General features: G+C 39.6%; 2 protein-coding genes across 2 annotated transcripts; both read right to left on the bottom strand.

Annotated features, from left to right (window-relative positions):
* Nucleotides 1–36,655: 36,655 nt before the first annotated feature.
* LOC310830474 (vomeronasal type-2 receptor 26-like) lies at nt 36,656–42,174 on the bottom strand (the record flags this gene model as incomplete). Its single annotated transcript, XM_083710252.1, has 5 exons — nt 36,656–37,566; nt 38,439–38,565; nt 39,516–39,743; nt 39,996–40,850; nt 42,013–42,174. 5 exons carry the CDS (start codon nt 42,172–42,174, stop codon nt 36,656–36,658), a joined length of 2,283 nt encoding a protein of 760 aa, XP_083566378.1.
* An 8,532-nt stretch (nt 42,175–50,706) lies between these two features.
* Nucleotides 50,707–138,176, bottom strand: LOC310829558 (vomeronasal type-2 receptor 26-like; the record flags this gene model as incomplete). Its single annotated transcript, XM_083708183.1, has 5 exons — nt 50,707–51,608; nt 52,931–53,057; nt 53,385–53,612; nt 53,907–54,761; nt 138,072–138,176. 5 exons carry the CDS (start codon nt 138,174–138,176, stop codon nt 50,707–50,709), a joined length of 2,217 nt encoding a protein of 738 aa, XP_083564309.1.
* Between the last annotated feature and the right edge of the window lie 6,003 nt (nt 138,177–144,179).

Here is a 144,179-nt window from a genome sequence, read left to right as displayed (position 1 = left end):
TGATGATGGGTATATGTCCTTTAACAGCTAACTTCTAACTGTTACTTGTCCCATTTATTACAGTCATTATTATTTGTAATTAAAAGTATGCATTCATGCAATATAGTCTAAATATGCAGCTGTCCTATATGAGGATTGAATCTGCAACCTTGGTGTTAACAGCACCACACTCTAACAAGCATATGCTATATGGCAGTTTCACATTTTATCTTTAAAAAGGTAATTGCAAGGTATATTAGGAATTATAATTTTTGCTGGTCACCCCATAGTTGTTCATTTTTCCACAAACCTCACTTTGCTAACTGTGTACAATGAGAGGAAGGAGGCTAACAAGCATGCTTCAGCCACATCTACATTAAGGAAAGCATGATAAAAACACTATGACTCAACTATGAGTGGGGATGGACAGACTCATTGAAGTCTGGTCCATTCCTGTATTACAGTGGGAATGGACTAAGTCCATCTCACCTGTTTCTGTGTGTATTTAAAAGGGGAAATCCTTAAAATTCAGTGCAGAAGTACAATTTTTAAAACTTCATTTTTTAAAAGCAACTAGCAGGTAGTCCAAGCATGCAGCAGTGCCCCATGCCTCCCCCCCTTTTCATAACAAACAAACAAAAAGCCCAGAAAGGTCATCTAGCTGCCCACAGGTTGGAGTAGCTATCGCTTAGGAGTTCTTGCCTCTGCAGAGTTTGAATTGCAATAGAACAAGTCTTGCAGGGAGTACTCTGTTCAGCAGTGTTGCTCTCTGTGAGAATTGTATGGCAACAAACCATGGCTTTCTTTAATATTTTCAAAAAGTACTGAAAGCTGTTTCTGAGCTTGACCATTTGTGAAGCTGAGCTCAGGTATAGCCAGGTCCATGCAGGATGTAGTGTGCAGCTAGGTACAATTGCCCCAGGCCTTGAGGGCTAATCCAGCAGTTGAGTCCCTCTAAGGGCCTGCCGGATTTACGCTATCATGCCAAGGACAAGATTCCTACCCTGGGCCTCAAAGAAGCTCTGTACAGGCCTGAGTATAACCACCATGTTTCAATTGTTTGTGTTAAATTATACAGTTCCTACAAAAAGGAAACAGCTGTAAAACAGTTTAAACTAGTTTCAAGGAAAGGTAATTCTTTTCTGTGCCCACATCTGTCTTAGGAATTATAGGCTATTTAAAGTTCTAATTCTTTGTATCATCCCACTACTTATACATTGTTCCACAAACCTCACACTGCTAGCTCCGAGGAGGAACTGGGTTCATTGAGTGCTCCATTTGGAAATGAAAGAGGCCCAAATTGTGATGCAGTCTGTATCGCCAAAGGAAAACTCTTACATTGGATATGGTAGCAAGTGGCAGCAAGTGGCAGCAACATATCCTTCAAAGGTAGAATAGGCTTACATTGATTCTTCTACAGTATTTCTCTCCAAACATTTTGTAAAATTGAAGGAAATATAATTTTTAATGAAGCTGGCAGGGACTCCAGTTTGAGGAAGACAAGGTTTGAGGACAGAAATCTGACTGAGTCTGGAATAACCTTGTGAAGTGAAAGGATAAGAAAGAGGGATATATATTTAGATGCTAGGATCGAGATGATAAGGAAAACAGGAAGATACAATGAGAGGTAAAGGAGGTGCTGTGGGATTGGTGGAAGTCAACGTTTGTTTTCCTTTTTAGTGTTTATACTATTAATTTGTAAGATTTGGATTTGTTTTTCATGTTTGTTTTTGTGTTTTGTGTATTTTTTGGGGGTTGCTGTTGTTGTGTGGAAAATACTAATAAAATTTACTCCTTTTCTTTTTTCTAAAAATTCCTGGTGGTAAAAAACACAAACCTGATCATGTTAGTAGTGTCTACATTTTTATGAGTAGCCACATAGGAAGGAGGTCAGGTGAAGTGGAATTCTCTCATTAGGAATGTACTAATAGATGCAACCTCATTCTGGACCCAGAAGGGCATTTGGAGAAGCAGACAATATGTGGGTGTTTAAGAAGATAGAAACAAGATAGACAACCCTCTTGAGATAGTATATGCCTGGTTCAAGTCCACTCATGGGAATGTGAAGAGAGTTATTTTCCTAAGAAACTATGCTCAAATTCTCCTGAAATCCCTTCAACACCATAATTTCTATTAATAAAGGAACAGATTGATGAGATGGATATATTATTTCATTTCCTTTTTCTGACGAGTTGCTCTCTGCTGTTAAGCTCGGGCCTGAGTACAATGACATAGCATTTAGGGGAAAAGATACAACCCAATAATCCAGCACTGGATGACAAGATGGAGAAGATCTCCACAGCCACCATGTACTTTCCTTTGCTGCTCAGGTAGGTTGGAATAAAGGATAACCACACACTGCAAAACACCAACATGCTGAAAGTGATAAATTTGGTTTCATTGAAACTGTCTGGCAACTTCCTGGCAAGAAAAGCCACAATGAAGCTGACAATGGCTAGGAAACCCATATAGCCCAGGACACAGTAAAACATGGAAACAGAACCCTCATTACATTCTAGTATGATTTCACCCTTCACTGAATGCATGTCTCTACCTGGGAATGGAGGAGCAGAACTTAACCAAAGAGTACAAATGGCAGCCTGAATAAAAGAGCAGGAGAGAACAATAGAATTAGCCATTCTCTTCCCCATCCATTTCCTCATCCTGGATCCTGGTTTTGTTCCCATAAATGCCACAACCACAGTGATGGTCTTTGCCAACACAGAAGAAAGGGCCACAGAGAAGACAATGCCAAAAGTGGTTTGACGTAGAAGGCAGGTTGCCTTTCCAGGTTGTCCAATGAAGAGCAAAGAACAGAGGAAGCAAAGGAGGAGGGAGACAAGGAGGATGTAGGTGAGGGTCCGGTTGTTGGCTTTGACAATGGGAGTGTCCTTGTGTATCATAAAAATTCCAAGTACTACAATTGTGACAAAAGAGAAAATAATAGCCAAGCTAGTTAAGGTGATTGCTAAATCTTCTCTGTAAGAGAGGTAGCTTATGATTTTGGGAATGCACTGAGTTTGGTCTTTGTTGGGATACTGATCTTTGGGACAATTCACACAAGCATCCATGTCTGAAAAAAGGAAGAACAGTTTAAGTATTTCTAAGGGTGGTCCAACATCTATACCTTTACACACACACACGCACACACACACACACACACACACACACACACAAAATGTTTGCAGATGTTGACAATTGTTGTACACATGTGTGTTGGGAACCTTCATGTCTGCACCTGCCACCAGCATTCCCATTTACTGGCCTCCTAGACAGGAGGGGGATATTTTGTGAGAGATATCATGGAACAGTGTCTGATAAATGGTTGTATAACTCGAGAACGTAGCTCCCAACTAGGCTAAATTAAAACATTCATTTGTTGTAAGAAAACAGAGAAATTACAGACATAAATCACAACACAGTTATTGGGTATGTGGTAGCATTATACTTTAGCATATTCTTACTTCTGAACTAAGAAGATACAATCCCCATTAACGAGGGGAGAATGAAAAGGAGTGAAATAACTCTTTTCTCCAAAGTAAATACTTATCCTGGGCTCAGGATTGGGCATGCAGTGGTTAGAATATTATGGGCAAGCTCTGACTAAAACAGGAATGCACAAAGAAAACCGATCTTCCTTCCAGGCTAGTGGTATGAAATCCAGCCCTAAATCCTTTGGAACCTAGATATACATTGGAGCTGATACCACCATTTTTTTATCTTAAAACATGCAATTACCTCCACAGAAAATGGACATATGAGAAAAATGGGGTAATATTGACCCATGACCTTGTCCCTGAAATGTGTTTAAACAATTCTGAAGCTCTTCTACTAAGATGATTTGATCCGTGCTGCATCTTGGGCACATAAAACCATGTTGACTAATTGCTGCTCTTCTCCTATTGCTGAGTCTATGTTGGATTAAGAGAAGGGTGTGCAGAACAGGTTAGAAAGGGGAGCAGGGAATATACTCCTTCACAGTTTGCCAAGACAAATGAACCAGGTGCTAATCTGTCATGGACATGACCTCACACTAACTTCTGTTTAAAGGATTTATTAATAAAAAAATAGTAAGAATAGACCCTTTTGTTTCCTTGAACTTCTTTCATATATTATCCGATCAATTTCACTATCAATCTGTTACATACACACAAAGAGAGAGAGAGACACACAGACACAGACACAAACATGTTAAAATGATTTTTGAAGTTCTTAATGTGAACCAAAGTCGTATATATTCAATGGATGCACATTCGATAATAATAGTAATCATCACAAACACCATTACCGTCTTTATGGAAATTCCTTGATATCTCTGTACATATGTTTCCTACCCTTCTGGTGAGAGATCATTCCTTCTGGACATGGAGCACAATCATAGCAGCAAAATTTCTCCCCCTCTTTCTTTTTTCTGCTATAGCCTGGGTAGCAGTTCTCATTGCAGACAGAAAGCGGCAGCACCTGTTCATATGCATTAGATACTATTAGTGATGTGTTTTGAGAACATCCTGAGGATGTGGACAACATGTTTGGATCAGTCAGAAAACCACTTACACTGTAACCCATTGCTCCTCATGGCTTATAAATACTATCAGAGAAGGGACAGCCGGCTGGGCTAGGGAGGTAATTAAAGCCTCCTTCTGAAAGGTGATTGTTCCTCGTTAAGAAGCCCTCCCTGAATTAGTTTTTTTTTTTGGTTTTGCACTGTGGCGTAAGTCAGTTGGCTCTTACTTGTAACTAAGCACTTATAGATGTTTCTCACCTGGTTAAAGCTATGATGCCACACAATTTGATCATCATTGATAGCTAACTGTTTGCCTTGAGGTGCCTGAGGTTCCAGCCTTCCAACTTTCACTCGAACCACAGAGCCATTGGGGAACATCAGCCAGTTTGTAATATCAAAACTTGTAACTAATTCACCATTTTCAGCAAAAGACACAGTATCTCCTTCACTGTTGTTGAATGCAATCCTCCTTAGAATGTGATGGACCTAAAATGAAAAGAATGTGGACAAAGAGACAGCAAATTCTTGAGATCATTTCCAAAGACTTGTGAAATACATTTCTGAAAGTTTATTTGATGACATATTTCCATCTGTCTATCACCACCACCACCTTTCGGCTTTTTTCCTGACAGGGCTCCATACACATGAGTAGCAATGAATTAAAACAATGAATAAATCACTGCTTCAAATGCGGTTGGAAGGAATTATCCAAATAGATTGACAAAAAGAAAAATGAAAATAACTTACCTTTACTTCTGCATCAGAATCTTAACTGTATTTTTCTTTAAGCTGCAAATACCTGCCATGGTTGCACATCCTGAAGTTTCAGACTCCCTCTGAAGCTTCGACGTTGGGAACTGATTTTATTTAAAGCATGTGCCACAGCATAGACAGCATTGTAGACATTGTAGCTGTGACCAGTCATCTTCCATTCAAACAAAATTCCAGAAAGGGTCTCCAGTTTCTCTTCTCCAGTGCACACTTTCTTTCTCTCTTCTAGTCCATTGTACACTTTTAATGAACAGCTGAATGCCTGTTCCCAGAAGTCCTGGACAAAACCATCTCCTTTAACCCAGGAAGGTCTAATCATCTGAATAAACTTTTGGAATCCTTGGGGCTGTTTTGAGTGAACTGTGAATGATATGGCACCATGGAAGGTTTGTATATCCCATATCTTCTGAACAGACAGTGATGCAAAATCCCAGTGGGATGTAATAATCCATACTTTACACAGAGGTGGAAATAAAAAGAAAGGTGCTAGAAACAGTAATACTCTCAAAATCTGAAAAGATGGTGGTTCTCCATATACAAAAAATACACTGGTTTTTCTGTTACTGATGATTACATAACTTTCCCAGTGCTTTATCATCAAGTCAATGAACTCGTCAAAATATGCCCGTTTTGGTATTCTATCTATGAAGGCAGAACAGATGCCATTCTGAGAAAGCATTGGCACCATGGTCTGTAAAAACTGGTCCCCTTTGTCATCAGCCACAGCCAAGAGCCCAACCCATGTCCATCTGAAATGCTGAAGTAACAGAACAACTCCCATTTGCTGATGAGCTTCATTTGGAACCATCTGGTATAAAAATGGGAATTGCATTCTGATACTTTTTACAGGCAAAAATGATCCATAGGTAAGCTGAAATAAAATATATCATCCATCTTTATTATGGTCCAGAGACCCAATAAATCATTACAAAGCAATACATAATTCAGACAGCCATAAGTGATCCATAAGTGAGCTGAAATAAAATATATAATGCCTTTTCAGGATAGATTTCAAAAGAATGGTAACTAATCTGCTTATAGTCTAATATCCTGTGTGATGCAGGAAATTTAGAATTAAAGCATCCACAGCACGTGGCTGTCCTACCTTTACCTGAAGACAAGAACTTTAATAATTGTCTCATTTTGGGTATTATATACTGTGAGTTTTGCAATATGATAACAATACTAACTTAAGACTGTTTTAGTTTTATCACACCTCCAAAATGTGGAAGCTAGGTGGTATGAGATTTTCCATGTAGCAGTCATATTGAAATAAACTATAGATAAATTTGTGATCCCCTTCATGGATCACTGCCTTGCCGTGGCGAAGGGGCTTGAAGAACTCAGAGAAGCTATGAACTATGCCGAGCAGGGCACCCAAGATGAACAGGTCATAGTGGAGAGTTTTGACCAAACGTGATCCACCTGGAGGAGGAACCGGCAAGCCACTCCAGTATCCCTGCCAAGAAAACTCCATGGACAAAGACAACAGGCATATAAAAGTTATGACGCTGGAAGATGAGCCCCTCGGGTCGGAAGGCGTCCAACATGCTACTGGGGAAGAGCAGAGGGCAAGTACAGGTAGATCCAGAGCTGATGAAGCGGCTGGGCTAAAGCCGAAAGGACGTTCAGTTGCGGATATGCCTGGAAGCGAAAGGAAAGTCCAATGCTGTAAAGAAAAATATTGCATAGGAACCTGGAATGTAAGAACCATGAACCTGGGTAAGTTGGATGTGGTCAAAAATGAGATGGCAAGAATAAATATTGACATCCTGGGCATCAGTGAACTAAAATGGACGGGAATGGGCGAATTCAGTTCGGATGACCATCATATCTACTACTGTGGGCAAGAAACCCGCAAAAGAAATGGAGTGGCCCTCATAGTCAACAAAAGAGTTGCGAAAGCAGTACTGGGATGCAATCTCAAAAATGATAGAATGATCTCGATACGAATCCAAGGCAGACCTTTTAACATAACAATAATCCAAGTTTATGCACCAACTACTGGTGCCGAAGAAACTGAAATTGACCAACTCTATGAAGACTTACAACACCAAAGAAGGATGTTCTTCTCATTATAGGAGATTGGAATGCTAAAGTAGGGAACCAAGAGATAAAAGGAACAACTGGCAAGTTTGGCCTTGGAGAGCAAAATGAAGCAGGGCAAAGGCTAATAGAGTTCTGTCAAGAGAAGAAGCTGGTAATCACAAACACTCTTTTCCAACAACACAAGAGACGACTCTACACGTGGACATCACCAGATGGGCAGCATCGAAATCAGATTGATTATATTCTCTGCAGCCAAAGATGGAGAAGCTCGATACAGTCAGCAAAAACAAGACCTGGAGCTGACTGTGGCTCAGATCATCAGCTTCTTATAGCAAAATTCAAGCTTAAACTGAAGAAAGTAGGAAAAACCAAAGGGCCGGTAAGATACAATCTAAATCAAATCCCTTATGAATACATGTGGAAGTGAGGAACAGGTTTAAGGATTTAAATTTGGTGGACAGAGTGCCTGAAGAACTATGGATGGAGGCTCGCAACATTATACAGGAGGCAGCAACGAAAACCATCCCAATGAAAAGGAAATGCAAGAAAGCAAAGTGGCTGTCCAATGAGGCCTTACAAATAGCGGGGGAGAGAAGGCAAGCAAAATGTGAGGGAGATAGAGAAAGGTACAGGAAATTGAATGCAGATTTCCAAAGAATAGCAAGGAGAGATAAGGCCTTCTTAAATGAGCAATGCAAAGAAATAGAGGAAAACAACAGAATGGGAAGAACCAGAGATCTGTTCAAGAAAATTGGAGATATGAAAGGAACATTTTGTTGAAAGATTACCATAATAAAGGACAAAAGTGGTAAGGACCTAGTAGAAGACATCAAGAAGAGGTGGCAAGAATACACAGAGGAATTATACCAGAAAGATATGGATGTCTGGCAAACCCCAGGTAGTGGGGTTGCTGACCTTGAGCCAGACATCCTGGAGAGTGAAGTCAAATGGGCCTTAGAAAGCACTGCTAATAATAAGGCCAGTGGAAGTGATGGTATTCCAGCTGAACTATTTAAAATTTTAAAAGATAATGCTGTTAAGGTGCTACACTCAATATGCCAGCTAGTTTGGAAAACTCAGCAGTGGCCAGAGGATTGGAGAAGATCAGTCTACATCCCAATCCGCAAGAAGGGCAGTGCCAAAGAATGCTCCAACTACTGCACAATTTCACTCATTTCACACGCTAGCAAGGTTATGCTTAAAATTCTACAAGGAAGGCTCAAGCAGTATGTGGACCGAGAACTCCCAGAAGTGCAAGCTGGATTTCGAAGAGACAGAGGAACCAGAGACCAAATTACAAACATGTGCTGGATTTTGGAGAAAGCTAGAGAGTTCCAGAAAGACATCTACTTCTGCTTCATTGACTATGCAAAAGCCTTTGACTGTGTCGACCACAGCAAACTATGGCAAGTTCTTAAAGAAATGGGAGTGCCTGATCACCTCATCTGTCTCCTGAGAAATCTCTATGTGGGACAAGAAGCTACAGTTAGAACTGGATATGGAACAACTGATTGGTTCAAAACTGGGAAAGGAGTACGACAATGCTGTATATTGTCTCCCTGCTTATTTAATTTATATGCCGAATTCATCATGCGAAAGGCTGGGCTGGATGAATCTGAAGCCGGAATTAAGATTGCCGGAAGAAATATCAACAACCTCAGATATGCAGATGACACAACCTTGATGGCAGAAAGTGAGGAGGAATTAAAGAACCTTTTATTGAGGATGAAAGAGGAGAGCGCAAAATATGGTCTGAAGCTCAACATCAAAAAAACGAAGATCATGGCCACTGGTCCCATCACCTCCTGGCAAATAGAAGGAGAAGAAATGGAGGCAGTGAGAGATTTTACTTTCTTGGGCTCCATGATTACTGCAGATGGTGACAGCAGCCATGAAATTAAGAGACACCTGCTTCTTGGGAGGAAAGCAATGACAAACCTAGACAGCATCTTAAAAAGTAGAGACATCACCTTGCCAACTAAGGTCCGTATAGTAAAAGCTATGGTTTTCCCAGTAGTGATGTATGGAAATGAGAGCTGGACCATAAAGAAGGCAGATCGCAGAAGAATTGATGCTTTTGAATTATGGTACTGGAGGAGACTCTTGAGAGTCCCATGGACTGCAAGAAGAACAAACCGATCGATTCTTAAGGAAATCAGCCCTGAGTGCTCACTGGAAGGACAGATCCTGAAGCTGAGGCTCCAATACTTTGGCCACCTCATGAGAAGAGAAGACTCCCTGGAAAAGACCCTGATGTTGGGAAAGATGGAGGGCAAAAGGAGAAGGGGATGACAGAGGACGAGATGGTTGGATAGTGTCTTCGAAGCTACCAGCATGAGTCTGACCAAAGTGCGGGAGGCAGTGGAAGACAGAAGTGCCTGGCGTGCTCTGGTCCATCGGGTCACGAAGAGTCAGACACGACTAAGTGACTAAAGAACAACAACAAATAGATAAATTTGAGTTCATATGGTGTCAAATAGCAGACACATTGTTTTATAGCCCCCTCCTCAATTTGCTGCATCTAATACTTTGTCCACATGCAACAAAGTTGTAGTCTAACCAACACCTAGCTTGAAGGAAACCTCTGTTCCATCCAACACCCCTCTCCCAGCATGGAAAATTGGGGCTTTAAATTGCTCTGGCCACTATCACTCCCTGTTTTCTGTCATCTGCATCAAAGTTTCATCTAAGCTATTCATGAGAATGTGCTAAATAATTGCTAAATAAAACATCATGTGCACAGTTGTTGAATCCCCATACTCTCATACATACAATTTACCTGTGGAATTTTTTGGATTGCAGAAATAATGGCTACGTTGGCAGAGATCTCAGAGATACATCCTCCAATGAGAGCTATCAGCTTGCTCTGGTGATGACACTTGAAGTTGGGGAAAAACGTCTGTTGTGTGGAAAGCAGGTTCAGTGTGGCCTTATAAGTCATTCCTGCAGTGTAGTAGCTATTGAGGATGTGGAACCCCAGGGAAACATTTGATAAAATGTTGATATTCTCATTTATCTCTTTTACAGCAAATACGAAAGCCATGATATGCTGGTAGTTCTTGGGCACTGAACTGCAATTAGAGTTACAGGCTCTTTAATCAAACAACAACAATAATAATTTGTTGAATTTATAATATTCATTTATCGGCATCATTTCAAAAGTTAAATGTAGTATAAAACTGCTGAGGAGGAACCAAAATTAGTCAGAATAGACCCATTGAATTAATGGGCACAACTCACATTGGACTTTTTTCATTTTAATGAGTCTACTTTGAGTAGAACTCAGTAAATACTAACTACTCAGGAGAAGTGGTAGTCTACAGTATAATGAAATGAAGGAGGGCAAAAATTTGGGAACAATCTCAGTGTTGATCAAACTGCTCCCTCCACATATTTTTAGGAGCAGAATAAGAGTATTTTTTGCCTTCTCCCTACACATTTATTTCATTTAGTGCATTTATTTTTGAAAATCTGTTTAGCAGCAGGTTAAATTAGACATTAAATATACATAATAATAAGTAAGCAACAGATCAAGCAACTGATCTGGATCATTTATGATATCAGGGACCAGATATATTTTAATTCAGTTGCAGTACATATACCCAAAGGAAGAGAAATGAGAAACGATCCTGCAGGTGGAAAGTACATAGGAGAGCCTACAAGAATGAACTCACCTATATTTAAAATATCACCCATACTGACGCAGTATGTTATGAAATGAGAAAAGATATCACAAGTGGAAACTACAAAGGAGAGCCTACAAGCTTCCATGAATTCACCTATATTTTAAATATAATCTATACAGACCCAGCATAGGGCCAATTCCAAAATAATATTTTACAAACCATGTACATGTACAATGATTTGTGTGCACACTTTTAAATTCAAAAAGTATGTGCAAGACCAGATTGTATTTCCAAACACAAATATCACAAACATACTCTCAACAGAGGTTTAGATCCTTCAATAATTCTGAGTTTATCATTGTACAAGCTGGGAATAGACTGGGCAAGCTATGCTCATACCAAAAACTAAATAATTTAATGATGCATTCTGAGTCACTATGGACTAAGCATATTACAGGAAGAAAGAGAGAGAGAGAGAGAGAGAGAGAGAGAGGGAGGGAGGGAAAGAGAGAAAGATGATGCTTTACATGGGTTCATTAATCAAGATCTTTGCAGGCTGTTCCATGAAAGAAAGGTTATTATAGAGGAATAAGACCTGAGAAACAATCCCTCCAATGAGGAGGTCTCCTGGTTGATAAAATCCATGAGGAATCAGGAGACGATCATCAAACATGGTGCAATTAATCAAATTTGTCATGCATACACTATGGCATAGGAGTACAAGTAGCAACATCACCATCACCCAGATCCTGCTGAAAATGTTTTCCATCCCAGCATAGATCTCTGTGTTTCCAACTACTGGATTTCTATCAACACGATTTATTGTGCAGCGCAACGTGTTGGTATTGTAAATTTTGTTACAGCCTCCCTTGAATAGTAGATGATTCTGTTGGTACACACAGCTTTATAGCTGCAATTCTTAGATTATCTCTGCACGAGTAACCTGGTAGCAAAGTTAATAATTGCTCCCTTTTCACATGCCTAATCAATGAGGTCCAGTTTTTCACAGGAACAAATGGAAAAGTGGAAAATTATATGCTGACAATAAAGGGATGAGAAGCAGAGATACTCTAGAATACATTTCTTGAATTTTATTCTAAAAAAAGTATAGTTGAATCAGCTGCTGGTATTATAGGTTGACATATGGAGTGGAAACAGTAACCCAAAAGATTAGCAAAGCTCTTCCTGTGCTAGGATTCAGTTGTGAACCATATGAAGATTATATATCCTTTTAAAATGCTGATTCTCAATCTTGTTATTGGCCTCTGAAAATCTATTCTGTCAGAGGATGCAAAACAGTAATTTGAACAATAATGGGATGATGATCACATCCCCAGAGTCCTATTGGCACTTGAAATTACAACATATACCACAAAACTGCAAGGAATAGCCTCCTCCTAATCCTACAACTATTTTCCCTTATATTTTAGGGAGATTTAGAAATACATGCCACATGGCCTTATTGGTGCAGGTTGCTTCTGCCCAGAACTAAGTTTAATGCAGAGTTATAGCCTGGCAAATCTGAGGGTGAGTGATTTCATGTAAAACAGTATATTATATATTGTTTTGTTTTGTTTATTAAATGTGTGTAGCGCCCTTCTTACATAGATCTCAAGGTGGTTCACAACATAAAATTTAAGATAAAAAAGCACAAAATAAATAATAAAAACAAGAAAAAGAACAGAAAAAATCAATTACCTTCTTCAGTTCGTTAGGCAGAACAATTGCAATTGTCTGTCACAGTTAATGATATTAATATTATTTTGTTATTGAAAAAAGGAATTCATTCATGCAGTAATAACAGTGTGCAAGATACAGCAGACAAAGTATCAGCCCCATGGAGCTTATAGCATATAAATTGACTGAGTATATGTATCTAGGAGCAAGGAATAGAGTAAGCAACTGGAGTTCTGGGCCCATTGTAAACTTGTTTTCAAGATCTGTATAACTCCATGGTGTGAATGACAGTGGCCCTACTACGTTTTCAGGCAAAGTTCATTTCCAGCTACAACGGTAGCTAATGTGGAACACCCACCCACCTTGCTAGTTATTAGATGCACCCCGTAATTCCTTTTAAGGAGCACTGAGAGGAGAAGTGCTGGGATGAGCCACATCAGCACCATTTTTATTCTCCACAGTGCCATACCTTTCAAGATTCCTCAGATGAAAATAGGGACATTTCTCACCCCCCCAACTGATATTCTCCGACCTCCATTATTGTTTTCCCACCACAGAGCAGTTCCTATCAGAAGAAGAGTGAGGGCTGCCACCATTGCATCAACAGGCCACAGCACACATACCCTTCACATACCAATAAATACTTTCAAAAGGGGGCAAGATTAGACACACAAAGCATTTTTTAAAAGCAAGATTCCTTGTGGCCCACTCTGCTCCCTCTTTCTTCCTGCCCAGGGTGGCCCTTCCCTCTGCCTGCCCTTCAGAGCCAGTGCATCATATGGGTTTGGGCCTTGGTAGTGGCAGCCTCTCCTCCTCCTCACCCACTCTTCAACAGCCACTACAAACTGCCCAAAGGAGGAAGCCAGCAGCTGCGGCCATGGAGAGGCCATGGAAAGGCTACAGGATGCTCCCTCACCTCCGCTGCCACCTGAGACAAGCACTGCTTCATCCTCCTTCCGGAGCCTAGCAGTGGCAGCACTGGTGGAGGAAATAGGGACATTCCAGATTCAAATCAGAAGTCAGGGTGGCTTTCTTAATTCCAGGACTATGCCTGGAAAATCTGGACACTTGGAGGGTATGCAATGCCTCTTGACTCTGATTTAGCACCACAGAGGGATACTTCACAGGGACAGAACCTAAAAATAATGTAGAAAATCATATAGTGCCTACAGGCCCTTACTTTTAAAATAAAAATAAAAGGATGCCAGCTGTGGTGGTTGAACTGGCTCTTGTCTCCTTCCCCTGCAACAGTCTGTAAGGCCCATGTTTCCAATTAGAGATTATGGCGCAGAATTTCACAAAACTAGTGGGAACCGCGCCCCCCCCCCACTAGTGCCGGTGTGCTAGTATATCTTCACATTACTAAGAATAGCAAGAGGCAGACAGAAGGAGTAGACCACCAACCCCTTATCATAATCAGGTATCTCTTATTCTCTGCCTGAATCAATATGGGGAGTACTTTGAGGTGGGCTGTGGATAAGAATTTCTTCAGAAATTTTTAACTAAGGAAGCACTTGTACTGGAATTACAGATATACCTAACATAAGCATTTCCAAAGGACTACATATATGAGCAGAAAGAAATGTATTTATTCTTCTTTTTATTTTCTTCTTATTATTAATTGATCCCGGTTGTTCAGCTCAGGCCTGAGCAGAATGATGTAGCATTTAGGGAAGAAGATGCAGCCCAGTAACCCAGCACTTGAAGACAAGATGGAAAAGACCTCTACAGCCACCATATATTTCCCTTTGGTGCTTAGATAGGTTGGAACAAAGGATAACCAAACAGTGCAAAACACCAACATGCTGAAAGTGATGAACTTGGCTTCATTGAAACTGTCGGGCAACTTCCTAGCCAGGAAAGCCACAGCAAAACTGACAATGGCCAGTGAGCCCATGTAGCCCAAGACACAGTAAAACATGAAAACAGAACCGTCATTACATTCCACTATGATTTCTCTATCCAATGAGTACATGTCCATATCTGGGAAAGGAGGGGAGGTACTTAACCAAAGAGTACAAATGCCAACTTGAATCAAGGAAGAGGAAAGGACAATAGAATCTGCCATTCTTTTCCCCACCCATCTCCTCATTCCAGATCCTGGTTTGGTTGCCATGAAAGCCAGAACCACAGTGATGGTCTTTGCCAACACAGAAGAAAGGGCCACAGAGAATATGATACCAAAGGCTGTTTGTCGGAGAAGGCAGATGAGCTTTCCAGGATGTCCAATGAAGAGCAAGGAGCAGAGGAAGCAAAGGAGGAGGGAGATGAGGAGGATGTAGGTGAGGGTTCGGTTGTTGGCTTTGACTATGGGAGTGTCCTTGTACTTCATAAAAATTCCAAGTACTAAACTTGTGATCAAGCAGAAAGAAATTGCCAATATAGTTAAGATGATCCCTAAATCTTCTTTGTAAGAGAGGTAGTTCACATCCTTTGGAATGCATTCAGTTTGTTCCTTGTTAGGACACTGTTCTTCTGGACAATTGACACAGGCATCGGCATCTTTAAAAAAGGAAGATATAGTTAACAGCTGTGAGGCACTTTCTAGTTCTACATTTATATGGCTGCTGAAAACTTGACTTATGCAGGCAAATAAAAATACATATTTCCGCAATAGTTAGCTCTAGCTACTTCAGCTAGCCAACTAGCCAGCAGGATGAGGTGGCAGCATAGCTGGAGACACCTTTCTGCCAGGAACCAGACACCAACTTTGTAGGTGGGATCAGAGGGAATCCACCTCTTGACACACACCTAATGGAGCACACATTCAGCAGAACTGACAAAAAGGAATTTCCATAAGTGAGCTTGCTCTGTCTCATCTTTAAAAGCTCTGTACAATGGGCATGAACCTGCACCGTTATTTGGTTGAATAAATATAGCTTTGTTAATTTCAAGTAAGAGTAGTTGTCATTGCATTTGGGGGAAGGGGTAATATAGGTTGGCAGTTCTTAACTGGGCATATTCAAGGTGGGCACATTTCCTTCTGCTTTGGATGATGGGGTGGCTGGCAAACCAGCCAAAACCTTTCTATAATTTCAAGGAACATATAATCTAAACAAGTAAATAAAAAGATGGTGCATCACAGAACTTCCTTGATATTTCTGTTCATTATTTCTCCTACCCTTCTGGTGAGAGATCATCCCTTCTGGACATGGAGCACAATCATAGCAGCAAAATTTCTCTCCCTCCTTCTTTTTCCTGCTGTAGCCTGGGTAGCAGTTCTCATTGCAAATGGAAAGCGGCAGCACCTGTTCATATGCATGAAATACTATTAGTGATGTGTTTTGAGAACAGGAGGTCTGCAAAATATCTGAAGATGTGGACAAAATGTTTGGATCAGTCAGGATAACCACTTGCACTGTGACCAGTTGCTCCTCATGGCTTATAAATACTAGCAGAGAAGGGACAGCCGGCTGGGCTAGGGAGGTAATTAAAGCCTCCTTCTGAGAGGCAATGGTTCCACCTTTCAAAGCCCTCCCTGAATTAGGAAAATCTAAGTAGTTACCGGCCAGTGGCCAATCTCCCCTTCTTGGGCAAGGTTCTTAAGTGAGTAGTTGTGGACCATATCCCGGCAATCTGGGAGGAAACTGATTTTCTAGATCCATTTCATTTGGGGTTTAGGCCCAGTTTTGGCACAAAAACTGCTCACTGGGGCAATATGGTTTGGGCATATTACATTGATCCTGGTCCACCTGCACTGCTTGCCAATTTGTTTCCAGGCCCAATTCAAAGTGCTAGTTTTGACCTACAAAACCTTAAATGACTCAAGACCTCAAGGACAACATCTTCCTATATGAACTGACCCAGACCCTGCAATCATCATCTGATGCCCTTCATTTGCTCCCTCCACAAGAGGTCCAGAGGGCAGCAACACAAGAATGGGCCTCTTTTGCTGTAGTTCCCCAGATCCCTCAAGTGTTCCAAGCTAACTGGGACAGCCATTGCTTTTGATTCCAATCCTGAATGCCCCAATTTTGCTCCCTGCGCTGGCCGCACCAGAGCAAGGGACCAAAAGGTGAGTGCTTTTTTGGTTCTGCACTGTGACGTGAGTCAGTTGGCACTTACTTGCAACCAAGCACTTATAGATGTTTCTCACCTGGTTAAAACTTTGATGCCACACAATTTGATCATCATTGATAGCTAACTGTTTGCCTTGAGGTGCCTGAGGTTCCAGCCTGCCAACTTTCACTCGAACCACAGAGCCATTGGGGAACATCAGCCAGTTTGTAATATCAAAACTTGTAACTAATTCACCATTTTCATCAAAAGACATAGTATCTCCTTCACTGTTGTTGAATGCAATCCTCCTTAGAATGTGATGAACCTAAAATGAAAAGAATGTGAACAAAGAGACAGCAAAGTCTTGAAACCATTTCCAAGAAATAATCTATAATGAATTGAAAAGGATGTTTAAATTAACATTTGAAAAAAACCTAAAGCTTTCTTTTTGGGAATTAAAGGGACAGAACTACCCAAACTGTACAGAAATGTATTCATGTATGCTACTACAGTGGCAAGAATGTTACTTGCTCCAAAACAGAAAGAAGTAGAAGTCCCAGCAAAGGAAGAATGAACAAAAACTTATGCAATATGCAGAAATGGCAAAATTTACTGGAAAAATAGGAAATCAAGATAACAAACTTTTTATAAAAGGATGGAAATGGTTTATTGAATATTTACAGACAAATTGTAAACAGAAAAGAATATTGGCAGGATTATCGTAGTAACCTGCTGTTTCATAAGAATATATATTTAAAGTAGAAGAATAAATGAACAAATTAAGTTAATTTGGATATGTAGAAGTTAATAAAAATAAATTTAAGGAACCACAGAAAGTGGGGGAAGGAAGTCAAGTCTGAAATGTTAAAATGCCTGCAAAATTATTGAAATGTTTAAACCTGAAAATCATAAATAAAAATAATTTTAAAAAACATTTCCAAGAACTACACAAAGAGTTGTCAAACTCTTTTTGGGATAATGTATTTGATGGCATATTTCTATTTATCATCATTATCATAATCTTTCACCTTTTCCCCTGACAGGGCTCCATACACATGAGTAGTGATGAATTAAAATAATGAATAAATCACTACTTCACATTGGGGTTAGAAGGAATTATCCAAATAGATTGACAAAAAGAAAAATGAGGAGAACTTACCTTTACTTATGCATCATAATCTTAACTGTATTGTTCTTTAAACTGCAATTACCTGCCATGGTTGCACATCTTGAAGTTTCAGACTCCCTCTGAACCTTCGATGTTGGGAACTGATTTTATTTAATGCATGTGCCACAGCATAGACAGCATTGTAGACATTGTAGCTGTGACCAGTCATCTTCCATTCAAACAAAATTCCAGAAAGGCTCTCCAGTTTCTCTTCTCCAGTGCACACTTTCTTTCCCTCTTCTAGTCTGTTGTACACTTTTAATGAACAGCTGAATGCCTGTTCCCAGAAGTCCTGGACAAAACCATCTCCTTTAACCCAGGAAGGTCTAATTGTCTGAATAAACTTTTGGAATCCTTGGGGCTGTTTTGAGTGAACTGTGAATGATATGGCACCATGGAAGGTTTGTATATCCCATATCTTCTGAACAGACAGTGATGCAAAATCCCAGTGAGATGTAATAATCCATACTTTACACAGAGGTGGAAGTGACAAGAAAGGTGCTAGAAACAGTAATACTCTCAAAATCTGAAAAGATGGTGGTTCTCCATATACAAATAATGCATTTGCTTTTTTGTCACTGACGATTACATAACTTACCCAGTGCTTTATCATCAAGTCAATCAACTCATCAAAATATGCCCGTTTTGGTATTCTATCTATGAAGGCAGAACAGATTCCATTCTGAGAAAGCATTGGCACCATAATCTGTAAAAACTGGTCCCCTTTGTCATCAGCCACAGCCAAGAGCCCAACCCATGTCCATCTGAAATGCTGAAGTAACAGAACAACTCCCATGTGCTGATGAGCTTCATTTGGAACCATCTGGTATAAAAATGGGAATTGCATTCTGATACTTTTTACAGGCAAAAATGATCCATAAGTAAGCTGAAATAAAATATATTATCAATATTTATTACGGTCCAGAGACCCAACAAATCATTACAAAGCAATACATAATTCAGACAGCCTACCACCAGGTTAAACAAGCATTTTGTTCAGACTTAAAGATAGGGATGATTGGTTCTTGCAAACACCAATAAAAACTTCACCACTGCTAATGTTCTAGTGTTTGTCTGGTCTTCCAATAGGAACCTGGCACAGTGAGCCTCTGATTTTCCCGGGAAAGGTAATAAGGGTAATATCAGTTCAACCCTGGCTTGCTTGTATTTCGCACAGTGCAGCAAAATATGTTTTATAGAATCGATGTCTTAAGCATACGAGTGAAGTCTGTCCTGGTTGGGAACTCCTCTCAACCTGCCATCCAACTCTGCAGAAGGAAAGATGTTTAGTCTGGCTTTGGTGAATAACTTTCACTAATTTGGTACTGTCAGGTTTTTAATGTAAGGTGTTAACTTAAAGACATGCCCATATTTTATTCCTACTGCCAACGGACTACAGATTCTGTGTGATCAGGATTGCAAGTTACTGTGTGTATTATCCCATAATCTTGGCTTTAACATCTTTAGGAAGCCTTCATAACCCAGGTAATAGAGTTGGGGGGGGGACAGACCAATAGAGGTGGCTTTTTTAGCCATGTTTTTCTGCCAATTGCTGACAAACTCCTCATTGGTCAGGTGTTGATACAGACCCATCCCTAGGTCAAACACTACAATCCTGAGCCAATGCTTTAGGGCAGCCCACCATGCTTTAGATGAAATTGGGCATTCACCAACTTCTAACAGAAGTATGGAGTTGGAGACACAGTTGGTTACCTGCAGCAGAGATCGTAGAAATTTTGCCTGAAAGCCATCTAGCTTAGGCAGGTTCCTATTATGCCATACATTTGCAACGTACAGGAGTTGGGAAATGGATTTTGCGTTGAAAACCCTAAAGGCTGCTGGGACATACTTGCCGCCCTTTGTGAAAAAGAATCTGAGTACAGTGGTACCTCGGATAAAGACGCTTCAGGTTACAGATTCCGCTAACCCAGAAATAGTACCTCAGGTTAATAACTTTGCTTCAGGATGAGAACAGAAATTGTACAGCGGTGTGGCAGCGGCAGCAGGAGGCCCCATTAGCTAAAGTGGTGCTTCAGATTAAGAACAGTTTCAGGTTAAGAACGGACCTCCAGAACGAATTAAGTTCTTAACCCGAGGTACCACTGTATGGCTAACTTTGTGATCTCCACCTTTTGAAGGGAGATTTGCCGGTGGTGCTTCCAAGCTCTTGTATGATGGAAAGTCAGCCCTAGATACCTGAAGTATTTAATCTGTTGAAGGTTATGGCCATCCAGTGCCCATTTAAAACAGGAGAAGCTTCTTTCGAATACTAAAAATTTTGATTTTTCATAATTAATGCATATGCCATTTCCAAAACAGTAATCAGAAAACTTCCTCAGCAGATATTTCAAACCTGGTCTGGACTGTGAAATGATGGCCACATCATCTGCATATAACAACAAGGGCGTCCTTCTCATTCCTATTTTTGGAAGGTGTCCATCTGAGTCCATTAGGCTCATTTCTAGGTCATTTAAGAATAGGCAAAACAATGTGGGGACCAGAATGCATCCCTGTCCCTCCCCCCCCAGCCATCTCGATACCGTTCGATAACTGTCCCTGCAGACCCTATAGGACCTGCAGTTTGATTCAATTGTACAGGGCTTTTATAAGAAAGAGGAGACGTTTGTCCTGCAATATCAGATTTAATTTGGACCATAGCTGAGATCTGGGGATGGAATTGAATGCTGATTTCAGATCCATGAAGCCACAAAAAGTTTACCCTGTAGAGACATGGTAAACTTCTCAGCTAGGAAGGACAACATTAGACAGTGGTCTGATGTTAAATGGTTCTCACGAAAGTCTGCCTGGGCTTCAGATAGTATATTATGTTCATTTAGAAAAGTTGTCAGTTTGCTACTGAGGAAATAAGCATGCAACTTCCCAACTATTGAAAGCAGGCTAATTGGCCTATAATTGGAGGGTAGGTTTGGGTGGCCTCTCTTAAAGACTGGGGCTACTATAGCATGTTTCGAGCTATATGGTACTTTGCCCGAGTTATGTACTAGGATAGATTTCAAAAGAATGGTAACTCATAGAATCAAAGTTTTTCATGTGGCTCTGCTTATAGTCTTATATCCTGCAGGAAATTTAGAATTAAAGCATCCTACCTTTACCTGAAGACAAGAATTTTAATAATTGTCTCATTTTGGGTATTACATTCTGTGAGTTTTGCAATATGATAACAATACTAACTTAAGACTGCTATAGTTTTATCACACCTCCAAAATGTAGAACCTAGCTGGTATGAGATTTTCATGTAACAGTTATATTGAAATAAACTGTAGATAAATTTGAGTTCATATGGTGTCAAATAACAGACACATTGTTTCATAGCCCCCTCCTCAGTTATCGAGGAATTTGTTCACATACAAAAAACACCATATTTTCTTGTCTAACCAACACTAGCTGGAAGGAAACCTCTGTTCCATCCAACACCCCTCTCCAAGTATGGCAAATTGGGGATTTAAATTGCTCTGGCCACTACTTGTTTTCTGTTATCTGACTATTAGTGCTTCCCTGTTTCATCTACGTTATTGGTGAGAATGTGCTAAATAACTGCTAAATAAAATATCACAAGAAGTTTTCTCATCTGTTTTACAGAAATCAAGACAATGCACACAGTTGTGGAATCTCCATACTCTCATGCATACAACTTACCTGTGGAATTTTGTGGATTGCAGAAATAATGGCTACGTTGGCAGAGATCTCAGAAAGACATCCTCCAATGAGAGCTATCAGCTTGCTCTGGTGGTGACACCTGAAGTTGGGGATAAACCTCTGTTGTGTGGAAAGCAGGTTCATTGTGGCCTTATAAGTCATTCCTGCAGTGTAGTAGCTATTGAGGATGTGAAACCCCAGGGAAACATTTGATAAAATGTTGAGATTCTCATTTATCTCTTTTACAGCAAATGCGAAAGCCATGATATGCTGGTAGTTCTTAGGCACTGAACTGCAATTAGAGTTACAGTCTCTTTAATCAAATAACAACAACAACAACAAAAATAATTTGTTGAATTTATAATATTCATTTATCAACATCATTTCAAAAGTTAAATGTAGTATAAAACTGCTGAGGAGGAACCAAAATTAATCAGAATAGACCCATTGAATTAATGGGCACAACTCACACGGGACTTTTTTTTATTTTAATGAGTCTACTTTGGGTAGAACTCAGTAAATACTAACTACTCAGGAGAAGTGGTAGTCTACAGCATAATGAAATGAAGGAGGGAAAAAATCTGGGAACAATCTCAGTGTTGATCAAACTGCTCCCTCCACTTATTTTTAGGAGCAGAATAGGAGTATTTTTGCCTTCTCCCTACACATTTATTTCATTTAGTACATTTATGATTGGAAATCTGTTTAGCAGCAGGTTAAATCAAACATTAAATATACATAATAATAAGTAAGCCAAGCAACTTATTTGGATCATTTATGATATCTGGGATCAAATATATTTTAATTCAGTTGAAGTGCATATACCCAAAGGAAGTGAAATGAGAAAATATATCGCAAGTGGAAAGTACAAAGGATAGCCTACAAGCTTCCATGAATTCACCTATATTTTAAATATGATCTATACAGACCCAGCATAGGGCCAATTCCATAATAATATTTTATAAACCATGTACATGTACAATAATTTGTGTACACACTTTCAAATTCAAAAAGTATGTGCAAGGCCAGATCATATTTCCAAACACAAATAACACAAACATATTCTGAATAGAGATCTAGATCATTCACTAATTCTGTGCTTATCCTTGTATAAAATGGGAATAGTCTTGGCAAGACTCACACTAAAACCTAAATTATTTTACTTTAGCACAATTTTTCTTAATGTTGCATTCTGAGTCACTATGGGCTCAGGAAGAGCCTATATTACAGGCAGAGAGATAAAGAAAGAGGCAGAGGAGAGAGAGAGAGAGAGAGAGAGAGAGAGAGAGAGAAGATGATGCTTTACATGGGTTCATTAATCAAGATCTTTGCAGGCTGTTCCATGAAAGAAAGGTTATTATAGAGGAATAAGACCTGAGATACAATCCCTCCAATGAGGAGGTCTCCTGGTTGATAAAATCCATGAGGAATCAGGAGACGATCATCAAACATGGTGCAATTAATCAAATTTGTCATGCATACACTATGGCACAGGAGTACAAGTAGCAACATCACCATCACCCAGATCCTGCTGAAAATGTTTTCCATCCCAGCATAGATCTCTGTGTTTCCAACTACTGGATTTCTATCAACACAATTTATTGTGCGGCACAACGTGTTGGTATTGTAAATTTTGTTACAGCCTCCCTTGAATAGTAGATGAGTGTGTTGGTACACACAGTTTTATAGCTGCAATTCTTAGATTAGCTCTGCATGAGTAACCTGGTAGCAAAGTTAATAATTGCTCCCTTTTCACATGACTAATTAATGAGGTCCAGTTTTTCACAGGAAGAAATGGAAAAGAGGAAAATCATGTGCTGACGAAAAAGGGATGAAAAACAGAGATACTCTAGAATACATTTCTTGAATGTTATTCTAAAAAGTTATAGTTGAATCAGCTGGTGGGTTTATAGGTTGACATATGAAGTGGAAACCGTCACACAGAAGATTAGCAAAGCTCTTCCTGTGCTAGGATTCAGTTGTGAACCATATGAAGATTATATAGCCTTTTAAGCTGCTGATTGTTGATCTTGTTATTGGCCTCTGAAAATCTATTCTGTCAGAGGATGCAAAACAGTAATTTGAACAATGATGGGATGATGGTCACTTCCCCAGAGTGCTATTGGCATTTGAAGTTGTGATTCAAAGACCTGCCACCTGCTTGGGGATAAGAAAGACACATGGACACAGTATATTAGGTTAATGGGCTAAAAAAGGTCACAACTTTATTGAGTACAGCATGTGAGAGGTATTGGCTTAGGCATTGGATAAAACAACAGAGTGTGACTCCACCCTCTGGGGGGGGTGAGTCTAACAAGGGATAACCACCAGTGGGAGCAGCCTGTTGATGCAAATACAACTGAAAGCTCCTCCGGATGTCACCAGGGGTTGTGCCATGGCCCTAGCCACCAGCAAGGGCGTCAGACAGGATCCACGACTGCCAGATTCCTTTACCGGAATAACCACAAAGTGGAGGGGGAGGCAATGGCCACACCCAGCCCTCCAATACACAAACATATTCCAATGCCTAACCGCCAATATCTAAAAGTTGTGACAATTTGCTACGAGGTAGGCAAAAAACCAAGTGGCCAGTGTCAATTTGCCAGTCGGATACAAATTCCTACAAGGCCCCTTGGGCAACCAAGGTGACCAACCACAGCAATGTCAAGAACTAAGCAATGAACTAAAGGGAGGGAGGGTGGGTGATCAGACAAAAACCAGCAGCAGAATGAAAAGGAAGTGCTGCTGAGGCCGCATTTGAGCAGCTAAACCCCGCCCCCAAGCCTCCACCTGATTGCTTGGCTACCTGGGGGCGTGGCGCAGCAGACAGGCCAGCTGGGGAGGGGCTGGAACGCCCCCTGCCAACGCGGGAAATGGCTCCTGCTCACAACTCCTCCCCTCTATAAGGAGGAGAGGCTTTACATCATATACCACAAAACTGCAAGGAAGTGCGTCCTCCCAATTCTACAACTACTTTTCTTTATCTTTTAGGGAGATTTAGAAATACATGGCACATGGCCTTATTGGAGCAGGATGCTTCTGCTTAGAATTGAGTTCACACAACAGCCATTCAGATTTTTTATAAGTGTGTTTCAATAGTGAGTTATAGCCTGGCAAATCTGAGAGTGAGAGTTTTCATGTAAAAAAGTATATTATATATTGTTTTGTTTTGTTTATTAAATGTGTATATCACCCTTCATATGTAGATCTAAAGATGGTTCGCAAAGCCTTTCCTACTACCAGGAGGGAAGGGATTGTGAGCAGGAGACAATTCCTGCGTCATGCAGGGGGCGCTTCGCCCCCTGCTTCAACTCCAGGGCTGGCGCCCCAGTTGGACACCCAATAGGGAAGCTCGGCGGGGGCGTGGTTTGCTGCTCAAACGCAGCCGCGCCAGCCCTCTCCACCATTGCACACACATTTTCTTTGGGGTCAATACCTTCTCACATGCTGTAATCAATAAAGTTGTGGCCTTTACCTTACCCATTAACCTTACATTCTGTGTCCACGTGTCTTTATTCCCCAAGTGGGGATCGGGTCCTCGAATCACAACATAAAATTTAAGATCAAAAATACGAAATATATAATAAAACCGAGTAAAAGAACAAAACAAATCAATAACCTCCTCCAGTTCCTTTAGCAGAACAAATGCAATTATTGTCTGCCACAGTTATTTATATTAATATCATTTTGTCATTGTTAAAAAGAATTTATTAACGCAGTAATAACATTGTGCAAGATACAGCAGACGAAATCGCAGCCCCATGGAGCTTACAGCATATAAATTGACTGACTATATGTATCTGGGAGCAAGGAACAGAATAGGCAACAGGAGTTCTGGGCCCAGGAGGTCTGTGTAACTCCATGGTGTGAATGACAGTGGTTCTACTAAGGTTTTTTGGAAGGTTCATTTCCAGCTACAATGGTAGATTATGTGGGAGACCCACCAACCTTGCTAGTTATTAGAGGAATTACAAATATACCTAGCATAAGCATTTCCAAGGGAAAACATATATGAACAAAAAGATTTGTATTTCTTCTTCTTTTTATTTTCTTCTTATTAATTGATCCCGGTTGTTCAGCTCAGGCCTGAGCAGAATGATGTAGCATTTAGGGAAGAAGATGCAGCCCAGTAACCCAGCACTCGAGGACAAGATGGAAAAGACCTCTACAGCCACCATATATTTCCCTTTGGTGCTTAGATAGGTTGGAACAAAGGATAGCCAAACAGTGCAAAACACCAACATGCTGAAAGTGATGAACTTGGCTTCATTGAAACTGTCTGGCAACTTCCTAGCCAGGAAAGCCACAGCAAAGCTGACAATGGCCAGTGAGCCCATGTAGCCCAAGACACAGTAAAACGTGAAAGCAGAACCGTCATTACATTCCAATGATTTCTCTATCCAATGAGTACATGTCCATATCTGGGAAAGGAGGGGAGGTACTTAACCAAAGAGTACAAATGCCAACTTGAATCAAGGAAGAGGAAAGGACAATAGAATCTGCCATTCTTTTCCCCACCCATCTCCTCATTCCAGATCCTGGTTTGGTTGCCATGAAAGCCAGAACCACAGTGATGGTCTTTGCCAACACAGAAGAAAGGGCCACAGAGAATATGATACCAAAGGCTGTTTGTCGGAGAAGGCAGATGAGCTTTCCAGGATGTCCAATGAAGAGCAAGGAGCAGAGGAAGCAAAGGAGGAGGGAGATGAGGAGGATGTAGGTGAGGGTTCGGTTGTTGGCTTTGACTATGGGAGTGTCCTTGTACTTCATAAAAATTCCAAGTACTAAACTTACTAAACTTGTGATCAAGCAGAAAGAAATTGCCAATATAGTTAAGATGATCCCTAAATTTTCTTTGTAAGAGAGGTAGTTCACATCCTTTGGAATGCATTCAGTTTGTTCCTTGTTAGGACACTGTTCTTCTGGACAACTGACACAGGCATCGGCATCTTTAAAAAAGGAAGATATAGTTAACAGCTGTGAGGCACTTTCTAGTTCTACATTTATATGGCTCCTGAAAACTTGACTTATGCAGGCAAATTTAAAAAAAAAATATTTCCACAATAGTTAGCTCTAGCTACTTCAGCTAGCCAACTAGCCAGCAGGATGAGGTGGCAGCATAGCTGGAGACAAAGGGTAGAAAACCACCTTTCTGCCAGGAACCAGACACCAACTTTGTAGGTGGGATCAGAGGGAATCCACCTCTTGACACACACCTAATGGAGCACACATTCAGCAGAACTGACAAAAAGGGATTTCCATGAGTGAGCTTGCTCTGTCTCATATTTAAAAGCTCTGTACAATGGGCATTTCAACTCTTGGGGGATCTTCATACCTTCTGTTTAGTTATGAACAATTTTCCTTGCTCATGCATCTTAAAAACATGACTTATTTACCTTCTGTGGGCTGCTGAACCTGCACTGTTATTTGGTTGAATAAATATAGCTTTGTTAATTTCAAGTAAGAGTAGCTGTCATTGCGTTTTTCGGGCAAGGATAATATAGGTTGGCAGTTCTTAACTGGGCATGTTCAAGATGGGCACATTTCCTTCTGCTTTTGATGATGGGATGGCTGGCAAACCAGCTAAAATCTTTTTTATAATTTCAAGGAACATATAATCTATACAAGTAAATAAAAAGATGATGCATCACAGAACTTCCTTGATATTTCTGTTTATTATTTCTCCTACCCTTCTGATGAGAGATCATCCCTTCTGGACATGGAGCACAATCATAGCAGCAAAATTTCTCTCCCTCCTTCTTTTTCCTGCTGTAGCCTGGGTAGCAGTTCTCATTGCACACAAAAACAGGCAGCACCTTTAAAGAAGCATGAAGGATGATTTGCACTAAGAGAGTGGGTCTTGAAAATAGCTCATCTCTTGGCATGAAAGTATGACTGAGAGGAGACAGTGAATTTTGCCTTCACCAAGCTCAGATTGGAACATGAAACCTTGTCATAAAGATCAGACAAAGTTTATCACCTCCATAATCGTTTTCAAAATTATTGAACGTGGCTTACATTAAAGCATTTATTCACAAAACAGGAAGTGATGTTGTTGAGGATGCAGGGTTCTTTATTATATATATAAAAAATTATGAAGTCAAAAATCTACTGGGATGTCACTTGGAGTGATGTGACATTTAAGGGGTATGTGATTTATTTTATAATAATTTTAATCAGCATTGTTCAGAGCCTGAAAACCAGATAGAAATATGAACTGGCCAAAAATAAAAAAATTCTCATTTGATTATTTATTTATTTTTGCTATGTGTCACCTGATTGAAACTTTTATGCCAGACAACTTGCTCATCATTAAGGGTTAATTCTTTGCCTGAAGGAGCCTGAGGTTGGAGTCTTCCAACTTTCACTCTAACCAGTGAGCCATTGGGGAATGTAACCCAGTTTGTAACATCAAAACCTGTAACTAATTCACCATTGTCATCAAAGCGCACAGTGTCTCCAGCACTGTTATTGAATGTGATCTACCTTAGAAAGTGATGCACCTAGATTGAAAGAGAATATGAACGACTAGGTATTGAGATTATTACTTTGGATGTAAGAAAGGGACTGCTAAATTGGTCCAACTGTTTGGGCGAAGTTAACCCTGCAGATTCCTATTTGTTGGAAAAATGAATCTTTGCATAATCAAAGAGGTGGTCAAATATAGGTGATATGTTGCCACAAAAATAAATAGTTGGAGTTGATGTCATCAATGTGCTGCAGTCTTGAAACTGGACCTGACTTGCTATCTGTAAGAAAGGTAAAAACCCAAGGTACAAACATGCCCTGTGACTCCTCAAATATCTTACTTCTGACCGCATGTAACATTTATTCCATGAGCTTCAGAAAAGTCTGTTCTAACAAAGTTCTATTTCTAACAAAGAATTATCTAACAAAGAATTGATTCTCCTCCACTTTTTGGACTTTATACTTCCACCTATCTCTCCTATCCATTTAGCTTCATGTGCATGGCCCATTATAAATAATAAATCACTATTTCATAATCAGGGAGCTATTGCTTATGTAAATCAGTGTGGGAATTTGGTGATTTTTTTTTTTAATGTAGAGATCCCTTTACCTCTGAATCATAAAGTTTACTTCTTTTCTATTTTAAGTGTTGACTTGAAATTACCTGCCATGGCTGTACACTCTGAAATGCCAGTCTGTCTCTTTACTCCAATCTTTTACGTTTGACATGGGATTTGTATATAGCATTCAAAGCATGTACCATTGCATAGACAGCATTGTAGACATTGTAGCTGTGTCCAGTCATATTCATTTCAAACAGAACTCCAGAAAGGCTTTCCAGATTCTCTTCCCCAGTGCAGGTTTTCTTCCCATCCTTCTCTTGCTGCTTAGACATCATTAGTGAACAGCTGAATGCTTGTTCCCAGAAGTCCTGGATGAAACCATCTCCTTTGGCCCAGGAAGGTTGTATCATGTCTGTGAACGTTTGGAATCCTAATGGCTGATTTGAGTGAACTGTGAAAGATATGGTGCCATGGAATGCCTGTATATCCCATACCTTTTCTACAGAGTGTGATGCAAAATCCCAGTGGGAAGTTACAACCCAAACTTTTCCTAGAGGTGGCAATGCCAAGAAGGGTGCTAGAAACAACAACATTCTCAAAATCTGAAAGGATGGAGGTTCTCCATATACATACATTACATTGCATTTTCTCTCCATGAGAATTTCATAGTTTTTCTGCTGCTGTATAAGCAAGTCTATCATCTCATCCACATAATTCCATTTTGGTACTCTTATTATGAAGGCATAACAGTTGCCATTTTGGGAAAGAATTGGGACCATTGTTTGTAAAAACCTATCCCCTTTGTCATCATCTACAGCTAACAGTCCAACCCAAGTCCATTTGAAATGCTGAAATAGCCAGATAACTCCTATGTGTTGATGAGCCTCATTTGGGACCATCTGGTACAAAAATGGGTATAGCATTTTGTCATCCTGTAATGCTGAAAATGATCCATAAGTGAGCTGAAATAAAAAAAGTAAACATTTCTCATTTTAAATAAAAGAGAATATTGTATCTTAGAATTATGAGCCATTGAATCATTGAATCAAACTGGGGGGGGGGGGTAGCTAATGCCACAGAAGACAGAATCAGAATTCAAAATGACCTTAACAGATTGGAAAAACAGGGTGCAAGCTAACAAAATGAATTTCAATAGGGACAAATGTAAGGTTCTGCACTTAGGCAGGAAGAACCAGATGGGTGACACCTAGCTTATTAGCAGTACATGTGAAAAGAATCTAGGGGTCTTGGTGGACCACAACTTAAAATGAGTCAACAGTGTGATGCAGCAGCAAATAAAGCTAATGCTATTCTAGGCTGCATCAACAGAAGAATAGTGTCCACATCAAGGGAAGTACCGGTAATAGTACCACTCCATTCTGCCTTAGTCAGACCACACTTGAAATACTGTGTCCAATTCTGGGCAACAAAATTTAAGAAGAATGTTGACAAGCTCGAACATGTGCAGAGGAAGGCAACCAAGATGATCAAGGGTCTGGGAACTAAGCCTTATGAGGAGTGCTTGAAGGAGCTGGGTATGTTTAGTCTGGAAAAAAGGAAACTGAGAGGAGATATGATAGCCATCTTTAAATATCTGAAGGGCTGTCACATGGAGGGGGAAGCATTCTCCTGCTCTGGAGGGTAGAGCTCGAACCAATGCCTTCAAGTTGCAAGAAGGGAGATTCCGACCAAACATTAGGAAAAAACTTTCTGACAATAAGAGCTGTTCAGCAGTGGAACAGACTCCCACATAAGGTTGTGGACCCTTCTTACTTGGAGGTTTTTAAAACAGAGATTGGATGGCCACCTGTCATGGATGCTTTAGCTGAGATCCCTGCGTTGCAGGGGGTTGAAATAGATGATCCTTGGGGTCCATTACAACTATAAGATTCTACGATTCTTTGACAGCTTTCCCCAAACATCCTAAGCTCTACCAAAAGTTTCAAAGAGATGCTAAATAGCATTATGAACATAACAGTTCCCTGTGATCCATCACAATGCCAGACGTTGAAACACAAGGACTCAATGCATCAATGAATTCATATGTACTGGTGAAAATAAAACACAGGTGCATTATATTGGGGTAAATTCATTGTAAAAGTTTTGTTAGAGAAGAATTGCACTGGTTCAATTGCTCAATTGCACTTACAGTTAAGATGATTGTCCTAATTTTAAATGGAAATATAGTTTTCCCTTCTTTTTCTCTCCCCCCCTTTGCTGCTGACAATTCTACAGTTTAAATGATACAGGAATTAACTTTGTATAACACAGTTGTGCTACAATAGTTAGTGTTCAGATTTTATTCTTCCACATTTGCCTCTGTAATGATAATTTTTACTATGTGTCTTTAAAAAAAGGGGGGACCTTTTATTCTTGTCTTTCAGTGTGCTGTGAGTCCTCTGGAATGTTTTGTCATTTAACTGTTATAACACCTTAATGTCATTTATCAAAGGATTTGCTGAAATCATGATGGTGTGCCACAGTAGTGAATTTTCTGTACCACCTTATTTACCTGTGGAGTCTTGTGAATTGCTGAGATGATGGCCACATTGGCAGAGATTTCAGAGATGCATCCGCCAATGATGGTGATCAGCTTGTTCTGATTGTGACACTTGAAGTTGGGGACAAACCTCTGTTGTGTGGAATGCAGGCTGAGGGCAGCCTTATAGGTCATCTTTGCAGTGTAGTAACTATTGAGGATGCGAAACCCCAGCGAGGCATTTGACAAGATGTTGGGATTTTCATTGATCTCTTTGACAGCAAATGCTAAGGCCAGGATGTGCTGGTAGTTCTTGGTCACTGAACTGTAAAAAAGAGTTGCAGCTATTTAACAAAACATCAATAATGAAAGCAGATTTATAGTCTTCATCAACACACTTTCAAGAATGAGCTGTAACTTAATACTCAAGAAGGTGAAATATTGAAGTAAAAATTAAGATACCTGATTAGTTCTGTTCCTTCCTGCAAGGTGTCTGCCAGCAAGCAGTACAGGCAATTCCCAATTTACATGGGGGTTACATTCAAAGGGGACGCAGGTGGCGCTGTGGGTTAAAGCCTCAGCACCTAGGACTTGCCGTTCGAAAGGTCGGCGGTTCGAATCCCTGCGGCGGGGTGCGCTCCCGCTGCTCGGTCCCAGCGCCTGCCAACCTAGCAGTTCGAAAGCACCTCCGGGTGCAAGTAGATAAATAGGGACCGCTTACCAGCGGGAAGGTAAACGGCATTTCCGTGTGCGGCTCTGGCTCGCCAGAGAAGCAATGTCACGCTGGCCACGTGACCCGGAAGTGTCTCCGGACAGCGCTGGCCCCTGGCCTCTTAAGTGAGATGGGCGCACAACCCCAGAGTCTGTCAAGACTGGCCCGTACGGGCAGGGGTACCTTTACCTTTACCTTTTACATTCAAAGGCACTGTGTATTAAAGTGAGATTGTGTATATTTGAAACACCATTGAAAAAGCCTGCAAACAACTTGTGACTGCTAGCCTTCCAATGGACATGGGTTGTCAGTGAGCTACTAGACTAAATTCAATGTGTTCATATTATCATATGAAACCCTAAATAGCTTGAAACCCAAATACCTAAAAAGAGTTCCTTCAAACATCTCAGAGTCTATGGTGGCTTTGGTGGTGATGAAACTGAGTGCAACATATTTGGATGTGATCCTGACCAAGAGTTTTCCATGGTGGTTGCCCATCTGTGGAATGCCTTCCTCGTGAGGTCTATCTCTCTCTCCCCCATCACTGTCTTCCATCAACATGTGAAAAACATTCCTGTTTACCCAAGCATTTCATGACTTTAAAAAAAACTGATCCTGGAGATACTGAGGTCACTGGCTGAGAATGATTTTAATTGTTTTTAGAATATTTTAACAGTTTCTTTAAAGAATGTTTTAGAGCCTATTTTTAGTTCTAGTTTAGAGGACAGGACCTAGAAAAGAGTGAAACTCTTATTTCCAGTGATATTCTTATTATCTTATGCAATACAGTGAAGCAAGAAATATACAATGATATGGACCTTGTTGAAGCAACTGACAACAGTGCATTTTTATTATCTGTGATGCATAAATACAATAGAAGAACATCTGTCATAAACAGATGAAAACAGAGAAGATATTTCAAGTGAAAAGTACAAAAGGGAGCTTTACAGGCTTCAAAAAACTAACGTATATTTGAAAGCAATTCACTATATATACTATATATCTCAGACTAACTCGTGCATGGTACTTGGCAACAAATTCACAAATAACTTTTTTAAAAAATGTAGACCCCTATAATGTTGTGCCTGTGTGTTTTTGAATGGAAAAGTATGATAAATATTAACTATGTTTACAAATGGAGGTATTACATGCATACCCTTTTTAGAGTCAGGTTGTGGTTCCCTGACCAGCCTGCTTTACTTTTCAAATGAAAGTGTTAAAACAACAGGAAGAGTGAAACATGCTGTTATTTCTAAAATATAATAATATGAAATAAATGATTTTAAAAACAGATGATTGGAAGGGCATAAGAGAGTGCATCATTTGAGATTAAGAACGAGGAAACAAAATATGGAAAAAAGAGAAATGGGGCAGTAACTAAATAATAAATATAATATACAGTGTTGTTATCCTGCACAAACACTATAGAAATGGATTGTAGGCATACAACTGATTTTGCTGTTACTGTTGCTGGCTTCTGATCTGATTTCACTTTGATGTAAGCTCTTACTCATCAATCCCTTAATACTGAAGATGAATATGATGAAAGCAACCTCTGTACTTCACACAGTCACAGTTACGGTTATGGGGTTTTTAATAGTCTTTTGATTGATTTGTACATCTTACTGACTTTTTATAGCTATATTCTCAAAATCAATAAAGATATATTAAAAGAAAGAAAAAAACACACAGTAGTCATTCATTTCAATGGTGATGGTGGAGGAAAACATACTAGTGATTTCTGCCTAACAATTTAATATAGAAAGCATGACAAAAATGCAGGATTGCACAATTATGTGTTCTCTACTATTATTCTCTTAATATAGTACAGAAGCAAGAGAAAATAAATGCTGCCTTACACTGGTTCATCAATCAAGATCTGTGTTGGCAGTTCTGTGAAAGAGAGGTTATTGTAGAGGAAGAAGACCTGGGAAACAATTTCACCGATAACAAGTTCACCTAGCTGGTAAAATGCATGAGGTATAGGTAAGGGATCATCATAGATGCTGCAATTAATAGACTGTGCCTGGCATACAGTAGGGCACAGCAGTACAAGTAGCAAAAGCATCACCATCATGAGCTTGTGAGCATAACATTCCTTCCAAACATAGGTTCTCATGTTTCCATTTACAACATTGTATGTAGCTGTTATCTGTTTTGCTACAGCTTCCCTTGAATGATAGAAGGACTTCTTTGAGAATGTGTGAAGCAGCACCTTGTTCTCAGAACTAATAATGGTGCCTTGTCCATCAGTGTCCCTGATCAAGGTATTCTCTTTATCTACTCAGTTTATCCTCCAAGACTCACTGAGAAGTATGTTTATTTCTAAACCCTCATCTGTTCAGGTACATATACCAATAAGTTTGCTTTGGTCTGCAAAGGGGGAAAAAGTATACTCTTAAGGTTTTCCAATCCACTTATCCAAAGCAACATAAGATATTAAATAATATAAGCTATATTATGATGCAACAACATGTGTGTGGATGCCTACATATGCATATGTTTTTGTATCTAGCCAAGGAGGTTTGATTTTTCGCAGTAAGAAACTTTGAAGTGGAAAGTTAATTGGACAAGGATACTCATGGAATTTATTTATTTTTATTATTTTTTAAAAACTAGGGCTTAATCAGATGCTGAAAAAATATCCTAACATGTAAAGAGGAAATGAACACCCAAAGGAATGACAGAGTCCTGCCTATGTCTAATATACAACTTTGTTGATGGTTTCTCATGCCTCTCTTCATATGCAGGTTGGGCTCTGGATGTCTGCTGTGTCAGAGGATAGATACCAGTAATTCTGACAATGATAGGGATTATTATCATTTCCCTTGTGTCCTGCTGTCATTTCAAGTTGCCTTGTGCATTCTGAAACTGCTAGGAGTCCCACTGCCCTGAATATTACAATATTATTTTCTCCTTTGACATATGATAAACAGTTAGCGGTGCACAAAATAATGAAATTGTAGTACTGTAGAGTTGGAAGGGATCACAAGGGTCATCTAGTCCAACTGCCTGTAATGCAGGAATCTCTTGGTGAATTTTAGCACCAATCGTTATGTTTCCTGGACTAATAGCGGGACTAATATAAAATCATTTTTGTATGATATTGGTATGATTAAAAGCTTGCAGTCATGGGTAATTGGTTTTCTCTGAATGAGGAAAGTCAGGTAGAACCAAATTATTGTTGAATCATAGAATTGTAGAAGAGACTCCAAGGGTCCAAGCCCCTTCAAGGAAAGAATCACAGTTAAATTAACCCTCACAAATGGCTACCCAATTTCTGTTTAAAAAGCACCAATGAAGGAACGACCACCATTTTCCACAATAGTGGAACAAAGTATTAGACAGCTCTTACTGTCAGAAGGTTCTTTCTAATGTTGGGTTGAATTCTCCTTTCTTGTAATTCGAACCCAATGGTTCAGGTCCTGCCCTCTGGAGCAGCAGGAAACAAGTTTGCTCCATCGTCCACGAGACAGCCTTTCAGATATTTAAAGGTGGCTATCATATCCCCCTCTCAGTCTTCTGTTCTCTAGGCTAAGCATACCCAACTCCCATTGTTCCTCATAAGGTTTGGTTTTCAGACACTATCATATATATATTTTTTAAAAAATAAAAGTAATATTTATTAATATTAACAACAAAATATAACAATACGCCAAAACAAAAGAGAAACAATTCCAAATCTTACAGATTAAAACACGAAACAAAGAATGAAAGAAAAGAAAGAAAGAAAATGAAACAAAGAAAAAAGAAAAAAGAAATGAAACAAAGAAAAAGGACAAAGAAGAAAGAAGAAAGACAGACATATTCCCAACACTGTATTCATCGTTACATAACCAAAGTTGATAAAACAAAGACTTCCACCGACCTCACAACACTTCATTTCATTCTCATTATATCTTTCTGTATTTCCTTATTATCTCAATCCTAATTTATTTATGTATATTTTGTCAATATTCCTTTCCCTTTCTATTCATGAGGTCGACACTTTATCATCTTGGTTCCTGTCCTCTGCACACCTTTTAACTTGACAATATCCTTCTTAAAATGTGGTGCCCAGAACTGGACTCAGTACTGCAGATGGGGCCTGACCAAGTGATAGAGTGATGTTATTACACTGGACACTATATTTCTACTATTGAATTTTATAATGTTGACTCATGTTAAGCTTATGGTCTTGTAAGGCTGCTAGATTCTCATAAAGCAGCAGATTCATTTATGTTAATTTCAAGAGAGAAGGCGGAAAGTTGAAACACAGCACAATTAATTAATATTTTAGCAGTTTGACCCAGCGTAGAAGGCAAGTTGTTTCCAGATTCATCATCAATATTTCATAATGGGAAACTTCCCTCACTATAATAAGAATTAATTTATAATAGTAATTACTTTATATTTATATACAACTTCCAGCTTCCAAAGAACTCAAATCAATATAATACTATTTGTTTTCTATTTTTTTTCAATAAGTGACCATGGAGCTAGTGACCATTAATGACATGGCTATTCATTGTTGTTAGAATGTGTGTAATATAAAAAACAGAATGAGTGTACCTAGCATTGGAACCCTCATTACATTATATTATATTGCAGTACTTTTCCAATTCACTGTATGCATGTGGAAATGGACAGAAACTTCTTAAGAACATGATATCTGGTAAAAATATAAACCACTGCCAGAATGCTTACAGAAGCATCACTTTACAAATAGCCACAGGAAAATGAGAACAGGCAAAGCATTTTTTCAGCCACAGTTGGTAAATGCCACACATTGTGACTCAATTTCTCCTTAGGTATGGGGGTAGGAAGGAGTCAGTGGACCACTGTATACTGTGTTAGAGCAAAACCATGGTAGGAGGTATAATAGAGGAACCAAATGTCAGCACAACTTTATTCATAGGAATTCATAGGAATTTGAGAAAGAATTTGAGAAGGGATGCTTAGTTAAGATCCCTGAGATCCCTAGCATCGGCATTCATATATATATGAAGAATAAAGATACAGCCTTATATTCTATCACCTTTTCTTATTATTAGTTGCTCCTTGTTGTTCAGCTGAGGCCTCAGCAGAATAATGTAACATTTTGGGGAAAAGATGCAACCCAGTAATCCAGCACCAGAAGACAAGATGGAGAAGATCTCCACGGCCACCATGTATTTTCCTTTGGTGCTCAGGTAGGTTGGAACAAAGGATAACCACACACTGCAAAACACCAACATGCTGAAAGTGATAAATTTGGCTTCATTGAAACTATCAGGTAACTTCCTGGCTAAGAAAGCCACAATAAAGCTGACAATGGCCAGAATGCCCATATAGCTCAAAACACAATAAAACATAGAAGGTAAGCCCTCATTACATTCCACAATGATTTGCCCTTTCAGTGAGTGCATGTCTTTATCAGGAAATGGGGGAGATGTACTTAACCAAAGAGTACAAATTCCTGATTGAATGAGGGAGCAGGAAAGGACAATAGAATTTGCTAGTCCTTTCCCCACCCATTTCCTCATTCTAGATCCTGGTTTGGTTGCCATGAATGCCAGAACCACAGTGATAGTCTTTGCCAACACAGAGGAAAGGGCCACAGAGAAGACAATGCCAAAAGCTGTTTGTCGGAGAAGACAAGTCACCTTTCCAGGCTGTCCAATGAAGAGCAAAGCACAGAGGAAGCAAAGGAGAAGGGAGATGAGGAGGATGTAGGTGAGCGTTCGGTTGTTGGCTTTGACTATGGGAGTGTCCTTGTACTTCATAAAAATTCCAAGTACTAAACTTGTGATCAAACAGAAAGAAATCGCCAATATAGTTAAGATGATCCCTAAATCTTCTTTGTAACAGAGGTAGTTTACAACCTTGGGAGTGCATTGACTTTGGTCCTTGTTGGGATACTGTTCTTTTGGACATTTGACACAGGCATCCATGTCTGAGGGGGAAAAGGGAAAAGCTGCTTAGATTTTGTTAGTTCAAACTTGTAAAATGGGGTGGGGTGGGGAGAGAGAGCTGTAACTCAATGGTAGAGTATCTACTTTGTATGCAAAGGGACCCTGGAAAAGACTCCTGCTTGACATCCTGGAGAACCACTGCCAGTGAGCTTCCTGTCTTCATAGGCTCCAATCTGAAGTAATGTCATCCTATAACGTGAAAGTCTTTCCCTTTGTTTCCTTTCCTTTTATTTACAGTTATTTGACCAACTCTAAGAGAGACGACTGGCATAATCACATAGAACAAGCAATAATTCATTATTATTAGCTTTTGTGCTTCCAAAAGTGTTTGTGGTTTGTGCTGTGCTCTTGTTTTTACTGTCACAGGTGAATGATAGCCCCGGCAGGTGCAGGAAGGGCCACAAGAATGGACACTGAGACTGGTATTGGGTTGAATTAGGCCACAACTTTAATTGATGACAGGAAAGAGTAGGTTTGGCTAAGATTGTGCCAAAGATGGCTGGGCCCCTGGACCCACTATGGCCATGTAATGTAGCAAAGGCTGCCCACCCAGGGCCTCAGGTGAGCAGATATTCTGTCTTAGTCCTCATCTGTAATGTGGTTATAATAATAACCTATATTACACTGATATAGGAATACTATTCACATTTACCAGCATCCTCATCCTCATTATGATTTGGAGCAGATTTGTCCTATTGACTATCTGATGCTTTAATTTGATCTGATGCTTTAATTTTTTTAGGTGGATTCTGTTTTGAAATGCCATTGTGAAACCACTTCATATATATTCAAGGAATAATCATTCTCAAATAATTATGAACATTTCTTTATATCTTTACATTATATCATCTACCCTTCTCATGAGAGATCATCCCTTCTGGACACAGAGCACAATCATAGCAGCAAAATTTCTCTCCTTCTTTCTTTTTCCTGCTGTAGCCAGGATTGCAGTTTTCGTTGCACACAGACAAGGGCAGCACCTGCAAAGAATAATAAACACACTAGCCTCTTCAGTAATTCACCTCCATGTGATTAGAATAGCTTGGCAGGAGACTCCTACTCAACCGTTCACTTCTTACTACTCTCCATGTGCTGAGGGCTGAATGTTTTGGATCCCCACATGATTCAGAATCCTGATGTGTACCTGTAGTCAGCTCCCAGGATGTAGATGTAGAGGGTGATGAAGGGTCAATGTGGTCATGATTAATGGTTGGGATGAAAGGGCTTATCTCAGACCTGAAATTCTACTGCTGCATGTAGTTATCATTTAACATACATTTAAAATACTTTTAATCACACAATTTCTCCTAAAGAATCCTGGGGAGTTTGATTTGACACAGATCTACAATTCTCAGCACCCTTAGGTTGATATCATAGATCTTTTGCCCCATATGTTAGCCTATGATATATCTTTAATTTTGTCCTCTAATCCCTTTCTCAGCTCAGTTGCAGTCCCTCAACATTTCCCTCATCAGTTCAGTACATTTCTTATCCTGCCTGAGCCCTAACCATCAGGTTCAAGATAAAATGAGTTAGATGTATAGTCACAGTTTGTACTAACACACTGTTGTTTTTGCATATTCGTTTGACAGAAACTGGCCTCACTCTTTCAAAAATAAAAATAAAAAATGATTTCCATATATTTCCCCCCCTTTAGGCAAATTTATTATGACATAATTGTTGTTGTTTCGTCATTTAGTCATGTCCGACTCTTCGTGACCCCATGGACCAGAGCACGCCAGGCACTCCTGTCTTCCACTGCCTCCCGCAGTTTGGTCAAAATGACATTAATATAATATAATATAATATAATATAATATAATATAATAATTAATATAATATATTTTTACAAAGAAGGGAAGGAACTACATCTAGAAAGTTGAATAGGTTGAAATTGAATTTTTAAAATGTTTGAGCATCTGCAGTCTCACCTGATTAAAGCTATGATGCCACACAATTTGTTCATCATGAATAGATAGCTCTGTGCCCTGGGGAGCCTGAGGTTCCAGTCTTCCAATTTTTACTCTAACCACTGAGCCATTAGGGAACATTAGCCAGTTTGTAATATCAAAACCTGAAACTAGTTCTCCATTGTCATCAAAGTGCACAATGTCTCCAGCACTGTTGTTAAATGAGATCCTCTTTAGAAGTTGATGGACCTAGAGAAAAAGGGATTATAAACAAAGCTACAAAAACACACGCCATTGAAATCATTTCAAGGAGCTTCACAAAGGAAGTCCTATTCATTTTGGGGTTAATACATGTGGCGACTTAATATTTCTATTTGAATTTACAAAAAAGAAAAGATAACGTTGAACAGTTTGGGTGGAGTTGTTTTATGTAGATTTAAAATCCTCTTTCATTTTGCAGGAAAAGCTGGACTTCTTTTACAAGTGTTTATTTGCAATTACCTGCCATGGTTGCACATTCTGGAAAAAAAGTCTGTCTCTTTCTTCCAATCTTCTGTGTTTGGAATGGGATTTATATATAGCATGAAAAGTATGTGCCACAGCATAGACAGCATTGTAGACATTGTAGCTGTGGCCAGTCATCTTCATTTCAAACAGAATTCCAGAAAGGTTCTGTAGATTCTCCTCTCCAGTGCAGACTTTCTCCTTCTCTTCTCGTTTAGACACATTTAATGAACAGCTGAATGCCTGTTCCCAGAAGTTGTGAATAAAACCATCTCCTTTAAACCAGGAAGGTCTAACCATCTGAATGAACTTTTGGAATCCTTTGGGCTGATTTGAGTGAATTGTGAAGGAAATGGAACCATGAAAAGTTTGTATATCCCATATCTTTTGAACAGATAGTGATGCAAAATCCCACTGGGATGTAATAATCCACACTTTATTGATAGGAGGCATTGGCAAGAAGGGTGCTAGAAACAGCAATATTCTCAAAACTCGAAAGGATGGATATTCTCCATATATGAGCAATACATTGACATTTCTTTTGATGACAGTTACATAGCTTTCCCATTGCTTTATAAGCATAGCAATATACTCATCTACATAAGAGTATTTTGGTAGTCTTACAATGAAGGCATAACAGATACCATTCTGAGAAAGCATTGGCACTATTTTCTGTAAAAACTTGTCCCCTTTGTCATCATCCACAGCCATGAGCCCAATCCATGTCCATCTGAAATGCTGAAGTAACTTCACAACTCCTTTGTGCTGGTGAGCTTCATTTGGTACCATCTGGTACAGAAAAGGGAATAGTCTTTTGTCATCCTGTGTTGTCAAAAATGATCCATAAGTGAGCTGAAATAAAAAATTTTTTTTCCAAATCATACAGTCATAATGTGTGGGGTTCTTTAATGCCACCCTGTGTGATGCAAGAGCTATAGCCACTGTCTGAAGGCCTCCCTCTGCTAATTGATTTCATCAATTAACAAATTTTGCTATTAATAAATTTATCCCAATATTCTATTTCAGTCCTTTGTGGTACTATGAATATTTGAAGAATGCTATAATGTTCTCCATTAGTCTAATTTTCTGCAGACTTCATATAGAATTTTTTTTCTTGAAGTACTTATTCCTGAGAGCAATACCAACATTTCCTGCACTGCTTCCAGTTTGTTTACATCAATTTTATAGTTCAGAACCAAGACCCGGAAACAGTAAGCCACTCACCCCTATAGAAAAGACTTGTGAGATACTGTGTGTAGTGGGGTAAAATCACAGCTGAAAAAGCACCTGTTTTCTCCACCCTGCATTTGTCAGGGCAGATCCTTGAAATCCCACAGAGACCCCTCGAGACAGGCACAAATTCAAGGTACTTTCTATTAATTAGAAACTATGTTTCTGTTTACTGTACTTTAGTGCTGCTGGAGACTTTCTGCAGCTATATTGACACTGCCGACTCAAATTTAGCTTGAAATAAATTTTAACCTGGAGATCCCTTTCACATTTACTGCTGCCAAAGCAGGTACAATAAAAGGTAAAGGTAAAGGACCCCTGGACTTTTAAGTCAAGTCAAAGGCGACTATGGGATGCAGTGCTCATCTTGCTTTCAGGCTGAGGGAGCTGCCGTTTGTCCACAAACAGTTTTCCGGGTCATGTGGCCAGCATGACTAAACTGCTACTGGCGCACGGAGGACTGTGATGAGTGCCAGAGTGCACGGAAACACCATTTACCTTCTCGCTGCAGCAGTACCTATTTATCTACTTTCAAACTGCTAGGTTGGCAGGAGCTGGGACAGAGCAATGGGGCCTAATATTAATTTTTGGTCTGATCTGGGAGGACTCTTCTGAAGTTATTCAGTTAACTGTTATCCAAAAAGCATTGAATTCACCTGATTGTACTACCTTCTAGTTTGCATTCAATTAGCTTGCTAAGCAAAATATCACAGGGAATGTTTGGCTGAAATCAAGATGATGTGTAACAAATATGAAAGCTTTATGCCCCATGCACACAGCTGACCTGTGGAGTCTTGTGAATGGCTGAAATTATGGCCACATTGGTAGAAATTTCAGAGATGCATCCTCCAATAAGAGCTATCAGATTGCTCTTCTTGTGACAATTGAAGTTGGGGGCAAACCTATGTTGTGACGAAAGCAGGCTCAGAGTGGCCTTGTAGGTCATCTTTGTAGAGTAGTAGCTATTGAGGATGTGAAATCCCAGGGAAATGTTTGATAAAATGTTGGGATTCTCATTGATCTCTTTGACAGCAAATGCTAAGGCCAGGATGTGCTGAAAGTTCTTAGGCACAGATCTGTAATGATGGTGATAATAATAATAATAATAATAATAATAATAATAATAATAATAATAATAATAATAATAATAATTTATATATACCCTGCCATCCCCGGGCTGGGCTCAGGGCGGCTAACACCAAATATAAAATAAGACTTAGAGTAAAAAGAAAAACAACCATGAAACAACTATGACAATAACAAATATATTGTACTCATCTACATGCTTTCAAGTATCAGCTTAAAACCATAAGGTATTATAGTTTGAAGAAATGTAACTTGGTGAAATTAAGAAAGTAAGACACTGTATCTGAAATAGCAAGAACTAAAATTTTGCAATATTTTGGAAGAGTAAAAGTGCTTTGGAAACTGCTCCCTGCGGCTATTGGAGTAATTTCCTTGGCACAGAAACAATATCATCAAGATAAACTAAAAAGTAGCACTTTAATAATGCACTTTTATATTTAAAAGTATGAATAACAAATGGGGTCATGTTTGCAAATCCATTAGGAAGTCGCTTTTGATTGCATGTTTCCCCTCCAGAGCATTTTAAGTTGTAGAAACAAAGTCAGGTTTGTCCTTTTGTAAAATGGGAATAGGCTGGAAACAATTGGAGGAATGAAACATGGCGGCATTTCTAAAATATAATATGAAATCCAATATTGAAAGAGTCAGAAGATTGGAAGTGCAGGGAAGAGGGTATATATAGTGGCAAAGGATGAGAGGAAACAAAATGTGGAAAGAGCAGGAGTAACATAATATAACAAGAGCACATTCTACTATGTTGTTATTCTGCAGAAATCCTACAGAAATGTACACGATCTATTTATTTCTGTGGAGTGTCTGGTGGAACGGCTATTAGTGATTAATTACCAGGGACATAATACAGGGACATAATGCAGAAAGCAAAAATAAACAGTAGTCCAAATACTATGGGGATACCACTTTTTCACACAAAGTAAAAATAGTTACTTAATCACAAAACTGCATAATGGTGAATGTCACATGAACTTATTACTGAAGAAGAAAGAAATGTTTCCTTACATAGGTTCATCAATCAATACATGTATAGGCTGTTCCTCGAAAGACAGGCTATTATAGTGAAAGTAGACTTGAGAAACAATCTCACCGATGACAAGATCTCCTGGCTGGTGAAATTTATGAGGTATAGGGAGGGGATCGTCAAGTGTACTGCAGTTAATAGAATGTGTATTGCCTACAGTATGACACACCAGTACGAGCAGCAACACCACCACCTGTATAATCCCATTGACAAAGGATGCCCTCCAAATACAGATTTTCATGCTTCCACCTACAGCATTATATATGGCTTTTATCTGTTTTGCTACATAGTCACTTGAATGGCAGATGATTTTGTTGCTGTTAGAGAATCTCTGCATTAGTATCTTGGTCATTGACATAATGGCTCCTTTTTTTGTCAGTTTCCCTGATCAGAACATTCATTGATTTATACTCTAAGCATGAGTGAGAAGTATAAGCTTTTAGTACTCTTTTTCTATTTTCAATATCTTTGTTTTTATCTATTCAGCTGCAGGTATCAGTAGCTTTGTGGTACTATGCAAGAGTTACCTTCAGAATTCTCAAATTCTGTAAATCAGAATTGTTGTAAAAAATAGTTGATGATGGAGATACCTGATGAAGAGTGAACAAAACATTTGTCTAATAAGAGCATCAGGAGAAGGAATGAAGAATAGAGATACCCACAGTATACATATTTTTGTTTATAAAATAATGGTGGAGTCAGCTGGTGGAAACACGCTGAAACAACAATACAATAGAGCTCTGTCAATGCCTCGATCCAGTTCTGAACAACACAAGGCTCTAATATCTCTTTTCAAATTCATTGTTGATATCTGGATATATTTTGCATAAGACAATGCAAACCAATAATTTTGATAATGATAGGGAAGGAAATTGTTTTCCCAGTGTCCTGCTGGCTTCTGAAGTTACATCATGCATTAACAAAATGCTACAACTCCCTCCCTCAATAGTCTACATCCCCCCTCCGCCCTGTTTGCATGGTGGTCAATAGTTGGTGGGACTCAGTTGACAGGACCAGGCTCCCTGTGTCCAGAACTTGACTTTAGTTCACCCACAGTTCATTCACATTTCACATAACTTGAAGGATGGTTACATCTCTTTTAAGACACTGCGCCTAATTACTGAATGTCCCTTTCATTGTTATTGCTATTATTTTTTGTTATTATTAAAATATTTATGCAGTATTATTTATATGCTTTAAAAAATATTAGTATGGGGAACCCAAGTCTCAGGTCAAATGTAGCTTTCAGTTGTGGTTCGAGGACCCGATCCCCGCGTAGTGGAATGAAAACACAAGGACACGTGATATAAGGTTAATGGGCAAGAAAAGGCCACAACTTTATTGATTACAGCAAGTGAAAAGGCATTGGCTTAGGCATTGAATTACGTCAGCTGACTCCACCCCCTCAGAGAGGGGTGAGTCTAAAACAGGGGAGTTTATTCACCAGTAGGTGGAGCCTGTTGATGCTAATCCAACGATAAACTCTCCCCTGATGTCACCGAGGGTCGTGCCATGGCCTCCCGCCACGCAGGCATCGGACAGAATACACGACCGCCGGATTCCTTTGATGGAATACCCAAAATTGAAGGCGCAGGCGATGGCCACACCTAGCCCTTCGACACACTACAACACATTATTCCAATGCCTAACCACCACCCGAGCCCAAAAGGCTCGCCGCCAATACCCTCACAGCTGTAACCAATCCCTGATGCTGCTGCTGATGCTATTTAAGGAAATGTCATTCCCTTGGTCTGAAAGATGAACCCCATCATTCCAGTACAAGGCCTGATCGCCAATCCGGATATGGTCATGAGAAATGACTCGGCCATTCATAAAGCGCACCCAACGGGCTATTGCACGATTTAAGAGTTTCCTGGATTTTTCAATGGCCATACAGTTCTGCGCACCGTGCCAAACAACTCTCTTCAGGAAGGAGGACCAGAACACCGTTGTTCTGGGACACAAGGCAGCAATCTCATCCAAATCTCTTTTTATGTTCCACAACAAGTCTGTACTTCTTCTGTTAACAAGGTCATTTCCCCCTAATTGAAGGATAAGGATGTCGGGAGGGCCAAACATGGCGACTTTCTCCCTCAGCAATGGCACAAGCTCTTCCCAACGCATGCCTCGTCTCGAAAACCAGGAAACTCGCACTCCAGGTGGCAACCCAAGATTAGGGGTGAGGCCGCAGCTAGCCGACACGGGCCCAATGGACTATACTGTGGCCGCAAATCCAAACACTTTTTCTGAGAACGGCTGAGAATAAAGGAAAGAGAAAGACGGGTAAGTAGAGGTAATGCAGCGGAGCGTATACTAGCGAATGTAACCTTTATAAGCATCGGATTTCCACCGGCCCATTTCTTTAATCCTATCCACCGGCAAACACAAGCGCGCCGCTGTTGTGGTGGCGCCAATCCTGAATGAGTGTGCAACATAATCCTGGGAAGATAAACCACAGGCATCAATAGCTTTGCGGAGTACCCTTGTGAATAGTTGTCTCAACAAAGGTGACCCATCGTCGTGAACCAGGAGCGGGCCAGGACTGGGCAGTCTGAGGTAAAGGTACCATCTAGTGTCCTTGACCAGGCATGGGCCCTGCTGCGCTGAAGCTGTCACCTTAACTAGAACCCCCCTACCAGCCTGATCAGTTTTGGACTGGCGTATCCTGACCGTCAAAGTCGATTCAGACAACTGCACGTCCGGATGGATACACAAGAGGTTAAGAGGTTAATTGTAGAAAATGCTAGACGACGGGACGACAAATGCTAGACGACGGGACGACAAAAAGTGAGGCCGGAAGGCTGGTGCTGCAGCAATTTAGGCTGCTAAACACGCCCCCTCGCAGGCACCTGTTTGGGTGCCTGCCTGTGGATGTGGGCGCCAGCCAGGTGAGTGGGAGGGAGCTAATGCCCCCTGCTTGAGGCGGAGTCCCGCTCCTGACCACAACCACTCCCCTCTCTTGCAGGAGGAGACTCTTTCCAGATGCTCTCCTCAGACTTTAATGAATTTATCCAACCCTATGTACTTGTTCTTTATTTGTCCTTCTGTTACAATTGCACATTTGAAATTGTTTGGACCTTCTCTGACTTTGTGTTTACAGTCCTTATCCAAACTCTGTGAAGAAGTGATGTGAGTTGTGTTCTGTTTTAGACATGTCTGCATTTACTACAGGAGTGTGGGGCCTTCTTCAGCCAGATGGCCACACTCCCATCTGGGCAATCTTTTGGGAGCCAGAGGCAAAAGAGAGCACAGAAATTAATGTAAATATTATTTTTGTACAATAGGCTGATTTTTATATACATTCACACACCCCTCTTGACCCTCCATCAAGGTAAACAAGAGGCATTATCAGGCTTCAGAGACACATTCAAGCCAGGCAAAAACAAAAAAGAAGGACGTGTGAGGAGTGTGGCCTTAGAAGCAAGACCTTTTACAGCCATCTCAGCATATCCTGAAGTTGGCAATTGCTGTCCTAGATCCTCTGACCTAGAATTGGGGACAGGTTGAGGGCATGGAATTAATTTTACAGCTCCAATGACATAGCATGGGGAATTAGATAAAAGTAATGGCTCATATGGTGGACGCAGGTGGCGCTGTGGGTTAAAGACTCAGCGCCTAGGACTTGCCGATCGAAAGGTCGGCGGTTCGAATCCCTGCGGCGGGGTGCGCTCCCGCTGCTCGGTCCCAGCGCCTGCCAACCTAGCAGTTCGAAAGCACCTCCGGGTGCAAGTAGATAAATAGGGACCGCTTACCAGCGGGAAGGTAAACGGCGTTTCCGTGTGCGGCTCTGGCTCGCCAGAGCAGCGATGTCACGCTGGCCACGTGACCCGGAGGTGTCTCCGGACAGCGCTGGCCCCTGGCCTCTTAAGTGAGATGGGCGCACAACCCCAGAGTCTGTCAAGACTGGCCCGTACGGGCAGGGGTACCTTTACCTTTACCTTTTAATGGCTCATATTAAGATAGAATACATGTGCCGGTTTCTTCTGAAACTGATAGGCTGCCCAGAGAGACTTGTTTCACTATGATAGTAACATCTTCACTTCATTAACAGTTGTAGGGGAAGGAGTGTCGGGAAATTCAAGCCCTTCTCATGAGAAGCTGGCAGCAATCCCAGGCACCCGGCTTGATTCCCTCCCTGGCTGCATTCCCCAGCAAGCGCAGGCAAGGTCTCGATCGGTGATTCTTCTCAAATGTGAGAAGAACACACCCCCTCTTCCCCTGGCAGGGGAAAGAGATTGACAGAAACGTATTTACATGCTTTTATTTCTGTCTCTGCAGCGTTACAAAAAACATGACTATTCTCTCCATACTCCAGCAGTGTTGTGCCTAACACTTCCTGTACATCCTGTACAGCTCATATTACACTCTGAGGTGATTCCGGTGCTTCACACTGTGAAATGACTGCCCCTCTGTTCCCACAGACAGTCCCAACATTCCCATCATGTTTACTCTTCAAGCTAGGACTTTGCAGCAGCATTGCTTCATTATCGTAACAAGGAGAAGAGGTACAATGTTCCTCTCCCATTTGGGAAAGATCTCCTCCATGCTACCCCATGCTGGCCCAATGTTGTGGGCCCAGGCACAATGGAGCCAATGGCAGAGGGAGTGCACATACAACACAAGATGAAATATGGCCACAACTTTATTGATTACAGATTTCAGAAGGCTTGATGTAGGCATTGGAGGTATATCCTGAAATCAATGAGCCAAATTGCTGGTTGATGGTTAGATGATGGGGTTCAGCAAGATTAATGGTTATCCTTTGAATTGCACTGCATCTGGGTTACCTACCAAGATCACCATGAGGGGATACTAAGGCCTATCAGCCATGAGTATCTGCACATATAGCACTCTTAGACATTTCTTCTAAAAAATCAAGTAGCAATCATCTGGGGAGGAGGGGGCTTGTCTAGCAGAATGTAGGTGGGCAGACACACTGGGTGAAATGTGTGTCTGTCTCAGCTCTACTTGCAAAAATTCTCTGAGACATGTTTACTTGAACATACACCTATGCAAAATTTCTCAACATATCTCTGCCATATCAACATGGGAGCAGAATGAAGTGGGCATAATAAATTCAGTCTCAAAGTTCTTCAACTAGGCCCAACTAGGCCCTTTATGTAGCATAAAGAGGGAATGGTGCAACCCAGAAAAACAGAATATGAGGATATAATAAAGATAACCTTTACCGAAAAATGTAGGTGATAGAGATAGATAGCTGATAGATAGACAGACAGACAAATAGATGATAGATGATAGAAGATGATAGATAACACTGGGCAACAATTTTTTACTTTTTGAATGTTGTCTAGATTTCTACAACTGATTTAGGGTATTCTTGCACTGCTGAATCAGGAAATGGCATCCGTTTGTCTCCATCAGGTCAGGTTTACTGTAAACGGAATGGTGGGCATTGATAAAGGTAAGTACATGTAAATTGCATGTTGCTTCACCATTTTTCAAACTTCAGGGCTTGAACTTCCGTTTCTTGGAACTCCTGGAATGCTCAGCGGCAGGGAGGTCTCTCTTCAGAGTCCAACAGTAGTTAGCCATCATGACTGTGTCCCAGCGACCCTGATACCTGGTCTCCATCTCTTTCATGTCCTGATGGAATCTCTCCCCCTGCTTGTCACTCATTGAACCCTGGTTCTCAGGAAACCGGTCCATATGTGAAAATAGGTAGTGCATCTTGACGCTCATGTTGCAGCCCAGGTTTCTGAAAGCAGTCAGCATGTTGTTGACAAGTTCTGCGTAGTTTCTGGCCTTATTGTTGCCAAGAAAGTTCTTCACTACCAGAACAAATGCCTTCCAAGCTTCCAGTTCCATTTCGTTCATTGACTTTCTGAACTCTGGATCTCTGATGAGTTGACGGATCTGAGGACTGTCAAAGATGCCAGCTTTCAACTTCTCCATGGTCAATCCTGGAAAAGCCTGGCTCAAGTAAGTGAAGCAGTCACCATCCTTGTCCAGAGCCTTGGTGAACTGTTTGATTAAGCCGAGCTTGATGTGCAGCGGTGGGAAGAGTATTCTGTCTCTGTCCACCAGAGGGTTGTTGATGACGTTCCTTTCTTTGCAAGGCACCAATTCCTCCCGCACAGGCCAGTCCTTCTTCGTGTAATGCTGAGCACGGTCCCTACTATCCCACATGCACAGAAAACATGGGTACTTGGTGAAGCCAGACTGTTGTCCCAACAAAAAGTTCACCATCCTCAGGTCAACACAAATAAACCACTTATGCTGATCATAACCAATTTTCTCCAGCACATACTTCACCGCTTCATAGTTCTCCTTCAGTGTACTCGAGTGAGCCAGGGGTATAGAGGCAAACTGGTTGCCATTGTGTAGCAGAACACATTTCAGTGATCGCTTGCTGCAGTCAATGAACAGTCTCCAATCTTTGGGTTCATACTGTGGCACTCCAAGCTTGAGCAGAAGCTGCACAATATCTGCACAGTACACCAAGTCCTTCTCTTCCGAGAAAAAACAGAGGTACTCTTGATGCCTGGTGGAAGAAGCTGACGCGAGCACTGTCAGAGAGGAGGTTTTTTTCCTTCAATCTGGATGCCAACAGTTTGGCAGAGTCCTTTGACAAGCTGAGGTCATGAACTAGATCATTCAACTTCTTTTGGGAAAATGGATGTGGAGCATCATCTTCAAGAACCACTTCTTCTTCTTCATGTCCTTCAACACTGGAGGCATCTTTGTCCCTAATGTCAGGAAGTTCTCCGAAGATAGGCACTGGAATTTCATCACGATGAGCCACAGGACGACGTGTTGATTGAAGATCAGGATACTTCGTGGGGCCACTGCCCCATTAACTTAGTTTTGATCCTCCAACTTTATGCTTTGCTGGACCAATTTATGGAAGATTTCAAGGTTTTATGACTTCAAACTGATCCCCTTTCGACATAATCACCCAGAACTATTGGACCTGAATACTTCTTGTCATTAAAATAATCATTTCCAATCAAAATAATTATTCGACATGGCATTTTACCCCCACCAACTTCTTCTAAAATGCTCCAAACAAGCGTACATGTGAACAAAAATGTAAAAACGACATGTGGCCATAGCTCAAAAACTTGACCTGATTGAGCAAAACCAATGTGATTTTTGGATTCAGCGCATCAGATTCGTCCTAAATCAGCTGAAAAAACACAGACAACAAATTTGTTCTTGACCAGTGTAATAGATAGATGATAGATAGATAGATAGATAGATAGATAGATAGATAGATAGATGATAGATAGATAGATGATAGATGATAGATAGATAGATAGATAGATAGATGATAGATATAGATAGAAATAGATGATAGATAGATTTGGAGCAGAATGAAGAAATAGATATATGCTTTCATTTTATTTTCCTTATTAATTGCTCCTTGTTGTTTAGCTCAGGTCTCAAAATAATGACATAACATTTAGGAGAAAAAATGCAGCACAGTAACCCAGAACTGGAAGACAAGATGGAGAAGATTTCCACAGCTACCATGTATTTCCCTTTGGTGCTTAGGTAGGTTGGAACAAAGGATAACCATACACTGCAAAACACCAACATGCTGAAAGTGATAAATTTGGTTTCATTGAAACTGTCAGGTAATTTTCTAGCCAGGAAAGCCACAATGAGGCTGACGATGGCCAGGAAACCCATATAGCCCAAGACACAATAAAACATGGTAGCTGAACCTTCATTACATTCTAGTATGATTTCTGCCTTTGCTGAGTGCATGTCTTTGTCTGGGAAAGGAGGGGAAGTACTTAACCAAAGAGTACATATGGCAACTTGAAGAAAGGAGCAGGAAAGGATGATAGAATTTGTCAACCTTTTCCCTATCCATTTTCTCATTTTTGAACCTGGCTTGGTTGCCATAAATGCCATAACCACGGTGATGGTTTTTGCCAAAATGCTGGAAAGGGCCACAGAGAATATGAAAGCAAACAGTGATTGTCTGAGAAGGCAGATCACATTTCCAGGCTTCCCAATAAAGAGTAAGGAGCTGAGGAAGCAAAGGAGGAGGGAGATGAGCAGGATGTAGGTGAGGGTCCGGTTGTTGGCTTTAACTATTGGGGTATCTTTGTGCTTCATAAAAATTCCAAGAACTAAAACAGTGATCAAGGAAAAAGCAATAGTCAAGATTGCTAAGATGATCCCTAAATCTTCTTTGTAAGAGAGGAAACTTAGAACTTTAACAATGCATTTAGTTTGGCCCTTGTTTGGATATTGGTCTTCTGGACATTTGATACAGGCATCCATATCTGAAAAAAGTGAAGAGTGTTGAAGAAGTTGACCAATTTCTTTCCAAAGCAGTCAGTTCTGAGAGCAAGGGATAGTTCTCCATTTGTGTTATTATAGTTATTTGAATCACTCTAGGAGAAAGGACTTCCATATTTCCACAGGATGACAAGGTTGTCATAAATCATAATTTTAAACACTCTTGCAGTACTTTGTAGTTTTAACAATATGCTTGCTAAAACTCCTATCTGTAGTTTTAACAAGCATATTTTTGTTGGTGGCAGTCTGCCCCCATAAACACTCTAGCCTCAACATTTTACAACACCTGTAGCATCTACTGAACTTCTGTTAGCCCCACATTGGAATAGCTATATATTGAGTTTACTAGTGCATAAATAATTGGGGTCATATTATTCCTATCCAAGAAAATTGATAATTAAAATATCAGCTGCAAATTTTCAAGCTACCAGAGTTGGACCCAGGAGCACCCCTAAATGACAAACCTATTATTTCAGAGTGAGCCATCCAGAATACAGAATAGACCAATCTCCCATATATGGGAATCACCTACATACAGTGCTTTGTTCTTCCCAGGGTTCAATCTCACTTTATGGACTGTCATCACTTTGCCAAGGAAATAGTTCAGATCATATACAGCTTATCCTGAATTAGACTTTATGGAGAAATACAGCTGTGTGTCATTAGCATACTGATGACACTTTGCCCAAAGTCCTAATTACCAGTCCTAGCAGCTTCATGGGCCTCAACACTGGGGACAAGGACACCATAGAACAAGGACCATGCTGTTATCGGGACATAACTCTTTAGGTAGGTTAGAGATACTCCTCCATCTGCCCCACCACACCTTCTTCACCATATTCCCAAGATGATAATATTCATGTCCAGAAAGTAGTCATTATAGGGTCTAAGGTGGGCTTCGACAGAAATGGATGCACCACCATAGGTTTAAGGTCAATTGCAACAATTCCATCACACAGAGACATGTTCACCCCACCTGAGATCCATCTAGTCAACCCTCTGTCTAATTGTCCTTCATCAGCTAGGAAGGACACATACCAAGTGAGCAAGCTGCTCATCACATCATTGCAAGGGTTCACAACATCAGGCCACATACACTGAAATGCTTATCCAATATTTGATCCTATGGGTTGCAACAACAATGTATTTTTTAATGCATTATTACATTTATATACTCCCTTTCACCCTATAAAATTTGTATTGCAAACTACTTTTTAAAGTATTCAGGGCATGTGCATTCTCCAAATATAACCATTATGTTGTGTTATGAAAATGTTTTGGTATCACTATACATTGTGCCTCTTACCCTTCTTGACAGAGATCATCCCTTCTGGACACTGAATACAATCATAGCAACAAAATTTCTCTCCCTCTTTCTTCTTCCTGCTATAGCCAGGGCAACAGTTGTCATTGCATACAGAAACAGGCAGCACCTAAGTGGAATCATAAATGGAAGATGAGCAATAAGAGATTAGCTTTCCTCATTCATCAGTCAACTACCATCTGATTTGAATCATGTGATAGGGGAATGAGGACAAAGCATTTGGCACAGCTTTGTATCACTCTTCCCACTGCTTGGGAGATAAATGTGTGCAGTGGGGAGCCATCTGAATGAATGTCTACCTGCATCAGCCATGACTGCTCTGTGCATGTTCCAGAATTCAACATGAATAGAGAAGGCTGTCCACTACAGCAAATTAGTTCCTTGGTGTTTTCTAGGAACTACAGTATAAACTCAAGTATTTGCTGGTAAATTTCACCTGATTAAAACTTGGATGCCATTCAATTTGGTCATCATGAATGGTTAATTCCTTGCCAGAAGGAGCCTGAGGTTCCAGTCTTCCAACTTTTACTCTAACAACAGATCCATTGGGGAACATCAACCAGTTTGTAACATCAAAACCTGCAACTATTTCTCGATTACTGTCAAAGCGCACAATGTCTCCAGCACTGTTATTAAATAAGATGCTCTTAAGAAAATGATGGATCTATGTTAAAAGAGGAACAAAAGATGGAGTTACTTTTGAAATTATTTCAGGGAGCTTCACAAATGTATGTCATATTTGAACAGTAGATGTAATGATTTGCTCCCTCTGTCTGCCATGTCCATCCATTTGATTCCAAGGATGGCCATTGGTTTTAAAACACTAGAGTCTTACCTCTAACCAAAAAGAAATCTGCATGCATTTTAATGTAACTGATTTATGCAAACTTACACTTCCTTCTCCCTCTGGTTCCAAAGCTAGGCTACTTTTTAAACAAAAGTATTGATGTGTATTTACCTGCCACGGTTGCATGTTCCGAAATGTCCATCTCTCTCCCAATCTTCTGTGTTTGGAGTTCAGTTTGTATATGGCCTGCAAAGCATGTGCCACAGCATAGACAGCATTGTAGACATTGTAGCTGTGGCCAGTCATGTGCATTTCAAACAGAATGCCAGGAAGGCTCTCCAGTGTCTCCTCTCCAGTACAGATGTTCTTCTCCTCTTCCTCCTGCTCCTTAGAGGCTTTGAATGAACAAGTAAATGCCTGTTCCCAGAAGTCCTTTATAAAACCATCTTTTTTGGCCCAGAAAGGTTTTAACATCTGAATGAACTTTTGGAATCCTAATAGCTTATTTGCATGAACTGTAAAGGATATGGAACCATGGAAAGTCTGTATTTCCCAATTCTTCTGAACAGACAGTGATGCAAAATCCCAGTGGGATGTAATAATCCATACTTTACCCAGAGGTGGATATTCCATTAAGGGTGCTACAAGTAGCATTAATCTCAAAACCTGAAAGGACGGAGGCTCTCCATAAATAAAAAATACTCTGGGGTTTTGCTCAAAGACAATTGCATAATTTACTGAATGCTGTAAACCATAGTCCACCATCTCATCCACATAATTCCATTTTGGTATTCTTACTATGAATGCATAACAGATGCCATTCTGGGAAAGCATTGGCACAATTGCCTGTAAAAACCTGTCTCCTTTGTCATCATCCACAGCCACGAGCCCAATCCATGTCCATCCAAAATGCTGAAGTAACCGTGCAACTCCTATATGCTGGTAGGTTTCATCTGGGACCATCTGGTACAAAAATGGAAATAGAAGTTTTGTACCTTGTTGTGGCAAAAATGATCCATAGGTCAGCTGAAATCAAATGCATAAGCGTTTTTTTAAAGGATGACAAGATCATTCTTAATTATTGAATCACAGAGGTGCAGGAGTTATTTGGGTCATGTGAGAAGGACCACACTCTCTCCACTTAGCCTATTCTGATGCACACTAAATCCACAAAGTTTTTTCAAACTTCCCTTAAATGGGTTATTATCCATTTTAGATTCATTACCCTTCTCTGAACCCATTTCCTGAAATAAAGATTCTGTACCAGAGAGGTGAAATCTCCATATCCCCATGCACACAGCTTACTTGTGGAGTCTTTTGGGTTGCTGAAATGATGGCAATATTGGCAGAGATTTCAGAGATGCATCCTCCAATGAGAGCTATCAGATTGTTCTGATTGTCACAAATGAAGTTGGGGACAAACCTATGTTGTGTGGAGTGAAGGTTCAGGGTAGCTTTATACGTCATTCTTGCAGTGTAGTAACTATTGAGGATGTGGAATCCTAGAGATATATTTGATAAGATGTTGGGATTCTCATTGATCTCTTTGACAGCAAATGCTAAGGCCAGTATATGCTGGTAGTTCTTTGGCACAGATCTGTAATAAGAGTAACAGCTGTTTAATAAAATTACAACTTTTTTTTGTATTCTTCGTCCTTGCTCATCTGCAGGCACCCAAGCCACTTTTGTGACACTAGAAAGTAAATAAAGAACAGCATTCATTAATAATAATGGTCTGCACATATTAAAAATTGGGTGAGAGATAAATAATATTGCCTTACATGGGTTCGTTAATCAAGATCTGTGTGGGCTGTTCCGTGAAACTGAGATGGTTATAGAGGAAGACAACCTGAGAAACAATGACACCAATGATAAGATTTCCTGGCTGGTAAAATTCATGAGGAATAGGGACTGGATCATCCAATATGCTGCAGTTAATAGAATGTGTCTTACATACGGAATGACACAGCAGTGCAAGCAGCAACACGATCACTAGCATGATCCTGGTGAGAAAATTTTGCCTCCAAACATAGATTCCCATGCTTCCAAATGCAGCATTGCATGTAACAGTTAGTAGTTTTGCTACATCGTTGAATGCTGAATGATATTGTTGCTAAACAGGTTTACCACATGTCTAGTTAGGGAATCAGTGCTCCGAGATCCTGGTTGTATGTTTAGAAATATCATCTTATCTGTCTGTGTCCCCAAACACTGCATTTCTTGTATATCCTCATTTCATTGTGTAAAGAGGAGTGTTTGAAATCAACATACAGATATCTTTATGCATCATGAGCAAAGAAACCAAAACTGTAACTTTAACCCTCAATCTGTATTTCAAAGGAATGGAATGTACATGTTATTATTTCCAAAGCCCAGCCTATCCCTAGATCAAATTTAGAGTAACACAAGGGTTTTATAGTTCTCTTCAAATGCTGACCATTGATCTTGCTTACAGGCTCTGGAATCTCCAGTGGGCCAGAGGATAGAAAGCAGTAATTTTCTGAGTGATAAGAATAATTATTATTTCACCAATGTGCTGTTGGCCTTTGAGGTTGCATCATTCTTGACTAGGAAGTTATTCCCCCCCCCCCTAAATTTTGCTGCTATACTTCTTTGAGAGATTATATGTAGCACATAGCTGAGTAAGTGCAGGACTACAATTCAGTTCCCTCGTGATTCCTATTTCACATAATGTGAATGGACTCTCCTACCTTGGAGGTTTTTATGCAGAGGTTGGATGGCCATCTACCATGGATGCTTTAGCTGAGATTCCTGCATTGCAGGAGGTTGGACTGGATGACCCTTGGGTCCCTTCCAACACTATGATTCTATGATTGTGTGAATGCTGCAGTTTAAAATCACAGCCTGAGGAATTTTATCATGTTTATGGCTCCATGTTCTTTAACAAATCCCTTTCCAATTTTGTTTGTCCTACTTATTGTTAATATTATGACAATTATTAATTTGCCTTAGTAAAACATATTTGGCTATACAGTACTATCATGATTTGATTTTCCTGACTGGGCAGGGTGACCTGAAGGTGTGGATTGTTAAATTGATCTCCTTTTCGTGATCTTAGGGGTAAAGCAACCTTCCCTCTTTGCAAATTTGGTGGAGATGTTAAGTTTTCTCCTGACATAGGCTATAGGACTTAGGAGGGGGGGGAGTTCTGTCCAACATACGTTGCTCTTCTGTTGAAACCTTAACTGATGTGCAGAATGCAGTGCTGACCCAGAAAATTGAGACAATTAATCATGAGTGCCCTCACCCACTTAGCACAGCTTAAACATTTTGAGAGCATTCCCCAGAACTGAAAATTATGAAGTGAACTGAGAGACTGTTTAGAGACCCTGACACACACCTGGAGTTTATATTATATATGATTTTTTTATTATTATTATTAATTGGATTTATATGCCACCTTTCTGTTGAGGCACCCGAAGTGGTGAGCAATTTGAACATTAAAACAGACACATTATATAAGCTGAAGATTGACAGAGTCCTTGCATGCCAACTGGGAGCTGATGATATAGGTGCTTCTTGCTTCCGCCTTGCCTCATGGCACACAGTTCTTTAGCCGTCCCAGGGAAGTTGGGGTGGGACCTGCGTCAAAAGTTATGAAAAGTAAGGTGGTATGCTAGGGGGTTTATGGTGATAGGACAGGAGATAAGCTAGCCACCCTTTGTTTCCAATTGTTATAAATGGTCTGTGTGAATTTATTGAGGTGCTTTAACTTCAATCTAAATTTATGCTTCAATAATGGAAAAGCAGAAAATGGAACACCCTCATTTCTTTTAGATTCTAATCCCATTCCGTCTGGAAAATTAGGAATAGATTTTCTGACATCCAAAGTAGAATTGTTTGAAACAGAAAGCTTACTTTTGGAAAAATAATCATTTTGGTGACATTAATCTATCTATGATAGAAAAACTCTCTTTTTTTCTGGCACTGAATATCATTGAGTATCATCTGCCAAACTAGGCTGTCTTTATCCTTTCTAGTAATTTGGATGTCAGGCTTGGGTCTCTCCCACACACACAAAATGACTCCGGCAGTTAATTATTTCAGATTTATTTGTCAATTAAGAAGCCTCAGTTGGAGTTCAGCTAATTTCAGTCCTCCTCTGATGACACAGTTGCTGGAACTGAGGTCTGCCCCCTTTTCCCCCAACAGGAAAAACGCCACCTTCTCTTCCTGTTAGTTTTGTGCTTCTCAGTTAATCTCATGAGTCCACGAGATCGGGGAGATTGCACTCTCACTATTTCTGTCGGTATCACTATCTGACCTTTGTAGCTGTATTTCTGCATTTGTGCCTCTTTGTGTACAAATGTCAAATTCCTGTGGCTGACTGATTCTCCCCACTCTCACCTCCAAGTAGAGTTAACCTAGTAGTATCTTTTCTGTGAGGGATCAAGGGGCTAAAACACAAGTTCTACAACCTTTGTAGGGAAAAGAAACTTGTTCACTATGATAGCAATGTCTTCTATATGAACAATTATAGGGGATGGAACACAGGTAGTGTTCCTCTCTCATTTGGGAAAGAGCTCTCAACTGCTACCCAGGGCAGCCCACCCATGAAGTGCCATCTCAGGTAGCAGAAGCCCATGAGGCAGTGCCCCTGTGGATGCCCAAACTCCACCACTGTCACCGCCACTGGCAGAGAAGCAGAGCCAGTATTGGCACCAATTTCCGATGAGATCTCATGAGATTTTACCAAACTCTTGCGAGATCACACAGGGAGTGAGATATCTCATGACATGTTGGTGAGATCTTATGAGATCTTACAGGAAATAGGTGCCGATGCTGGCCAAGGAGGTGACAGAACAGGTCGAATGGCAGAACCAGCAGCACTTCCCATTTTACCTCAAGTAGTGAAATGGGATGCACCACCCATGATGCTAAATAACTGTACACTAGGCACCAAAGCTAGATATTTCTCCTCAGAAATCAAGTAGCAGTCACCCAGAGTGCGGAGCGACTGGACTAGTAGAATGAAGTTGGACAGGCACTTTGGGTGACATGGGTCTGTCTCAGCTCTACTTGCAAGAATTCTCTGAGGGATTCTTGCTTAAACAAGTGCCTATGCAGTACTTGCCAACTCCAATGAAAATATATACAGGAGTAGAAAGAAGAAGTGGACATAATAACACTCATGACAATGTTATCCATATAGCTTGTTTTCTCTAGATCTATTATACTATTCATTCTCTCAGTTATTCAGCTGGACTCTAACACAATGATGTAGCATTTAGAGGAAAAGATGCAACCCAAAAGGCCAGAATGTGATGATTTAATGCAAATGACTTATACAGCAAAGTAAATATATGTATATTCAGGAGCAAAATGTAGTTGTGGACATAAGTTTTCATTTTATGTTCCTTATTAATTGCTCCCTGTTATTCAGTTCAGGCCTCAGTGCAATGATGTAGCATTTAAGGAAAAAGATGCAGCCCAGTAACCCAGCACTGGATGATAAGATGGAGAATATTTCCAACTTGAAGTGTGATGCATCCATCTCCACTGATGTTGCAAGGATTTCCTTAATGTTTCCTTAATCAAGCCCAAATGCCTTAATAACTATAAGCTACAATGTTATCATATATGTTTCATTTCGTTTTCCTTATTAGTTGCTCCCTCTTATTCAGTTCAGGTCTCAGTACAATGATGTAGCATTTAGGGAAAAAGATGCAACCCAGTAAGCCAGCACTGGATGATAAGATGGAGAATATTTCCACAGCCACCATGTATTTTCCTTTGGTGCTCAAGTAGGTTGGAACAAAAGTCAGCCAAACACTGCAAAACAACAACATGCTGAAAGTGATAAATTTAGCCTCGTTGAAACTGTCAGGTAACTTTCTGGCCAGGAAAGCCATAATAAAGCTAATAAGGGCCAGGAAACCCATATAGCCCAAGACACAATAAAACATGGTAGCTGAACCTTCATTACATTCTAGTATGATTTCTGCCTTTGCTGAGTGCATGTCTTTGTCTGGGAAAGGAGGGGAAGTACTTAACCAAAGAGTACATGTGGCAACTTGAAGAAAGGAGCAGGAAAAGATGATAGAATTTGTCAACCTTTTCCCTATCCATTTTCTCATTTTTGAACCTGGCTTGGTTGCCATAAATGCCATAACCACGGTGATGGTTTTTGCCAAAATGCTGGAAAGGGCCACAGAGAATATGAAAGCAAACAGTGATTGTCTGAGAAGGCAGATCACATTTCCAGGCTGTCCAATAAAGAGTAAGGAGCTGAGGAAGCAAAGAAGGAGGGAGATGAGCAGGATGTAGGTAAGGGTCCGGTTGTTGGCTTTAACTATTGGGGTCTCTTTGTGCTTCATAAAAATTCCAAGAACTAAAACAGTGATCAAGGAAAAAGCAATAGTCAAGATGGCTAAGATGATCCCTAAATCTAATTTGTATGACAAATAGGTTAGAACCTTGTGAATGCATCGAGTTTTGTCCTTGTTTGGGTATTGGTCTTCTGGACATTTCACACAGGCATCCATATCTGAAAAATGAAAAAGAATGGTTCAAATATTTCTATAGGTTGACATACATAATTATAGAAATTACAAATTCCAATAATCCATTTAGTGTAAAGCTTGCTGTTGATGGCTTTTTCTTCCTCTTTTTAAAAAGTGAGTCAGAAATTCTTGTTGATGTACTCCAAATAATCAAGAGATCAACTAGTAAAGTACAATCAATAAAGTAAACCACAGTAGTGGTTTTTTGAGGTGAAGCAGCCAGAACTCTACACAGTATTTCAAATACAGTCACACCAAATATTTGTATGATAACACTTTGGTATCTGCAGTTTATTGTGAAACCCTTTCCCCATCTATTCTGGAAAAGTGTGACATCTATCTGAAGCATAATAGCTGAACAAAAGCAACTGAAGTTTAAAAGTAGCTCTGCTTGTTTAGAAGCCTGTAACATCCATTAGAATTAGTATAATTATTCCTAGGGTAACTTTTTCCTAATAGAACATTGCCTCCCGATAAATCTTTTGTTTTATCAGCTTTGTTATGTTAAATAAGTCTTCCGTATTTGTTCAACTCCAAAAATCTAAGATTTTCCTCATACAAAATCCAAAAGATAACCTGTGGTGGTTAAAAATATATTTATAGGAGTCATATGGAGTCAGGGTTTGCCACAATTGGTGGAAGTGGTGAGATTACGCTTCATTTGTTATGATTCAGGTATATGTTACAGGTTTCTAGACAAGATGGAAAATGCTCAGCTTATTTGGAATTATTTTACTCCAGTTCCTTAAGTTAAAGTAGTTGCATGTTACAGCTTAATAATTTGGTTCTTAAACAAGCTCCATACACAACTTCCTTCACAGCTAAATACTTTGGTTCTTAAACAAGGTGGTATTTTCTGTCAGTTACCCAACCTTTTAACAATTACACTCCTGAGGCACTTCAAATAGTATCACAGATCCAGGGGATCACCACACCCCCTCTTAACTGGTTTGGGAGTCTTTTTCTAGACGATCTTTCCAATCCCAACTTGGATGGCTTTAAAAGTGAATTGGAGAAATTGATGAAGATTAGGAGTATCAATGATTACTACAGTTGGAGACAGTGTGCTTCTGAATACCAACTGCTGGAAATGACTGGAATGAGGAGTGCTCTTGTGCTTGGGTCGTACATCTCAAATCAAATACGGTAAATTTACAAAAGATGAATGATATCACATTACATAATTGTCTCTTACCCTTCTGGCCAGATATCATTCCTTCTGGGCATGGAGCACAGTCATAACAGCAAAATTTCTCTCCCTCCTTCTTTTTCCTACTATAGCCAGGATAGCAGTTGTCATTGCACATGGAAACGGGCAGCACCTGAACATAATAGTATAAAACTGGGATTAGTGCTCTTCATTCATTCAGCTCTTTGATGAGACTTACGTTGGTAGAACCAGTTGGCCCGACTTCCCCTTCCATGCTTTTGCCATTAATTGAGGCTGAATGTCTCAATAGAAGCCTTCCTTTCTGAATATTTACTCAAGTCCACCCTGTTGGCTCAGCGTGTGGTTTAGAACTCTACAATGTGTAAACTGAAACACAGCCAAAACTTGCCCTTCTCCACATTTTGTGAAGTTCTCCAACTAAATAATGTGCACCAAAATGCATAACTGTTAAAGTGCACAATAATATAGAGTACGGAAAATGTACATAAATGTGTATATTAGTGGAAATAGCATACAAATATGCATACAAAATGTTTATACTACAAGAAATATATAGTAAAATGTATATATGTAATATTGTTAGCTTGCATAATCTAGCAGCTAAAAAGCAAAGAACAATGACAAAGTGACCCAAACTTCACTTTCTGGTATGTCTCACCTGATTAAAGCTTGGATGCCACACAATCTGGTCATCATGAATGGTTAACTCTTTGCCTGGAGGAGCCTGAGGGTCCAATTTTCCCATTTTTACTCTTACCACAGAACCATTGGGAAACATCGCCCAGTTTGTGACATCAAAACCTGTAACCAATTCTCCATTTTCATCAAAGCACACATTGTCTCCAGCACTATTATTGAATATGATGCGCCTTAGAAAATGATGGACCTAGATTGAAAGAGGAAATGAATAGAGACAACATAGTCCTAAAATTATTTCAGCGAGCTTCCCAAAAACCTTATAGTTGTCATCACTACAAGCTGATCTATGTAGGCGCCCAATCTGAGAGCAATTATATCCACAAGAAATGGACACAAAGCAAGCTAGTGTAAATTAAGCTGGTGTAAAGTTATACCAGCTTAATTTACACTAGTAGTAGCACTGCTGCTGCTACTTAAGCATGGTAGAACGAAAGGAAGCCTTTCAAACTGTGTTTTATGCTGAATTCCCAAGTCATGTGACAGAGCTGAGTCATCATAGGATCCTGCCTATGTCCCCACTTTCTCCTACCCCTGTCCTGTCCTCAGCATGCCCCACCTTTGGACTTAAAGAAGCTTCTAAGTCAGCTGAGCCCCCATGAACAAGTCGTGATGGTGTATCTTTAGCTGAGCTGCGGCTGGGGACTTATCACTGGTTTAGCCTGATTGAGCTAGAAATCAGTTGACCTTGCTGGCAATATGCCACATGCTAAACTGCTTATCCTAATTGAGATTGCCCACCTAATCTGTATTTTATGATGTGACTGACAGTGTTTTTCCAAAGAAAAAGAATTCCACAAACTCCATTTTAATGGAGTTGAATTGTGCATTTATAGTTATTTTTAAGCCTCTGTCTCAAACACAAGTCTGCTTTATGGTTTTTTATATACTTTAAAAGTATTGATTTGTTATTACCTGCCATGATTGCATGTTTGGAAATGTCAGTTTGCCCCTTTCTTCCAATCCTCTGTATTTGGAGTTGGATTTGTATATGGCCTGCAAAGCATGTGCCACAGCATAGACAGCATTGTAGACATTGTAGCTGTGGCCAATCATGTCCATTTCAAACAGAATTCCAGGAAGGCTCTCCAGCTTCTCTTTGCCAGTGCAGGTTTCATTTTCATTTCCCTCCTCTGATTCATCCGACATTTTAAATAAACAGTTGAATACCTGTTTCCAGAACTCCTGGATAAAACCATCTCCTTTGGTCCCAAAAGGGCTCAGCATCTGAATGAACCTTTGGAATCCTAATGGCTGATTTGAGTGAACTGTGAGGGATATGGAACCATGAAATGTTTGTATCTCCCAATTCTTCTGTATAGACAGTGATGCAAAGTCCCAGTGGGATGTAACTATCCATACTTTCCCCAGAGGTGGAAATCCTAGTATGGGTGCTACTAATAGCAACATTCTCAAAACCTGAAAGCATGGAGGTTCTCCATAAATAAAGAACACAGTTGGGTTTTCTTCAAAGACCATTGCATAGGTTCCTAAATGCTGTAAAGCAAAGTCTATCATCTCATCCACATAATTCCATTTTGGTATTCTTACTATGTAGGCATAACAGATGCCATTCTGAGAAAGCTCCACATCCACCTGATTATATAACCGTCTAGCCCACATTTCTCTCATTCAGTACTTAAACTATCATGGTGAACACTGTCAGAGAGCTTGCTGAAACTAAGATGGTGTACCACAGTTGTGAAACCTCCACACCGTCATGCATACAGCTTACCTGTGGAGTCTTGTGGGTTGCTGAAACAATGGCCATATTTGCAGAGATTTCAGAGATGCATCCCCCAATGAGAGCTATCAGATTGTTTTGCCTGTCACATTTGAAGTTTGGGACAAACCTATGTTCTGTGGAGAGCAGGCTCAGGGTGGCCTTATAGGTCATCCTTGCAGTGTAGTAGCTATTGAGGATATGAAACCCCAGAGAGATATTTGATAAGATGTTGGGATTCTCATTGATCTCTTTTACAGCAAATGCTAAGGCCAGGATGTGCTGGTAGTTCTTTGGCACTGAACTGTAAGAACAGTAGCAACTGTTTAATAAAACAACTGCCAGAATAAAATATATCTACAGGTTTCCAAGATTGAACTGCAGTTTATAACTGCCCAATATTATATACTGAAGTACAAAAATATGCAGCTGGCACTGTGGGTTAAACCACAGAGACTAGGACTTGCTGATCAGGTCGGCGGTTTGAATCCTTGCCACGGGGTGAGCTCCCGTTGCTTGGTCCCAGCTCCTGCCAACCTAGCAGTTCGAAAGCACATCCAAGTGCAAGTAGATAAATAGGTACCACTCCAGCAGGAAGGTAAACGGCATTTCCATGTGCTGCTCTGGTTTGCCAGAAGCAGCTTAGTCATGCTGGCCACATGACCTGGAAGCTGTACGCCGGCTCCCTCGGCCAATAAAGCGAGATGAGCGCCGCAACCCCAGAGTGAGTCACGACTGGACCTAATGGTCAGGGGTCCCTTTACCTTTTTTCAAAAATAAGACACCCTCCATTGTGCTAACGAGATAAATGTGCCTACAGTTCTATGACTTTTTAAATGCCTAATAAAGTTTGTCCTTCAGTTTTGGAATCCACTCTTTTCCAAGAAGAACATTGTAAAAAACCGAATCTAGGCAGCCAATATGTAAACTATGATGTGCCTCCCATATTTCTAGAGGAAAATAAAAAACAACAAAAACAGATGTAGTATGATAATCTTTGGTCAGTTGCTTAACCATGCAAAATGAACATGGAAATTCCATGTTACTCATCTGCACATTTTCAAGTTGTAGGTGTATTTTATAACCATACATGGAAATAAAAAGAAAACAAAATTAGATTCAGATATACCCACTATGAGTTGAAAAACTAAATGTTTCAAATGTTCTGAGATCATTTTATTGGAGTTACCCCCTTTGGATATGAAAACAATAACAGAAACAGCAAGACCCAATCAGAAGTGTGTCCTGTTCAAGCTATGGTGTGCTTCCTATTGTTTAAGAACCAATCAAAAGAATATAGATATGGATATAGATGATATAGATATAGGTACTGTTATAGTTTTCCATTAGCAGTTTAACTAAGCAAGCACAAGGACACACATTTTTATTTCACGAACTCATTTTTATCATTGAGAATCTCGGTTTCAACAGGTTCTATGAAATACAAAATAAACAAATAGATGGAGTAGCTCAAGTAATTTATAATGGACCATGGATATTCTCTGAAGTTTGAAACACATTAATGCAAATGAAGAGCATCTGCCATAAGTTATACAAGATAATATATTGCAGGTGGGAAATACAATGAAAGCCCCCCCCCCCGAACCGTTAGACTGTTTCATTGTACCTGAGAATCACTAACTACCTTTCTTTAAGGAAAAAAGAAAAAGGCAATGATTGTATTTATTCTGCACATGTTTAATTTTTAATATCTGCTGTATAGTTCAGTCAGGTAGAACATGAGACTCTTAATCCCAGGGTCATGGGTTCAAGCTCACATTGGGCAGAAGATGCCTGCATTGCAGGGGGTTGGACTAGATGGCCCTCATGGTCCCTTCCAACTCTACAGTTCTATTATTCTAAATTAAAAAGTATGAACAACAAATAGGGACAAGTTTTTGTTTGTAAATATATACACATAGTCTGTGAGAGGGTCAGATTTGCTTTCTGGCTCTATTGTCTCCTGTATATCGAATCAATAAGCCTATGTTTGTCCCTGGCTGGATCTAGACACATCAAAGAAGCATTTCAGTTTAAAGCATTGGAAAGTAAAACATGGAAAACAGGTGGAGAAAAATGGGACTCCATGTCACCATCTCGTGGCACAATGTTATATTGTACATACAATGCATATAAATCGCTTTTTCATTACCAGTCTAGCTGAGTCCCCTGTATAATGTGAGGGAGTCAGCTCTCCAAATTATATATGTTAAAACAAAAAGAATAAGAAAGATGTTTATTTCTCTAAAATATTATAATATGAAACATAACGTTAAAAATTCCTGTCGTCTGAAAGGGCAAGCGAGGGGCAGAGATTGAGGCCAAGGATGAGTGACAACAAAATGTGGAAAGAACAACAATGTGTGTTGTCACTCTTTGTGGGAAGGAAGTGCATTCTTGAACTCTTCCAAGGAGTGCAACAAAACTGTTCTTAAAAAGAATAGGACTTTTAGCAGTTTGGAAATAACTTTAAAATATGGGGTGAACAAATGGCTAAAAAGAAGATAAATGCTCATTGTCAGATAACCACTCATCAAGCAAATCAGAAAAAATGCTCAATAAATAGATTGCACCAGTAGCAAAACAAAAATGCATGTGATCCATTCATTTCTATAAGTTATCTGGAGGAAACACGCTAGTAGTTTATTATGCCCAACAAGATAACGTAGAAGGCAATGTACACACATATTAAAAAGCCAAGTGCCGCGTCTCTTATCTCAAAAGCTCAATGAAGCACAGCATTCATTAAAGATGTGTTCTGAATAATTATAATTCATATATACAATAATTCAAATTGTGTGATAAATATTGATTCCTTACATAGGTTCGTCAATCATTATCTGGGTAGGCTGCTCCATGAAAGAGAGGATGTTATAGAGAAAGAAGACCTGAGAAACAATCTCACCAATGACAATGTCTCCTGGCTGGTAAAATTCATGGGGAATAGGTAGGGGATCATCATGTATACTGCAGTTAATAGAATGCATCTTGCATACTGTATGACACAGTAATATAAGCAGCAACATCACCACCAGCAAGATACTGTTGGTAAAATGTCCCTTCAAAAACTGTGTTCCCATGATTCCAGTATTCAGTCTGGCTGTTTTCAGCTTTCCTACAGCCTTCAGTGAATGGTGGATGATATTGTTGCTACACAGATTTACAGCATGGCAGTTTAGGGAATCTGTGTGCCAGTATCCTGCTACTTTATTTCATTTTGTCTCTTGCCAGTAATTTCCCTTTAACATTGTGTCTTCTTTATCTCTTCCATTTATCCTCTAAGGATGAGTGATGATTTTTTGTTTTTTTATCTATAAACAACTTCCTACTTTTCTCTGCAGGTCAGGTGTTAGTAATTTTGTTCTGGTGAGCAAAGGAACCAAAATGTAAACTTGTGAATTCTTAGCCTGTTTCCTGCAGATAATGTTATGCAAATTACAGGGCATGCGTGTTATTTTATATTGGTCAATGAGCTTCAGTTTTACACAGTAAGAATCTCGGAAGTAGAAAATAAACTGGGCCAGCAGGAGAATGTATGAGGAACAGGGATACTCACGGTATACTTCTTTTTGTTAAAGATCATGGTGGAATCATCTGGTGGACACACACCCCAACATTTAAAGAGAAAGTGGTTATGCAAAAGAAGGAATATACCATACATATCCCTAGGTCAACTTCTGAATGACACAAGAGTTTTATAGGTTTGTTTTTTAAGAAAATAGGCTTATTGTTGATTTTTCGTATAGGCTCTGGGCGTCCATGGTGACAGAAGACAGAGAACAGTAATTATGACAATAATAGGAATGATTATAATTTCTTAAGTGTATTTTTGGCCTTTGAAGTGGCATCATTTAATACAAAGCTCCAAGGATGTCATCCCCCCCCCCCCCGAATCTTGCAACTATTTTTTCTTCTGTGAGAAATATCAATTAGTAAGTGGCACTTAGCCTGATGGTTCCAGGATGCCTCTGCCCAGAATTAGAGTTATGTTCACCCACATATAATTAATATTCAGTATAATGTGAATGCCCTGGTTCAGAGTCTCACCCTGGGGCATTTGAGATTTAATTTCATCAAAATGGAAGTTACATCTTGTTCAACAAATCACTTTCCAGAATTATTTTTCTCTATTATTTTTTATTAATGATTTATAATAAAATTGAATGCTGCAATATTATCAATGCGGTTTTCTATCTGGGAAGGGAGTGTTTGAACTGAACATTGTATCAATACCCATCTCCTGTTAAGATCACCTTCCCCTAAATTTTAGGCAAATAGAAGACTTCCCACTCAGCATGTTGTGGTCTTGTTAAGATGGTTCACTTTCAGAGGCTTTTATATCTGAATAATTTGTAGAGAGCTTGATTTTCCCCCTTCCAGCTGATACAACCAACTTTTCTGTCAAAATGCTAAACAATGTATGGAATGGAATGATGACCTGGGCAGTTGACACAGTTGCTTCTGACACCCTCTTCTGGAGCTAATAAAGTTCTGTGCTATATCCTGGAGAAGAAAGCAATGAAACAAGCTGGGAGACATTTTGAGCATATGTAGAGTAAGAATCCCAAAGAATTAATCAGAATTCAATGTGATTTTTGACTCAGTGATAAAAGTGAATAATTTTGTTTTCTCTGCCTCTATTGCATCGTATGTATACTATCCAATTGATTTTTTGGGGATGGTTTGGAATCTATTACATGCTGGTACAAGGAGGGAGGGGGTTGAATCTCTTGGGAGCTGGCTGTTACATATCTGTTAGGCTATAGCTTTGTGTTTGCTTCATGGTTTTTTTCCTGCTGGTCTAAGCATGAAAAGCACCCCCCCCAAAAAAAAATCTACACAAAGTTTCAAACAGCTTCTGCAGAAGAGACACAGTATAGTGTCATCATTCTGATAGATCATGGCTGTTCTCCTTTCCACAATTATGTAGGGTTGAACTTGGGTTTCAACAGATGGATAAAATAAACTATTTGCTGATTTGTCCAGATAAGATTTTTAATCCCCTATTCTTTATTGTTCCTCACATTGATTCCCCAAAGATTGTAATTTCAAACTTTTATGCTATAAACTTTTATGTTGTAGAAGTCTTTAAACTTTATACAGTGGTACCTCAGGTTAAGAATTTAACTCGTTCTGGAGGTCTGTTCTTAACCTGAAACTGTTCTTAACCTGAAGCACCACTTTAGCTAATGGGGCCTCCTGTTCCTGCTGCGCTGCTGCTGCACGATTTCTGCTTTCATCCTGAAGCAACGTTCTTAACCCGAAGTAATATTTCTGGGTTAGAGGAGCCTGTAACCTGAAGCAAATGTAAACTGAAGCATATGTAACCTGAGGTACCACTGTAGATTCATATTGCATGGGTTTAGTGTAATGCCTTGCCTTTGCACTCTGTTATTCATTGATCTGACCAAACTGCAGGAGGCAGTGGAAGACAGAAGTGCCTGGCGTGCTCTGGTCCATGGGGTCACGAAGAGTCGGACACGACTAAACAACTAAACAACAACAACAACATTCATTGTGAAGGCATTGGGCTATATACAATAAATTGAATTTCATATGGAACTGCATATAGAGCATTTCAGACATTGTAGCTGTGGCTAAGCATGTTCATTTCAAGCAGAATTCCAGGAAGGCTCTCCAGCTTCTCCTCCCTAGTACAGGTTTTCTCTATTTCCTTAAATAGGTTTAGGAAACAGCTGGCTGCTTGTTCCCAGAAGGCCTGAATAAAACCATGTTCTTCTGCCTTAATTCTCTCTCTCTCTTTTCAAATAATTTTTATTGATTTTCTTTTCTCATAACAATTATTCAATATCATCATTTAACATCCATTTTCTAGTCCCCCCCCCGTTGACTTCCCCGAACTTCCATTTCTGGTTTGTTACACCAAATGTTACATTCTGCTGTTTATACATAATGTTCTGTTATCACTAATTATATTTATGTTCTCTGTAAATAAAGTTGTAAATGTTTATTTAAATCCTGTCAACAAGTCCACTTTTTTTGTCTTTTTTCTGCATGTATGTTGTAAAGGGTTCTCATTTTTTCCAAAAGTCACTATTGTACTTTTCAAGCGGTTCGTCCATTAATATTGCCAGTTCTGCATCGTTCATCAATTTTTCTTGCCATTGTTCTTTAGATGGTATTTCTCCAGTCTTCCAATTTTGTGGTATTAGGATTCTTCCTGCTGTAGTGACGTACATGAATAATGTCTTATTTTTCTTTGGCATAAATGCCTTAATTCTCTAAGCTACAATTTTATCATATATGTTTCATTTGGTTTTCCTTATTAGTTGCTCCCTCTTATTCAGTTCAGGCCTCAGTACAATGATGTAGCATTTAGGGAAAAAGATGCAACCCAGTAAGCCAGCATTGGATGCTAAGATGGAGAAGATCTCCACAGCCACCATGTATTTTCCTTTGGTGCTCAAGTAGGTTGGAACAAAAGTCAGCCAAACACTGCAAAACACCAACATGCTGAAAGTGATAAATTTGGCCTCATTGAAACTGTCTGGCAACTTCCTGGCTAGGAAAGCCAAAATGAAGCTGACAATGGCCAAGGAACCCATGTAGCCTATGACACAGTAGAACATGATAGCTGAACCCTCATTACATTCCAGTAGCATTTCTCCTGTCACTGAGTGCATGTCCATATCTGGGAATGGAGGGAAAGTACATAACCAAAGAGAACAAATGCCAGCTTGAAGAAAGGAGCCAGAGAGGACAATGGAATTTGCCATTCTCTTCCCCACCCATTTTCTGATTTTGGATCCTGGCTGGGTTGCCATGAATGCCAGAACCACAGTGATGGTTTTTGCCAAAGTGCTGGAAAGGGCAACAGAGAAGATGATGCCAAAGGCTGTTTGTCGGAGAAGGCAGATGAACTTTCCAGGCTGTCCAATGAAGAGTAAGGAGCAGAGGAAGCAAAGAAGGAGAGAGATGAGAAGGATGTAGGTGAGGGTCCTGTTGTTAGCTTTGACTATGGGAGTGTCCTTGTGCTTCACGAAAATTCCAAGTATGAAAGTTGTGATAAAGGCGAAGGAAATGGCTGAGATAGCTAAAGTAATCCCTAATGTTTCTTTGTAAGAGAGGTAGCTTACAGCTTTGGGAATGCATTGAGTTTGGTCCATATTGGGATACTGGTCTTCTGGACATTTGACACAGGCATCCATATCTGAAAATAGTAAAGAGCTACTTTAAATACTTCCAGAAGTTGATCACCTATTTAAAGGGGTCATAAGTGAGAATGAATTTCTAGGAAAAAGGGGTCCCTTAATTTCAAAATTCTTGATTATAATTTCATCTCAGGAAAAGAATACCATATGAAACTTCTCAACCATCTATGCTGTGCTGTGAGAATTATAATAATACTCACTTATCTGATTTATAGGGATAATTTAAGTGAATCACTTTAAAGACCAAAGAAGTAATTTTCATATGGAATTTTGCATTTATTGTTGTTTTTCTTTTTATTCTACTAATAATCTGTTGCTATTTTGGGTTGTACTATTTTTATAGGGTATGGTTTGAAGGTGCAATTCATAGCCATCCTGTTAAAGTGACTGATGACTGATTCAACTTTCTCACTGTTTGGAATCTCTATGTACATTGCCTTGAGTTCTCTTCTGATTACAGAAGACAGTCAGCATTACAAAAAGAGCCATGACTTTTTGCCACCTGAAGCAAAATGGGACAGAGTCGCCCCAACCACACCACCATTCCACACCACTGCTGGAATGTCCCCTGTCATGGAACTTGGCATGAGCCAGGGCATTCAACAAGGAATTACTGCTCATCTGCTTCACACCAGGGTGGGGAAGATGTGCAGTCACACTGTATGCACTCCCTTTGAAGGAATGGTTCACATCTTGGGGGAACTTCAGGTTCCTTTGTTGTTGCTTGAGGCTCAGAGGGGTTCAGTGGCTTGGAGTGCCTTCCATCAGCTTTGGCTGGTGAGCCAGCTGCGCCCTTATCTGGACTGGGATAGCGCAACAATTTGACTCATGAAAAACTTATCATGGGAAGCACTTCTGCAAGCACTGTGTCTTTCATGGTGTAAATTACTATGAAAACACGAAGAGCTTCTGGGCAGCTGTGCGCTAACTCCTACATCATAATGCTCTCTACTTTTCACAGTTTGGCCACTGATGGAGGTCTCCTAATCTATCCATACATTAAGATTTGTTGGCATTCCATTTTTAGGGATATGATTAGCTGGGACCCAGGAGATGGTCTCAGCAGTTATGGAACTCCCTGGCAAATAGGGTCGATTTTGACTCCTTAAATTTTGATAGGCATTTGCACTATCACATTTCTCTTGTTCTTTTTTGGTACCTTACATTTGTGTTCATTGATTAATTTTATTTTTACATTTATATGCTCCCTTTCACCCAAGGAGCTGTAAAACCAACAATAAACTGTGAGGAGATATCCCCCCTGCCCCCAACAAATATAATATGAATTTTGTTATATATTCTTACATTCATATCCCATTTTTATTACACTGTGGAATAAAAGGTTGTATATGTAGGGTCCCCAGTCTGTCTTCCATCCATTTACTGCTCAGACCCAGAACTGCTTAGCTTCATCAAAGTAGTGTAGTGGTTAAGAGCAGTAGTCTCGTAATCTGGAGAACCGGGTTCGAGTCTCCACTCCTCCACATGCAGCTGCTGGGTGACCTTGGGCCAGTCACACTTCCTTGAAGTCTCTCAGCCCCACTCACCTCACAGAGTGTTTGTTGTGGGGGAGGAAGGGAAAGGAGAATGTTAGCCTCTTTGAGACTCCTTAAAGGGAGTGAAAGGCGGGATATCAAATCCAAACTCTTCTTTCTTCTTCTTCTTCTTCTTCTTCTTCTTCTTCTTCTTCTTCTTCTTCTTCTTCTTCTTCTTCTATATGTGCCTTAAGAGTCAAGATATCCTTCCATATGATGCCATTTATATTATATCTCCTACCTTTCTGGTTAGAGATCATCCCTTCTGCACATGGAGCACAATCATAGCAGCAAAATTTTTCTCCCTCCTTCTTTTTCCTGCTGTAGCCAGGGTAGCAGTTGTCATTGCACACAGAAACAGGCAGCACCTACACATACAAATAACATGGAGATTAGCAATATTTTTTACTCTTCCATCGTTCACTTCCCATCTGATTTGAATCATGTGAGGGGCAGAGTGAGGAATTATGAACACCAGAATCCTCTTCCAGCTTGAAATGAAATGGGGGAGGAGAGGATTACTGAATTCCTTGGCTGACAGATCCTTTGCATTCTCCTTCTCCAGCTTCCAAAGAATTCTCTTAATATGGTATTCTACATTTATTTCACAAATATGTACATTATATACAGTTTTGGATTGATATTTTCCCCATTTACATCCTCAAGTGTTCACTGCTTTATATACTTAAAAGTTAGCTAACCTGTCTTACCTGGTTAAAAATTGGATGCCATAGAATTTGGTCATCATTTATTCTTAACTCTTTTCCTAAAGGAGCCTGAGAATCCAGTCTTCCAACTTTTGCTCTAACCAGTGAGCCATTGGGAAAAATCAACCAGTTTGTTACATCAAAACATGCAACTAATTCTCCATTGTCATCAAAGTGCACAGAATCTCCAACACTGTTATTGAACGCGATGTGCCTTAGAAAGGAATGTACCTTTCAAAGAGAATATATGCAGAGATGTCACTAGGTCTTGAAATTCATCCTGTGTGCATTACTAATTTTTCAACAGTAAGTCGTTCTCATTAAATAACTCTATATTAGGGCAATTATATGTGACAGTGCTTATTCGAAACAAAACAAGACGGGAGCCAAACAAAATGTTGCTAGAAATGAATTATGCAAATTTACAGCTCCTTTTACTCTGGACCAAAAGGTTGATAGCAATTACCTTCCATGATTGCATGTATGGAAATCCCAGTTTCGCCCCTTCTATAATCCTTCTACTCTTGGAGCTGCTTTTCTTTATCGCATGCAAAGCATGTGCCACAATGTAGACGGCATTGTAAACATTGTAGCTGTGGCCAGTCATGTCCATTTCAAACAAAATTCCAGGAAGGCCCTCCAGCTTCTCGTCCTCAGTGCAAGCTTTGTTGTTTTCCTCGTCTTGCTGTCCTTTAGAGATTTTGAATGAGCAGCTGAAGGCCTGCTCCCAGAAGAACTGGATAAAACCATCACCTTTTGCCCACAATGGCCTTAACTTGTGAATGAAATTGTGGAAACCTAATAACCGACTTGAGTGAACTGTGAAGGATAAAGAACCATGAAAGGCTTGCATATCCCAATCTTTCTGTACAGAGTGTGATGCAAAATCCCAATGGGATGTAACAACCCACACTTTACTCAGAGGTGGCAGTGAGAAGAAAGGTGCAGAAAACAGCAGCATTCTCAAAACCTGAAAGGATGGAGGCTCCCCATAAATAAAGAATACACTAGGATTTCCCGTATTGGAGTTTCCCTGAAAGATATGTGCATAGCTTTCAAAACGCTGCAAAGCAAATTCTATCATCTCATCTACATAATTCCATTTGGGTATTCTTATGACGAAGGCATAACAAATACCATGAATGGAAAGCAATGGCATCATTGTTTGTAAAAATCTGTCTCCTCGATCATCATCTACAGCCCAAAGCCCAATCCAAGTCCATCTGAAATACTGAAGTAACCGCACAACACCCAAGTGCTGGTAGGCTTCATTGGGGACCATCTGGTATAGAAATGGGAATAAACTTTGGGCACCTTGTAGTGGCAAAAATGATCCATATGTCAGCTGAAATGAAAATTACAAGAAGAGAAGAGAATTTTAAACCATACACTTGTAGGAGGTCCTGTATGTCTCCTTGAAGGCCCAATGTGATGATCTCCCCAGTAATTGGTTTCACCATGACCTAACCTGAATCACTTGTCTCAGGCAACATGTCTCTTCTTCTAAATATTTCATTTACTGCTGCATGCCTGTCCAACTTCTACCATGCCAAATGAACTTCACCTGTATGTCGCAGAGCACTCTTTGGTTAGAATGGTGCCCTGAAAGGGCATGGAACACTGCCATGCTCCTAGAGCTCTCACATCAATTATCACTCCTGCTAGCTTAAGTTGTAATAGCAGACTAAACAACAGTGACCCAGAATGAAGCTGGCAACATTGGGAGAGACATTAAAGGTAAAGGTAAAGGTAAAGGTACCCCTGCCCGTACGGGCCAGTCTTGCCAGACTCTGGGGTTGTGCGCCCATCTCACTCAAGAGGCCAGGGGCCAGCGCTGTCCGGAGACACTTCCGGGTCACGTGGCCAGCGTGACATCGCTGCTCTGGCGAGCCAGAGCCGCACACGGAAACGCCGTTTACCTTCCCGCTGGTAAGCGGTCCCTATTTATCTACTTGCACCCGGAGGTGCTTTCGAACTGCTAGGTTGGCAGGCGCTGGGACCGAGCAGCGGGAGCGCACCCCGCCGCAGGGATTCGAACCGCCGACCTTTCGATCTGCAAGTCCTAGGCACTGAGGCTTTAACCCACAGCGCCACCTGCGTCCCCCTGGGAGAGACATTAGGCTTCCACAAAATCTGGGGTCTTCAGGAGGCCAATTTTCACATTACATAGCAAAATGTCACCAAACATGGACATGCGATTGACAAACTCTAATGAGATTTAGAGTAGTTTCTCTGTAGTACTGGGAATAAGTAGAGAAAGAAGAGAAATAAAATTCAGTTCGCATTTAAGCAAGGATCCACATAATGCTTATTTTCCAAAGAACCTGAGAACAAAAAACAAAGTTTTTGAAATTTGCCATTCTTTTATTTTAGCAATGAAATTGTTCACGTGAGTGATATGTGCTAAAATGCATATGCAAAGGTACAGTATGCACTAAAATGCATACACTAGTGAAAATTATATAATATGCATTATAGAAGAGAATGTTTTGCAAAAAAGTTTACATTAGGAACATTGCAACCAAGCATGTGTATCAGGAGAAATCCACAGGAAAATGTTCATGGGAAATTTATTGAAAGGGTTGCTGAAATCAAGATAGTGTACAGCAGTTGTGAGAGCTCCATTCACACATGAAAACTGCTTACCTGTGGAGTCTTGTGGGTTGCTGAAACAATGGCCATATTAGCAGAGATTTCAGAGATGCACCCTCCAATGAGAGCTATCAGATTGTTCTGGTTGTCACACTTGAAGTTAGGGACAAACCTATGTCGTGTTGACAAAAGGCTTAAGATAGCTTTAAAGGTCATCCTTGCAGTGTAGTAGCTATTGAGGATGTGGAGTCCCAGAGAGATATTTGGTAAGATGTTGGGATTCTCATTGATCTCTTTGACAGCAAATGCAAAGGCCAGGATATGCTGGTAGTTCTTAGGCACTGAACTGTAATCAGAGTTGAAGTCTGTTTAATAAAATAAGTACTGTAGTGACAATAAGACAGCATTTCAACACATCACCATCAGTTAACTAAGTGTGTAAGACTGAGGGGTAGTTTAGCTTAAAATTATACAATATAATATTGAAATACACAACTATAAGCATCATATGTTCTATCACAAATGGTATATCAAATGTTCAATATGAATAAATCATTCTCTGCACATATTGTACTCCCTCATGTTTCCCACAGCAGCAGCAGCAACCACCAGCCCAAGCAATGGGGCTTCAGCATGATGTGCTTGGTTGTTTGTTTTTGTCACATCAATAGGGTCATGGAGGAAAGCTTATCAATGGTCTGTGAACAACAATATAATGTAGAATGTAACATATCTATCAACAATTTCCAACTGTTACTGGGAAACCACATTTATCACACCAAAAGTAAATAAATCACAGTAATTCTTGATAACGCATTCTCAGTAATTATGAACTGAACATATTACAAATTGAGAGAGGGAAGAAGTAAGGTCTTACATGGGTTCATCAGTGATGGTTTGTGTACGCTGTTCCAGGAAAGAGAGGCTATCATAAAGAAAGAATATTTGAGAAACAATCCCACCAATGACAAAGTCCCCTGGCTGGTAAAATTCATGAGGAATAGGGAGGGGGTCATCAAATATGCTGCAATTCACAACATGTTTCCCACAAACAGAATGACACAACAGTATGAGAAGCAATGCCACTACCAGCATGATCCTGTTGCCCAAATGTTCTCTCCAAATTGAGATAGACATTTTTCAATGTGCAGCATTATACGTTTACCATCTACAGCACTATATATGGCAATATAAGAATATGCAGCTGTCCCATTCAGGGATAAACCTGCAACCTTGGTATTAGCAACACCAGGCAGCTCAGATTATACTCTTCCTACACTGATTTACTGGTTGATCTGTTAGGTAACAATTTTGCTGTGCATTTAAATATATATCATTTCCCATCAGTATCCATCTCCATATCCTTTGCTTCCTCCTAATTTATTCTCTAAAGCTGAGTCAGAAATATTAGCTCCTTCCCCTTTTGTAATACATAGCTATAGATCTTGACCTCTAGGCATCAATTATTTTAACTTGGACTGCAAAGGTGGGGTGTTGTCTTGAGAGTTATTAGGTTGCTCCACAAAAAAGGAAATTTAGTCAGTTTGTACGTCAGTGTGACTGTGAATCAATATATAGCTAATGCCCAATTTCTTCACACTAAGAAATGGAAGATGAACTGGGGGAAACAAAGTGATGAGGGATACTCCTGGTATAATTTTTGCAATAAAATGGTGGCAGAACAAGCTCATTAAAACCCTTCTGACCCAGCAAATGCATGAAAGAGCAATGCCTCTTCCAAGATCCAGTTTGCAGTATGAACACTTTATAGCTTTTTTCGTATATTCATTGTTATTCCTACTTATGGGCCCCAGACATCAATTAAGTCAGAGGATGGAAACCAGTAATTTTGACAATGACAGGGATGGCAAAAACTTCCCCAGTGAGTAGGTAGACTTTGAAGTTTCATCAAGCATGACAAAAGTTTTAGAAATTTCTCCACACCCAAAAAAAGTATTCTAATTCCTGAATTATAACATTTCATCAAGCATGACAAAAGTAATACAAGTCTCTCTTTCTACCCCCCCCCCCGAAAAGTATTCTATTTCCTGAATTATACCATTCACCTTTCATGCTCTTACTCGGCAACTGCAGGTGTTAAGGGCAACAGAAGTATTATTTAGGCAATACAGATAGTGTATGGTATTGTGGTTAGTTCTAGCTTCACCACTTCCTTGGAACTGGATTGTTGTCGGTGGCAAAGGAATGGGCTGAAGTCCCATATTTGTTTATTCACTAGAATAGACACGTCTGTGTAAGTGAAGTGATCATGCAATTGAAACTACAGTTCAACAAGTAGCCAACTTGCAACCAATATTGTCCACATGGAATGATCAGAGACTGAGGTAACCTTGAGAGCACAATGCGATTTAGGGATATATTGGAGATACATAGGACCAAGGTATAGGATTATGGAGCTTGCACAAACCTTTAATATTTAAACTTGGATCCACCCACACTAATACACAGACTGTTAAACAGAAACACATATTTAATGAAGGAACATAATATCCTTATACGATCTTGGCAGAGAATATGAAGTAATTGCCTTCTATAGACTATAATTAGAATGCATAACACATCATAGTAAAATCATCAACAGTGCCTTCCATGCTGGATTGGTATAAATGATTTGACAAGGTTGGAGATTTACAGATCAAACCTGTTATGGGGCATATTTCCAAGAAATATACATAGTATATTGCAAACTTTTTATTGTAACCGGGCCAAAAAAAAAGTTTATAAATATTGGTTGAGAGATTATAATGGAATAGTGGGAATTATTGAATTATTGCTCTTTCCTTTCTTCTTATTTGGTGCTCCCTGTTATACAGTCACATCCCATGTAGAGGAGAAGAGATCAATGTGAAGACTAGGAGCCCTTCAACAATTTTTAAAACAAAGAAGATCCTTTCCCTCTTCAGATGGTGCATGAGTATACTGTAGTGTCATCATTTTGGTACAACGTGGCTGCTCTCATATGCTTAAGGTAAAGTTAAAGGGACCCCTGACCATTAGGTCCAGTCGTGACCCACTCTGGGGTTGCGATGCTCATCTCACTTTATTGGCCGAGGGAGCCGGTGTACAGCTTCCGGGTCATGTGGCCAGTATGACTAAGCCGCTTCTGGGGAACCAGAGCAGTGCACGGAAATGCCGTTTACCTTCCCGCTAGAGCGGTACCTATTTATCTACTTGCACTTTGATGTGCTTTCGAACTGTTAGGTTGACAGGAGCAGGGACCGAGCAACGGGAGCTCAACCCGTCGTGGGATTTGAACCGCCAACCTTCTGATCGGCAAGTCCTAGGCTCTGTGGTTTAACCCACAGTGCCACCTGCGTCCCTCATATGCTTATATTTCCACAATTATGTAGGACCTTTGTTGAACTTTGTTGAACATATGCCCTCAACATACTTAGAAGGGAAATACCTTGGAATAGTTCATATGGTATGAAAATGCATTTATGAATGCAATCAGGTTGAGGATAAAATGAACTATAGTGGTAACTCGGGTTAAAAACTTAATTCGTTCTGGAGGTCTGTTCTTAACCTGAAACTGTTCTTAACCTGAGGTACCACTTTAGCTAATGGGCCTCCTGCTGTCACCGTAGGATTTCTGTTCTCATACTGATGCAAAGTTTTTAACCCGAGGTACTATTTCTGGGTTAGCGGAATTCGTAACCTGAAGTGTTTGTAACCTGAAGCGTCTGTAACCCGAGGTACCACTGTACTTGTTGATTTGTCCAGATAAGACTTGCCCTGATAAGATTTTTAATCTCCCCTTGTTTATTGGTTCTCACATCGATCCTCCCAGGATGGTAATCTTAAACTTTTATACTGTAGACTTCCTTAGACTTGATATATTAATATTGCATGGGTTCAGCGTAAAACCTTGCATTTTCCCGCTGTTACTCATTGTGAAGGCATTGGGCTATATACAATAAATTGAATTGCATGTGCAACTGCATATACAGCATTGAAGACATTGTAGGTAGGGAAGTTCAATTCAAACAAAAATTCCAGGCTCTCCAGCTTCTCCTCTCTAGCACAGGTTTTATCTACCCCCTTAAACAGGTTTAGGAAACAGCTGGCTGCTTGCTTCCAGAAGTCCTGAATAGAAACACATTCTTCTGCATGGGGTGGGTTCCTCCATTTTATGAATTTCTGGAAGCCTAACACTTTATTTGAGTAACCTGTAAAAGTTATGGAAACATGAGGGTGTGGCTTATGATTGCATAATATAGTTATGAAGCCAACTTGAAGTGTAATGCATCCATCTTCACTGAAGTTGCAATAATTTCCTTAAAGTTTTCTTAATCAAGTCCAAGTACCTTAACATTCTAAGCTACAATTTTATCATATATGTTTCATTTGGTTTTCCTTATTAGTTGCTCCCTCTTATTCAGTTCAGGCCTCAGTACAATGATGTAGCATTTAGGGAAAAAGATGCAACCCAGTAAGCCAGCATTGGATGCTAAGATGGAGAAGATCTCCACAGCCACCATGTATTTTCCTTTGGTGCTCAAGTAGGTTGGAACAAAAGTCAGCCAAACACTGCAAAACACCAACATGCTGAAAGTGATAAATTTGGCCTCATTGAAACTGTCTGGCAACTTCCTGGCTAGGAAAGCCAAAATGAAGCTTACAATGGCCAAGGAACCCATGTAGCCTATGACACAGTAGAACATGATAGTTGAACCCTCATTACATTCCAGTAGCATTTCTCCTGTAACTGAGTGCATGTCCATATCTGGGAATGGAGGGAAAGTACATAACCAAAGACAACAAATGCCAGCTTGAAGAAAGGAGCCGGAGAGGACAATAGAATTTGCCATTCTCTTCCCCACCCATTTTCTGATTTTGGATCCTGGCTGGGTTGCCATAAATGCCAGAACCACGGTGATGGTTTTTGCCAAAGTGCTGGAAAGGGCAACAGAGAACATGATGCCAAAGGCTGTTTGTCGGAGAAGGCAGATGACCTTTCCAGGCTGTCCAATGAAGACTAAGGAGCAGAGGAAGCAAAGAAGGAGAGAGATGAGAAGGATGTAGGTGAGGGTCCTGTTGTTAGCTTTGACTATGGGGGTGTCCCTGTGCTTCACGAAAATTCCAAGTATGAAAGTTGTGATAAAGGAGAAGGAAATGGCTAAGATAGCTAAAGTAATCCCTAATGTTTCTTTGTAAGAGAGGTAGCTTACAGCTTTGGGGATGCATTGAGTTTGGTCCATATTGGGATACTGGTCTTCTGGACATTTGACACAGGCATCCATATCTGAAAATAGTAAAGAGCTACTGTAAATACTTCCATAAATTGATCAACACCTATTTAAAGGGGTCATAAGTGAGAATGAATTTCTAGGAAAAAGGGGTCCCTTAATATCAAAATTCGTTATTTTAATTTCATCTCAGGCAAAGATTGTCATATGAAACTTCTCAACCATCTATGCTGTACTGTGAGAATAATGATGATACTCACTTATCTGACAGCATTAGAAACTTACAAGGAATTTACGTAATTCACTTTAAAGACCAAAGAAGCAATTTTCATATGAAAAGTATCATTATTGTTGTTTTTCTTTTCATTCTATTAATAATTCGTTGCTATTATGGGTAGTACTATTCTTATAGGGTATGGTCTGAAGGTACAATGCATAACCATCCTGTTAAAGTGATTGATGAATGATTCAACTTTCTCACTGGATAGTAGACAGCTTGGAATCTCTATGTACATTTCCTTGAGTTCTCTTCTGATTACAGAGACAGTCAGTATACAATGAGAAAGAAATAGGACTGGAACAGGAATGTGCAAAACTCAGATTACAAAAGAGCCCAGGGGTGGCCCATGGCCTTTTGCCACCTGAGGGAAAATGGGAGGCAAAACGCCCCCAACCACAGCATCATTCTGCACTACTGCTGGAATGTCCCCTCTCATGGAACTTGGCATGAGCCAGGGCATTCTGCAAGGAATTGCTGCTCATCTTCTTCACATCAGGGTAGGGAAGATGAGCAGTCACACTGTATGCACTCCCTTTGAAGGAATGTTTCACAGCTTGGGGGTACTTCTGGTTCCTTTGCTCTTTCTTTAGGCTCAGATGGGTTCAGTGGCTTGGAGTGCATTCCATAAGCTTTGGCTGGTAACCCAGCTGCACCCTTACCTGGGCTGGGATAGCCTAACCATTTGAGTCGGGAAACAAAAAGCATGGGAGGCACTTCTACAGGCACTGTGTATTTCATGGTTGAAGTTAATATGAAAACACTAAGAGTTTCTTGACAGTTGTGTGCTAATTGCTACATCATAAGCCTCTCTACTTCTTACTGTTTGGTCACTGATGGAGTTCTCCTAATCTATCCATGAATTAAGATTTGTTTGATTTCCATTTCCAGTGATATGATTAGCTGGGACCCAGGAGATGGTCTCAGCAGTTATGGAACTCCCTGGCAAATGGGGTCCATTTTGTCTCCTATAATATTGCTGGACATTTGTATTATCACACTTCTCTGGTTATTTTATGGTACCTTAGACTTGTATTTATTTATTAATTTTATTTTTACATTTATATGCTCCCTTTCGCCCAAAGAGTTGTAAAACCGACAAAAAAACTATAAGGGGATATCCCCCCCAACTCCTCAAACAGATTTAATATGAATTTTAAAATATTTTCCTACATTTATATCCCATTTTTATTCCACTGTGGAATACAAGGTTGTATATATTGGCTCCCCGGTCTGTCTCCCATCCATTTACTGCTCAGACCCAGAACTGCTTAGTTTCATCAAAGTAGTGGCTATATGTGCCTTAAGAGGCGAGATATCCTTCCATATGATGTATTTTATATTATATCTCCTACCTTTCTGTTTAGAGACCATCCCTTCTGCACATGGAGCACAATCATAGCAGCAAAATTTTTCTCCCTCCTTCTTTTTCCTGCTGTAGCCAGGTTGGCAGTTGTCATTGCACACAGAAATAGGCAACACCTATACATAACAATAACATAGAGATTAGCAATAAGATATTATTACTCTTCCATCGTTCACTTCCATCTGATTTGATTCATGTGAGGGAGAGAGGGAGAAAAACCCAGAAGACCCAGATGCCTCTGTCACTTTCTTCTCACCCATTTTCACCAGCTTCTATCTGTTGTGAATATAAAGTCTGAAGTAGAGACCCTTCTCTATTGAATTCCTGCTGAAGTCAGTAGTGTTGCATCAACTGCACATGAATAATAATGTTGTATGGGAAGAGAAGGCGCCTTACTGCTCTCAATGAGCACCCAGAACGTAAGCAGAGCCAGCAGGCTCATTCCCACATTCTTCATCACAGAATCATAAATGCATCAGGGGATTAAAAACCTAAGAATAAGTAGAGAATTGCTGATGTCCATATTGTGGGTGGTTGAATTTGACATTACTAATGCCAATTGTAATCAAAATGTAGGCAAGCTGTTTGGAAGGCAACCTTGAGATCTATCTAAGTGCCTGCATCAAATATGAGTCAAGGTTTATGAACACCAGAATCCTCTTCCAGCTTGAAATGAAATAGGGAAAGGAGAGGATTGCTGGATTCCTTGGCTGACAGATCCTTTACATTCTTCTAATCTTCTTCTCCTTCTTCTTCCAAAAAATTGTCCTAATATGGTATTCTACATTTATTTCACAAATATGTGGATTATATACAGTTTTGGATAGATATTTTCCTCATTTACATACTGAAGTGTTGCTTTTGAATTGTGGTGCTGGAGAAGACTCTTGAGAGACAGGAGTGCCTGGCACACTATGGTCCATTGGGTCACAAAGAGTCGGACACGACTAAACGACTAAACAACAACAACAACAAATACTTATAGTTAGCTAATCTATCTTACCTGGTTAAAACTTGGATGCCATAAAATTTGGTCATCATTAATTATTAACTCTTCTCCTAAAGGAGCCTGAGATTCCAGTCTTCCAACTTTTGCTCTAACCAGTGAGCCATTGGGAAAAATCAACCAGTTCGTTACATCAAAACATGCAACTAATTCTCCATTGTCATCAAAGTGCACAGAATCTCCCACACTGTTATTGAATGCGATGTGCCTTAGAAAGGAATGCACCTTTTAAAGAGAATATGTGCAGAGATGTCACTAGATCTTGAAATTCATTCAGTGTGCATTACTAATTTTTCAACAGTAAGTCGTTCTCATTAAATAAGTCTATATTAGGGCAATAATATGCGGCAGTGCTTATTCAAAACAAAACAAGAAGGCAGCCAAACAAAATGTTGCTAGAAATGAATTATGCAAATTTACAACTCCTTTTACTCTGTACCAGAGGGTGAATTGTAGTTACCTGCCATGATTGCACATTTGGAAATGCCAGTTTCCCTCCTTCCATAATCCTTCTACTCTTGGAGCTGCTTTTCTTTATGGCATGCAAAGCATGTGCCACAATGTAGACAGCGTTGTAGACATTGTAGCTGTGGCCAGTCATATCCATTTCAAACAGAATTCCAGGAAGGCGCTCCAGCTTCTCGTCCCCAGTGCAAGCTTTGTTGTTTTCCTCATCTTGCTGTCCTGTAGAGATTTTGAATGAGCAGCTGAAGGCCTGCTCCCAGAAGGACTGGATAAAGCCATCACCTTTTGCCCACAACGGCCTTAACTTGTGAACGAACTTATGGAAATCTAATAACCAATTTGAGGGAACTGTGAAGGATAAAGAACCATGAAAGGTTTGCATATCCCAATTTTTCTGAATAGAGTATGATGCAAAATCCCAGTGGGATGTAACAATCCACACTTTACTCAGAGGTGGAAGTGAGAAGAAAGGTGCATAAAACAGCAGTATTCTCAAACTCTGAAATGATGGAGGCTCTCCATAAATAAAGAATACACTGGGATTTCCCTTATTGGAGTTTCCATCAAAGATATTTGCATAGATTTCAAAACGCTGCAAAGCAAACTTTATCATCTCATCCACATAATTCCATTTAGGTATTCTTATGATGAAGGCATAACAGATACCATGAATGGAAAGCAATGGCATCATTGTCTGTAAAAATCTGTCTCCTCGATCATCATCTACAGCCCAAAGCCCAATCCAAGTCCAGCCGAAATGCTGAAGTAACCGCACAACACCCATGTGCTGGTAGGCTTCATTGGGGACCATCTGGTATAGAAATGGGAATAAACTTTGGGCAGCTTGTAGTGGCAAAAATGATCCATAGGTGATCTGAAATGGAAAGTACAAGAGCTGAATAGAATAGAATTTTAAACTATACACTTGTAGGAGGTCCTGTATGTCTCCTTGAAGGCCCACTGTGAGGATGTCCCCAGTAATTGGTTTCATCATGGTCTACCCTGAATCACTTGTCTCAGGCAACATTTCTTCTAAATATTACATTTACTGCTGCATGCATGTCTGCCTTCTACCATGCCAAATGAACCTCACGTGAACTGTTTGGTTAGGATGGTGCCCTGAAAGGCCATGGAACACTGCTTCCATCCTGCTAGAGCTCTCACATCAATTATCACTCCTTCTTGCTTAAGTTGTTATAGCAAACCACACAACAGTGACCAGACTGAAGCTGGCAACACTGGGAGAGATATTCGGCTTCCACAAAGTCTATGGTTTTCTGGAGGCTCATTCTCATGTTACATAGCAAAATGCACCAAACGTGGACATGGGATTGATGAAGTCTAATGAGATTTAGAGTAGCTTCTCTGTAGTACTGGGAATAATTAGGGACACAAGAGAAATAAAATTCAGTTCTCATTTAACCAGGGACCTACATAAAGCTCATGTTGAAAACAACCTGAGAACAAAAAGATAGTGATCCTTTGAAATTTGCCATTCTTTTCTTTTAGCAACGAAAATCTCCAGCTGAGTGATATGTGGTAAAATGCATGTGAAAAGGTATACTGTGCATTAACATTAAAGCAACAGTGAAAATAACATATAACTGCATTGTAGAAGAGAATATATTTTGCAAAATAGATTACATTAGGGAACATTGCAACTAAGCATGTGTATTAGAAGAAGTCCACAGAAAAATGCTCACAGGAAATATATTGAAAGGGTTGCTGAAATCAAGATAGCGTACAATAGTTTTGAGAGATCCATACACTCATGAACAAAGCTTACCTGTGGAGTCTTGTGGGTTGCTGAAATGATGGCCATATTGGCAGAAATTTCAGACATACACCCTCCAATGAGAGCTATCAGATTGTTCTGGTTGTCACACTTGAAGTTAGGGACAAACCTATGTCGTGTTGACAGAAGGCTTAAGGTAGCTTTATAGGTCATCCTTGCAGTGTAGTAGCTATTGAGGATATGGATTCCCAGAGTGATATTTGGTAAGATGTTGGGATTCTGATTGATCTCTTTGACAGCAAATGCAAAGGCCAGGATGTGCTGGTAGTTCTTAGGCACTGAACTGTAATAATAGTTACAGACTGTTTTTTTTTTTTAAAAAGTGCTGCAGCTACAATAAAGCAGCATTTTATCTCATCATCATGAATTAACTGTAACTTTGTAAGACTGAGGTGTAGCGTAGCTTACAATTATGCAATATAATATTGAAATGCACAACAATAAGTGTCATATGTGTTATTACAAACTGTATATCTAAATGTTCAATATGAACAAATTCCTCTCTGAACATAATTCACTCACTCACTATTTCTCACACCAAAAGTAAACAAATCAAAATTATTTCTTGATAACGCATTCTCAGTAATTATGAACTGAGTATAATACAAAGTGAGAGAGGGAAGAAGTAATGCCTTACATAGGTTCATCATTAATGGTCTGTGTAGGCTGTTCCAGGAAAGAGAGGCTATCATAAAGAAAGAATATTTGAGAAACAATCCCACCGATGACAAGGTCCCCTGGCTGGTAAAATTCATGAGGAATCGGGAGGGGATCATCAAATATGCTGCAATTCACAACACGTTTCCCACAAACAGAATGACACAACAGTATGAGAAGCAATGCCACTACCAGCATGATCCTGTTGCCAAAACTTTCCTCCCTAATTGAGAAACCCATTTTCAATGTGCAAAATTATATGTTTACCATCCACAGCATTATATGAGACAATGCAGGAGTATGCAGCTGTCCCATACAGGGATCAAATCTGGAAACTTGGAACTGTCAGCACCAGGCAGCTCGGATTATACTCTTCCTACACTGATTTACTGATTGATCTGTTAGGTAACAATTTTGCTGTGCATTTAAATATATATCATTTCCCATCAGTATCCATCTCCATATAGTGTACTGTCTCCTCAATTTATTCTCTCAAGGTGAGTGAGAAATATTAGCTTTTACCACAAAATGGTAAATTAGGTCAAGGATGTGTAGGTCAGTGGAACCGTTAATCGATACATAGCTACTGCCCAATTTCTTCACACTAAGAATTAAAAGATGAACTTGGGGAAAGAAAGAGTTGAGGGTTACTCCTAGTAAAATTTTTGCAATAAAATAGTGGCAGAACAAGCTCATGGAAGCCCTTCTGACCCAACAAATGCATGAAAGAGCAGTGCCTCTTCCTAGATCCAGTTTGCAGCATGAAGACTTTATAGTTTTTTTCGTATATTCATTGTTATTCCTGTTTATGGGCTCCAGACATCAATTAAGTCAGAGGATGGAAACCAGTAATTTTGACAATGACAGGGATGGCTCTAACTTCCCCAGTGAGTAGGGAGACTTTGACATTTCATCAAGCATGACAAAAGTTTTAGAAATTTCTCCACACCCAAAAAAAGTATTCTAATTCCTGAATTATAGCATTCACCTTTCATTTTCTTACTCGGCAACTGCAGGTGTTCAGGGCAACAGAAATATTATTTAGGCAGTACGGATAGTGTACGGTATTGTGGTTAGTTCAAGCTTCACCACTGCCTTGGAACTGGATTGTTGTCGGTGGCAAAGGAGCAGATTGGAGTCTCAGATTTGTTTATTCACTAGATTAGATACGTGGATTCTGTGTAAGTGAAGTGATCATGCAATTGAAACTACAATTCAACAAGTAGCCAACTTGCAACCAATATTGTCCACATGGAATGATCAGAGACTGAGGTAACCTTGAGAGCACAATGCGATTTAGGGATATATTGGAGATACATAGGACTGAGGTACAGGATTATGGAGCTTGCACTAACCTTTAATATTTAAACTTGAATCCACCCACACTAATACACAGACTGTTAAACAGAAACATATATTTAATTAAGGAAGTAATTACTATTTGATTAAGGAACATAATATCCAGACATGATTTTGGAGGAGAACATGAAGTAATTGCCTTCTATTAGCCTTGTCCTTTGCCCGCTGTTACTCATTGTGAAGGCATTGGGCTATATACAATAAATTGAATTACATGTGCAACTGCATAGAAAGCATTGCAGACACTGTAGCTATGGCTAGGCATGTTCATTTCAAAAAAAAAAAAACCGTCCAGGAAGGCTTTCCAGCTTCTCCTCTCTAGAACAGGTTTTTTCTATCTCCTTAAAGAGGTTTAGGAAACAGCTGGCTGCTTGCTTCTAGAAGTCCTAAATAGAAACACATTCTTCTGCATGGGATGGGTTCCTTATCTATATGAATTTCTGGAGGTCTAACAGTTTCTTTGAGCGAGCTGTGAAAGTTATGGAAATGTGAGGGTGTGGCTTATGACTGCAGAATATAGGTATGAAGCCAACTTGAAGTGTGATGCATCCATCTCCACTGATGTTGCAAGGATTTCCTTAATGTTTCCTTAATCAAGCCCAAATGCCTTAATAACTATAAGATACAATGTTATCATATATGTTTCATTTCGTTTTCCTTATTAGTTGCTCCCTCTTATTCAGTTCAGGTCTCAGTACAATGATGTAGCATTTAGGGAAAAAGATGCAACCCAGTAAGCCAGCATTGGATGCTAAGATGGAGAAGATCTCCACAGCCACCATGTATTTTCCTTTGGTGCTCAAGTAGGTTGGAACAAAAGTCAGCCAAACACTGCAAAACACCAACATGCTGAAAGTGATAAATTTGGCCTCATTGAAACTGTCTGGCAACTTCCTGGCTAGGAAAGCCAAAATGAAGCTTACAATGGCCAAGGAACCCATGTAGCCTATGACACAGTAGAACATGATAGTTGAACCATCATTACATTCCAGTAGCATTTCTCCTGTAACTGAGTGCATGTCCATATCTGGGAATGGAGGGAAAGTACATAACCAAAGACAACAAATGCCAGCTTGAAGAAAGGAGCCGGAGAGGACAATAGAATTTGCCATTCTCTTCCCCACCCATTTTCTGATTCTGGATCCTGGCTGGGTTGCCATGAATGCCAGAACCACGGTGATGGTTTTTGCCAAAGTGCTGGAAAGGGCAACAGAGAAGATGATGCCAAAGGCTGTTTGTCGGAGAAGGCAGATGACCTTCCCAGGCTGTCCAATGAAGAGTAAGGAGCAGAGGAAGCAAAGAAGGAGAGAGATGAGAAGGATGTAGGTGAGGGTCCTGTTGTTAGCTTTGACTATGGGAGTGTCCTTGTACTTCACGAAAATTCCAAGTATGAAAGTTGTGATAAAGGAGAAGGAAATGGCTAAGATAGCTAAAGTAATCCCTAATGTTTCTTTGTAAGAGAGGTAGCTTACAGCTTTGAGGATGCATTGAGTTTGGTCCATATTGGGATACTGGTCTTCTGGACATTTGACACAGGCATCCATATCTGAAAATAGTAAAGAGCTACTTTAAATACTTCCAGAAGTTGATCACCACCTATTTAAAGGGGTCATAAGTGAGAATGAATTTCTAGGAGAAAGAGTTTCCTTAATATCAACATCCTTGATGTTAATTTCATCTCAAGCAAATAATACCATATGAAACTTCTCAACCATCCATGCTGTGCTGAGAGAACAACACTAATAGCCACTAATTTGACAGTGTTAAAAACTTACAAGGAATTTATGTGATTTACTTTAATGAAAATTTTGATTATTGTTGCTTTCCTTTTTATTCTATTAATAATTGTTTGCTATTATGGGTACTACTATTCTTATAAGGTATGGTCTGAAGGTACAATGCATAACCATCCTGTTAAAGTGATTGATGATTGATTCAACTTTCTCACTGAATAGTAGACTGCTTGGAATCTCTATGTAAATTGTCTTGAGTTCTCTTCTGATTAGAGAAGATAGTGAGGATACAATGAGAAAGAAATAGGACTGGAACAGGAATGTGCCAAACTCAGATTACAAAAGAGCCCAGGGGTGGCTCATGGCCTTTTGCCACCTGAGGCAAAATGGGTGGAATGTTGCCTGCTGTGGGTGGGGCTGTGCTCCCTTTGAAGGAATGGTTTACAGCTTGGAGGTACTTCTGGATCCTTCCCTGTTGCTTGAGGCTCATATGGGTTCAGTGGCTCAGAGTGCTTTCCATCAGCTTTGGCTGGTGACCCAGCTGCTCCCTTACGTGGGCTGGGAAAGCCTAACAATTTGACTCATGAAACACATAGCATGGGAGACACTTCTACAGGCACTGTGTATTACATGCTGAAAGTTAATATAAAAACGCTAAGAGCTTCTGGGTGGTTATGTGCTACCTACTACACCACAATGCTCTCTACTTCTTACAGTTTGGTCACTGATGGAGTTCTCCTAATCTATCCATGCATTAAGATTTGTTTGATTTCCATTTTCTGTGATATGATTAGCTGGGACCCAGGAGATGGTCTCAGTAGTTATGGAACTCCCTGGAAAAGGGGTTTTTGCCTCCTTTAATTTTGATATGCATTTGTACTATCACATTTCTCTGGTTATTTTTTGGTACCTTTGACTTGTTTGTATTTATTTATTTATTTATTTATTTGATTTTTACATTTATATGCTCCCTTTTCCCCAAGGAGTTTTAAAACCAACAAAAAAACTATAAGGGGATATCCCCCCGCCCCCTCAAACATATTTAATATGAATTTTAAAATATATTCTTACATTTATATACCATTTTACTTCCACTGTGGAATGTAAGGTTGTATATATTGGGTCCCTGTTCTGTCTCCCATCCAGATACTGATCAGAACTAGAACTGCTTAGCTTCATCAAAGTAGTGGCTATATGTGCCTTAAGGGTCAAGACATACTTCCATATGATGCATTATATATTATATCTCCTACCTATCTGCTTAGAGATCATCCCTTCTGCACATGGAGCACAATCATAGCAGCAAAATTTTTCTCCCTCCTTCTTTTTCCTGCTGTAGCCAGGTTGGCAGTTGTCATTGCACACAGAAATAGGCAACACCTATACATAGTAATAACATGGAGATTAGCAATATTTCTACTCTTCCGTCGTTCACTTCCCATCTGATTTGAATCATGTAAGGGGGAACATGAACAAAACCCGGTAGGCCCAGATGCTTCTGTCACTTTCTTCTGACCCTTTTCCACCAGCTTCTATCCGTTGCAAATCTGAAGTCTGCAGTAGAGACCCTTCTCTGTTGATTTTCTGCTCATGTCAGCAGTGTTGCATCAACTGCATAGGATTAAGAATGCTGTATGGGGTTTGTGGGAGAGGTACAAAAATTTAATAGAACAAAAAACACCCTGGTGGTTATCACCAATCGAAGCTTCCTAACTCAAACCGCTTGGCAAAAAGGGGAAGTGGCCTACATATAGAAAATTACTAAGAGATTAAGAAGAGAAATAGAAATTAAAAGTCTATAAGGAAGCTAAAGACCATTTTCATAGTTGGCTACACTATAGACAACTACATGAGATGTACAAGGAAGATAATAAGAAAGGGTTCAGTTATACAATTTCCAGATTCCAAATGGAAGTTGTAGAAGAAGTGAAGCTGTTGAAGAAAGCATATAGTATTCTGCTAGAATGGGAAACAAAAGATGAGGTCAAATGAGTCATGATTAAATGGGCACAGGACATAGGGCATAATATACAATTTGAAGATTGGGAAAAATTGTGGAAAGTAGATTTGAAATTTACAGATTGTTCTCTTTTGAAAGAAACCTATATGAAAATGATGTATAGATGGTATACTACACTTGTACAAATAGTAAAAATGTACAAAACCAGATCAAACATAAGCTGGAGATGTAAAGAAAAAGAAGGTACTTTTTATCATATGTGGTGGGAATGTAGAGAAGTTAAAAAAATAAATGGAAATGATATAAAATGAATTGAAAAATGTTTAAAATGACATTTGTAAAAAAAAAAAACCAGAAGCATTTTTGTTAGGGATTTTGGGACAAGATCTGCCAAGAAAAACAAAAATTTATTTATGTATGCTACAACAGCGGCAAAAGTCTTGTTAGCACAAGGATGGAAGAATGAGAAAATCCCAAAGAAAGAACAGTGGCAAGAAAAACTGATGAGTTGTGCGGAACTGGCCAAACTGACATACAAATTACGTGAGAAGGACAATTGTGACTTCAGAGAAGATTGGGAACCTTTTACAAATTACTTAAAAAATTAATACAATGACTTTGACTCCTTGGCATGTTTTGAATAAACATACACAAATTTATTAATAGAATATATGACAGATAAGGTAATGATATGTACAATTTTTAACATGCAGAGAATAACAAGTGCAAACAAATCAGAGAAGGGAGCTGAGGGAAGTCTCGGGAGAGAGGGAGAGGGAGGGATGGCAAGGGGGGGTGGAAGGGGGGAAATAATGTAATTGATTATTTGCATTGGTAACTTGTTTTGTTGAAATTGTTTAATAAAAATATATTTAAAAGAAGAAGAAAAAATAATGCTGTATGGGTAAAAAGCCTCCTTACTGCTATCAATGAGCACTGAGAACGTAAGCAGAGCCAACAGGCTCATTCCCACACCCTTCATCACAGAATGCATCAGGGATGAAAACCTAACTACGAGTAGAGAATTGATCTCCATATTGCGGGCGGTTGACCTTGACATTACTAATGCCATTTGTAATCACAATGAAGCTGAGCTGTTTGGAAGTCAACCTGGGATCTCTGTAAGTGCCTGTAACAAATAGGAGTCAAGCTTTAAGAACAACAGAATCCTCTTCCATCTTGAAATGAGATTGGGAAGTAGAGGATTGCTGGATTCCTTGGCTGACACATCCTTACCGTTCTTCTTCTCCTTCTTGCCCTCCCTCTCCAAAAAAATCTCCCAATACAGTATTCAACATTTATTTCGCATATATGTACAATATATACAGTTCTGGATTGATATTTCCCCCATTTACATACTTCAGTTCAGTACTTATATAGTTAAAAGTTAGCTAACCTATCTTACCTGGTTAAAACTTGGATGCCATAGAATTTGGTCATCATTAATTATTAACTCTTTTCCTAAAGGAGCCTGAGATTCCAGTCTTCCAACTTTTGCTCTAACCAGTGAGCCATTGGGAAAAATCAACCAGTTTGTTACATCAAAAGAAGCAACTAATTCTCCATTGTCATCAAAGTGCACAGAATCTCCCACACTGTTATTGAACGCAATGTGCCTTAGAAAGGAATGCACCTTTTAAAGAGAATATGTGCAGAGATGTCACTAGGTCCTGAAATTCATTCAGTGTGCATTACTAATTTTTCAACAGTAAGTCGTTCTCATTAAATAAGTCTATACACTATACCCAGATACACTATGCCGTTCTCGTTAAATAATGCTATATTAGAACCATTATATAATGCTGCTAGAAATGAATTATGCAAATTTACAACTCCTTTTACTCTGTACCAGAGGGTGAATTGTAGTTACCTGCCATGATTGCACGTTTGGAAATGCCAGTTTCCCTCCTTCCATAATCCTTCTACTCTTGGAACTGCTTTTCTTTATGGCATGCAGAGCATGTGCCACAATGTAGACAGCATTGTAGACATTGTAGCTGTGGCCAGTCATGTCCATTTCAAACAGAATTCCAGGAAGGCCCTCCAGCTTCTCGTCCCCAGTGCAAGCTTTGTTGTTTTCCTCATCTTGCTGTCCTTTAGAGAGTTTGAATGAGCAGCTGAAGGCCTGCTCCCAGAAGGACTGGATAAAGCCATCACCTTTTGCCCACAACGGCCTTAACTTGTGAATGAACTTGTGGAAACCTAATAACTGACTTGAGTGAACTGTGAAGGATAAAGAACCATGAAAGGCTTGCATATCCCAATTCTTCTGAAGAGAGTGTGATGCAAAATCCCAATGGGATGTAACAATCCATACTTTATTCAGAGGTGGCAATGAGAAGAAAGGAAAATAAAACAGCAGCATTCTCAAACTCTGAAATGATGGAGGCTCTCCATAAATAAAGAATACACTGGGATTTCCCGTACTGGAGTTTCCCTCACAGATTTTTGCATAGCTTTCTAAACGCTGCAAACCAAAATTTATCATCTCATCCACATAATTCCATTTGGGTATTCTTGTGACAAAGGCATAACAGATACCATGAATGGAAAGCAATGGCATCATTGTCTGTAAAAATCTATCTCCTCGATCATCATCTACAGCCCAAAGCCCAATCCAGGTCCATCTGAAATGCTGAAGTAACCGCACAACACCCAAGTGCTGGTAGGCTTCATTGGGGACCATCTGGTATAGAAATGGGAATAAACTTTGGACACCTTGTAGTGGCAAAAATGAGCCATATGTGAGCTGAAATGAAAAGTACAAGAATAGAAAAGAATTTTAAACCATAAACTTGTAGGAGGTCCTGTATGTCTCCTTGAAGACTATGAGGATATCCCAGTGATTGGTTTCATCATGACCTACCCTGAATCACTTGTCTCAGGCAACATGCCTCTTCTTCTAAATATTTCATTTAGGTCTGCATGCTTGGTCGCCTTCTATCATGCCAAATGAATTGGCAGAGCACTCTTTCGTTAGGATGGTGCTTTGAAAGGCAATGGAACAGTGCTGCCATGCTGCTAGAGCTCTCACATGAATTATCACTCTCACTTGCTTAAGTTGAAATAGCAAACCACAATAGTGATCCAGACTGAAGCTAGCTACATTGGGAGAGACATTAGGCTTCCATCAAGTCTGTGGTCTTCAGGAGGCTATTTCTCATGTTACACAACAAATGTCACAAAATGTGGCTATAGGATTGACAAAGTCAATTTAGAGTAGCTTCTCTGTAGCACTGGGAATAAGTAGGGACAGAAGAGAAATAAAATTTATGTCTCACCCCCCCTATTTATTTTTATTAAAGATTTCTTGTTGCATACAATGGTAGGTTAGGAAGAAAACAGGGGAGAGAGGGGGGAATGTATGGGGTGGGGTGGTTATGCTTCTTTTCTTCTACTTAGTGTATGTGTGGAGTTTTGTGTCAGCATTACTTTTGTCATATTGTTAGGCTGTGTGTGTGATGAAGGGGAGCGATACTGGGGTGATTATGCAGGGACCTACATTATTCCCTTGTTCAAAACAACCTGAGAACAAAAAGCTAGTGATTCTTTGAAATTTGCCATTCTTTTATTTTAGCAATGAAAATTTCCAACTGAGTAATATGTGCTAAAATGCATATGGAAAGGCATAGTGTGCATTAGAATGTATATAATAGTGAAAATAGCATATAGAAATGCATTATAGAAGAGAATATGTTTTGCAAAAGAGTTTACATTAGGGAACATTGCAACCAAGCATGTGTATAAGGAGAAGTCCACAGGAAAATGTTCACGGGTAATTTATTGAAAGGGTTGTGGAATCAAGATAGCATACAAGAGCTGTGAGAGTTCCATACACTTATGAAGAAAGCTTACCTGTGGAATCTTGTGGATTGCTGAAACAATGGCCATATTGGCAGAGATTTCAGAGATGCACCCTCCAATGAGAGCTATGAGATTGTTCTGGCTGTCACACTTGAAGTTAGGGACAAACCTATGTCGTGTTGACAGAAGGCTTAAGGTAGCTTTATAGGTCATCCTTGCAGTGTAGTAGCTATTGAGGATGTGGAGTCCCAGAGAGATATTTGGTAAGATGTTGGGATTCTCATTGATCTCTTTGACAGCAAATGCAAAGGCCAGGATGTGCTGGTAGTTTTTAGGCACTGAACTGTAATCAGAGTTACAGTTAGTTAGTTGTTGTTTTTTTAAAGTGCTGCAGCTACAATAAAACAGCACTTTAATGTTAAGCTTGTAAGACGGAGGTGTATCGTAGCTGAGAATTATACAACATACTATTGAAATGCACAGCAATAAGCATGATATGTGCTATCACAAATTGTATACCTAAAGAAATTCCTCTCTGTACATATTGTCCTCCCTCCTATTTCTTACAAAAGCAGCAGCAATTACTGGCCCAAGCAGATGGGGCTTCACTGTGATGTGTTTGGTTTTTTGTATTTTCACATCAATGGGTTCATAGAGCAAAGCTTATTAATGGTCTGTAAATAACAATATAATGTAGAATGTAATATATCTATCAACAATTTGCCACTGTTACGGGAAAACCACATATCTTACACCAAAAGTAAATAAATCACAGTATTTCTTGATAACGCAATCTGAGTAATTATGAACTGAACATATTACAAAGTGAGAGAGGGAAGAAGTAAGGTCTTACATGGGTTCATCAGTGATGGTTTGTGTACGCTGTTCCAGGAAAGAGAGGCTATCATAAAGAAAGAATATTTGAGAAACAATTCCACCGATGACAAGGTCCCCTGGCTGGAAAAATTCATGAGGAATCGGGAGAGGGTCATCAAATATGCTGCAATTCACAACATGTTTCCCACAAACAGTATGACACAACAGTATGAGAAGCAATGCGAATACCAGCATGATCCTGTTGCCAAACCTTTCCCCCAAGATTGAGATACACATTTTTCAATTTGCAAAATTATATGTTTACCATCTGCGGCATTATATAAGGCAATTCAGGAATATGCAGCTGTCCCAAACATGGATCAAACCTGCAAGTTTGACGTTGTTAGCACCAGGCAGCTTAGACTATACTCTTCCTCTACTGATTTACTGTTTAATCTGTTAGGTAACAATTTTGCTGTGCATATAAATATATATCATTTCCCATCAGTATCCATCTCTGTATCGTGTGCTTTCTCCTCAATTTATTCTCTCAAGGTGAGACAGAAAAAAAAGCTCCTTCCCCCTTTACAATACTTAGCTATAGATCTTCACCTCTAGGCATCAATTACTTTAACTTGGATTGCAAAGGGGTGTGTGTGTTGTGTTGAGAGTTCTTAGTCTGCCCCTTACCCCACAAAATGGTAAATTAGGTCAACAGTGTGTAGATAGGTGAAACTGTTAATCGAAACATAGCTACTGCCCAATTTCTTCACACTAAGAATTGGAAGATGAACTTGGGGAAACAAAGAGTTGAAGGTTACGCCTAATACAATTTTTGTAATAAAATGGTCGCAGAATAAGCCCATGGGAGCCCTTCTGACCCAACAAATGCATGAAAGAGCAGTGCCTCTTCCTAGATCCAATTTGCAACATGAAGACTTTATAGCCTTTTTTCGATATTCCTTGTTATTCCTAATTATGGGCCCCAGACATCAATTAAGTCAGAGGATGGAAACCAGTAATTTTGACAATGACAGGGATGGCAAATACTTCCCCAGTGAGTAGACAGACTTTGAAGTATTATCAAGCATGACAAAAGTACCTCAAATCTCTCCACCCCAAGAAAGTATTATAATTCCTGAATTATACCGTTCACCCTTCATGTTCTTAGTGGGCAACTGCAGGTGTTAGGGCAACAGAAGTATTATTTAGGCAATACAGATATTGTATGGTATTGTGGTTAATTCAAGCTTCACCACTTCCTTGGAACTGGATTGTTGTCAGTAGCAAAGGAGTGGACTGAAGACCCAGATTTGTTTATTCACTACAATAGACACGTGGATTCTGTGTAAGTGAAGTGATCATGCAGTTGAAACTACAATTCAACAAGTAGCCAACTTGCAAGCAATATTATCCATATGGAATAGTCAGAGACTGAGGTGACCTTGAGAGCACAATGTGATTTAGGGATAAATTGGATTTTGGAACTTTTTACAAACCTTTAATGTTTAAACTTGAATCCATCCATAATGAAACACAGACTGGTATAGAAAAATATTTATTTATTTATTTATTTGATATTTAATGAAGGAACATAATATCCTGACACGAACTTGGTGGAGAATATGAAGTAATTGCCTTCCATAGATTATAATTAGAATGCATAACACATCATAGTAGAAAATATCAACAGTGCCTTCCATGCTCAATTGGTATAAATGATTTGACAAAGTTGGAGATTTAATGATCAAACCTGTTAGGGGACATATTTCCAAGAAATATACATAGTATATTGTAAACCTTTTATTGTGACAGAGCCAAAAAAGAAGTTTATAAATTTGGTTGAGAAATTATAATGGAATAGTGGGAAAAATGGAATCATTGCTCTTTCCTTTCTTCTTATTTGATGCTCCCTATTATACAGTCACATCCCATGTAGAGGAGAAGAGCTCAATGTGGAGACCAGGATCCCTACAACAATTTTTAAAATAAGGAAGATCCTATCTCTCTTCTGATGGTACATGAGTATAGTATCATCATTTTGGGTCATCGTGGCTGCTCTCATATGCTTATTTTTCCAAAATTACGGTATGTAGGACCTTTGTTGAACCTGGGTTTCAACAGATGCCCAAAACATACTTAGAATAGTTGGAATAGTTCATATGATATGGAAATGCCAATAGTTCACCTTGGAATAGTTCATATGGTATGGAAATGCATTTATGAATGCAATCAGGTTGAGGATAAAATGAACTACAGTAGTACCTCGACTTAAGAACTTAATTCGTTCTGGAGGTCTGTTCCTAACCTGAAACTGTTCTTAACCTGAGGTACCACTTTAGCTAATGGGCCTACAGCTGTCACCACACAATTTCTGCTCTCATCCTGAAGCAAAGTTCTTAACCCGAGGTACTATTTCTGGGTTAGCGAAATCCATAACCTGAAGTGTTTGTAACCTGAAGCGTCTGTAACCCGAGGTACCACTGTACTCATTGATTTATCCAGATAAGATTTGCCCCCAAAAGATTTTTAATCTCCCATTGTTTATTGGTTCTCACATCGTTTCTCCCAGGATGGTAATTTTAAACTTTTATTTTGTAGACTTCCTTAGATATGATATATCCATATTGCATGGGTTCAGCGTAAGACCTTGCATTTTCCCACTGTTACTCATTGTGAAGGCATTGGGCAATATTCAATAAATTGAATTACATGTACAACTGCATATACAGCATTGCAGACATTGTAGCTATGGCTAGGCATGTTCATTTGAAACAAAATTCCAAGAAGGCTCTCCAGCTTCTCCTATCTAGTACAGGTTTTCTCTACCTCCCTAAACAGGTTTAGGCAAGAGCTGGCTGCTTGCTTCCAGAACTCCTAAATAGAAACACATTCTTCTGCATGGGGTGGGTTCCTCCGCTATATGAATTTCTGGAAGACTAACAGTTTATTTGAGTGAACTGTGAAAGTTATGGAAACATGGGGGTGTGGCTTATGACTGCAGAATATAGGTATGAAGTGAACCTGAAGTGTGATGCATCCATCTTCACTGAAGTTGCAAGAATTTCCTTAATGTTTCCTTAGGTAAAGGTAAAGGTACCCCTGCCCGTACGGGCCAGTAGTGTCCGACTCTAGGGTTGTGCGCTCATCTCACTTAAGAGACCGGGAGCCAGCGCTGTCCGTAGATACTTCTGCGTCACGTGGCCAGCGTGATGAAGCTGCTCTGGAGAGCCAGCACCAGCGCAGCACACGAAAACGCCATTTACCTTCCCGCTATAAAGCGGTACCTATTTATCTACTTGCACTTAGGGGTGTTTTCGAACTGCTAGGTGAGCAGGAACTGGGACCAAAAGATGGGAGCTCACCCCACCGCGGGGATTCAAACCACCGACCATAGGATCGGCAAGTCCTAGGCACTGAGGTTTTACCCACAGTGCCACCCGCGTCCCACAATTTTTCCTTAATCAAGCCTTAATTCTCTAAGCTACAATTTTCTCATATATGTTTCATTTGGTTTTCCTTATTAGTTGCTCCCTCTTATTGAGTTCAGGCCTCAGTACAATGATATAGCATTTAGGGAAAAAGATGCAACCCAATAAGCCAGTCTTGGATGCTAAGATGGAGAAGATCTCCATCTTACAAAAAACAAAGAAGATCCTATCATTCTTCAGATGGTGCATGAGTATACTGTAGTGTCATCATTTTGGTACAACGTGGCTGCTCTCATATGCTTAAGGTAAAGGACCCCTGACCATTAGGTCCAGTCGTGGCCGACTCTGGGGTTGCGGTGCTCATCTCACTTTATTGGCCGAGGGAGCCGGGGTACAGCTTCTGGGTCATGTGGCCAGCATGACGAAGCCGCTTCTGGGGAACCAGAACAGTACACGGAAATGCCGTTTACCTTCCCACTGGAGCGGTACCTATTTATCTACTTGCACTTTGACGTGCTTTCGAACTGCTAGGTTGGCAGGAGCAGGGACCGAGCAATGGGAGCTCAACCCGTCGCAGGGATTTGAACCGCCAACCTTCTGATCGGCAAGTCCTAGGCTCTGTGGTTTAACCCACAGCGCTACCCGCATCCCTCATGTGCTTATATTTCCACAATTATGTAGGACCTTTGTTGAACTTGGGTTTCAACAGATGCCCTCAACGTACTTAGAAGGGAAATACCTTGGAATAGTTCATACGGTATGAAAATGCATTTATGAATTCAATCAAGTTGAGGATAAAATGAACCATAGTGGTAACTCGGGTTAAAAACTTAATTCGTTCTGGAGGTCTGTTCTTAACCTGAAACTGTTCTTAACCTGAGGTACCACTTTAGCTAATGGGCCTCCTGCTGTCACCGCAGGATTTCTGTTCTCATCCTGATGCAAAGTTCTTAACCCAAGGTACTATTTCTGGGTTAGCGGAATCCGTAACCTGAAGTGTTTGTAACCTGAAGCGTCTGTAACCCGAGGTACCACTGTACTTGTTGATTTGTCCAGATAAGACTTGCCCTGATAAGATTTTTAATCTCCCCTTGTTTATTGGTTCTCACATCGATCCTCCCAGGATGGTAATCTTAAACTTTTATACTGTAGTCTTCCTTAGACTTGATATATTAATATTGCATGGGTTCAGCGTAATACCTTGCATTTTCCCTCTGTTACTCATTGTGAAGGCATTGGGCTTCAATGCATATACAGCATTGAAGACATTGTAGCTAGGGAAGTTCATTTCAAACAAATATTCCAGGCTCTCCAGCATCTTCACTGAAGTTGCAAGAATTTCCTTAAAGTTTTCTTAATCAAGTCCAAATACCTTAACACTCTAAGCTACAATTTTATCATATATGTTTCATTTGGTTTTCCTTATTAGTTGCTCCCTCTTATTCAGTTCAGGCCTCAGAACAATGATATAGCATTTAGGGGAAAAGATGCAACCCAGTAAGCCAGCATTGGATGCTAAGATGGAGAAGATCTCCACAGCCACCATGTATTTTCCTTTGGTGCTCAAGTAGGTTGGAACAAAAGTCAGCCAAACACTGCAAAACACCAACATGCTGAAAGTGATAAATTTGGCCTCATTGAAACTGTCTGGCAACTTCCTAGCTAGGAAAGCCAAAATGAAGCTGACAATGGCCAAGGAACCCATGTAGCCTATGACACAGTAGAACATGATAGTTGAACCCTCATTACATTCCAGTAGCATTTCTCCTGTCACTGAGTGCATGTCCATATCTGGGAATGGAGGGAAAGTACATAACCAAAGAGAACAAATGCCAGCTTGAAGAAAGGAGCCGGAGAGGACAATAGAATTTGCCATTCGCTTCCCCACCCATTTTTTGATTTTGGATTCTGGCTGGGTTGCCATAAATGCCAGAACCACGGTGGTGGTTTTTGCCAAAGTGCTGGAAAGGGCCACAGAGAATATGATGCCAAAGGCTGTTTGTCGGACAAGGCAGATGACCTTCCCAGGCTGTCCAATGAAGAGTAAGGAGCAGAGGAAGCAAAGAAGGAGAGAGATGAGAAGGATGTAGGTGAGGGTCCTGTTGTTAGCTTTGACTATGGGGGTGTCCCTGTGCTTCACGAAAATTCCAAGTATGAAAGTTGTGATAAAGGCGAAGGAAATGGCTGAGATAGCTAAAGTAATCCCTAATGTTTCTTTGTAAGAGAGGTAGCTTACAGCTTTGGGGATGCATTGAGTTTGGTCCATATTGGGATACTGGTCTTCTGGACATTTGGCACAGGCATCCATATCTGAAAATAGTAAAGAGCTACTTTAAATACTTCCAGAAGTTGATCACCACCTATTTAAAGGGGCCATAAGTAAGAATGAGTTTATAGGAAAAAGGGGTCCCTTAATATCAAAATTCGTTATTTTAATTTCATCTCAAGCAAAGAATGCCATATGAAACTTCTCAACCATCTATGCTGTGCTGTGAGAATAATGATGATACTCACTGATCTGACAGCGTTAGAAACTTACAAGGAATTTATGTAATTCATTTTAAAGACCAAAGAAGCAATTTTCATATGAAAAGTATCATTATTGTTGTTTTTCTTTTTATTCTATTAATAATTGTTTACTATTATGGGTAGTACTATTATAAGGTATGGTCTGAAGGTACAGTGCATAACCATCCTGTTAAAGTGATTGATGAATGATTCAACTTTCTCACTGGATAGTAGACAGCTTGGAATCTCTATGTACATTTCCTTGAGTTCTCTTCTGATTACAGGGACAGTCGGTATACAATGAGAAAGAAATAGGACTGGAACAGGAATGTGCCAAACTCAGATTACAAAAGAGCCCAGGGTGGCCCATGGCCTTTTGCCACCTGAGGCAAAATGGGAGGCAAAACGCCCCCAACCACAGCATCATTCTGCACTACTGCTGGAATGTCCCCTCTCATGGAACTTGGCATGAGCCAGGGCATTCTGCAAGGAATTGCTGCTCATCTTCTTCACATCAGGGTAGGGAAGATGAGCATTCACACTGTATGCACTCCCTTTGAAGGAATGTTTCACAGCTTGGGGGTACTTCTGGTTCCTTTGCTATTTCTCTAGGCTCAGATGGGTTCAGTGGCTGGTGACCCAGCTGCACCCTTACCTGGGCTGGGATAGCCTAACTATTTGAGTCAGGAAACAAATAGCATGGGAGGCACTTCTACAGGCACTGTGTATTTCATGGTTGAAGTTAATATGAAAACACTAAGAGTTTCTTGACAGTTGTGTGCTAATTGCTACATCATAAGCCTCTCTACTTCTTACAGTTTGACTACTGGTGAAGTTCTCCTAATCTATCTATCTCTTATTCTATTCATTTTGGAAGTTAATATGAAATATGAAAATACGAAAACACTAAGAGTTTCTTGGAAGCTGTGTGCTAATGTTTCATCATAAGGCTCTCTACTTTTCACAGTTTGACTACTGGTGAAGTTCTCCTAATCTATCTATCTCTTATTCTATTTGCCGGACTTTTCAGTGATATGATTAGTTGGGACCCAGGAGATAGTCTCAGCAATTATGGAACTCCCTGGCAAATGGGGTCCATTTTGCCTCCTATAATATTGATGGGCATTTGTATTATCACATTTCTCTGGTTATTTTATGATACCTTAGACTTGTATTTATTTATTTATTAATTATTTATTAATTTTATTTTTACATTTATATGTGCCCTTTCACCCAAGGAGCTGTAAAACCAACAATAAACTGTGAAGGGATGTCACCCCGTCCCACCGCAACAAATTTAATATGATTTTTTAAATATTTTCTTACACTTATATCCCATTTTTATTCCACTGTGGAATGCAAGGTTGTATATATTGGGTCCCTGTTCTGTCTCCCATTCAGACCTAGAACTGCTTAGCTTCATCAATGTAGTGGCTATATGTGCCTTAAGGGTCAAGACATACTTCCATATGATGCATTATATATTATATCTCCTACCTTTCTGCTTAGAGATCATCCCTTCTGCACATGGAGCACAATCATAGCAGCAAAATTTTTCTCCCTCCTTCTTTTTCCTGCTGTAGCCAGGTTGGCAGTTGTCATTGCACACAGAAATAGGCAACACCTATACATAATAATAACATGGAGATTAGCAATAAGATATTTTTACTCTTCCGTCGTTCACTTCCCATCTGATTTGAATCAAGTGTGGGGGAGAGTTTCATGGTGGTGTCTGCTCTTCGCAATAAATACCCTCTGCTCACTTAGAGAGATATTTACAGTTCTTTATTTACATATGTACAAACAGCAACAGTTCCAAATCGTGCTTCTGCATCCAACGAGTCAGATTCGGGGAGTGGCTTCCTTCGGCTCCTTCTCCAACACAGCATATATGGGAATCTCGCGAGACGTCTTTGATCTCTGCGTTTTAACTCTCTCCTCGCGTGTGCCGAAGACACCGCTTCCTCTTCTGTTCCTTTCTCCCTGGTTGGTGGTAGGGCTCTCCAGCATTGCAGAGCCCTGACACCGCTTGACTGCTCTCCGCCTTCTGTACCTCCTCGGATATCCCCCTTTCACTTGACGCAAGGGTGTCCCCTGTCTTGTGACAGAGAGTGAGGAAAACCCATTAGGCTCAGTTGCCTCTGTCACTTACTTCTTACCCTTTGTCACCAGCTTCTATATGTTGCAAATCTATAGTCTGAAGTACAGACCCTTCTCTATTGAATTTCTGCTCATGTCAGCAGTGTTGCAGTGTAAGAGCGAACAGGCTCATTTCCACATTCTTCGTCACACAATCATAAATTCATCAGGGCATGAGTAACCTATGAATAAGTAGAGAACTGCTGATCCCCATATTGTGGGCTGTTGACCCTGACATTACGAGTGCCAGTTGTAATAAAAATGAAGCTGAGCTGTTTGAGATCTTTGTAAGTGCCTGCATCAAATATGAGTCAAGATTTAAAAAACACCAGAATCCTCTTCCAGCTTGAAATGAAATAGGGAATGAGAGGATTGCTGAATCCTTTGGATGACAGATTCTTTGTATTCTTTTTCTTCTCCTACTTCTCCTTCCAAATAATTCTCCTATTCTACATTTATTTCAAAAATATGTACATTAAGAGATGAGAAGAAATAACTTGCTGAGATAATTAACGAAATTGGAAGGTGGGAAGGGGTGTGTGGGGAAGTCAATGAAAGAAGGTAATGAAAATAAGGGTATGAAATTTGAGATGTTTTGTTTGTTTTTCTTTAAAATTCAATAAAAATTTATTAAAAAACAAACAAAAATATGTACATTATATACAGTTTTGGATTGATATTCTTCTCATATAGAGACTCAAGTGTTCACTGCTTTATATACATAAAAGTTAGATAACCTATCTTACCTGGTTAAAACTTGGATGCCATAGAATTTGGTCATCATTTATTCTTAACTCTTTTCCTAAAGGAGCTTGAGAATCCAGTCTTCCAACTTTTGCTCTAACCAGTGAGCCATTGGGAAAAATCAACCAGTTTGTTACATCAAAACATGCAACTAATTCTCCATTGTCATCAAAGTGCACAGAATCTCCCACACTGTTATTGAACGTGATGTGCCTTAGAAAGGAATGCACCTTTTAAAGAGAATATGTGCAGAGATATCACTAGGTCTCAAAATTTATTCCATGGGCTTCTTGGAGACCTTACTAATTTTTCAACATTAAGTCATTCTCATTAAATAACTCTATATTAGCACAATTAGATAACATATCTGGCAGTGCTTATTCAAAACAAAACAAGAAGGCCACCAAACGAAATGTTGCTAGAAATGAATTGTGCAAATTTACAGCTCCTTTTACGTCTGGACTAAAAGCTGAATAGCTATTACCTGCCATGATTCCATGTTTGGAATTTCCAGTTTTCCCCCTTCTATAATCCTTCTACTCTTGGAGATCCTTTTCTTTATGGCATGCAAAGCATGTGCCACAATGTAGACAGCATTGTAGATATTGTAGCTGTGGCCAGTCATGTCCATTTCAAACAGAATTCCAGGAAGGCCCTCCAGCTTCTCGTCCCCAGTGCAAGCTTTGTTGTTTTCCTCCTCTTGCTTTCCTTTAGAGAGTTTGAATGAGCAGCTGAAGGCCTGCTCCCAGAAGAACTGGATAAAACCATCACCTTTTGCCCATGATGGCCTTAAATTGTGAATGAACTTATGGAAATCTAATAACTGATTTGAGTGAACTGTGAAGGATAAAGAACCATGAAAGGCTTGCATATCCCAATTCCTCTGAACAGAGTGTGATGCAAAATCCCAATGGGATGTAACAATCCATACTTTATTCAGAGGTGGCATTGAGAAGAAAGGTGCAGAAAACAGCAGCATTCTCAAAACCTGAAAAGATGGAGGCTCCCCATAAATAAAGAATACACTGGGATTTCCCTTACTGGACTTTCTCTCAAACATTTTTGCATAGGTTTCAAAATGCTGCAAAGCAAATTCTATCATCTCATCCACATAATTCCATTTGGGTATTCTTGTGACAAAGGCAAAACAGATACCATGAATGGAAAGCAATGGCATCATTGTCTGTAAAAATCTGTCTCCTCGATCATCATCTACAGCCCAAAGCCCAATCCAAGTCCATCTGAAATGCTGAAGTAACCGCACAACACCCATGTGCTGGTAGGCTTCATTGGGGACCATCTGGTATAGAAATGGGAATAAACTTTGGACACCTTGTAGTGGCAAAAATGAGCCATATGTGAGCTGAAATGAAAAGTACAAGAATAGAATAGAATAGAATTTTAAACCATACACTTGTAGGTGGTCCTGTATGTCTCTTTGAAGACCCACTGTGAGGATCTCCCATGATCTAACCTGAATCACTTGTCTCAGGCAACATGTCTCTTCTTCTAAATATTTCATTTACTGCTGCATGCATGTCTGCCTTCTACCATGCCAAATGAACTTGGCAGAGCACTCTTTGGTTAGCATGGAACACTGCTGCCATGCTGCTAGAGCTCTCACATCATTTTTCACTCCTTCTTGCTTAAGTTGTAATAGCAAACCACACAACAGTGATCCAGACTAAAGTTGGCTACATTGGGGAGACATTAGGCTCACCTGAACCTCATCTGAACTTGGCAGAGCACTCTTTGGTTAGGATGGTGCTCTGAGAGGCCATGGAACACTGCTTCCATGCTGCTAGAGTTATCACATCAATTAACACTCCATCTTGCTTAAGTTGTAATAGCAGACCAAGCACAACAGTGACCCAGATGGGTCCGTATAGTTAAAGTTATAGTTTTCTCAGTTGTGATGTATGGAAGTGAGAGCTGGACCATAAAGGAGACTGGTCGCCAAATAATTGATGCTTTTGAATTAGGGTGCTGGAGGACACTCTTTAGAGTCCTATGGACTGCAAGAAGATCAAACTTATCCATCCCTAAGGAAATCAGCCCAGTGTGCTCACTGGAAGGACAGATCCTGAAGTTGAGGCTCCAATGAGACTCCCTGGAAAAGACCTTGATTGTGGGAAAGATTGAGGGCACAAGGAGAAGAGGACAACAGAGGATGAGATGGTTGGACAGTGTTCTTGAAGTTACCAGCATGAGTTTGACCAAACTGTGGGAGGCAGTGGAAGACAGGGGTGCCTGGCTTGCTCTGGTCCATGGAATCATGAAGAGTCAGACACAACTAAACGACTAAACAACAACAGGAACAACATTGGCGGAGACATTAGACTTCCACCAAGTCTGTGGTCTCCAGGAGGCCAATTCTCATGTTACATAACAAAATGCCACAAAACCTGGCCATAGTATTGACAAAGTCTAATGAGATTTAGAGTAGCTTCTTTGTAGCACTAGGAATAGGTTGGGATGGAAATAAAATTCAGTTCTCTTTTAAGCAGGGACCCACCTTATTCTTATGTTCAAAACAACCTGAGAACAAAAAGATAGTGATCCTTTGAAATTTGCCATTCTTTTATTTTAGCAATGAAACTATCCAGCTGAGTAATATGTGGTAAAATGCATGTGAAAAGGGAAAAAAAACTTTTAAAATGCATAATAGAAGAGAATATATTTTGCAAGATAGTTTACATTAAGGAGCACTGCATACAAGGGTGTGTATTAGGAGAGGTCCACAGGCAAATTTATTGAAAGGGTTGCTGAAATTAAGATAGTGTACAACAGTTGTGAGAGCTCCATACACTCATATACAAAGCTTACCTGTGGAGTCTTGTGGATTGCTGAAACAATGGCCATATTGGCAGAGATTTCAGAGATGCACCCTCCAATGAGAGCTATCAGATTGTTCTGCTTGTCACACTTGAAGTTAGGGACAAACCTATGTCGTGTTGACAGAAGGCTTAAGATAGCTTTATAGGTCATCCTTGCAGTGTAGTAGCTATTGAGGATGTGGAGTCCCAGAGATATATTTGGTAAGATGTTGGGATTCTCATTGATCTCTTTGATAGCAAATGCAAAGGCCAGGATGTGCTGGTAGTTTTTAGGCACTGAACTGTAATCAGAGTTGCAGTCTGTTAAATAAAATAAGTGCTGCAGCTAAAGTAAAATGGCATTTTAACACATCATCATCAGTTTACTGTATGCTTGTAAGACTGAGGTGTAGCATAGGTTAGAATTATACAATATAATATTCAAATGCACAACAATAAGCATGATATGTGCTATCACAAACTGTATATCTAAATGTTCAATATGAACAAATTCCTCTCTGAACATATTTCACTTACTCCTATTACTCACACCAAAAGTAAATAAATCACAGTATTTCTTGATAACGCATTCTCAGTAATTATGAACTGAACATATTACAAAGTGAGAGAGGGAAGAAGTAAGGTCTTACATTGGTTCATCAGTGATGGTTTGTGTACGCTGTTCCAGGAAAGAGACGCTATCATATAGAAAGAATATTTGAGAAACAATCCCACCGATGACAAGGTCCCCTGGCTGGTAAAATTCATGAGGAATCGGGAGGGGGTCATCAAATATGCTGCAATTCATAACATGTTTCCCACAAACAGTATGACACAACAGTATGAGAAGCAATGCTAATACCAGCATGATCCTGTTGCCCAAATGATCTCTCCAAATTGAGATAGACATTTTTCAATATGCAAAATTATATATTTACCATCTACAGCATTATATAAGGCAATTCAGGAATATGCAGCTGTCCCATACAGGGATCAAACCTGCAACCTTGGTATTATCAATACCAGGCACCTCAGTTTATACTCTTCCTGTACTGATTTACTGGTTGATCTGTTAGGTAACAATTTTGCTGTGCATTTAAATATATACCATTTCCCATCAGTATCCATGTCCATATCCTGTACTTTCTCCTCAATTTATACTCTATAAGCTCCTTCTCCTTTTGCAATCCTTAGCTATAGATCGTCATCTCTAGGCATCAATTACTTTAACTTGGATTGCAAAGGGTTGTGTTCAGAGTTCTTATTCTGACCCCATACCTCACAAAAGGGGGAATTAAGTCAAGGATGTGTAAATCAGTGGAACCGTTAATGAATAGATAGCTAATGCCCAATTTTTTCACACTAAGAATTGGAAGATGAGCTGGGGGGAACAAAATGATGAGGGATATTCCTAGTACAATTCTTGCAACAGAATGGTGGCAGAATCAGCTCATTAAAGCCCTCCTGACCCAACAAATGCATGAAAGAGCAATGCCTCTTCCTAGATCCAGTTTGCAGCATGAAGACTTTATAGCTTTTTTTAATATATATATTCCTTGTTATTCCTAATTATGGGCCCAAGACATCAATTAAGTCAGAGGATGGAAAAACCATGGTAAAAGTTGTCTTGATGTAGAGAGAGGGCAGTTTACCCCAGGTGCGACTGCCTTAAATTGGGGGGCAAGTGGGGGTATCAATCTATATTCCCACCTGCTCTCTACAGCAGCTTCCTGATGTGCTCATCAACAGCCTCAGTATATTTCTCTAGATTAAAAACTTCCTATAAAAAACAACAACAAAAACAAAACAAAAACAAACAAACAAACAAACAAAACTCAGGATGCCTTCATCAGGAGTCTCTGAGAGTATAAATGCTGGTCTCCTCAGAACAGTTTGTTAAAATAAGGAGTCTTTCCAGCTACTGCACTTCCTCTTCAGCTGCGATGCAGGAATGCTGTCTCCAGCTAGTTCACACAGCCCCCCAGCTGGGTGGGGGTCAGTCAGTTCAGTTGACCCCCAAATCTCCAAGCTTTATCTTTCTCTGTGTTCAGCAGAGCTGGGTATCTATGGGCCAGTCTCAAAGCAGGGCTCACAGTCGTGTCTCTCCTTACCCTCCTTCTCCAGGCACCGTTGGTCGGGTGAGCAGTTCACTTCTCTCTCTGGTCTCAGTTCAGGCAGCAGCGTTCTCTCCTCTCTGGCAACCTTGACCAGGCAGCTGATAAGGAGGGAGGGAGCAGGCTGGGACAAGCTGAGGGCAAGCTGAAGCTCTCAGAGGCAGCAGGAATTGTAAAAGTACTCAGAGTCTTTAAAATGTTTTCCGTTTGTTAAAAAAAAAAAAAGGACATCTGGAGGGCAATTAAGATAAGGTTTTAAAAGAATAAAAGTGAGCGCCGGGGCAGCAGAGCTGGGTGTCTATGAGCCAGTCTCAAAGCAAGGCTCACAGTCGTGTCTCTCCTTACCCTCCGTTGGTCGGGTGAGCAGTTCGCTTCTCTCTCTGCTCTCTCTGCTCTCAGTTCAGGCAGCAGCGTTCCCTCGTCTCTGGCAACCTTGACCAGGCAGCTGATAAGGAGGGAGGGAGCAGGCTGGGACAAGCTGAAGGCAAGCTGAGTCTTTAAAATGTTTTCCATTAAAAATTGGCATCCGGAGGGCAATTAAGATAAAGTTTTAAAAGAATAAAAGTGAGTGCCGGGGAGCGCAGGGGAGCGTGACTTGCCTCGGCGCCATCTTGGAAGCCTCCAATGGAAACCAGTAATTTTGACAATGACAGGGATGGAAAAAAACTTCCCCAGTGAGTAGACAGACTTTGAAGTTTCATCAAATATGAAAAAAGTATTAGAAATTTCTCCACACTCCCACACCCCGAAAAAGTATTGTAATTCCTAGAATAACTATGGGCCAGTGTGGAAGGGAATAAAGAAAGATCTAGAGGTGTGGGGTCAAATGAAGTTATCTTTATGGGTAGCTGGCCAACATATAAAACACTTCTAAAAATGAAGATAACCAAATAAAATTAAAAAACTTTGAGGAAATGAGAGAACACATCTCAGACTGGTTCCAATACAATCAGTTATTTGAAAAATTTAAATCTGACAAACAAAAGGGGTTCTCAACAGAAATTTCCCGATTCGAATCTGATTTTATAAATTCTTAAAAAAAAAAAACCTCTTTCCAAAATGTATCGACTCCTCGACTCCTCCTTCACTGGACAGTCAAGGAGGAGGAGGTAACAGTGGCAATGGTGAGGTGGTCCCAGGATTTTGGCCATTCAATAACCATGGCCCAATGGGAAAATTTTTGGAAATTCACAAATTGTCACACGATTAGAGAGAACTTTCAAAAAATGCAACATCGATGGTATCTAACACCATGGAAACTTTCAAAAATGTATAAAAGAGGAAGGGTATCTTTTTATATGCGATGGCGGCAGCAAGAGTTTTGATCGCAGCAAAATGGAAGAGTAATGAAATCCCCTCTATGCAAGATTGGATCCAAAAGCTGACAGAATATGCTGAATTAGATGGTTTATCAGAAAAAATAAAGAACAAATCAAAACAGGAATTTGTTTCAAAATGGGAGATTTTCAAAGATTATCTGAAAAATAAATATAGTTGTTTAAATTCTGTTGCAGCATTTAAGGAACTTCAGTAATAATTGCAAGGTAGATATAAGAAATTAGATTTATTGAGAATAAGTTAAATTATGTTAAAAGTGTGTATTGGCAAAAAGTAATAAGAATTTGAAATATGGAATAGACGGGAGGTTGGGTCTTTAGTGTCAAGACCAATAGATGTTTTATTGTTTGCTAAGAAAATTATGTGTCTATGGTTATTTTTTTGTAATTTGTGTGTAATTTGGTATTTGTGTTTTTTTCTTTTTTTCTTGTTGTGTAAATAAAAAACTTTTTTAAAAAAAGAAGTTATCTTTATGGGGGAGAATTTCAACGATTAAGATGAGTGTGCTGCCAAAGATGTTGTTTTTGTTTCAGACAATTCCAATAATCAAGGGGACAGTGATTTTTAAAGAATGGCAAAGAGCAATTTCAAGATATATCTGGCAGGGTAAGAAGCCTAGAATTCAGTTTAAGTTATTAACGGATGCGAAAGAAAGAGGAGGCTTCGCCCTGCCAGACTTGAAATTATATTATGAAGCTTCATGTCTCTTTTGGTTGAAGGAATGGATAAAGTTAAAAAATACTGATTTGCTAGATTTAGAAGGTTTTGATAACAGATTTGGCTGGCACGCATATTTATGGTGTGAGAAGAAAAAAATCCATAAAGGTTTCAAAAACCACACCTTTAGAAGATCTCTCATAGAAATATGGGAGAGGTATAAAAGTATATTAGAACCAAGAATTCCCCACTGGCTATCTCCGTTAGAAGTTATGAGTCTTAAGAAAGTCAATATGAGGGGGAACTGGATTACATATAAAGAATTGATAGTAAAAGAAGGAGGAAAATGGAAAATGAAACCTTATGAAGAAGTGAAGGAGCACGTATATGATTGGTTGCATCATTATCAGGTTAATGAAATGTTTAAAAAGGATTTTAAAGAAAGAGGTTTTGATGAAAAAGAATCAAAATTTCAAAAGGAAATAATAAATAATGAGTACAAAATTTTATCTAAAATGTATAAAATGTTGCTGGAATGGTACACAAAAGATGAGGAAGTTAAATCGGTTATGATACACTGGGCCAGAGATTTGGGTCATAATAGACAGTTCAATGATTGGATAAAATTATGGAATGAAAATATAAAATTTACGGCATGCACTGCGTTAAAGGAAAATGTTATGAAAATGGTTTATAGATGGTACATTACACCCGTAAAATTGGCAAAAATGTATAAAACATGTAATAAGTGTTGGAAATGCAAAGAAAAAGAGGGAACATTTTACCATATGTGGTGGGATTGTAAGAAGGTGAAGGGTTTCTGGGAATTGATATATAATGAGTTGAAAAAGATGTTGAAATATACATTTGTTAAGAAACCAGAGGCCTTTCTTTTAGGAATAGTAGGAAATGCGATAAATAGAAAGGATTGTAAACTTTTCCAATATGCAGTAACTGCAGCGAGAATACTACTGGCCCAAAAATGGAAACAGGAACAACTACCAACGTTAGAAGAATGCAGAATTAGATAAACTAACGGGGAAGATCAGATATCTAAGTGACCAAAAGTTCATCGAAGATTGGGGAAAATTTTCAGATTATTTGAAATGTATATGTGATGAGCAAACAACGCTAGTGGGATTTCAAGAAGCTCTGTGAATGTTTGAGGAATATTGTGTTGAAGAAAAATAAGAGGGTGAAGGTATATGTAATGGGAATTGGGGTTGCTTGTGCATAAATTCCAAACTGCTCCAAGCTGGTTGTATAGCTGGACCTTTCCCCGGTTTGACAGCCCTAACAGCGCAACTGTCTCAGTCACTGGCAGAATCCGTCAGTGGGCGTTTCCTAAACTTTTTCCAACATAAGAATTCCTTAACAGCAAGTCTCCGCCTCGCTTCTCTGCGCGGAAGCCTTCTGCACAGAGTGGGCGTGCCAAGCGGTGGTCCTGCGCTCTCCTCACTGATCTCACTGGAAGAGTCTCGGAGCCTCCCCTCCAAAGTACTCTCAGCCTCTCCTTTCTTCCTGGTGTCACCTTGGTTTCCTTCCCCAGCGGAAGCTCTCTCTCTCTCCTTGCTGGTTCCCTCTCTGGCATCATTAGGGAGCCTTACCTCTCCACTCGGCTCCGATGTCAGTTCCCTGACAGTATATAAAATGCAATATAAGAATTAGGAAATGTGTAATTAAAAAATTGAATAATGGATGATTGTTAGAGAGGCTGAAGGAAGTCCAAAAGGGAAATATGTGATAAATTAAGACTGGATATTATAAATGTATGTTGGGAAATTAATAAAAATTATTTATATAAAAAAAGAAAAAGTATTGTAATTCCTGAATTATACCATTTACCTTTCATGTTCTTACTCAGCAACTGCAGGTGTTAAGGGCAACAGAAGTATTATTTAGGCAATACAGATAGTGTATGGTATTGTGGTTAGTTCAAGCTTCACCACTGCCTTGGAACTGGATTGTTGTCAGTGGCAAAGGAGCGGACTGAAGTCCCAGATTTGTTTATTCACTAGAATAGACACGTGGATTCTGTGTAAGTGAAGTGATCATGCAATTGAAACTACAATTCAACAAGTAGCCAACTTGCAACCAATATTGTCCAAATGGAATGATGAGAGACTGAGGTGACTTTGAGAGCACAATGTGATTTAGGGATATATTGGAGATATATAGGACTGAGATACAGGATTATGGAGCTTGCACAAACCTTTAATATTTAAACTTGAATCCACCCACACTAATACACAGACTGGTAAACAGAAACATAGATTTAATCTATAAATATTTAATGAAGGAACATAATATCCTGACATGATCTTGGAGGAGAATATGAAGTAATTGCCTTCTATGGACTATAATTAGAATGCAGAACACATGATAGTAGAAATTATCAACAGAGCCTTCCATGCTGGATTTGGAGAAATGATTTTGACAAGGTTGGAGATTTACAAATTAAACCTGTTAGGGGACATATTTCATATATATATATATATATATATATATATATATATATATATGTATAGTATATTGTAAACTTTTTATTGTAACAGAGCCAAAAAAGAAGTTTATAAATATTGGTTGAGAGATTATTATGGAATAGTGGGAAATATTGAATTATTGCTCTTTCCTTTCTTCTTATTTGGTGCTCCCTATTATACAGTCTCATCCCATGTAGAGGAGAACAGCTCAATGTGGAGACCAGGATCCCTACAACAATTTTTTAAATAAGGAAGATCCTATCCCTCTTCTGATGGTGCATGAGTATAGTGCCATCATTTTAGTTCATTGTGGCTGCTCTCATATGCTTATATTTCCACAATTATGTAGGACCTTTGTTGGGTTTCAACAGATGCCCTCAACATACTTAGAAGGGAAATACCTTGGAATAGTTCATATGGTACGCAAATGCATTTATGAAAGCAATCAGGTTGAAGATAAAATTAACTACAGTGGTACCTCAGGTTAAGAACTTAATTCGTTCTGGAGGTCTGTTCTTAACCTGAAACTGTTCTTAACCTGTGGTACCACTTTAGCTAATGGGCCTCCTGCTGTCACCGCAGGAATTCTGTTCTCATCCAGATGCAAAGTTCTTAACCCGAGGTACTATTTCTGGGTTAGCGGAGTCCGTAACCTGAAGTGTTTGTAACCTGAAGTGTCTGTAACCCGAGGTACCACTGTACTTGTTGATTTGTCCAGATAAGACTTGCCCTGATAAGATTTTTAATCTCCCCTTGTTTATTGATTCTCACATCGATCATCCCAGGATGGTAATTTTAAACTTTTATTCTGTAGACTTCATTAGACTTGATATATTCATATTGCATGGGTTCAGTGTAATACCTTGCATTTTCCCTGTGTTACTCATTGTGAAGGCATTGGGCTATATACAATAAATTGAATTACATGTGCAACTGCATATACACCATTGCAGACATTGTAGCTATGGCTAGGCATGTTCATTAAAAAAAAAATGTCCAGGAAGGCTTTCCAGCTTCTCCTCTTTAGTACAGGTTTTATCTACCTCCTTAAAGAGGTTTAGGAAACAGCTGGCTGCTTGCTTCTAGAAGTCCAGGATAAAACCACATTCTTCTGCATGGGAAGCATTCCTCATCTATATGAATCTAACAGTTTATTTGAATGAACAGTGAAACTTACGGAAAAATGAGGGTGTGGCTTATGACTGCAGAACATATGTATGAAGCCCACTTGAAGTGTGATGCATCCATCTCCACTGAAGTTGCAGGGATATCCTTAATGTTTCCTTAATCAAGTCCAAATGCCTTAATAACTCTAAGCTACAATTTTATCATATATGTTTCATTTCATTTTCCTTATTAGTTGCTCCCTCTTATTCAGTTCAGGCCTCAGTACAATGATGTAGCATTTAGGGAAAAAGATGCAACCCAGTAAGCCAGCATTGGATGCTAAGATGGAGAAGATCTCCACAGCCACCATGTATTTTCCTTTGGTGCTCAAGTAGGTTGGAACAAAAGTCAGCCAAACACTGCAAAACACCAACATGCTGAAAGTGATAAATTTGGCCTCATTGAAACTGTCTGGCAACTTCCTGGCTAGGAAAGCCAAAATGAAGCTGACAATGGCCAAGGAACCCATGTAGCCTATGACACAGTAGAACATGGTTGCTGAACCCTCATTACATTCCAGTAGCATTTCTCCTGTCACTGAGTGCATGTCCATATCTGGGAATGGAGGGAAAGTACATAACCAAAGAGAACAAATGCCAGTTTGAAGAAAGGAGCCAGAGAGGACAATAGAATTTGCCATTCTCTTCCCCACCCATTTTCTGATTCTGGATCCTGGCTGGGTTGCCATAAATGCCAGAACCACGGTAATGGTTTTTGCCAAAGTGCTGGAAAGGGCAACAGAGAACATGATGCCAAAGGCTGTTTGTCGGACAAGGCAGATGACCTTTCCAGGCTGTCCAATGAAGAGTAAGGAGCAGAGGAAGCAAAGAAGGAGAGAGATGAGAAGGATGTAGGTGAGGGTCCTGTTGTTAGCTTTGACTATGGGGGTGTCCCTGTGCTTCACGAAAATTCCAAGTATGAAAGTTGTGATAAAGGAGAAGGAAATGGCTAAGATAGCTAAAGTAATCCCTAATGTTTCTTTGTAAGAGAGGTAGCTTACAGCTTTGGGGATGCATTGAGTTTGGTCCATATTGGGATACTGGTCTTCTGGACATTTGACACAGGCATCCATATCTGAAAATAGTAAAGAGCTACTTTAAATACTTCTAGAAATTGATCAACACCTATTTAAAAGGGCCATCAGTGAGAATGAATTCCGTTGCCTCTTTTGCAGTTCTTTGATGAACTCTAGCAGAAAGGCGTCCCTTAATATCAATATCCTTGATGTTAATTTCATCTGAAGCAAATAATACCATATGAAGCTTCTCAACCACCTATGCTTTGCTGAGAGAATAATGGTAATACCCACAAATCTGACAGTGTTAAAAACTTACAGGGATAATTTATGTAAATCACTTTAAAGGCTAAAGAAGTAATTTTCATAGGAAAATTATCATTACTGTTGTTGTTTTTCTTTGTATTAATAATTTGTTGCTGGTTTGGGAAGTGCTATTCTGAGAGGGTATGGTATGAAGGTACATTTCATAACCATCCTGTTAAAGTGACTGGTGACTGATTCAACTTTCTCACTGGATATTAGACTGCTTGGAATCTCTTTGTACATTGCCTTGAGTTCTCTGCTGATTACAGAAGAGAGTCAGGCTACAATGAGAAAAAAATAGGATTGGAACAGGAATGTGCCAAACTCAGATTACAAAACAGCCCAGGGTGGCCAATGGCATTTTGCCACCTTCGGGGGGTGGGAGATGGGATGGGTGGAATGTTGCCTACTCTGGGTGGGGCTGCACTACCTTTGATGGAATGGTTCATAGTTTGGAGGTACTTATGGATCCTTTACTGTTGCTTGAGGCTCAGATGGTTTCAGTGGTTCAGAGTGCCTTCAATAACCTTTGGCTGGTGACCCAGCTGCACCTTTATCTGGACTGTGATAGTCTAACCATTTGATTCGGAAAAAAACATATCATGGGAGGCACTTCTGCAGGCACTGTGTATTTCATTTTGGAAGTTAATATGAAAACACTAAGAGCTTCTGGGCAGCTGTGTGCTAATTGCTACATCATAAGGCTCTCTACTTTTCACAGTTTGGCCACTGATGGAGTTCTCCTGATCTCTCCATACATAGATCATACATAGATCCATACATAGATCTATCCATAAGATTTGCTGGACCCAGGAGATGGTCTCAGCAGTTATGGAACTCCCTGGCAAATGGGGTCCATTTTGCCTCCTATAATATTGATGGGCATTTGTATTATCACATTTCTCTGGTTATTTTATGATACCTTAGACTTGTATTTATTTATTAATTATTTATTAATTTTATTTTTACGTTTATATGCGCCCTTTTACCCAAGGAGCTGTAAAACCAACAATAAACTGTGAGGGGATGTCCCCCCGTCCCACCGCAACAAATTTAATATGAATTTTAAAATATTTTCTTACATTTATATCCCATTTTTATTCCACTGTGGAATGCAAGGTTGTATATATTGGGTCCCTGGTCTGTCTCCCATTCAGATACTGATCAGACCCAGAACTGCTTAGCTTCATCAAAGTAATGGCTATATGTGCCTTAAGGGTCAAGGTATCCTTCCATATGATGTATTTTATATTATATCTCCTACCTTTCTGCTTAGAGATCATCCCTTCTGCACATGGAGCGCAATCATAGCAGCAAAATTTTTCTCCCTCCTTCTTTTTCCTGCTGTAGCCAGGTTGGCAGTTGTCATTGCACACAGAAATAGGCAACACCTATACATAATAATAACATAGAGATTAGCAATAAGATATTATTACTCTTCCGTCGTTCACTTCCATCTGATTTGATTCATGTGAGGGAGAGAGGGAGAAAAACCCAGAAGGCCCAGATGCCTCTGTCACTTTCTTCTTACCCATTTTCACCAGCTTCTATCTGTTGTGAATATAAAGTCTGAAGTAGAGACCCTTCTCTATTGAATTCCTGCTGAAATCAGTAGTGTTGCATCAACTGCACATGAATAATAATGTTGTATGGGAAGAGAAGGCTCCTTACTGCTAGCAATGAGCACTGAGAATGTAAGCAGAGCCAACAGACTCATTCCCACATTTTTCATCACGGAATCATAAATGCATTAGGGGATTAAAAACCTAAGAACGAGTAGAGAATTTCTGATCTCCATATTGTGGGCGGTTGACCTTGACATTATTAATGCCATTTGTAATCACAATGAAGCGGAGCTGTTTGGAAGCTGAGATCTTTGTAAGTGCCTGCAACAAATAGGAGTCTTTGTAAGTGCCTGCAACAAATAGGAGTCAAGCTTTATGAACAACAGAATCCTCTTCCATCTTGAAATGAGATTGGTAAGTAGAGGATTGCTGGATTCCTTGGCTGACACATCCTTACCATTCTTCTTCTCCTTCTTGCCCTTCTTTTTCAAAAAAAATCTCCTAATACAGTATTCAACATTTATTTCACATATATGTACATTATAAACAGTTCTGGATTTATATTTTCCCTATTTACATACTTGTGTTCACTGCTTTATATACATAAAAGTTAGATAACCTATCTTACCTGGTTAAAACTTGGGTGCCATAGAATTTGATCATCATTAATTATTAACTCTTCTCCTAAAGGAGCCTGAGAATCCAGTCTTCCAACTTTTGCTCTAACCAGTGAGCCATTGGGAAAAATCAACCAGTTTGTTACATCAAAAGAAGCAACTAATTCTCCATTGTCATCAAAGTGCACAGAATCTCCCACACTGTTATTGAACGCAATGTGCCTTAGAAAGGAATGCACCTTTTAAAGAGAATATGTGCAGAAATGTCACTAGGTCTCGAAATTTATTCAATGGGCTTCACGGAGGCCTTACAAGTTTTTCAACAGTTAAGCCTTTCTCATTAAATAGCGCTAACATTAGGACCATTATATACCATATCTGGCAGTGCTTATTCAAAACAAAAGAAAAAGGCAGCCAAACAAAATGTTGCTGGAAATGAATTGCAAATTTACAGCTCCTTTTCCTCTGGACCAAAAGGTGAATTGTATTTACCTGCCATGATTGCACATTTGGAAATGCCAGGTTCCCTCCTTCCATAATCCGTCTACTCTTGGAGCTCCTTTTCTTTATGGCATGCAAAGCATGTGCGACAATGTAGACAGCGTTGTAGACATTGTAGCTGTGGCCAGTCATGTCCATTTCAAACAAAATTCCAGGAAGGCCCTCCAGCTTCTCGTCCCCAGTGCAAGCTTTGTTGTTTTCCTCCTCTTGCTGTCCTTTAGTGATTTTGAATGAGCAGCTGAAGGCCTGCTCCCAGAAGGACTGGATAAAACCATCACCTTTTGCCCACAATGGCCTTAACTTGTGAATGAAATTGTGGAAACCTAATAACCGATTTGAGTGAACTGTGAAGGATAAAGAACCATGAAAGGCTTGCATATCCCAATCTTTCTGTACAGAGTGTGATTCAAAATCCCAATGGGATGTAACAATCCAAACTTTATTCAGAGGTGGCAGTGAGAATAAAGGTGCAGAAAACAGCAGCATTCTCAAAACCTGAAAGGATGGAGGCTCTCCATAAATAAAGAATACACTTGGATTTCCCGTACTGGAGTTTCCCTCAAAGATTTTTGCATAGCTTTCAAAACGCTGCAAAGCAAAGTCTATCATCTCATCCACATAATTCGATTTGGGTATTCTTTTGACAAAGGCATAACAGAGACCATGAATGGAAAGCAATGGCATCATTGTCTGTAAAAATCTGTCTCCTCGATCATCATCTACAGCCCAAAGCCCAATCCAAGTCCAGCCGAAATGCTGAAGTAACCGCACAACACCCATGTGCTGGTAGGCTTCATTGGGAACCATCTGGTATAGAAATGGGAATAAACTTTGGACACCTTGTAGTGGCAAAAATGATCCATATGTGAGCTGAAATGGAAAAGTACAAGAATAGAAGAGAATTTTAAACCATACACTTGTTGGAGGTCCTGTATGTCTCCTTGAAGACCCACTGTGAGGATCTCCCCAGTAATTGGTTTCATTATGATGTAACCTGAATCACTTGTCATTTACTGCTGCTTGCATGTCTGCCTTCTACCATGCCAAATGAACTTGGCAGAGCACTCTTTGGTTAGCATGGAACACTGCTTCCATGCTACTAGAGCTCTCACATCAATTTTCACTCCTTCTTGCTTAAGTTGTAATAGCAGACCACACAACAGTGATCCAGACTGAAGCTGGCTACATTGCGAGAGACGTTAGGTTTCCACCATTTCTGTGGTCTTCAGAAGGCGATTTCTCATGTTACATAACAAAATGTCACAAAACCTAGCCATAGGATTGACAACATCTTATGGGATTTAGAGTATTTTCTCTGTAGCATTGGGAGGAAGTAGGGATGGAACAGAAATTATATTCAGTTTGCATTTAAGCAGGGACCTACATAATACTCATATTCAAAACAACCTGAGAACAAAAATATATGGGTACTTTGAAATTTTCCATTCTTTTATTTTAGCAGTGAAAATCTCCTGCTGAGTGATATGTGCTAAAATGCATGTGCAAAGGTATAGTGTGCATTAAAATGCTAAGAATAGTGAAAATAACATGTAAAATACATTATAGAAGAGAAAATGTTTTGCAAAAAAGTTTACATTAGGGAACATTGCAACCAAGCATGTGTATTAGGAGAAGTCCACAGAAAAATGCTCACAGGAAATTTATTGAAAGGGTTGCTGATAGTGTATAAGATAGTGTATAAGAGTTGTGAGAGCTCCATACACTCATGAAGAAAGCTTACCTGTGGTGTCTTGAGGATTGCTGAAATGATGGCCATGTTGGCAGAAATTTCAGACATACACCCTCCAATGAGACCTATCAGATTGTTCTGGTTGTCACACTTGAAGTTGGGCACAAACCTATCTTGTGTTGACAGAAGGCTTAAGGTAGCTTTATAGGTCATCCTTGCAGTGTAGTAGCTATTGAGGATATGGATTCCCAGAGTGATATTTGGTAAGATGTTGGGATTCTCATTGATCTCTTTGACAGCAAATGCAAAGGCCAGGATGTGCTGGTAGTTCTTAGGCACTGAACTGTAATCAGAGTTACAGTCTGTTTAATAAAATAAGTGCTGCAGCTACAATAAGACAGCAACGGGGATTCAGTGTAACGTGCTTGGTTTTTTGTTTTTATCACATCACTGGGGTCATGGAGGAAAGCTTATTAATGGTCTGTGAACAACAATATAATGTAGAATGTAATAGATCTATCAACGATTTTCAACTGTTACTGGGAAACCACATATCTCACATCAAAAGTAAATAAATCACACTATTTCTTGATAACGCATTTTCAGTAACTAGAACTGAACATATTACAAAGTGAGAGAGGGAAGAAGTTAGGTCTTACATAGGTTCATCAGTCATGGTCTCTGCAGGCTGTTCCAGGAAAGAGAGGCTATCGTAAATAAAGAATATTTGAGAAACAATCCCACCAATGACAAGGTCCCCTGACTGGTAAAATTCATGGGGAATAGGGAGAGGGTCATGAAATATGCTGCAATTTATAATTCCCCCTCCACAAACAGTATGACACAGCAGTATGACAAGCATAGCCACTATCAGCTCGGTCCTGTTGCCAAAACGTTTTCCCCAAATCGAGATACCCATTTTTCAATGTGCAGAATTATATGTTTACCATCTGCAACATTATATAAGACAATGCAGAAATATACAGCTGTCCCATACAGGGATCAAATCTGCAGGCTTGGAATTGTCAGCACCAGGCAGCTCAGATTATACTCTTCCTATACTGATTTGCTGCTTGATCTTTTAGGTAACAATTTTGCCGTGCAATTTTGCTGTATCATTTCCCATCAGTATCCATATCTATATCCTGTGCTTTCTTGTCAATCTATTCACTAAAGCTGAGTGAGAAATGTAAGTTCCTTCTCTTTTATACAATGCTACAGATCTTCACCTCTAGGCATCAATTACTTTAACTTGGATTGCAAAGGGGGGTGTTGTGTTGAGAGTTCTTAGTATGCCCCCTACCCTACAAAAAGGTAAATTAGGTCAAGGGTGTGTAGGTCAGTGGAACTGTTAATTGAGACAAAGCTAACACCCAATTTCTTCACACTAAGAATTGGAAGATGAGCTGGGGGTAACAAAGAGTTGAGGTTTACTCCTAGTACAATTTTTGCAATAAAATGGTGGCAGAACAAGCTCATGGAAGCTCTTCAGACCCAACAAATGCATGAAAGAGCAATGCCTCTTCCTAGATCCAGTTTGCAGCATGAAGACTTTATAGTTTTTTTCGTATATTCATTGTTATTCCTGTTTATGGGCTCCAGACATCAATTAAGTCAGAGGATGGAAACCAGTAATTTTGACAATGACAGGGATGGCTCTAACTTCCCCAGTGAGTAGGGAGACTTTGACATTTCATCAAGCATGACAAAAGTACTACAAATCTCTCCACCCCGAGAAAGTATTGAAATTCCTGAATTATACCATTCACCCTTCATGTTCTTACTGGGCAACTGCAGGTATTAAGAGCAACAGAAGTACTATTTAGGCAATACGGATATTGTATGGTATTGTGGTTAATTCAAGCTTCACCACTACTTTGGAATTGGATTGTTGTCAGTGGTAAAGGAGTGGACTGAAGTCCCAGATTTGTTTATTAACTGGAATAGACACGTGGATTCTGTGTAAGTGAAGTGAATATGCAATTTAAACTACAATTCAACAAGTGGCTAACTTGCAACCCATATTATCCACATGGAATGATCAGAGACTGAGGTGACACTGAGAGCACAATGCAATTTAGGGATATATTGGAGATATATATGACTGAGGTACATGATTATGGAGCTTGTATAAACCTTTAACTCCTGCCAACCTAGCAGTTCATAAGCACGTCAAAGTGCAAGTAGATAAATAGGTACCGCTCCAGCGGGAAGGTAAATGGCATTTCCATGCGCTGCTCTGGTTCGCCAGAAGTGGCTTAGACATGCTGGCCACATGACCCGGAAGCTGTACACCGGCTTCATCGGCCAATAAAGCGAGATGAGCGCCGCAACCCCAGAGTCGGTCCTAATGGTCCGGGGTCCCTTTACCTTTACTACAAAACTTTAATGTTTAAACTTGAATCCACCCACACTAAAAAACAGACTGTTAAAGAGAAACATATATTTAATCAAGAAAAATAATAATATTTAATTAAGGAACATAATATCCTGACATGATCTTGGAGAACATGAAGTAATTGCCTTCTATAGACTTTTATTAGCATGTATAACACATTATATTAGAAATTATCAACACAGCCTTTCATGCTGGATTGGGAGAAATGATTTGAGAAGGTTGGATATTTACAGATTAAACTTTTTAGGGGATTTACAGATTAAACTTTCCAAGAAATCTGCATAGTATATTCTAAACTATTTATTGTGACAGAGCCCAAAAATAAGTTTCAAAGCATTTGTTGAGTGATTATAATGGAATAGTGAGAAATACTGAATTATTGCTCTTTCCTTTCTCCTTATTTGGTGCTTCCTGTTATGCTCATCCAATGTAGAGGAGAACTGCTGAATGTGGAGATCAGAATACATACAACAATTCTTAAAATAAAGTGCTATCCCTCTTCTGATGGTGCGTGAGTTTCTTCCAATAGAGAATATTAACTGCAAATCCCAATTTCACTTGTCAAAACAGATTCCAGCAATACTATCAATAGCCAAAGTTAAGTTTTGTTTTCCCAGTTAAAAACATGTAATGTTGATATTACATGTTGTGATATTGGGACACGGGTGGTGCTGTGGTCTAGAGCCTAGCGCTTGCCGATCCGAAGGATGGCGGTTCGAATCCCGACGATGGGGTGAGCTTCCGTTGTTCGGTCCCAGCTCATGCCCACCTAGCAGTTCAAAAGCACATCAAAGTGCAAGTAGATAAATAGGTACCGCTCCGGCAGGAAGGTAAACAGCGTTCTCCGTGTGCTACTCTGGTTTGCCAGAAGTGGCTCAGTCATGCTGGTCACATGACCCAGAAGCTGTCTGCAGACAAATGCTGGCTATAGAGTTAGATGAGCACGCAATCCCAGAGTTGTCCATGACTGGACCTAACGGTCAGGGGTACATTTACCTTTAATGTTGATATACAGTATGTAAATCAGATCAAAATAGGTTAATGTGCATCCAGTACAACTGTACTCACAAGAAGGGTGCATTTGAGCAATGACTTCTATCTTTTATAGCACTAACACTAATAATCTCAGATTCAAGTAGGTAGCCATGTTGGTCTGCCCTAGTCAAAATAAATTAAAACAATTCTTTAAAAAGATAGTTTAAAAGATTCTTCTTAAAAACCTAAAAACCCCTTTAAAAGAATAAAGTCTTCTTAAAAAAGTTATATGGTCTAAGAAAGTCTTTAAAAGAATCCTTCTAAAAGATTTTTTAAATTATAAAGTAGCACATTAGAGACAAACTGAGTTTTTTTAAGTATAAGCTTTCGTGTGCATGAACACTTCTTCAGAGTCTGTATTTCTAATAAGACTTGATTCTTTTAAAGGAGTTTTTATGTTATTAATTCTTTTTAACTATATTTTTAAAGAATTGTTTTAATTTATTTTAATTAATAATCTCGTGGTATGGCCTTCCAGTGAATTTTAAAGTGAGAATGATAAAGAAATGAACTTACATTCTCTCACTTTTTCCTGGACATTATTTGCTCTCTGTTGTTCAGCTCAGGCCTGCACAAAATTATGTAGCATTTAGGGGAAAAGATGCAACCCAGTAATCCAGCACTGGAGCATAAGATGGAGAAGATCTCCACAGCCACCGTGTATTTTCCTTTGGTGCTCAGGTAGGTTGGAATAAAGGATAACCACACACTGCAAAACACCAACATGCTGAAAGTGATGAACTTGGCCTCATTGAAGCTGTCAGGTAACTTCCTGGCAAGAAAAGCCACAATGAAGCTGATTATGGCCAGGGAACCCATATAGCCCAAGACACAGTAAAACATGGTCTCTGAACCCTTATTACATTCTAGTATGATTTTCCCATTCGATGAGTGCATGTCTGAATCTGGGAAGGGAGGGGAAGTACATAACCACAGAGTACAAATGCTAGCTTGAATGAAGGAGCAGAAGAGGACAATTGAATTTGCCAGTCTTTTTCCCACCCATTTTCTCATCCCAGATCCTGGTTTAGTTGCCATGAATGCCACAACTACAGTGATTGTTTTTGCCAATACACAGGAAAGAGCCACAGAGAAGACCATGCCAAAGACCATTTGGCGTAGAAGGCAGATGTCTTTTCTTGGCTGTCCAATGTAGAGCAAAGCACAGAGGAAGCAAAGAAGAAGGGAGACAAGGAGGATATAAGTGAGGATCCGGTTGTTGGCCTTGACTATGGGCGTATCCTTGTGCTTTATGAAACTTCCAAGCACTAGAATTGTGGTAAAAGAAAAAGAAATTGCCAAGATAGTCAAGATAATCCCTAAATTTTCTTTGTAAGAAAGGTAGCTTAAAACTTTGGGAATACATTGACTTTGATCCTTGCTGGGATACTGGTCTTCTGGACATTTCATACAAGCATCCATATCTGATGAGAAAACGAAAAGCTGGTTATTTCTAGAAATTGACCAGTGTTTATCTGAACAGTCAATTACAAGAGTCCCTTTTTTGTCTTCCTGAATTTCTTCTAACCACTCAAGGGAAATCTCTCCCATTAGTGAGAGTAAACCTTCCTTTGTTCATGTATTCCGGTATGATGGTATTACATGGGTTGTAATACTTAAATGTCCCACCCCCACTGTGTGATAGAAAGAGACATTGTACAACAATTTAGTTTAAGATAAAGAGGACTGGGTCTGGTTGATCCTTGGAAGGTTTGCATGCTTAATGACAAGCTAAGTTATAGAAGAGAGACAGGTTTTGATGGGTAATTAATAAGTTGCTCCTTAAAAAAGGAATGTGGCCAGTTAGTAATTCATTAACTTAAATTCTTATTAAATCCATCTTTACCACTTGAAGCACAGGTGGCCTTAATTGTCACTTTAAAGAAAAGGTTAAAGAATGCCCCCTTTGTATTGTGAACTATAGCCTTAAAATTATGAATGAAGAATTAATATGCTATGGTATCACAATTTCTTAATATCTCTGAACATTATGCGTCCAACCTTTATGAAGAGAGACTGTGCCTTCTGGACACAGAACACAATCATAGCAGCAAAATTTATCTATTTCCTTCTTTTTCCTGCTGTAGCCAGGATAGCAATAGTCATTACACAGAGAAATAGGCAGCACCTGCACAGAAACAAAAAAGAGAGTTTAGGAATAAGAGATAAGTCTTCTTCAGTATCACGTGAAAGGGAGAAAAAAATAGAATCAAACACCGCTTGCTCATGAATGGTTCATTCAAATGCAAGCCCCCAGCAACCTATAAGACCAGAGGGAAAATTAATGAGTATGTCAAACAATAAACTTTCCCTTTTATATACTCAAGTATTTGTAGCTGTGTCACACCTGATTAAAGCTTGGATGCCAAACAATTCGATCATCATAAATGGTTAATTCTTTGCCCAGAGGAGCCTGTGGTTCCAGTCTTCCAACCTTGATTCGAACCACCGATCCATTGTGGAACATCAGCCAGTTTGTAACATCAAAGCCAGTAACTTGTTCAGCATTTTCATCAAAGCGCACAGTGTCTCCAGCACTATTATTGATTACGATACTCTTTAGAAACTGATGCACCTAGGTTGAAAGAAAACATGAACAAAGGGAAAACTAGGTATTGTAAGTATTTAAGTGAGGATCACAAGCATCTCTCTTAGTCACCTAAAAACAAGCAAAAATAGTAACTCAATATGCCTTTGGTGTCATTTGGGTCCCTTTGACCCAAAACAGAGCAAAAAGAAAGCCAGACATATTTATTTATTTTTAATGGAATTGTATTCCTCAAAATTGGAGTGCCTTGGGAACAAAATCTACCCTGGTTTTGTTTAAAAAAGTTTTGAGTTGCAATTACCTGCCATGACTGTACATTCTGAAATGCCAGTCTGTCTCTTCTCAATCTTCTGTGTTTCAAGTTGGATTTATATATTGCATGCAAAGCATGTGCCACAGCATATACAGCATTGTAGACATTGTAGCTGTGGCCTGTTGCCTTCATTTCAAATAAAATTCCAGGAATGTCTTCCAATTTCTCCATCCCAGTACAGCCTTTCTTCTCTTCTTCCTCCTGTCCCTTAGATATTTTTAACGAACAGCTGAATGACTGTTCCCAGAAGTCCTGAATAAAACCATCTCTTTCGGTCCAGGAAGGCCTTATAATCTGAATAAACTCATTAAATCCTATCAGCTGGTTTGAGTGAACAGTGAAGGTCATAGAGCCATGAAATGTTTGTATATCCCAGAGTTTCTGAAGAGAATGTGATGCAAAATCCCAGTGGGATGTAACAATCCAGACTTTACACAAAGGTGGCAGTGAAAAGAATGGTGCTGCCAACAGCAAAATTCTCAAAACCATAAAAGAAGGAGGTTCTCCATAAACAAACATTATATTGGCTTTTCTCTCAAAGACAATTTTATAGCTTTCCAGACGTTCAAAGCCCAGTTTTATCATCTCATCCACATAATTCCACTTTGGCATTTTTACTATGAAATCATAGCATACACCATTCTGGGAAAAGATTGGCAGAATTGTCTGTAAAAACCTGTCTCCTCTGTCATCATCCACAGCCACGAGCCCAATCCATGTCCACCTGAAATGCTGAAGTAACTGCACAACTCCCTTGTGCTGGTACATTTCATTTGGGACCATCTGGTACAAAAACGGAAAGAGCCTTTTGGCACCTTGTACTGGCAGAAATGATCCATAAGTGAGCTGTTCAGATGGAAAAGATAATGTTATGCCCCTGAATCACAAAGTTGCAGGGAAGCTGTGGGTCATCAAAAACATTACAATATAATTCATTATAATTGCAGAGAATCCAGTAGGCTGACATGTTCAACATCCTGCTTATAATCTTAGTATTGCAGAGTTTGGGTCCTTTGGTCTGGGAGGTAAACACAGATTTGCTCAGTGGCTAACACCTGACCACCCCCTTAAATAGGCTAGGGGTGGGCTGCTTTCAGCCCCAAACCCCAGCCTCTAATTGGTTGAGTCAGCACCTCCCACCCTTACCTGAGGGTCTGATGCAGCTAGGGGTGGGCAGCGCCAGCCATCCCCTCCTCTGGCCACACCTGGAAGAGTGCAGCTTCCCTGAACCACCACAGCTGTGCCATTCAGCAATGGCTGCATACCTGGAGTCCCAGGTGAGCAGATATCCAATGTGACCTTTCTGGGCTTTTCTTTTTAATATATGGTGTGATGTGAAAGTGAGGGTGAATCTTTGATTGTGGCATGCTTCCCAAGGGCCCAAGGGAGCAGGTTCAGATCTTAGAGGAACTAAACTAAACAACCACCAAACTTTGCTGTTGAAATGGAACACACAAGATGAAATGGTTAAATCTGCTATGATAAGATGGGCACAGGACATTGGGTATAATATTATGTTTGAAGACTGGGAAAGGTTGTGGACCACTGGGCTGAACTTCACTGCATGTAATGCTCTGAAGGAAAATGTAATGAAAATGATATATAGATGGTACATGACCCCGGTTAAACTTGCTAAAATATACCACTTGTCCGAAAATAAATGTTGGAAATGTAAGGAAAATGAAGGAACATTCTTTCACCTCTGGTGGACTTGCCCGAAAGTGAAGGCCTTCTGGGAAATGATATATAATGAGCTGAAAAAAGTATTTAAGTATACTTTCACTAAGAAACCAGAGGCCTTCCTCCTGGGTATAGTCGGCCAGAAGGTGTTAAAGAAGGACCGAACATTCTTTATGTATGCTACAACGGCAGCAAGGATCCTTATCGCTAAGAACTGGAAAACTCAAGATTTACCCACACTGGAAGAATGGCAGATGCAGCTGATAGACTATATGCAACTGGCGGAAATGACCGGCAGAATCCGAGACTTGGGAGAAGAAAAGATTGAAGAAGACTGGAGGAAATTTAAGATTTATTTACAAAAATATTGTAATTTGGTGGAATGTTAAGAAGGGTGCTTGATTATAAAAAACTGGCCATCACTAATCTGGATTTGAACTGGAAGATAAGTGAGATTTTAGAAAACAAAAATTGCTGAAGAATTGTTATTTATCATTTAAAAGAGTGATTATAAATTACATGATAATTTGCTTGGAAAAATGTATTGATAATGTAAGTGTGAACGGGAAACGTGAGGAAGTCCAAAAAGGTTTGAAAATTTGTTAAGACAAAAGGAATGTTGTTTATTATTTTTGTATTTTTTATAAAAAACCCTAATAAATATCTTTATTAAAAAAAAAAAATAAACAACCACCAAACAATTATTAAAATATACCCCACAGCACTGCTTTCCTACGGAAGACTCACATTTGGAATACTAACTCATTAAAAGACTTGAAAGATAGCTGCGCCATAAATCTTATTAAATGAAGGAGAGTTGGAAGGGAGCCCAGATCCTGGAAGATAAAATGCTGAAATGAAAGACGAGGCCATTGAGGGGACTGTACTGAAAATTAATCAAAGGACAACAACACAGAATAAACTGCCTCCTGCATGTTAATAGAAATACGGATTTGTTGGACATGACAGTGAGTCATACAGCTGGGACTGTGAAGACAAAACAATGGGTTAAGATTGGACTTATGAAAATGGGGGGAAACAAGAGAGAAGAATGCAGGAACAAATGAAAGAGACTTTCTCTCGACATCCAGAACATGGAAAGTCCTCCTGAAATTTATTTTATTTGGTATGTATAATTGGCCTTATTGTTTGTATTATGATGTGGCAAGATTTGATTTGATTCGTTACCAGTTGGAATGTTATTGATTGAAAATTAATAAAAATTATTTACAAAAAAGGAGAGAACAAAGTAGCTTCTTGAAGGTAAGATGAAATGGTTCTTGAAGATGGGATCCTCCATATTCCATCCCACTCATTGCCATTGATTTCTTTGCCTAATTCAGTCTCCCGTACTATGTGTAAACCCTTTGCATTTCCCATGTAATATTCCACAAATCAATGAAACGATACCTTTCATATCACAGTGGGATTCAATACACCTTGATTCAAATATCTTAAGAGAATGAGATTCTTCCCATCTTTCTTCAACATATTTAGCAATGTATTAACAATATTGGAGAAGCTGGAGCCAATTAGGGTGCAGATCTTTTAGATTTTCCTTTAACCTTTCTTTGGTTATTGCTCTGCGTTTACATGGTAAATCTCAAATTCCATATAAACCTCTGTTTTCGCATTCTTTATATTACAAATATTTATATTATTGTCTAAAAGCAGGGAGTTAATGGGGATGTTTCAAGGGCCAAGATTTTCCCTTGATTTTCCCATGTCAATATTGTTTTTGAAAAGGCTCTGTCAATTCCTTTTATCACTAAATCTGATAATTTTAAGAAGGAAAATGTTGACATGAAAGGGGCAAGTTTGATATGGAGCCAGGCATCTTCTGTTTCATCCCTAACCAGTGGGATTAATGATTTGATTTGAAATGCTGTGCAGTAGTTTGAGATTTAGCATTCCCAGTCCTCCCTTAGACGTGTGCCTATATAGCATATACACTGTATGTCAGCAGCCTTGAAATGGACACAACATGTCACATGAGGTCTGAGTAGCACAAATAAAATTCAGCTATTAGTTTTAGTACCATGGAAGCTATGGTTTCATTAATTCAGCCTGATATTTAGATTTTTGTTCAAACCAGAGCCACGAGCAGGGAACGTTTTGTTATGGTGTCCAGCTTATGGTACTCTTTCCTGAGTAAGATTTGCTTGCTGTCCCTTGCTCCTGCTAGCAAATCTTATAAGTAACTTTAAAACTTTGTTTTTATTTGTCCAGGCCTATTTAAATGATTGCTCATTGTCTTTTGCTGATGTTTTTAACTGTTGTAATATTTTTGTTTCATGATTCTTATTAGACTTTCATACTGTTAGCTGCCCTAGGCTCCCAGTGGAGGATTAACAGAGTAAAGAAAGTGATATAAAGAGATAAATAGCTAGATCAATCATTCTTAGACCTCTTTCACACGTACAACTACTGTCATGTATACTACATACTATAGAAATTTATACTTTGCATTTTGAGCTTTATACCTATCCTTAGAAATGTTAATAACCTTTCCACTTTTTATCAGATACATTGATACAGATTGATATGGGTTACTTCTAACCTTATACCTGAGTCATTGATAACATTATTCAAAATTTCAGTTCAGGCTCATAATAGAGCTTGGGGGGGGGGGATCCAGTTTGACCTCCTTCCACTTTGATGTTAAGTCTTTGATGAGCAGTAAATGAATACTGTCTTCTAATAAGCTGTCTATCCACTAGATCAGAGGTTTTCAGCCTTTTTGAGTCCATGGCTCCCTCGGCCAGCTACATTCTCTGAGTTAGAGTCCACTTATGCCACCCCTTGCCTGCAGAGCCAGCAGCCCAACACCCCTTTTTGAACACCCTCCATTGTGGATTGTCCCCTCAGCCTCTTTTCCTCTCCCCTCTCCTTTGGATTTGTCTGGACAGCTGCTGCCACTGCTCCTGGTCTCTGAGTCACTCCCTAACCAAAGTAAAGTACCTCCTCACACTGACTTATGGGGAGCCTTGGGAAGAGGATACCACCCCGCCTTAGTAGCCAGATGGAGACTGGACCGAGCTGAACATGAGGCATACAGCCACACAAGCCTTTGGGAGGCCAGAGGGTATCATAGGAGGGAGGGACAGAGGTGAGTGTTGCCCACAGCACCCCTGATTATCGTTCAAGGCCATGGCACACTGGTTGAAGACCACCACACTAGATGATACTATCACTTAGCCGCCATTTAATCTATTTGTTAACCAAAATATAGCAGGACACATTTTCAAAACTTTGTGGAAATCTAGATTGTGTGTCACAATTGTGAAATCTCCACACACTCATGCACACAGCTTACCTGTGGGATCTTGTGAATTGCTGAAATGATGGCCATATTAGCAGATATTTCAGAGATGCACCCTCCAATGAGACCTATCAGATTGTTCTGGTTGTCACACTTGAAGTTAGGGACAAACCTCTGTTGTGCAGAAAGCAGGCTGAGTGTGGCCTTATAGGTCATCCTTGCAGTGTAGTAGCTATTGAGGATGTGGAATCCCAGAGATATATTTGATAAGATGTTGGGATTCTCATTGATCTCTTTGACAGCAAATGCTAAGGCCAGAACATGCTGGTAGTTCTTTGGTACTGAACTGAAAAAAAAGTACAGCCTGGTTTATTAAAACAACATGAACATCAAACCCAAATTATTCAGATTCATTGTTCCTATGAATGAAACATGATGGTATCCTATATACATTATAATATGAAATGAAATATTTTAAAGACAAGAAAACTGGATATATCGGGGGAGGGGGAAGGCGGACAAATGATTGTAATAAATCATTTAAGTATTTTTTTCTGCAGTTATTCTGCAGATGTCCTAAAAATACACAGGGTGCATTAATTGTAAAAGTACATAAAGAACAGTATTTCTTAATGATATGTCCTCAGTCATTATGGTCGCTGTATATTTTAGAATGAGAAAGGAAGAGAGAATAATGGCTTACACGGGTTCATTAATCAAGATCTGTGTAGGCGGTTTGATGAAATTGAGGCTATCATACAGGACGACAACTTGAGAAACAATCTCACCGATGATAAGATCTCCTGGCTGGTAAAATTCATGAGGAATAGGGAGGGGATCATAATATATACTGCAATTAATGGAATGTTTATTGTATACAGTATGGCAAAGCAGTATGAGAAGCAGCATCAGCAGAAGTATGATCCTATTGACAAAACTTCTCTTCCCCATGTATATTTCCATGGGGAGATATTTCCATGTATATTTCCATAACTCCAGCATTATTTCTGGCTATCAGTTTTTCTATTGCCTCTGTTGATTGGAGTTACTACACTGATTTTACTGCTTTATATGTTACCTGTATTAACTTTGCCTTTGTTTGCAAAGGGGAAAAAATAGTCGAACCTTGGGGCAATATCTACTAATTCATCCAAATGCTCATAAGACACATAAGGACAAAGCAGGGTCCATGTGTGTGTGTTAATAAACACTAACAAGCTCCAAGTTTTCACAATAAGAATCTTGCATGCAGAAGATTAACTGGGCAAGTAGAAAGGTTGAGAATGAGGGATAGTCATTATTTAGATAAAAACTGTGGCAGAACTAACTGTATAAATGAGGAGGGGAAATCACACACAGAAATGTCAGTGGTGTCTGTGCCTAAATAGTATTCTCAACATCATTAAGATTTATATCTTTTATCATATGCTGATCATTCATAGCCCTAACAGGCACCAGGTGTCCATTGTGTAAAAGAATGAAAATCAGTAATTTTCATAATGATAGGTATTAAAAAATGTTCTAGTGTGCTTTTGACTATTGGAGTTGCATCACACATGAAAAAACTGTTAAGAGTCAACACACACACATGCACAAACACACATAATTCCTACAATTCAGAGGGATAATAGATAGCTAGAGACATGTATCCCAGTAAGTCCAAGATACCTCTGCCAAGAATTAAAATTATGTTCACTCACAAATCATAACACAATTCTTAGGAGATCCCTATTTCTCTGCCAGAGCTACAATTCCCAGCGTGGTTTAACAATCAATCCCTCTTCAGGGGTAACTCTGGGAATTGTAGAGCAAGTGGAGTATAGATTTATCCTGTACATTTATCATGAGCAACTTTATCCAATGATGCTCAAGTAGATTGGTGCAATGAATAACTGTTTCCAAAAGCAAAATCCCATGTTGTCAGTTTGATAAATTTGGCTTCACTGAAATTGCAGGATAACTTCCTGGCTAGGAAAGCTACACTGAAGATGATAATGAAGAATAAGCCTTTATTTGCCCAAATGTACCAAACTCCCATTTAGTAAGTGCATGTCCGATATTTTTTTAACCTATTTCCTGCTTCTTGGTTTTTTGTTATATCTTCACCCAGTCTAGTTTACCCCTGAGCACTGAAAAGACTTTTGGGGTTCACGAGGTATGAATCCAAGCTCCATTATAGCATCAGTCCACATCACCCTAGGAAGCAAAGAAAGGGCAATATCTGACAATAATGGCTTTGTTAAAAGTGGAACAGGCCTACTGGGCTTCTATCCTTCCTTTGTCTTTAATTTGGACCTGTATATAAAGTGCAGAAGAAGCTCCATCAGGAATCATTGGCTCTTAACTACTAATCCCATGCTGGCTGGTGGGAAGAGGCAGAACTTTCACTATACTGGAAGTGTCTTTCCTTTCTTAACACAACAGAAGGAGAAGTGCTGTTGCGATATATAAAGTCTTGCAACATTCTTCCCATCAATGTTTTCAGTTAAATACATCTAAGAACAGAAAAAAGAAATGAAATTATATTTTTTCATTTTTTGTCTCTTTCCTCTTTGCTTCCAGTTGTTCAGCTCAGCCATCAACAAAATGATGCAGCATTTAGGGGAACAGATGCAATAATCCAGCTCTGGGGGAAAGTGGACACAAAACTCTTTTAACCACCCATTTTCCCATTTCTGAATTTTGTTATACCTTCATTCAGTCCTAATTCAATGAAATAGTTTCTTTGGTTGACCTATGAAGAAACTGAGTTCCAGTATAGCATTAGCCCTAGAACTGTTAGCCCATGTAATATAGATTAGGAAATGAAAAAACCTGTCTGTTGAAGACCAACCTGGTGTTGGAAGATTTTAACTATGGCCTGCTTATTGGATTAATGTTACTGCTAATGCAGACTACCATACTGGAGTTTCTATAACCAGGTTATGGAATCTGAACAAGAAATGCTTTTGATTCAACTGAGATTTAGCCCCACAAAGACTATACTCTCATCCCTGTGAGGAAGCCTTTTTTTAAACTGGAGCCCTGTCAAATATTGTGCTGAGGCAGAACAAATTGCCTTTGATTGCACCTATCCCTTTTAAAATGTTACAGGATGTTCTTTCACATATCCATTTATCTGGAACAAAGAGTCCACACCAAGCTTAAGCAGTTAGCCATCCAAGAGTTATATTAATATGTATGTCTGAAACCCCAGGTGTTGCTCCAGATTATTCTCCAAAATGTTTTGGCGACCCTGTGGAGCAACACAATTTGAATGAAACACATGAATTTATTTCCAGTTACATATACAGGAAAGCATGGAGCATGAGAAGTTTTGTGAAAACATTATTACACAAATTAAGGAGAACTTATGATAGATCCCAGATGTCTCACAGGGATTTGTGCTTTTCCTGCATGCTAATCCATCCTGCTCCCATGACCCCACCCCCCTGCTACTGTTTAAGTAGCAGCACTATAGTCTGCTACAGAGGAAAAATCTTATAGTGGGTCAAGTGAGGGAGCTATACCTGGTGTAAGTCTACTCAGAAGAAAAAAATGTGTGAAAACACCCATCCATGAATTCCTATCTATTCTTCTCAATAGCATTTCCAGTGAAATATGTCTAAGAGTTGGAGAAAAAAGAGATGAACTTATATTCTTTCATTTTCCCCCCTCCTGGTTAGTTGCTCCCTGGTGTTCATCTCAGGCCTCAACACAATTATGTAGCATTTAGGGGAAAAGATGCAACCCAGTAAGCCAGCGCTAGAGGACAAGATGGAGAAGATCTCCACAGCTACCATGTATTTTCCTTTAGCGCTCAGGTAGGTTGGAACAAAAGACAACCAAACACTGCAAAACACCAACATGCTGAAAGTGATAAATTTGGCTTCATTGAAAGTGTCGGGTAACTTTCTGGCAAAGAAAGCCACAATGAAGCTCACAATGGATAGGATGCCCATATACCCGAAGGCACAGTAAAGCATGGTAGCTGAGCCCTCATTACATTCCAATATCATTTCCCCACTCAATGAGTGTGTATCTATATCTGGGAATGGAGGTGAAGTACTTAACCATAAAGTACAAATACCAGCTTGAATAAAGGAGCAGGCAAGGACAATAAAATTAGACAATCCTTTCCCCACCCATTTCCTCATCTTGCCTCCAGGTTTGGTTGCTATGAATGCCACTACCACAGTGATGGTCTTTGCCAGTACAGAGGAAAGGGCCAAAGAAAAGATGATGCCAAAAGCTGTTTGTCGTAGAAGACAGGTCACCTTTCCAGGCTGTCCAATGAAGAGAAAGGAGCAAAGGAAGCAAAGGAGTAGGGCTACAAGGAGGATGTAGGTGAGAGTCTGGTTGTTGGCTTTGACGATGGGAGTGTCCTTGTACTTCACAAAAGTCCCAAGTACTAATGTTGTGATCAGAGAGAAAGAAATGGCAAGGATAACTAGGAGTATCCCTAAGTCTTCTTTGTAAGAGAGGTAGCTTATAACCCTGGGAATGCATCGAGTTTGGTCGTTGTTGGGATGCTGGTCTGCTTGACAACTGACACAGTTATCCATGTCTGAAAAAAGGAAGATGTTAAGTAGTTTTGGATGTAGCCAGAATGCATCTTGCTGCTTTTTTGCAGTTCTACATAGTGACTTAAACTGAGCTGATGTACTTAGTATTTTTAAGGAAAACAATAAATTCCTGATTCTGACCTCATCACAAGACATTATATCATTAGGTAACCTTTTTACAAGCCTTTCTTTCTCAGTTTTGCACTAATCTACAATGTGGGAATAATAATATTAATTTCTCTTGTAGGGTGGTTATAAGAGTTCTGTGGTGTTTTCTGTGGCAGTACTTCAAGCACTGACAAAGTACTTTTCACATGCCAAGAATTACTACAGCTATAAATTAGGATGTAAGTAAAAGGTAAAAGTAAAGGGACCCCTGACCATTAGGTCCAGTAGTGACCAACTCTGGGGTTGCGGCGCTCATCTCGCTTTATTGGCTGACGGAGCCAGCGTACGGCTTCCGGGTCATATGGCCAGCATGACTAAGCCCACTTCTGGGAACCAAAGCAGCACACAGAAATGCTGTTTACCTTCCTGCAGGAGTGATACCTATTTATCTACTTGCACTTTGATGTGCTTTCAAACTGCTAAGTTGGCAGGAGCTGGGACCAAGCAACGGAAGCTCACCCTGTTGAGGGGATTCGAACCACCAACCTTCTGATTAGCAAGTGCTAGGCTCTGTGGTTTAACCCACAGCGCCACCCGCGTCCCTTAAGGCAACATATATAGTTGGTCCTAATTCATCTTCACCATTTTATGTGGTTGATTAGAAAAATCTGTATTGAGAACGATATTCTTGTATATTTTATGAATCACTCTCTCCCCAAATAAATACATGAATAAACTAGTAGGTCTTGTTAATGAGATTTGCTTATCTCTTTATATTATGACTTTTACCCTTCTGGTAAGAAATCTTCCCTTCTGGACATTGAGAACAATCATAGCAGCAAAATTTCTCCCCCTCCTTCTTTTTCCTGCTGTAGCCAGGATAGCAGTAGTCATTGCATACCGAAATAGGAAGCACCTGTACAGAATTTTATAAAAGATATCAGTAATAAGTGATTAGCTCCCTTAAATCATTCTCCTCCAATATAGTGTGTGTGTGTCTGTGTGTGTGTGTGTCCATGAATCCAAGGCCCCAGTTGCCACACATGTCACTAATTTCTGTAGCTCAATATCTACAGAAGGCCTTTTTTTTTTACTTGTGCAGTCCCCCCACAAGTATTTTGAACTCTTCATAGTAAAAGTTCTAACTTGCATTAGCAGCCTATGTGGGTAGAATTGACAGTCAGTCATTAGTATGTGGAAGTAATTGGGATGGTCAACAAAGAGTAGGTGCAGCAAATTAGCTCCTGCCCACTCATCATGTGATTTTAATTTTGTGAGGTGTGGGCAGTTGAATAGGGTTGGTGAATGCTACCCAGCATAGCAGTTACAACAAACCTGATTAAAGCATGGGTGCCATGTAATTTGGTCATCTTTAGTGGTTAACTGTTTGGCTGGAGGAACCTGAGGTTTCAGACTTCCAACTTTCACTCTAACCACTGAGCCATTAGGGAAGAGCATCCAGTTTGTAACATCAAAACCAGTAACTAATTCTCTATTTTCATTGAAGTACACACTGTCTCCAGCACTGTTGTTGAATATAATGTGCTTTAGAAAGTGATGGACCTAGATTGAAAGAAATATTAACAAAGGGACAATTAGGTCTTGAAATTAATTGTGTGAGATTCACGGCAACCTGTTTAAGTTTTCCCCTCTTTTTTCCTCTCCTGCTCTTATGGAAAATATATTTGTGGACTTAAAGCTTTATATGATCCTTGCTCTCTATTTGCTCCATGATAATATAACACTATTCCATGTTATTGTCAGTACTTTTAAAAATGTGAAAAGCTGGTAAAATATAAGGAAAACAAAAAATCAAATTTGTTAGAATTGTTTTATGCAGATCAGCACCTGCTTTTTAGCTCTGTCTCAAAATTCACTCAGAAAGAATGGATAAATGAATGTTGTAAACAGTATTGAATAACCTGCCATGGTTGCACCTCTGGAAATGCATATTTTCTTCCATCTACCATTCTTCTGTGTCTGAAATAGGATTTGTATACGGCATACAAAGCATGTGCCACAGCATAGACAGCATTGTAGACATTGTAGCTGTGGCCAACCATGTTCATTTCAAACAAAATTCCAGGAAGGCTCTCCAGTTTCTCCTCCCCTGTGCAGGTTTTCTTTTCTTCCACTTTATTTTCCTTAGGCATTTTTAATGAGCAGTTGAATGTCTGTTCCCAGAAGTCCTGGATAAAGCCATCATATTTTGACCAGGAAGGTTTTACCATCTGAATGAACCTTTGGAATCCTACTGGCTGATTTGAGTGCACAGTGAAGGATATAGAACCATGGAAGGCTTGTATATCCCATATCTTTTGAATAGAGAGTGATTCAAAATCCCAGTGGGAAGTTACAATCCACACTTTGCCCAGAGGTGGCAATTTGAAGAACGGTGCTAGAAACAGCAACAGTCTCAAGCCTTGAAAGGATGGAGGTTCTCCATATACAAAGTACACATTGGCTTTTCTATTGAAGATCACTTCATAATATTCCCATTGCTGTAAAATCCTGTTTAGAATTTCCTCTAGGTAATTCCATTTTGGCAATCTTACTATGAAGTCAGAACAGATATCATTCTGGGAAAGCATTGGCACAATTGTCTGTAAAAACCTGTCCCCTCTGTCATCATCCACAGCCAAGAGCCCAATCCATGTCCATCCAAAATGCTGAAGTAACTGCACAATTCCCATATGCTGGTAGGTTTCATTTGGGACCATCTGGTACAAAAATGGGAATAGCCTTTTGACACCTTGTACTGGCAAAAATGATCCGTAAGTTAGCTAAAATAAAATATATACATATTTTTCTGATGGAAAAATAGTGAGTGTTAAATCATTGAATCATTGTAGGGGTGAAGTGGGGCACATTCTCCAATACAGAGCCAGAAGATCTTAAACAGATGACTTCCTAGACCCACTTTGAAGAACTCTGGTAAGGGAGAATACCCCCATTGCTCCATTGCTGAATGTTCATTTCCACTCATAAATCCTGCTAATCAGTTCCATTGTTGAACTTCTCTGGTGCCCAATGAACTTCAGTCATGTGTCCAGTGTTGGTTTCAGCCTATGTCAGCCTATGTCTTTTTATAATGGGATTCAGTAATTTATTGTTGTATTTTAATGATTTTCTTGGTGTATTTTATCCTAAAGTGAACATGGAAAACTGCATCTAATATCCCCAAGGAGGTGCTGTGACTTGATGTTAAATAACTGAGCATTTTAACATAGAAACCATGGTTCCATTAAAGCAAACTAAAATTGTATTGACTCTTTTCCAATTGCTGACTTAGGTTTTGACTTTTTCTCAGCAAATGTAATTATGATACAATTTTCATACATACTACTACTGCCATCAGACATCCTACATCCTGTAGCTGTGCATCTGATTGTTTTGCTTAAATACATTGCTTTGTGTTGCTTGAATTTAATCTCCTATGTAATATCCATTACATCAACAACAAAATAATAATGTTATTTCTGCCTTCATTGATGTTAACAATTCTCCCAGTCTTGCAGCATGTGCCACTCTTCATCTAAGTCATTGATAAAAATGTTGACAAGCTCATTCAAATCTTTTGATGAGCACTTTTGAATACTATTTTCCAATTATCTGTGAATCGGCACAAATAAATAAATAAAATGAATATGTTGGTCTGGTTTGTGTATCTCAGAAAGCCAACATATGGCTTAGTTATATGTGTGAATATGTGGGCTCTTGGAGAGGAATTCAGTTCTGCCTTCCTCCTCTCCTGAATTTTAACCGCAGGGTAGAACAACGCTATGCCAGCTATGCCAGCTTTGCTTAGTATGTCTTGCAAACACACCCATTGTCCTCAAGCCCATATTTAACCAATTTTCTACCCAAGATATAACTGTGATAGATATCAAATGCTCATTCGATATCAATATGATGTTCCACATTTGTTACATTCCCATACCCCCCATTCATGGAGCTAACCTGTGGAGTCTTGTGGGTTGCTAAAATGATTGCAGCATTGGCAGAGATCTCCGAGATGCATCCTCCAATGACAGCTAGCAGATTGTTCTGGTGGTGGCACTTGAAATTCGGGACAAACTTACGTTGCGTGCAAAGCAAGCTCAGGGTGGCCTTATAGGTCATCCTTCCAGAGTAGTAGCTATTGAGAATTTGGAACCCCAGAGACATGTTTGATAAGATGTGGGGATTCTCATTTATCTCTTTGACAGCAAATGCTAAGGCCAGGATGTGCTGATAGTTCTTAGGAGTTGAACTGCAATAAGAGATAACAGCATTTTAATAAAACAGCAGCAACAGCAATGAAAAAATGCAGGTGTAATCTTTGTCATCGCTCAGCTGTATGCTTCCCAATTTGAGTTGTATCTGAAAACCATAGACAATAATGGATCAAGTTAAAATAAAGTAAGACATTTAAATAAATTATCCACCCCATGAAAAACTAAATCATCAAAATATTGTAGGATAATTCTTGTGCTGTTCCTAAATTTACTGGAGTGAATTCCTTTCAGTGCCAACAACAAAACCTAACTCAAGATAAAGTAAACAGATAGATGTGGCAATTATAATTTTCTCTTAGTTATTTAAAAGCAAAGTCTAAATGATGAAACTTATACTGTGTGGTACTCTTCATTCATTTTTTTATCACTTACCCAATACACTGAGAAACTTTGTGCCAACTCTTTCAATGAAACAAGAAATACACAAAAATATGTACAATTTATATTACATCAGCTGAAGGAACTAGAAAGGTGGAAACAGACCATGCAAACTGCAGAGCTGTGAAAAATATGAAGAAAGAAACGTGGCAAAGTTTCTTTCAGTAGTCATATGAATCAAAGATCAACATACCCATGACTAAACAAATAACACTTCGGTCTCCCTTCCCTGGGAGGTTGTCTGTATATATCTGTATTTTATTCTGAATCTATGTTATGGGTTGTTGAACCACAATAAAGATTATTATATTATTTCTAAAAGAAACAAACATTGAAAAAAAAATATTAAATATTAAAAAGAACTGAGGATTGGAAGTGCAGTGGAGGAGGCAGTGATGGAGGCCAAGGATGAGAGGGAAGAAAGTGTGGGAAGAACAGGTGTGACAAAATTATAGAAAGGCATAATTCGTCATTTGGTTGTTCTTTAGGAATCCTATAAAAATACAAAGAATCCATTCATTGCAAAGGTATCCTGGAAGAAAACATACTAGCATTTATGTCAAGCAAAGTCACATAGAAGGTGGTAGGAAATGCAAATTAACAAGTAGAAAAGTTGCAGGAATGTCACCATTCTCACGACAGAAAGAAAACAAACTGTTATTTAAGCATATTTCCCCATAATGTTGCATCTCTAGATATTTATTTTGGCCTGGACATATTACAGAATGAGAGAGAACAAGGAAATAGTGCCTTACATAGGTTCACCAATCGTGATTTTGGTAGGCTGTTCCACGAAAGAGGGGTTGTTATACAGAAAGAAGACTTGAGAAACAATCCCACCAATGAGAAGGTCTCCTGGCTGGTAAAATTCATGAGAAATAGGGAAGAGATCATCATATATGCTGCAATTTATAGAATATGTCCTGCACACTGTGTGACAGAGCAGTACAAGCAACAGCATCACCACCAGCATGATTTTGTTGACAAAATTCCCCCTCCCAACACAGATTTCCATTTTTCCAACTATAGCATTAAATGTAGATGATAGCAATGTTACTATGGCCTCTTTTGAATGGCGGATGATATTCTTACTGATCTGTAGCTTATCCTCTTACAGCATCTGGGCATCCATGCTGTAGGTTTATAATTAACTTATGTTCCCTATTCCTAAATTTCTCTGAACCACATGTTCTTATTGGGTTGGATTCCCACAGATTAAGTTAGTTGAAATCAATGGAATTTAAGTTAAGGTATGACTGTTGATTTCAGTGGAAGTCATGCGTAACAGGTGAGTTAGTTTGGATCTAATGCTTTATCTCCTTACTTTATTTTATAAGAATGTGTGATAGAACGATAGATATCATATACAGCTATTCAGCTATAAATATTAATGCTTTGCTTTGGTGTGCTTTATAATTTTCTAAAATATGCTTTATAGCTATTTGAATGTCCAGTCATTTGTCACAAAGTCCATATGTGACAGTGGTGAGGCAATGTGCAGGGATGTTAATTAATACCCAGTCAAGGCATAGTTTTTCACAATAAGAATCTGGAAAGTGTAAAATTCACTGGGCAAGAAGAAAGCTTGGCAGAGCCCTGCCTATCCCTGGCTTCATTTCTGAACAGTGTATGTTTTGTAGCTTTTTTCAAACACTGATTATCGAGTTTGCTATGGGGAAACCAGCAATTTTATTTTTTACTATAATAGCTATTATTATCAATTTTAAATGTGCTGTTTGCTTTTGAAGTTGCATTATGCACAAAAGATGAAGGGGTATAAAAATGAATCTTGTTGCTTCTGCACAGAGCTAGAATTATATTCACTTACAAATCATTCTAGTGATTTCAGGGGTGGGGGGTGGAATTTTCATTTTCTAAATAATATGGAGCTAATTACTTGGTTTGTGCACCTTGTACGTCTGCCAAGAATGGCACAGATAAATGTGATCTAAATTAGGATACAGCCATACGTAACAATATCTGAGGGCACCCATAGCTTTTTCATTTAGTATTTCTGTGTACTCAACCATTCTACATAAAATTACATGGGAAGTGAATTGCAGCATCTCCTGGTTTATTTACCTGGAACAGCAGCAACACAGTTTGAACCTGCTCCAAAGCATCTTGAAACTATTAAGAAAGAATGAAAGCAGCCTCTGTTAAGAGCTGTTGCAAACAGAAGGAGCGTCTCCACCCCCATCGTTCTACCCGGACACTGAGGTCCAGCACTGAGGGCCTTCTG

This window comes from Podarcis gaigeae (genome assembly GCF_964106915.1).
Source record: "Podarcis gaigeae genome assembly, chromosome: 13".
In the NCBI taxonomy this organism is placed as follows: Eukaryota; Metazoa; Chordata; class Lepidosauria; order Squamata; family Lacertidae; genus Podarcis; species Podarcis gaigeae.
The sequence above is the reverse complement of the archived record's forward strand: the minus strand, read 5'-3'. Positions and strand labels throughout refer to the sequence as shown.